This window comes from Diospyros lotus, chromosome 6 (assembly GCF_014633365.1).
Source record: "Diospyros lotus cultivar Yz01 chromosome 6, ASM1463336v1, whole genome shotgun sequence".
Classification (NCBI taxonomy): Eukaryota; Viridiplantae; Streptophyta; class Magnoliopsida; order Ericales; family Ebenaceae; genus Diospyros; species Diospyros lotus.
The window spans coordinates 3,085,036-3,196,690 of record NC_068343.1 but is presented as its reverse complement, the minus strand read 5'-3'; the positions used below and the strand labels follow the sequence as shown (position 1 = coordinate 3,196,690).

The window sequence follows — 111,655 nt, the reverse complement described above, 5'->3', positions numbered from 1 at the left end:
TTTTGGTATTTGATTGTCACTATTTTACATGGAATTAATCTACCACGTGTCACTTCACTCCCCTAAAACCCGCCTCTTTCTCCCTACCCCATTTTCTCTCTCTCTATCTCCCTCCCCCCAACCAAATTTCACCCAAATCAAACTTGCCTACTTTTGCCACTGGTACCAAGCTTTGCCGTCGTCATACTTCTTCTCAAGCTTCACTGCCGACCGCGCTCATCCTCCTCACGACTGCCAGCCTTGTTGCTTCTCCTCCTCACGACCGTTAGCCTTGTTGCTTCTCTTCCTTGCGACCACCGGCCTTGCTGCTCCTCTTCATGACCATCGGCCTTGCTACCTCTCTTTGCAACTACTAGTTGTTCTTCTTCTCCTCCGTTAGATCAAGTCTTCGACGCATTTAATAGAGAGGGGATCAAGATGTGGGCTGCTTTCCAATTCCTTGAAAATTTTGATCTACCCCCCATGAGAAAATCTTTTCCAGCAAAAGAGAGAAAATAGCATCACGTGACCAAAAGTGAAAAAATAATTTGTTTAAAAAATTTAGCCAATCAAACATCTCAGAAGGTGAAATTTGGGTGGAAAATAATAATTTTTCATGAAAAATGTGACCAATCAAATGCATCATAAGATTCCAATCATGTTAATATTCATTTCAAATTCAAATCTAGACTATTATTCCAAATTTAAAATATTCTAAATAATAGAGATAGCAAGTCTCTCTCTCTTTCTCTTTTACGATAAACCTAAATTTGGTTGGGTTCATTGTCTTTTCATATGTGGAATGATCTAAAATTCTAAATAGTGAGTTGAAGGTGATGATTTGGATAAGAAAACAACAATAGTTCAATAGAAACAACGACGATGTAAGTCTCTCTCTTTCTTATGTGATAAATTTATATTTATCGTAAATGAACCTAATTACTTGGGTTATCACAATGAATTCAAGCCAACTTGTATCTATCATTATTATCGTCATCTTTCTTTGTTTCCCTCTCTCTTTCTCTTTCCTACGATAAATCTAGACTCATAGCGAAAAGCCCAAGCCAACTTGGATAAATCATCACCGTGGTTATTATTTCTCTTTCTTTTTCTCTTCAAATACCAATTAATGGTTAGTAACCATCGATTGCTTTTTGTTGTTTTATTTTGATTTTAATTTTTTTTTAAGTTAAGAAGAGAGAGAAAGAGAAAAGGAGTAGAGAGATGTAAAGTATAATAGTCATTCAATCTTTTTGTTTTAACAAATAAAGATAATAATTATTATTTCTCAAACATTTAGGTCATTTTTGCAATTTTGCCAACCTCGTTTAAGCATTCCCCCCCCTCCCCTCTCCTTTTTTTAGCGACACACACAATATAAGGAGGTGCAACAGGGAGACATAATCGCAAAATAGTTTATCAAGTCTACTTTTTCATTTTTTTTTAAATCAAAGGATAAAAACTACAAAACCCACTTGTGAGACCTCGGAAAATTCTATGATATTTATTAGTAATAATACCCTCTATAATACAAAAAAATATGATGTACAACATGAATGGCGTATCATATGTGAAAAAAATATATTATACAAGTAATATACAAAAATTCTTTATATATATTACACACTTAACAATATACAAGGTACTACCGACGCCTTGCATGGACGAGAACTTGCCAAGAGAGACCACAAGCATGACCTGTTCACTTGTTTTTAGCACTACGCCACTAACCAAAAAAGAAACTGGGCCACGCGGGTGTGGTGTTGTATTCATTCATTCTAAACAAAACCTTGCGAGAAATGACTAATGAGCCACACAAAGGGCTCAAAGGTTTCTGCAATACAATGTTGAGTGAAATGTGTTTGATGTCAGTCAGTGTATTAAGGAGACATGTCCTGCCAATGACTTAGCATAATATACATACAGAAACCGATAACTATTCTCAAATTTACAACTTTGCTTTTATCTTGCATCCCTCGCAAAGCAACAAACACGTTCGGGTCTTTGGATATATAGAAAATCCAAGGCAAAATGAAATGATATGCGTTTTAACACCAAGTATAAACTAACAAAAACTGAAAACCTTCCGTGACATATTAAGTATGCGTCCCCCAGTCCAAGTCAAAAGTTTGTCGATGTTTGCCTCAGTTCAAGGTGGAAGTGAAAACATACGAGTTCTAGGAGTCTCCCGAGGCACAAGATCTGGCTGATGAAGTCTCACCCAAGGAAACGGAAGCCAAGGATGATGCCCACACCCGAGCATTCCTAGCTCCATTATGGAAGTTTCGGGTTTTACACAGCTTCAGCTTGCTCCAAGCTCTCTTTACATCAATCAAGTGAAGAACACGCCCTAAAAGCTGGCTTGACTCTCCGAAGACTCCAACGCGTAGATGTGCAACGTAAGCAACCCACAAAGCAATTAATCGAGATATTATCTCAGGGAAGAAAAATAGGAATACCCTTAAGAAGAGGAACAGCGCTGAGAAAACAAGATAAGGTTCCCTCCTCAATATCTCCTTCACAGAGTTTCCTTTCCAAGGATGAGTTAATTTGTGGCTGCTTTGTGAATAGCTCACTAGATCTTCAGTCAAATCCACCACTGGGTCAAGTCCTGGGTCAGAACAAGGACGCAGGGCAAAGCCATAATGGAATTTAAAGAAGGAAACAAAAGGCAGTGCAAAAATGAACATGCCATGCATAGGTAATCAATCCGAGGCAGTGGATCACTAGGAAAAAGCAGTTTGAGGGAGTACCCCATATGTGAAAATGCTTTAAACAAGAAAGGACGCAATTGATGTACAAATAAAGAAAGCAGATTTCAACTGCTACATAACATCAAATAAAGAAAGCAGACTTCAACTGCTACATATTCAATCAAGTAATTTATGAGAGAGAATTACCCGTAGCTCTGTTATAGAAGTGAACAATGGAGCAGAGATCTTTTGAACCATGATACCGAATCCTTGTCTCCCCATTAACAATCAGTATTGAAGGCAAACTATGGATTCCATATCTAGAAAGAACACTGTAAACATGAAGCAGAAAGCAGATAATTAGAATATGTGAGACTACCAAAGTTACAGATGTAAACAGCAGGGTGCAGAGAATCAATGCTATCCTTCCATTTATTTTTACCTATTGCCTCATATACCCAATATCCACCAAGGCATACCATATGATCAATGCCTTGTCAGCCAATCCAGACTATTACATTGGAAAGGAGTTTCATCACTTGTGAAAACAAAACACTCCCAAGTAAAATTTCAAGAATTCTGCTCAAGTCCCTTGCAAGCCTTGCAGATGGAGAAAAACACCCACTTCATCACATGACCGGAAGGAAGTGCAGTGCAGTTCTAGTACTCCACCAAAAGGGGTTCCTTAAGAAAATAGAAGATTAACATCTCTTTGGTAGTTTGAGCTATATAAAAGACCAGCACACCAGATCTAGTGATCCAATGTGAAGGCTAGTGTTGTCCCAGTCTTCTGCCTCTCTTAATCAAACACTCAGCCCAAGATAATTGAAAATACCCCACACACGAAAGAATATAAAGACAGAATATGAAAGCAACAAAATAGAAGAAAACACACACAAAAGAAAACATGGAATTTATCCTGGCTCAATTCCCTTTCAGAAACCTACATCCAAACTGCCTTAGGCCTCTTCTCCACTATCTTGAATCATGAGAACGATTACATATACTAAAAACTCTCTCTCACTGCACTATATCCAGGCTATACAAAGATTACAACAGATTACAAAGCACTCACTAGCTTTTCTCTTACACAGCACATACTCAAACAGATTTCTCCAAGATAGAATCAAAAACGAAAATATATCGAACTAATGGCTCCCAACCCCTTATTTATAGAACACAAGGGCGGACCAAACAAGACCTAATGAACCAACAACCTTGATTGTTATAACTAACAGTAAGACTAATTAAATGAAATACCGAATACATCCCTGACACAACTATCTACCCGAGACTCTCAACTAATCTAATACAAATGATTTAACAAATTTTCCACCCATTTGAGTTAGATTAGGCTTCCTCAAGACTGCTACCTGCACCCTCCTTACTGCCATGCTACTCCAATTTTTTGATCATCATCTAGAATAACTTGCAGTATCTTCATGTAATGCCTTAGCTTGGCAATTGGTACACCTTTAGTAAACATGTCAACAGTATTCTCTTCACCTGAAACTTTGGTTAGAATAACATCTAGTTTTTCAATTATTTCTCTAATAAAATGGTGTCTAACATCTATATGCTTAGTCCTTTCATGATGTGCCTGATTTTTAGACAAATGAATGGCACTTTGATTATCACACATCAAAGTTGCCTTGACATCTATTCGTAGGAGCTCACTAACTAGACCCTTAAGCCACATAGCTTCCTTAATTGCTTCCAATACAGCTATGTATTCAACTTCAGTGGTAGATAAAGCTATCACATGTTGGAAACTAGACTTCCAACTAATTGTAGAGTTCCACAACTTAAACACATACCCTGATGTGAATTTCCTTTTATCTAAATCAGCAACATAATCTGCATCTGAGAACCCTAGGATCTAAATACCCACTTCACTGTATTCTAGTGGGATTTTCCCGAATTTTTCACAAATCGACTTACTACATTCATTGCATGAGCTAAGTCGGGTCGAGTGCATACCATACTATACATTAAATTTCCCACAGCACTCAAGTATGGAATATTTTCCATTTCCTTTCTACTTTCTTCATCCTTTGGGGATTGTTCCGAGGACAACTTAAAATGAGAGGCAAATGTCACACTCACTACCTTAGCATTTGCCATTCCAAACCTAGATAACAACTTTTCTAGATAGGATTTTTAAGATAGGTAAATTTTCCTTTGTCATACTTCTAGAGATTTCTATCCCTAGAATTTTCTTTGCTTCACCTAGTTCCTTCATCTCAAAATCAGATTTTAGTCTTAGCTTTAGTTGCTGAATCTCTTGCTCAGATTGACTTGATATAAGTAAATTAAGATGTTAGCTGAGATATATTTAAAGTAAACACAACAATCATAGGAACTTCTAAGATACCCTTGCTTCAACATAACAGTATCAAATTTCATATACCATTGTCTTGGAGACTGCTTAAGCCCATAAATGGATTTCTTAAGCAAACACACCTTCTCCACCTCTCCTCTAGACTCAAAGCCTTTAGGTTGGTCCATTAAAATTCTCTCATCTAAGTCTCCATTAAGGAAAGCTATTGTCACATCCATTTGCTCTAATTTTAGATTTAAATGAGTAATGATGGCCAGCAGCACTCTTATTGAGGTATGTCTCACAACAGGTGAGAAAACTTCATTGAAATCTATTCCTCGTACTTGGGTAAAACCCTTTGCAACTAACATAGCCTTGTACTTAGGTTTAGGGTTGTTTCCAGCACCTTTCTTGATTTTATATAACCATTTACAGCCCACTACACAATGTCCTTTAGGCCTATCAAACAGATCCCAGGTTTGGTTCTTCCCAAGGGATGCTATTTCTAACTTCATGACTTCTATCCATTTTTCAGAGTCTGGTTCATCTTCTACACTTTTTGATGCACTAATAAGGGCATATGCTACTAAATTTGAGTAGCCAAATCGTTGTGGAGGCCTTCGGGTCCTGGGCTGCCTATCCCTTGCTACACTATATCTAGAAGGGTCTGACTGTCCCCTAGGCTAGAGTCTAAAGCCTAGGGCAGCTCATTATTAAATTAAAATTTTTAGTGTAAAAAAAATAATTTTTAATAATAATCTAACTCAAAAAAAATACAGTACACCCCAAAATTTATGATGTATAATTCTCCACCTCAAAAAAAAAAAAAAAATTCCAGCCTCCCCCTACATAGATTTATGGATCCGCCCCTAACTTCCTCCTTCACTCTCCTCACATTGAGTTGAGTTCTGGTCTTGATCTCCTTCTTGGACTTGTTCATTCAGATCCCGATCATCTCCAGATGTCTCTATGGAGTTATCAGCCCCTATTCTAGGGATTTCCACATCTATGGTCTCTCTCTTTTCCTCTAAATCATGCTGGGTTTTCTTAGTGCCTTGTTTCATGGTAGAAGATTCATTAGATGCCACATCTCTTGTGACTATTGTTCTAGACCCTTTAGGTTCATGGTTCCATAGCTTATAGTCTTTTACACTATTGGGATAACCAATGAGCAGACATTTCTTAGCTCTAGGTTCAAGCTTGCCTTGCTTCACGTGAGCATAGGCTAAGCACCCAAACACTCTAAGGTGATTTAGACTTGGTTTATGACCTGTCCACCTTTCATAGGAAGTTTTAAAGTCAATGGATGTTAATGGAGACCTATTTATCACATGGGCAGCCGTTGAGACTGCCTCTCCCCAAAAGGATTTTGATAGATTTGCATGGAAAAGCATACACCTAACCCTTTCTAATAGGGTCATTTTCATCCTTTCGACTAACCCATTTTGTTTAGGGTTTCTTGGGACAGTTAAGTGTCTTAAAATCCCACTATCCTGTCACATTTGATTGAACTCACTATAACAAAATTCGAGCCCATTATCAGTTCTTATTACCTTAACAGATCTGCCCTTTTGGTTTTCTACCATTATTTTCCATGTCCTAAACGTTTCAAAGGTATTATCCTTAGACTTTAAAACATAAACCCATAGCATTCTAGAGAAATCATCAATAATTGACAAGAAGTATTGAGAGCCTCTATGAGTTAAGGTTAGGGATGGCCCCCACAAATCTAAGTGAATATAGTCTAGGGGTGATTTGGATGAGTGTATGGCTGTTTTATTAAACTTTATTTTGGCAACTTTGCCATAAATGTAGGATTCACACTCACTTAATTCAATGACATGTCCTTGATCCAAAATTCCGTATTTGGCAAGTTCTTTGAGCCCTTTCTCACTTATATGTGACATTCTTAAGTGCCATAGCCTTGCCTGATTTTAGATGTTGTTGCTTACTATTGCACCTTCACCACTTACGGTGGTTGCTTGCAGAAGGTATATACCGTTCTGCAGCACTGCCTTCATGCATACTAATGATCATTTAGATATTCTTCAGACTCCACCTTCACCCTTAAATTTTAGGCCACTTCTATCCAACTCACCAAGAGAAATTAAATTTCTCTTGAGTTCCGGAACATAGCTGACTCCAGTAAGGGTTCTATAGGATCCATCATGCAATTTTAATCTTACATCACCCTTTACATTCATGGTCATTTCCTAGCAAGACCTTTCCCCCATTTATTACTTGATAATTTTGCAGACAATGCTTCTTAGGTGTATGGAATGAATAGCCAGAATCCATGACCTACTCATTATTGTCTGCTCTTTCAGAAACTACCAGTGCATCAGCACTATCATACCCTAGTTCACACATATTTACACCCCCATTAACATTCTTCTTATCGAGAATGTCTTTCTTTTTCTTTGGGTAGTTTCTCTTAATGTGGCCTTCTTCATGACAGTGGTAACATCTTATAGGATTCTTTCATGTCCTAGATTTTCCCTTTCCTTTAAAGTCTCTCTTAAGACTGCTAGATTTTCCATCCAGCTTAAACCTCAATTTTTTTGAGTTAAGGGCACCAACAATGTCCTCTAAGGACAGCTTATCCCTACCATGTTTCAGAATATCTACAAAAGCCTCACATGACCTAGGTACTGAGTAAAGTAAAACTAGGGCCTTATCCTCATTATAGTATTTTACATCTATATTCTCAAGATTTAGACATAATTTATTAAATTCATCTACGTGATCTTGCATTTTAAATGTAAAGAACCTGGCTTTAAGATAGAGACGGCTAGATAGGGTCTTCTTTAGGTATAGACTATCTAATTTCTTCCATATTTCTTCTACCGTCTTCATCTTGGATACTTCCTGGAGAACTTTGTCACCAAGACTCAATATTAGAGTATTGAAGGCCTTCTTGGTGATCTCCTATTTCTGTTCTACCGAAAGGGTCTTTGACATTTCCTTCTCCTCTTTAAGCACTTCCTCAAGGCCAAGATTGCTGAGGAGGGCTTCCATTTTAATCTTCCAGGGGGAGAAGTCATTGTTACTATCAAATTTCTTTACATCATGTCTTGATGAAGTTGACGCCATTTCTTTCTTCTGGAACTTGTTTCCTCCTCTTGAGTTTCTTGATCGGCAAAGGCGCCCAAGCTTTGATACCAAGTTGTTGTCCCAGTCTTCCGCCTCACTTAATCAAGATAATTGGAAATACCCCCACACACGTGTCACGAACCTAGGGTTCGTGATGGGTTAGAAGAGGAATTGGGGAAGAACAAAGAAGAAATGAAGGGGGAGATTGAAGAGAATTAGGGAGAAAGTTAAGAGAAATGAGGGAGAGCATAATGGAGAGAAACGAGAGGGAGAATTGGTGAGAGAGAGAATTAGATTTTCTATTATCAATTTCAGCATACATCCCCTCTATTTACATCAGCCTTATATAGGCATATTTGTCCCCTAACAGCCTTGCACATGCAGCCATGTGCACCTAACTAATTGCTAGAATATCCCCAACAAACTATTCTACCCTATTACAATAATACCCTTTTATTACTCATAGGGTCATGACAATTCTCCCCTCCATAAAAGAGTTCTTGTCCCCAAGAACTTGCCACAAGTAGCCATTGCTCTTCATCCAATTCCAACATTCTCTATGCGGATAATCCTCCTTTCTTTCTTTCTACTTCTTGGTCTCTTCTTCTTCATTCTTAGGTTTTCAAGATCAATTCCAAGTATGAATTGGCCCAGAATTTCAATAGGGAAAACTTCATTACCATCCAAAACAAGTAAGAAGGGCAGATCTTTAGCCATTGTTGCTATTACTCTATCCCCATTCAACCCACAGCCATGTTTTGCTGCTATCAACAGCAGCCTCAAAATGCAGCAATGGAGGTTTGTATTCTTTCCTTGAATTCTCATACCAAGGCTGTTTGTGAGCATTAACATTAGGAGATGCTGCAACTTCACTTCCAGCCAACGATTGCTCAATAATTGACACCTGGCCAAGTGTTTCAGCACTAGTAAGAGTGCTTGAGAGACTGTCAATTGATTGAGTGTCATCCTCCAATCTCTTTTCCTCACTTTTTTCTTCCTCCTCCTCTTCCCCTTCTTCTTTAAAGTTGGACTGCTCTTGTTGCCGAATCCCAAAAACATCACCATCGAGAACTTCTTTTCCAAAGGAATCGATGTGTTCCTTTAATTCTCCTTTTGCCCACACACCTTGTACCGAACCCCCGCAAAGTCTGCTATTGCTACCAGCATTGTCATTATCATCACCTTTCTCGTCCATTCCACCTAGGCCGATATACTTCTTCCACTCCATATTGGAGGTAGGCAGTGAATCTACTTCTTGCCTCCTAAATTTCTCCTTCAGCTGCTCCATTTTAAGAAACTCCTCCTTATTAAAGCTTCCATGATAATCATCAAAGTATTCAGCGGGAAAACTGTAATGATACTCCTTAGATAGTATCATTGCAAATTCTTGCAACTTCTCGCAAAACATTCGACCGAATTCCTTGCACTTTTCATCAAACCCACTGCTGGTTCCTTTGTCCCTTCGGCTAGTCTTATTTTCAAACTTCTTTTCCCAAATTTGATGCTTCTGGTCAACTGAAAATGTAGCATTCTTTGGTTGCCATTGAAGCTCCATTCCAGCTGAAAATGAAGCATTCTTTTGCTGCAATTTAGGGCTCATTTGCTCCATGTATGCACTGCTCCCCTTGGCTGCCTTTGTTTCCCTTTGCTCACAGCCTCTCCTAGCTTCATGAGTAGGACACCCCACTGAAAATGCAGCACTGGTCCACTGTAATGGAGGCTGCTCTCTTCCTTGAAAATTAACCACTGAAAATGCAGCATCATTCGGTTGCAATTGCGACCCCTTTTGTTTCAGGTGTGCCCTGCTTCCCTTAGCTGATTTTTCACAATCAGAATACTTCGAAGACCACATACTGCTCTTCTTCAAACAAGTTAACCCAAAATTCAATTCCAAAATTAACCTCTGTTTCCCTTTGCTCACAGTCTAGAATTTCGATTGGAATCCACCGCCTTCAAAAATCCACTCCCAGCTGCTCCGGACTTTGCTCAACTTCTCCACTTGCAGCAGCCTTCCTTGCTCACCGAAGGCACTGTCGGACACCACCGTCCTGACTCTCTGCTACCGCTGCTCGCAATTGTTGCAGATTCAACAATCGCTTGGCCTCGAATCCGCTTCAGCTTATGGCCAATGATGCATCAAGCTTACTTCTCTTGGTTATGCTCTGAGTTGGCTTTCCAAAATGGTCGAAATCTCCTTCCGATCAAGGAGGAAAGCACGGTTCACCAACACGGTTCATAAGGCAACCCCAAACCGTAGCACCACAGTGCCTTCCGATCAAAGCGGCAACACCCGCAAAACTCCAGTCAGAAATCCAATTAAACCACCACACCTCAGTCGCACCTCTTCTTTCGGCCTTAGCTGTCCGCCTTCCTCTTCAAGACTCGGACAGGAGTGTCTAGAATTCCCAGTGATAACCGCCTCACATCAACATAGGAAATCACTAGATCCTGCTTTCCCCTTCGATTCCAATTAATAGTTATCGAAATTATTGGCTGAGAGTCACTCACCTGTTGCGCCTTCCAATTCCGAATTGAGGGTGCTCGCTTGCTTGGAGGTTAACACCTCCTAGCGCCAGCTACTGCCCAATCACCGACCATTGAAAATGGTCGCGATACCCACTGCACCACTGTGAGGAACCCGCGGCACAATCGCCAAACCTACTGCAATTAATTCGACTGCAACACTAACTTCCTTGCCCGACCAAACCGCAATCGCTTGGAACTCTTGCACCAGTCGCTCACTCCAGTTGCGACCCACCTGGATGTCCACGTCTCCTCCTTTGGCGGACTTCCACACTAATCGCGAATTCTCCTCTGTTCTGATCGATGATGGGCTCAAGTCCGATGGATCTTCGCGACGCTTCAAGTATGTTCGCCTATCGACCCACTCCAATCGCCGTCCAACTCCACCTTAAACCTCTACTCGATCGATTTCACAGAGAGTCGCATCTTCCTACTCACCCAATCACCGTCATTGGTTTTGGAATTCACTCATCTTCGCTTTGGCCCGAATTCGCTAACTCTGCTTTAGCAACTCTAATATGGCCTTAGAAATTGCCCGAATTCCCTTTGAAAACCGCCTTCCAAAATCGTCCAGATCTGGTTTGATAGCTGAGGACTACCGTTTAGTTGTAGTCAAAACTAATCAAAGGCTTAGGACGAGCTTTGTTGCGGTCTCCTGAGGGTTCGATCGACTCTATTGGAGCTCCCTATGAGTTCAATCAACTCTATTGTAGCTCCTCAAGAGTTCGCTTCTCTCACCAGAAATTCGTCGGACGCTGATTGCTGCTACGATGCTGGAATTACTTAGCAGAGGATGGCCGTGGAACGAACAGCTCTGATACCATTTGTCACGAACCTAGAGTTCATGATGGGTTAGAAGAGGAATTGGGGAAGAACAAAGAAGAAATGAAGGGAGAGATTGAAGAGAATTAGGGAGAAAGTTAAGAGAAATGAGGGAGAGCAGAATGGAGAGAAACAAGAGGGAGAATTGGTGAGAGAGAGAATTAGATTTTCTATTATCAATTTCAGCATACATCCCCTCCATTTACATCAGCCTTATATAGGCATATTTGTCCCCTAACAGCCTTGCACATGCAGCCATGTGCACCTAACTAATTGCTAGAATATCCCTAACAAACTATTCTACCCTATTACAATAACACCCTTTTATTATTCATAGGGTCATGACAACACGAAAGAATATAAAGACAGAGTATGAAAGCAACAAAATAGAAGAACACACACACACAAGAAGACATGGAATTTATCCTGGTTCAGTTCCCTTTCGAAAACCTACATCCAGACTGTCTTAAGCCTCTTCTCCACTATCTTGAATCATGAGAACGATTACATGTACTGAAAACTCTCTCTCACTGTCCTTATACCCAAGCTATACAGAGATTACAATAGATTACAAAGCACTCACTAGCTTTCTTCTTACACAGCACATACTCAAACAAATTTCTCCAAGATAGAATAAAAAACGAGAATATATCAAACTAATGGCTCCCGACCCCTTATTTATAGAACATAGGGGCGGACCAAACAAGACCTAATGAACCAACAACCTTGACTGTTATAACTAACCAACTAACAGTAAGACTAATTAAATGAACTACTGAATACATCCCTAACACAACCATCCACCAGATACTCTCAACTAATCTAATACAAATGATTTAACAGCCAGGATAATGTAAACAAGGTGGCATCAATATGAAAACACAACATGGACATGACAAGACAAGGTTCAAATTATACAGCATTGAAAGCAATAGAAGACAGATAACAAGTGATTTGATACCTAGACATTGTGTTTAGCTAATAAAATTCCTTTAAATCCAATGGTGGTTGATAAGGTTGGTGATATTTGAGCCTAAATATCTCAAACAGGTGAAAGTTGACAATATGTATAGGTTTAGCATTGATGCAATGCACTCACCTGGTATGGCAATCCCAATGATAAAGCATCCAAACCTCAAAAGTAGACCTGGATGGCTTCAGGATGCTGACACTTCATCCAATTAAGATGGCTCAACTCATTGAAAAACCTATTGATTAAAATAAAAAGATCCTCATCTAAGGATAAGCTTCTCAAATCAAGCTAGATGATCAACTAGAAGCCAATAACTTTAGGCTCAGCAATTGGTCTTACTAGCAGATTGGTACTCCACCTTCAACCTTTGTCTCACGACTCACACTAAGTTGTGGTAGCTTCACCTATATGCTCAGAGTCATATTGAGCACATTGTCAATGTTTGATTGCAGCCCTGATTAATTTCATTTTGGCAGAACAAACTGGCTCAATATTATTAATACCATATCATCAAAATAAACCTCTGTTACAGCCAACTAGTCTAGGAATACATTAGGGTCTACCTTTCTATCATACATTGGGATATCAACCTTAATTCTTCTACTAATATCCTAAAGCCATCTTAGGCGCTGATACAACAATGATATGGATGCTGGATGAGGCAGGAAAGCCAACTGTGTTCAAGGTGGTACATTACTCAACCTCAAGAAGATTGGAGTTGATGAACCTCACTGAGACTAGCAGAGACACCATCACCTAAGGTGGCAGAGGCACTATATCACCTGAGGTAGAGTCTAGTGCAGGCACTAACACCTTTGAAGGAAGGACTGGCTCTGTAGAGTTCCTTCAAATATACTGTGTTCCTCCTCTGCCTAGATCTAAACAAATCTGGGACGGTGATTTGGGTGAGTTATAGTCACAATGGATCTTGACGAGGGTGCAGCTAGTCTACTTGACGAGATTTTGGTTAATGGCTTCTGTGTCCATGGAGCTAAGGTTGAGTTTAAGGGTGCAGTAAATGGTGGTGATGGTGGTGTTGAGACACTGGCTACACCTAGGCTTGAAGAACCCGTGGAGGTCCATGATGACAAATTGCTCCAGATCAGAACTCATTGGCTATAGAGTGGAGGTGTTGAATTTTGGCTCTGATACCATTTGATGTGAAATCAAAACAAAATCACTAAAATACAAAAACCCTAGAAAACAATACTCAAATTTGTTTATCAATTAAATTCATTAATCAATGTTACCCCGACAATACATTAAAAGATATTTATATAGGTTCTAACAAACTCTATTTAAAAAAATGAAAAAGAAAACACAAACCTAGAAATAAAGAAATTTAAGTATTAATTAGGAAGCAAAATAAAATTACAAATATGCTAATTTCTAAATTTGCCGACCACATATAGTGGGATAAAGGCTTGGTATGTTGTTGTCCTTGTTATATTAATTTCTAAGTTTATACTTGAAGTATACTTTCCTAAAAGCCCTAGATTTAGGTGCATCATCATTTTATTTTTCCTATATAGTACTTGCTGTATTTTTTAGGAAAAATATTTTCACATGTTTGAGCCACATTCAAAGTGGTCGAATGTCCTTGCTACAATAAGTAAAGAAGAAGAACGGGATTTGACCCATTTACAGAAGCTAGCACATATCGACAATTTAAAACAATAACAAGAAAAAAAATAGTCGATGCTGACTGTAAACCATTCTAATCCACATATGGAGCAGAATAATGACTTCAGTATAATACAATCCTTTTATCTCATTTATTAGAAGAAGCACAATCAGAACAGCAATGGGGAAGTAGAAAACCCACCTGGGCATGGCTGATGATTGTTCAACCATTACATGTTTGATCTGGGGAAACATTGCACTGAGGGCAGCAAACTTTGTTCGAACACCGCTTGAAAAAGGGCACCAAGAGGCATAGAACAAAACAGACGTATATATATTCGTACTAGAGCTCAAAGTTCGGTCAAGGGATTCCCCATCCATCTTATACAACAGAAAAATCAAATAAGTATGCAAATTAAAAAAACAAATTAAGCATAAAAAACATCAAAAAAGTTCTGCATGTTGCATGCACAAATCTGAAATCCATGACTACAAACTTAAACAAACAAACAAACAAAAAAGTCAATATATATATATATATATTGCTACTGACAACAAAAAAGAACACCACCACACAACATCATTAACATAAGAAAAATACAATTCTTTTTTGCATTACCACATAAGTTAAAATACATATATAAATCAGGTCTTGTTTTGGCATATTGTAATTCTTAAAAAGGCATTTTCGATGAGTCCATGGTATCATTTGCCTATCTGCTCAAAAACATGCCATGATTTGCAGTTTCAAGGTACAAAATCCCAATGGACCCATATATTGATCATGGAGAAAATTAGAATATAGTGCAAAATCATGTGAACGAATGGAAGTTGTATAGGTAACTTCAGATCCAACAACAATAAGAAGAAGAATAGCAGTAGTTAAGCAAGGGCGGTAATCCCAAGAATAGCAGTAGTTAAAATTTAAATTCAAGAAATATATAGAGTTTCATCCTGTGATTGAGGGAACTAACTAGTCCATGGAATCATAGAATTCTGAATGACTAGCAGCAAACAAAGCAACACATAATGGCAAAAACTATAGTGCCAAACAGACAGCTACAACAACAGCATATCAAGCCTTAAGTAAACTCATCTAGTAGGATAACAGTGATGATGGTGTTTAGTTTAGTAGACTAGGGAAGCTAGAGTTAGCTTGGGTTGATAAACAATGGACGACAATGAGACAATATCATTTGAGTAAAATTACAGCCCTTGATAGAAGGAAATGAAACAAAAAGTAATTATAAACAATATAGTCAATTTAAGAGTTGGGAAAGCCTTACATAGTTCAATTTAGTTACAAGAAAACTGTTCATTCATGCTCAAGGTACAAAGGGAATGTAAATATAATATGTCCTAGAATTGAGGAACCGCTAGCTTGCAGCTTGCAACTTGCACCTTGGCTGAGTATGCAAGTTTAAGCTCCTCCTAACTCCATGGACATAGAGCTGAAGAAGAAGGGCGTAAAACATTTGTCCTAAAGGCATTGATTTCACTCATACAGGTGGCAGGGACAAGCACTTACAAGCTATTAAGATTTCATACAACACCATATTCAAACAAATTAATCTGGTTTTCCACAAATCTACAATTTGAATGCACGCGCACAAACAGTTGCGTAGGTATTATACACAAACACGGACATCTTCATCTATTAACAATAACATAAAACCACAAACAAATTCACAACAGAGCAATTCTTTGATCCTCCAAATTCCAATCATGCCAACAGAAATTGCCGGAATAAAATTCAAAAAAAAATTATACTCAGGGAATAAAAATATATAAAATCGGACTCAAAAATAAAAAATGCAATTGGTCAATTAGAAAAAAGAAAAGCAAGAAAAAAAAAGGACTCTCACCAAAAGCAATTAATACATAAAAAAAAAAAAAAAACTACAAGGGGGGGAATAGATGGGGGATTTGAAATAAGATGACTTCTTAAACGGGAGGAGATAAAAAAACCTCAATAGGCGAAAACGCAGAGATCGTATGGGGGCATTGAAGCTGCAGATCGTGAAGAAACGTATTCGATTGAAGAGGACAGGTGGATGTAGATACAGATGATGAAGATACAAATCCAATCCAAGACGCCGTGGTGTATATACATATCAATACAACATATCTGATCGAGGCCGCCATCAAACTGTGGAATCGCCGTTCACAGATCAATTATGGCCCCTTCTCTGTCTCTCTCTAAAAGTCTCTGCGCAAAATTTCGATCTCTTTTCCTGTCCTACCGAACCAGCTTTGCCCAAGCTCTCTATCTCTCTCTCCCTCTCAGCCACTTTCCGTCTTCGTACAGCTCCGATATATCCCATTACTATCCCTTGACTATACGGCGATAAGATCACCCCTGCGGTACATAAAATAAATTAAAGCTGCGTTTGGTTAGTCGGTGGATTCTACGCTACAGATTTGACTTTTCTCTTTGTCTTCATGGACCTTACCTGCTATTATTGGACCTGAGCTCCTGTTACGAGTGGCTGCGTCACAGGCAGGTGATATGGAGCAGTCCGAGTCCGAGTCCGACCGGACCTTTTTGCCATGAACCGGTCCAGCATCGGTCGCTTTCATTTTTCGGAAAATAATAATAATAATAATAAATATGTTTTAATATAGTTTGACGTGGAGGGAAGGAAACCTTAGGAAACAAGATAAATTCTGAAAATTATATTTGGAACTCTTCTGAGACTATATGATATCAGTTTAGTACCATTTTTCATACTTGGTAAAAAATTTAACGTTAGGGCTGGATTTGTTTTCTCTCCTTCTTAGATGCATAGAGTTTTTAATCCAAATACTACAGTAATTTAGGTTATGAAAATCACTTTTCATAAATGTTTGGGAGAAGTTTTTTTTTTTTTTCCTTTTGAGAGAGTAACATGAACGCAAATCTTTTATGGTTTATAAATGACTCAAAGCAAGAAGTAACATCAACAACAATGATGAATGCAAAACTTATCATTTGCAACTCACAGTAGCACTGTCGCTGTCGACCAATTTTATTGCTTTCTCTGTCATTGAAATGAACCCATTTGGAACGAAAGGAACCTAAATGGGTTCAAAGATCTACAACGAACAAGTTATTCCAAATCTCATCTAAAATGAAATGAATTGAGATTTTGCTTTTCTTTAGATTGGTGCAAGAAAATGTAGTCCTCTCTTTCAACGGTTTCAGAGACAGTGGGTAGAAGCAATAGTGAACGAGCGTTCGTCCAAGAGGTAAGAGGCGACATATCCGACGACATAAGGCTATGGCGTCACAAAGCCGTTATGGCAAAGTAGAGCAATAGCGAAGGCAAAACAGATATGAAGAGAATGGCAAGCAACGGCAGAATGGAACAGGGCCTCACAGCATCGGTGGCAATCGGCGGGAAACGACAGCAGCCAGGGCTTCAACAGTAGAAGCCCATCAACTGACGGGTGTTTTTCTCTCTCTTTATTTTTATTTTTATTCTTATTAATTCTTAATTAAGCTAATTTAATTTATGTAAATCTTCATCTAATTAACGAAATTGGGAACATATGGGTGTTTTAGCAAAAAAACTAAACCACTTAGACTTCCAGAACCATTTTTAAACCAGAGAAGTGTCCATACAAATCGTTTAAACCACCAAATGCTATGAAATCCATTTTTAATTAGCAAAGCACAACATGAGTTAGAGCAGACAAAGGAACACAAATGAAAAAAAGGGATCATAAAGAGGGAAAAGTTGAAAGAAACATGCACATTCACCAGGAAGAAAGTGAATTTGACAGCTGTGGTGCCTGTGCTAAACTCAAGCAACAGGGGAACAAGATAAATTGTGAAGTAAAAACATAATTGAATCTACAATCCAATTTTACCTTCCAAATGCCATTTCAATGCTCAACAACTATGCAACATCTAGGTACCAAGCTTGAAATAGAGCATCACTAACTTCCAATCTTCTCTAGTCTTTCGACTATACTTTCACCAAATGTTAGTAAACATCTCCAGCCACCATATATACAAATACTAGCTCCTTAGCTGTAACCTCAAATTTTCATACTTCAGCAAAGTACCTCATGATTGTCCAAGACATACACTGCAGTAGCACAAGTTCAATAATAAAAGAACCCAACTTTCAGATCCAAAGTACAATACAATCTTTCACATTAAGCCCTTAACATAAATTTCTGATTCAAAATGCAATACTAAGAGAATTATAGAACTTGAGAATGAGAATAAAACAAATATTTCACCTAAGCCCTTCATCTAGCATCTCGAAACTTAAAGTTAATAATTAGCAGCCGTAGACGTTCGTTGTGTAATTTGAAACATATAAGATCAACATGCATAGAAACTCTTGTAGGAAACCTCATATTTGATCCTGATCTCAGGAGACATAACAACTAAAAAGTGAAATAAGACTGCAGCTATATAGTTCATAGAAGTAGGACTTCTGAATACCGTCTTCATTAATGATTCAATAGAACAATCTTCAAGAATAGCCATGCAATTCTTTCATAGTTCACACAGAATAAGAAATGGGAAAAAACCATCAGCATTCAGAGAAAAGCTACTGTTACAAGAGTTCCAAGCAGTTCAATGCTAAAGCTCATTGCAGCGAAGTTAAAGGGCATGAACTGAAATTTACAAATGGAAAAACAAACTTACAAAATCGATATGATTTGATTAACCTAATTACTCGATGCTCACCTTCCAATTTACCTCTGTTACAGATGTGCTATGCCATGACAAACAATTACAAATACCTCGCTCACTTTAAATCCTCAAAATTGCTTTCTTTTATTCCTAAAAAATTTGTCCCTTCTCAAATAAGCATAAAAGACAACACAGAAAACGACTCCAGACATGGAAGCTGATGCCCATGGAAATGGAGGATCCTTGAAACAAACAAGTGATGCCTCAAGTTCTTGGGATGCGAGGTAAACAAGAGAGTGGATTGCATAAAGGTCATGGTCAGAAGATCTCAAGAAAAACAAAGCCATCTCAAAATCCATATGTGACAAGGCAGAAACTGCTTTGTCCAGCTTGTACTTGAATAAACTCCACCTCTGGATAAATTCAGTATGCTGCGTTGGTTTAAGAAGCATTCTATCTCCTCCATGGGATGCTATGGATTCAAGTACATCAATGGCACTGGTAATACTGTAATTCAGTGATGTCAGAAGGACATTCCTCCGAGCTGCATCCTTCTGCACGAAAGACAGTGAGGAAATCACCGAGAATGGCCCAAATGGCGTCTGGCCCACGCTCCATGTATAATCAACCAGAGTGCTATTGTGCCTGGGGCTCCACAGCAGATGAGTTGGCGAAACTCCCCACATACTCTGCAAAATTGAACCCACGAGTGGCCTCTCAAGCTCCCGAGTTTGTGTGAATACATGATGACCATTACAACTATAATCACTCACGGTCTGAGTATTTTTCGTCCTGATTGCAACAACCATATCCTTAAATGCAACAGACTGGTGGTACCGATCAAGCAACAATATCGAATTGTAGTCCAAATCGAAAACATAAACTGGAAGAACCCTCCCATCATCCTCTTCTGGAAATTCAGCCAACCTCCTGAACTCATCAGTGGAATCCAATAATATCTGATGCAAACGCTTCGAATCCAAGTACTCGCTAACAATCAAGGTATAATTATCAAACAAATATCTAGAAGTGTATGAAGTAGTCGCCCTCGAAATGGCATACGAGCAAATTGAGCACTCAGCATAACGCACCTCGTACTTCTTAAAACTCAATGATTGATCGCCCAACAACAACCCTCCATCATTAACCTCATCCATGAAAGTCCTCTCAATCGACTTCCAATCCAAACCATTTGCATCCTTAACTTCCGATCCATATATGTGTATGAACTGGATTATCAATGAATTCTCAAAAGGAACAGGAATTCTCAAAGACGGCACAAGAAGTACCTGATAAGCACTCCAAACAAGAGAAGCCAAGTCCGCAAGCACTGCCTTCTGAGACTTTGGTCGTCCGTGAAATGCTGTTAATGGATGAAATTCGCCCCTCGGCAAAACCCCATCGCCAGATAAGGCCGGCCCGTAGTCCAACGGTCCGGCGGCCAAATCAATCCACAAGTACCTGTCCTTGCCAGTCCAAACACTTCCCGAACACTTGGTGAATGCCGGCGATGACTCGCCGAAACCGTAATTGTAGGCGTAGGGTTTCGATTGGGCGCCCAAATTGAGCAAATATATGTAAACCCCTTGAACGGGCTTCTCCTTCTCGAAGTCTTGTTTAATGATTTGGTCGACGGCAGAGTAAGGGATCGAGAGGAGAGGCGATCGGAGGGACGACGAGGCCTTGGAGAGCTCAGATCGGAGCGTGTCGGCGAGGAGGTTGGAGAGAGAAGGGGCGGCGAAAGAGACGTCGAGGTGAAGAAAGTGGGTGAGGGCTAGGTGGTGGTGGTGGTTGGGAAAGGGGGTGATGACGTGGAAGTGATCGGAGGAGATGGCGGCGGTGAGGAAGGAGTGGAGGATGTCTGGGGCGGAGGAGGGAAAATAAGAGGAGCCGACGAGTTTGACGGTGACGGGGACGGAGAGCTGGAGGGAGAGGAGGGAGGAGAAGGTGGGCGGGTGGCGGTGGTGGGGGAGAGAGAGGGATTTCTTTAGGGCAGAGGGGAGCGAGAGGAAGGAGTCGTTGGAGGCCTGTGGGTCCAGCCGGACTTGCTGGTTCAGGAACGAGTCGAGGCCCAGGATCGGGGCCGTGGTGATGGTGATCGGTGCGGCAGCCGATACTAGAAAAAGAAGGAACACCGCAGCGGCGGCGGCGGTGGAGGCGACCATGTTTGGGAGTAGCGGCTGGGGATCGGGAAGGTCAGTTGAGATCGGTCTTCGCAGTCTCCTTCGCCTCATTTTCCAGTTTCCGAAGCGAAGTTACTGCTGTGTAAGTCTAGCGGGTGGACTAGGCCTAGTAGCGGCCCCACTAAGCCCAACCCAGCCTGCCCACATCAGTGAGCCATGATAATGGGCCGGGACTACATTCACGGCCCGCGGGCTATCAGATGATCCACCTAGTAAACACAAATAAATAGGTACCTTTTTTTAATTTTTTACTCGACCCAGATAAGATTAGACATTGGAATAATAGATATGCATGGTGAAGTCAAATTTGAAGTAAAGCTCTGAGCAGCAGGGCAAGCGATGCAATTTTATATGTACATAGAGATTTACATATAACTTTACACGTACATGATAAAATAATAAAAATATCCCTCTCTCAAATCATTTTCACGAAATCGTTCAATCCTGAGAAATCCATTGCCATCGTCCCCCCACTCGCACCGTCATCTCCTCTACCCATCAGCCACAACCACCAGTCGCACCTACCGTCGCCCCCACTTAACTCTGCTGCTGACATTTTTAGACACTTCTCGACCACAGATTAAAGAACTTCATTGTGGCCATTGATGAAATTCAATCAAACTTCTTTCGGAGATTTCATCCATAAATAAAGTCCGACATTGTTGTTAAAATCCTGATTTTATGCGTACGATTTTACGATTTTACGATTCGAAGACCCCCAAACGATTCAAATCCCATGTAAAATCCAATTTGGGATAAAATCCTATAAAATCTCGATTTTACATGTACGATTTTACGCTTCAGAGATCCCCAAACGATTTTACGATTCAAATACCTTTATTGATTTAAGTTGTAATTTAGAGGATGCTTCCAACGTCTCAATGTCACATAGCATCTGACATTGGAACTTATGCAATGAATTGTTATATTTTGCCTCTAAATTGGAACTTGATTTAACATTGATTACATAAATTCCAATGTCACATAGCATCTAACATTAATTGCATAAGTTCCAATTTACTTGATTTAAATTATAATTTTTACTTGATTTAACATTGATTGCATAAGTAAATCAAGACAAACAAGTAATTAATTAATGGACCACCCAACCCCAAATTGGGATATTACTTGATTTAATTAATGTTAAATTAAGAAAAAATTACAATCTAAATCTAATGGAAGACATTGGAAGCATACTCTAAAGAATTTTAAACTATATTTTACCTCTAAATTACCTATATTTTGCCTCTAAATTGCCTATACCAACATGCTAGTTTTTGAGCTATATTTGGGAAGTATCATTTTTTGAATTATAATAAGGAATAATCAAGTTATTAAATAATATTAATTCATTTTCTACAAAATTATATTATTATAAACATATATTTACAAAAATTAAAGGATATTTTTAATTATCTCTAAAATCTTACGATTTTACGATTCGATTTTACGATCCGATTTTATGGACCCTTTGTCGATCCCACTTAAAATCTCGATTTTAACAACCTTGAAGTCCGATCAAGGAGTAAGTTTTCATGGGAGGATGAAGTCCTCCAATCGAACTTCATCTATGAAAACTTTCTCCAATGAAGTCCAATCAAGGAACTCTATTCTTTGTTTTTGATGCCATTGATGTAAACATTGGTCTGAACCAAGTAGGGTTCATCGATGGCGTTGCCCAGGAATTCAAAATCGAACTTGTTGTGACTCAGATCGTTCGATGATATCTACCCATATCAAGCAACAAAACCCAAAATCAAAGAAAAAAAAATCTATAGTTAAATATACAAAGAAGACTTAGAAATACATAATAATATTAATTTGAAACTATAATTTAATAATAATGGGTAGAAAATATTTTGATCATTTATTATTTTATTACAATAACTCTCGACAGTGAAGGAAGTAAAGAGTGATGCGACAGTTGGCTCATTATAAGGGGAGAGAAAGAAAAGAGGAGATAGAAAGAAAAAAAAATAATTATAAATAAAAATATTTTTATCATTTTAATACTTTTCAATCATTGATCATGTACAAGTAACATTTTTTCATATATATATATATATATATATATCCTACGAGATAATTGAACGGGAAATTCTATTCAGAACCCGAAAATTTACTTTTTAAAACCCACGTCCCATCAAAATTTTTAATAATTTTAATATACCTCTTTTACCCCCACAACCCATAGCAAACTCTCTTCTCCGATCACCTCTCATCCCCAGCCATCACCTAAATATATAAATACACACTCACACACACTTATATATATATATATATATACACACAGCATAGCCGCGGCCATGGCAGCCGCGACCATGCAACCCAGCACACACACACATATACACTCACACACCTATACAAATATATATATACACACTCACACACACTTATATATATACAAGTTCCATGGCCGCAGCCATGACAGCTGCGACCATGGAAACCCTCGCACCTCGCGGTGCGGGGGTTTCTGCAATCCCCGCACCGCGAGGTGCGGGAGTTTTTGAAATTCCCGCACCTCGCGGTGCGGGGGTTTCAGCAACTCCCGCACCGTGAGGTGCGGGGATTTATAAAATCTCCGCACCTCGCGATGCGGGGAATCAAGCCTTCCCCGACTGCTGGGAAGGCTTGATTAAATTTGTTTTATTTTAATTAAATTTATTTTATTTTATTTATTTTATTTAAATTAAATTTGTTTATTATAATAAAATAAAATAAAAAATAATATAAATAAATAAATTCTAAATATCTGTATTTTAAGTAATTATAAATAAACTAATTTTAAATTTTAAATCATTGTAATTAAGTGTTGAATTTTTAATACTTAAAAAAATTTAATAAGATAAATTTAAATATATATATATATATCTTTACCTAATTCAATAAGATAAATTTAAAAATCCTATCATCATTTAAAATATATTCTTTTTAAATATATGTAATTATAAAAAAAATATATTTTAAATGATGATAAAATTTTTAGATATGTGTATCTTCAAGTAATTTAATAAGATAAATTAATTAATTTTAAATTCTTTTAAGTATTAAAAATTCAACACTATGATTTAAAATTTAAAATTAGTTAAATTATAATTACTTAAAATGTAGAAATTTAAAAATTATTTATTTGTATTATTTTTTAATTTTATTTTATTATAATAAAAATTTTAATTAAAATAAAAATAAAAAAATATAAAAAGTCTTCCCGACTGCTGGCAGTCGGGAAAACCTAGCTTTCCCAACTGTTGGCAGTCGGGGAAACCTGACTTTCCCAACTGCTAGCAGTCGGGGATTTCAACAATCCCCGCACCTCGCGGTGCGGGGGTTGCTGAAATCCCCGTACCTCGCGGTGCGGGGGTTGCTGAAACTCCCGCACCGCGAGGTGCGGGAATTGTTGAAATCCCCGCACCTCGCGGTGCGGGGGTTGCTGAAACTCCCGCACCGCGAGGTGTGGGAATTGTTAAAATCCCCGCACCTCGCGGTGCGGGGGGGTTGCAAACTCCCGCACCGCGAGGGGGTTGCAAACTCCCGCACCGCGAGGTGCGGAGGTTTTTATGGCCGCGGCCATGCTTTTGTGTGTGTGAGTATGTGTATATATATATATGTGTGTGTGTGCTGAGTTGCTGTGTGTGTATATATATATATGGGTGTGTGTGTGAGCTTGATGGCCACGACTGTTATAGCTGCGGCCATGCTCTGTATATATATATATATATATATATATATATGTATGTGTTTGTGTGTGTATATGATGTAGGAGGGAAAGAGAGATGCGAGATGATGGTCGGTGATGAGAGGTGATCGGAGAAGAAGGTTGGCTGTGGGCTGTGGGGGGGGATAAAATAGGTATTTTAAAATTATTAGAAATTTTGATAAGACGTGGGTTATGAAGAGTAATTTTTCGGGTTCGCGATAGAATTTCCCTAATTGAACCTCTGAGGTTGGATGACGTGCGGACACCCGAATGCAAATCCCAAAGCTATATTAATGGATGAGGTGGGCCCACTGATGGTCCTAGTCTTGGGGTACTACACCTGATGCGGCCACCGCCCACCTCTTTAACGCACACGTTCCCGCACCCGATCATCGCTTTATCCATTTTAAAAAAAAAAAAAAAAAATGTAGATTCCACCCATCGCTCTTAAAACTACCACTTTGCCATTAAAAATTAAGAAAAATAATTATTTTTAATTTTTATTATTTTAACTAGTAGCCGTCACATTACTCTAATATAGGGTTTGTTAGCTTAATAATATTTTTAATTATATTCTTATCTTCTAAAACACTTTTAACTCAAAGCATGTAATTTTTTTAGATATAATATAGATTATTATGCCCAATAATAACATGAATTGAAGCTGTAAAGTACAACTCAAAATTTACAAATATAACTAATATACAACCACACTTTTAACTTTGAAATTTAAAATTTTAAAAGCATTAATTAAATAACAAAATTGTTGTACATGACTTCAAATGTGCTATATATATAATTTGTGTGGAATTAGTACAATCAATTAAACTCTTGTCTGAGAACGATTGAATTCAAAATAAAAAAAAAATATCACTATAAAACGTTGTAACAAGTGTTAAATATGAGCGTTTAAGTAATATTTTTAGTATATAAAATATTTTTTTATTATAAAAAATATCAATATCATTACATTTCATAATATTTTATTATATAAAAAGAAAGTAAATTATTTTTTTTAAAAATATTATTTAAACATTCAAATTTAATACTAAATGTGTGTTTGATTGGATTACCTAAAATTTAATTCTAAGTAATGATTATCTAAAAAATAAAAATCACCTCACTTTTTTAAAAAATAAATTTCATGAAAAAAAATTTTAAATATTTATATATACACATATTTTTCATAAAAATTAAAAATTTATAAAAAATATATATAATAATTATACATTTTTTATAATAAAAATATGTACTCTAATTACAATATTCTGCATTAAGTACTGTTGAGAATCATATCATGCTAATACAAATACAAGTGTACAAGACATATTACAGAATGTCATCACTCCTCCATAATTTATTTGACATGTAATACACGTGGCATCAATACAAGTGGACATTTCCACTCACCATATGATCATCATCAGTCATGAGGATTCTGCGAACCAACCGAACACTCGAGGCTTCGAGCGAGCGAGCGAGAGATGGGCAGCACAGCACCTTGACTCTTTCCCTCATTTGGCAGCAAACTCACTCACGTTCCTTCACCGTTCGCTTACTGTAGTACAATACGAAAATCGCAGCCTGCACCACGTGTCATGTACACGTGGAAGTGGGGGTTGGTCTCTTTTGTGCCTTTATAACCGTCCTACGTCGCTCCCGGCTGGTTATTACACTCTCTATCTGCTCCTCCAACCTGTCCCATGACTCCCATCCCGGTTTCGCTTTTTTGAAGTGCGCGCTGTACGTATATGTATGTATATACTTATAATATACGAATGACGTCTGATATTACTTCATACTGCCCCATCTATGACTCTGGCAAAACGAAATTAGTACTGTTTTTAATTTTAATAAATAAACCTTTGCATGAGTTTTAGGTTATTAGGTTGGTTTTGCCAAAAAAATCGTAGTAAATGATCCTTAACCTTAACCTTCTAAGGACGGAACTACAGAATATTCAGACTTGTATACTTACATACAGTGCAGTGAAGTGCAGTGCAGGTGATCCTTAACCTTAAAGCAAGTTTTTAAAGGGCGAGAGGCATGCTTCCACGGTCACGTCACGAGGGCTGGCTGGCAACATGAGCTGTGTCCAAAAGAGGTAAAAACAAAAGGAGCAAGTGAAAAGGCAAAACAAGGGAGAGCGTGGGCTTCATGGCTTGTTGCCTTGTTCATCATCACTTGGTCGCAGGTTTTATATACGTTGCAGCATAGAAACAATAGACTTCCGCATAAGCCAGAGACGTGAGGCTTTGCTATCATTTGATTTTCCACGTGTTATTCCATAGCCATTAGTTTTATTTTCTTCTATTTTTTATTTTATTTGTTAGGTTAGGTGTACATTGACCTAATTGCCACTCGCATTGCCCGCTTAAAATTTTATATATATATGCCATTCATTTTTATAATCGATTTGTTCCATTTATAAATATTATACCAGCTAAATAAACCAAAAAGGAACGGAGATAAAACCTTTACGTCACATATTTATGCTTTAGTCCCCAATGAATTTGAGGTTTGTACTTCACACCATAATTTATATTTTTACCCATTTTGTGTAAGCGTAGATGGCTATGTAGTATGTAAGTATGGACTGGGTAGTTATATGCAATATAAATAATAAATAGAATTTTTTAATGACATTTAATTTAATAAATTTGATTATTATACACTTTAAAACTTTGAAGAGCCAATAATATTATATTTTTTATGTCTTTTTTTTCTAATTATATCTAACAATATTGTTTCAAAAAACTTATGAATACAACGACTCTCATATAATCTCAAGCCGCAATAAGCCTAATCAAATTAATTGAGAAAGAAGACATTATACGTATGTAATAATCATTAATAGTATGTTCATTCTTTTAATATTTTTGCACCTATCACCATTTTTATTTTTTAATGATTACTTTACTTAAAAAAATTAAAAAAAATCATCAGACATATATATATATATATATGTGTGTGTGTGTGTGTCAATGCATAGCTATAGCTTTCCATAGAAGTCAAGTAAAAGCTTCTTCAATGGAAAAAAAGAAAAAGGCTAACAGAGGCACACAAAATAAATTCATGCTAGAAAGTCATGCGACGGTAGCCAATTGCGATGAGCAACAATTGCGAAAGGTCGAAAACTGCGACGCAACATTGTTGGAAGATCAGTGGTAGAGGGCGAAGCAGCAGCAACGGAAACCCAAACAACGACGGCAATAAATTTGAGTTACAGAAGACCGACAAAAAAAGAATGAGATGTCGCGAAAAATATGGTCTCGATGAATGACGTCTCACGTCTCAGTTATTTGAAACTTTTGGAATTTGTCCCTTATTTTTTAGGAAAACCTCCCTCAATAACTTGTTGTGAGAATTGAGAAGAAAGAGAAAAGTAATAGAAACTCGTTTTCTGCCTTTTGAGTTTTTGTTTGTTTGGGTTGAAAATAATCAAAATAACTTTTTGTTGTTTTGAGTTTTCTTTTCAAATTTTTTTTTTATTTTTTAAAATACGTTTTTACAAATAACAAAATAAATACGTTTTTAATATTTTAAAAAATTGAAAACTCAAAACACTCTGAAAACAAGAAAAAAAATATGCCCTAATATTTCCAACTATTTTTGGGAATAATATTTGGTTACTTTCCAACTTCCTACTTTTTTTAATTCTCTTTTATTATTTTGTCATTTGGTAGAGTACACACTCGTTTTAGCTAAGATTTTAACGTATCTAACGGTATGCAATTATTGACGTCACACATAATTTATTAGTATTCAATGCGAATATATTACATCAATATAATTTTTTTTTTATCAATTTTTATTAAGTCATTATGGTAGTGGCAAAAATTACTCAACAACTAAATAAATGTCTCTAGGACTTTAGTTGGCACTTAGAAACATTTTTAAAAGTTATTGAAATCTTATAATGCTTTTTTGGTCATTAAAAGAAATGGAAAAAAGAATAAAAAATTAAAAATAAAATAAATTATCATGCGACAATACTTGTCTATTTGATTGAATTTTTTTTTTAAAAAAAAAACATAACCAAGATGTTTGCTCGTTTAATATAGTTAATATTTTGTTTTGTTCGTTATTAATGACATTTTCCGAAACATTATATATTGATATGTTGACATGATCAACTTTTAACATTTTAATTATAAACTAGACATAAGCATAACGTACATGAAATTCAACTATTATATATGCAATGCTAAGTTAATATTCCATATAGATTATTTTTCCCTTTTACTCATCCTAAAATGAGAAATCACCTAAGCAAAGGGTAAATCATAAATTCCTCAAACTAGTGTGGTCAAAATGTAAGATACTGAAACTAAGGTGGTGAAAGTGTAATCTGCTTCTCCTTACTTTCTCCCTCCCCCTGCGTCAATAAATAATATTTAACAAAGGGTTGTGAGATTTTGATTAGCACTAAAACAAGACTGTCAAAAATGGGAAAACGAGGGGCAAATATGAAAGAAAGCAGAGTCAGGGGTGGGGGATAGAAAGATAGAAATCCGCTGTTGGAACAGCCCACTGGAAATCCAGCAATGGCCCCTGGTTTTGCCGCTCTCTTCATCTCTCTCTCTCTCTCTCTCTCTCTTTCTGCTTAACCCTAGCCCTTGTTTCTGTCTCCCATATAAACCCCCTTCTCCGTCCCGTACTTCCAATCCATCGCCTTCACCTATACAGATACAGATGCATTCTTTCACATCTCTCTCTCTCTCTCTCTACCTCAAATACACACCCAAATACAGGACATACTAGGAACAGTTGCCTGCAAATATATATATATGTAAAATATCCGGTAATCCATATAGTGTATCTTCCCGTTCTTTTTTCCCTCTCTGGGCCTGGAATTCACAGAGCTCGGGGATTTTCCACTTTTTCCGGTCATGACCAGGAGGTAATTCTGCGCCATCTTGAGTTTATTGAATATATTCTGCTCTGTTTTCGTGGAAATTGTGACCAGATTCCGGTTTCTCTGTTTCTTGGGGCTTTGTTGATAGAATGAGGATTGAGGAGCAGGCAGCTGGCCGGAAAGGGAAGGAGCGGGGCGAATTATCAAGTAATACGAGCAGTAGCAAGAGAAGCCGCCACCCGCCGAGGAAAATCAGGCCGATTCAGAGGCTGTATGAAGTTTGCAAGGAAGTGTTTGCGTCGGGTGGGCCTGGCATTGTCCCACCCGACGCCGACGTCGAACGCATAAAAGCGGTGTTAGGTAAGTTTTCTTTTGGCACATTCTGTGTGTCTGGCTGATTGCTTTCTGATTTTGGTTTTGGAATGTGGTGATTCGATTAGAATCTTGAATGTCTTTGTCTTCATATGGATGGGTCGCGGAATTTCAGAATTGAATGTCCCCAATGGGCGTTACATTGGCTTCTCACGGTGACAGTTCCCATTGGTTATTCAATTTGATTAATTCCTTTTGTTTTGGAGGAAAAATATTTCCTGAATTTGTTGGAATTTACTATTTCTGTGCTTTGTTCAACTTGGTATTATTTCTGCGTCGTTTGGGAATGGTTTTACCTGCAAAGTTCTGCTTCAAACAATGCCGTTTATATTTCCTTTCTCGATCTAGTTTTGTCTTTCTTGCCAACTGATCTCTAATCTTTACAGTTTCTTCTTCAATTTCTTGGAAAAAATGTGGGAAAATAACTAGTTTCTTCTTTCTGTGTTCCATTTCAATGAAACCTCACATTCCTGCTTCTTTAACATGCATTCACTTTCATTCTGAGAAAACGTTTTCCTTTGTAAGCTAAATTGGTTAACTCCAAAACTAAAGCCAAATTTAAAGAGAGAATTTGGGATAGATTTGATTTGAAATGTGTCAATTTAACATTTGCGAAGCTTGCATTTTTTGGTGGGGGGGGGGGCGTCGTTTACACTTGGGCCTACTTTACTTTTAACCATCTTTCTTTTTCTTGGTGGGATATAGTGACTCCTTTTATCTTTTTTGTCTTTTGTGCTTACAAGTCTTGTTGGCTTGCATTTGTGCGCTAGATGGGATGACTGGAACGAATGTTGGTCTGAACCCAGATATGCCAGTTTTCAGCAAGACACTGAATCAGCGTGCTATTATAACTTACCTCCAAGTCTATGAATGTGACAAATTCTCGGTAGGTGCAAGCACTGAAGGTCTTTTTCAGCAGTAATTCGTGTACTGTTGGACTAAAACTCTCTTTTCTTTGCTTAATTCTGTGTTTGCTTAATGCTGTTGTGGCCATCTTTATGAAAGGAAGATGAGAAAAACTGCTTTGCATTGTTTGAAAGGCACAAAGAGAATTGGGGATGAAGATAGTTTTTGGTAAATTACTTGCTCTGATGCTACTGACTGAATTTCGCTATGGCAGATTGTACTCTTCTGCTTGCCCCCAACAGCCGTCATTCCACTGCATAACCATCCAGGGATGACCGTGTTTAGCAAGCTTCTATTCGGCAGCATGCGCATCAAGTCCTATGACTGGGAAGTGGATGTCTCTTCTGAAGGTACATTCTTATTTAATGGACTGGTACGGATAATTCTATATCTTAATCCATTAATATTTTGTGTGTCTAAATACGCTAAATGGCATCAAATTTTAAGAAGGTTCTGTTGTACACAAAAAAGAATAAAGAAGTCTTTTCTTTTCCAAAAAGAAGTAAACAGAAAGGTAAAGCTTAGATGGATTATGTCCTTGATATGCTAAAATACTGTATAATCATTTGCTTCATCCTTTAAACTGTTAAGTTCCGACAGTCTTATCAGCTGGCAGTCCCTCTTGTTTTTTTTTTTTTTTTTTCTTTTTATCTGGTTTACTGTCAAGAGTCTTAGGTTGACTATATATGATCTATGCTGCTTCTTTATTGCTTCTTAAAATCTCAATGTCTATGTTATATTTCATGAGAAGCAACCCATTAGCATCCACAATTGAGCTTTGAAATAAAAGCACCACCTCGTACCAGAAAGAGTCTGCATTATTGCAGCAGGAAAACCTCAAATTTAAAGAGCTAGTTTCCAAAAAAATTTAGGCTGGGTTGGCTGTAAAGAAAAAGACAAGAATAGGGTTGGCCTTAGAAAGTCTCATCCATTCATTTGCTTCTTCATTTTCTGCCACCTTCATCTCCATCTTCATCTTCATTGAAGAAACACACATGCAGCAGTAGTTGTTGCATAACATTATTGCTTTGGCTTTTAACAAATGCAGTGCAGCCTTCTTCCGGTGCGCGGCTGGCCAAGGTGAAGGTAGACTCCGATTTCACTGCTCCTTGCAATACGTCCATCCTCTATCCAGCCGACGGCGGAAACCTCCACTGTTTCACTGCCCTGACATCATGCGCAGTGCTCGATGTGCTCGGCCCCCCTTACTCCAATCCCGATGGCAGGGACTGCACTTACTACTATGACTTCCCCTTCTCCAAATTCCCAGGTATATACATACATACGTACATACATTCATATATATCTTCGATCGTCCCAATATCACTGCGCCATTGCCATTAGCAAACTTTTCCACAGAATTCATATATATTCCATTTTCCGCAGCAGCTTTACACGCGCGCACACAACACACGTACGTATGTTTTGTGATGATATTACAAGTGTTGTTATTGCATGGAAATTCAGCTGATGGAGTGGCCGTGCCGGAAGAGGGTAAGGAGCAGTATGCGTGGCTCAAAGAGAGGGAGATGAAGGCTGCAGACTTGCCCGTGGTTACAAATCAGTACATAGGCCCCAAGCCCAAGATCAAGACTGCCAACAAGTGAAGTTGATATTACGAATACTATTAGTTAATACCACCCGTTCTTCACAGTGTTCGATCGAAGTTTCAGTTCTATTTATATATGTTGGTAAAATGTTTGGAGCTTTATTTGTTCTAAATAATAGAATCAATTAGTATGTAAATAAACAGTCTTTATTTTTAGTGTAAGAAAGGAGGGAAAGAACAAAGAGAGAAAACAAGTGAGATCCGCCGGCTAGTACTATGCACATGTTCGACAGAAAATGCTATATAATACAGTGCCCATTTCGTTCTCTTACATTAATTCTTCCTTATATATATATATGTTGAAAATGAGTTGGCTTGGAACTCATAATTAATGATTTTTGTCACTTTAAAAGCATACATATCCATTATTAATTAATTCAATGAAAATGAGATGATGCTGTTACAAAATTTTTATTATTCAAAAAGCCTTGTACAGTGCACATGATTCTCCAATTTCCTAGGAATTATACATTATATATATAATTGCAAATGACTCTTGAGTAGTTTGCGAGTGGTTAAAGTATTTGACTTGATAAAAGTTTAGTTCAGTAGTTTGCGAGCAGTTTGATTTGACGAAAGTTTATTCGAACATTTTCGATTTGAGTTTAGGTTCAATTTTAATTTAATTTAAAATTAAAGTCAAGTTTAAGTTTAATTTTAAAGTTTGGTTTGTAATCAAATTGGGTTTGAATTCAATTAAGTTTTTTTAAAACTTGTGAACATGTTTTATTAGAGTTTTATGAATATTAATAGATTTGATTGGAGATTTATAAATATATTTGATTAAAAATTTGTCAAGAATAAGTGTCAAGAGCCAAACATAGACATTGTTGACACCCGCCGCCGCCGCCGCCGCCACTACTACAAGTCTCCATATAAGGTTGAACCACCACCAACTACAACCTACCTTTTATCGCCATCGCACACCACCTTCTATTGCTCTATCGTTGTCCGTTGTGCGCTGTCTTTGCTTAGTGTCGTCACACACACACCCTTTCTTGTATTGTCATTGTCTATTGTCACCTCCTATATATCTTTGTTGTCATTGCACACCTTTTGTATTTACATGCTGTCTCTTTGAAGCACTCTCCACTATTACTAGCCGTCACTACACACATTCCTCTCTCTTTTTTTGTCGTCGCTCGTTGGAGAACTCGAGCCTAAAAATTGACTCGTCGAGTTGAGGTTGAGCTCAGCAAAACTCAACTCAACTTGATTTTATTACAACGTCTTCTATTTTACTCGGCAATAATTCATACTTATAACTATATAATTATAAAATAAAAAAAAAAAAAACTTATTTTACTATTGTATTAATACGCTTTCTGGGGTGCCTGTTCATTTGAGAAATTAAATTATTTAGTTATGTAAAAAGACCCTTTTAGCTTTGGACGCCTCGTTTGATTCTAGACATCGGGTCCGCATCTTGTAGCAAACAGACGAAATTTATCACTTGCTATGGTCAGAGACTAAAGCACAATATTGTTAATTGATCCCATCATACACTGCTAACGATATATTTATATTTCTATGGCAATATAAGATTGATTTCTAATCACTTGCGTTTAGATTCAAATTAATTAGCACGTAGTTGGGAGAGATTATTTAATTATTGCAATTGTTATGACCCTTAAGTATTTAAAAAAATTCTATAATTGGAAATCACAGAAGCGATCGCATTATTAATTATGTAATTACGATTACATCAAAAAAAATTCCTCCATATTAAGAGAAATTATCCAGTACGTCCGTCGTACCAAGTGTGTTGGTATTTAATTTTTTTTTTCATATTTGAGAAATTAAGAATAGTAGTCTTTCAAAACAACCTCTGAGTTGACCCCTTTTTTTTTTTTTTTTTTGGTCTCCACCTTGATTGATGTTTGTAACAAAACCCTAGTATCAAAAAAATCTAAAAACCTAAAGTAACTATCCAGGTTAAAAATGTAAATTTTCTAGATAAATCGAAAAATTGGAAGATCGCAATAATAGAAACACTGAGAGACCTTAATTTTGAGTCACTGGGGGTCTTCCAGATATCATAATCTCAAGAGACCCTTATATGGTCTCCCAAAGATTGGTACACATTTCTCATAGAACATAACTAATAAGCTCCAACTTGAAGCATTTTCCCTTGATTAGGGAGGCCGGGAACAAACCCCAAACTAGATAATTATGACATTTAAAAATTTATTTGAGAGTTCTACTAAAATAATAGATATAAATATTATTCATAAAAATTCTAATTATAATGGATCTCGAAATGTCAGAATAAACATTATTTATAAAAATTCTAATCCTAATAAATCTTGGAAAGCTTTACGTTTATTTAGAAAATAAATGATTTTGAGGTACGTATATCTTTGATACTAGTTTCAATATAATATTCAAATCTCTAATATTTGAATTAAGTATCGAAATGTTTGCGCATAAACTATCTAGTGCCCTCTAATTGTTCTCTATTTTAGGATCGTTTGGCTTATCATTTTTTTCAGCACTTTAAACGTTGTTGACCTTTTAAGTTGTGTAAAGTTGAAAAATTGGATAGTGTTTAAACCGATAACGTATTTGGATAAATGTGATTTTAAGTTATTAATTAATAGTTATGTGTTTGATTTGAAAGAATTGATAAACTATTAAACTTTATAAAAAGACAAAAATAAACACGTTGAATGATATAAAATTTTACCATTACATGTTAATAAATTATATATAATTATTAAAAATATATTAATACAATATATATACACTTTTTATTTTTCTTCTTTAAAAATATTACCATTAGATTAATATATATACAATATATATATATACACTTATAAGTATATATATACAGCCTTCATAACGATTGGGGACGTCGACAATGATGGAGTCAGGGATGGTGAAGGAGGCGAACGATGGAGACACGGGCGACGAACGACGATGATGACCATGGAAGAGATAGCGATTGAGGTTGGAGGCCGATGGGGATGGGGACGGATCTAGAGGCAACGGCCACTTACGACAATGAAGCTAGAGGTAGCGACCAATAGAGACAAAGGAGTTGGAGGTGACGATCAAAGTTGGAGAAAGACGACGACAACAAAGAGGAGCCGGAAAGAGGCAACGACAGTGAAGATTAGTAGATGAAGAAGATGGGTAGATAAAAAATATAGAATTTGTGAGAGCAAATAGGTACATTGGGTCAACGCATATAATCACCAACTAGTGTTTTGAAAAAGCAAGGAAGGTCTAAGCTTTTTCAAAACGCTCATATAATAATTTTCAAGTTTAATAACTTTTAAGTTGATAAGGGTTGTCAATTACGTAAGGAAAAAAGTTTTATAACTTATAAGCTATTATAATAGCTTAAAAGTTGTCAAATCGCTAAGCTAAACACCTTCTTTACATAATTCCAACGACTCAACGAGAATATTTTTACTTAATAAATTTATTATTGTATTCAAACGATAACAAAATGCATTTTGAAATTTAACACTAATAAATAAAAAATTTAAATATAAAAATATAAATTATTTAAAATTAAATGTATTGATTAAAGACATTAATTAACATGACCCATAAATTAACATATAAAAGTAAGTATTCCATTATATATCTCAAAACTATTAGTAATGTAATGTGCTCTTTCTTCATAGTTTCCCAATTTTATTTCTGACATTGCAGATGGGTAGCTTCAGCAAATACAGCCCAAATCTGATATATTCAAATGCCCAATTCGATGCCTAATCTAAAACCATTGACCTAATCCCTTAAAATATCCACAATTTGGCCTCTAAGTCTCCACAGACGTTAATATGAAAATGATATCTTCATCATCACCCACTTGCATGTGGACCAACAAATCCCCTCTTCCTTCCTCTTAGCTGTTTCTGCTAGCTAGGAGATTGAATAATAATTATATTTTAATTCATTAATTGGGTTAACAATACAATTAAGAACATCAATTAAACCAAAATAAAAATGAAATTAATTTTCAGAGCATGGCCTAGTCCCTTGAATAAATACATTAAATTTTAAACCCTAAACATATTATTATGATAATTATCTAAAATTAAAAATACAAACTAAAATTTTTATATAATTACACCCATTCAGCTAACCCACTTTTATATTAACCATTAATTTTATCACCCATTGACCATCCTAATTAATTAAGATCGATTATGTATTATATATATATATATATAGGAACGCCCACCCTTCTATACTAGAAAAGGAAAATCACTATTCTCTTATATATTTTACATTTTATTTTCGTCGGCATGCAATTAATCCTTCATATCTAAACAAAGGGTTAACGTATTCGCTGCCAAATGACGATATATATACTTTGGTCAGATTCTATCAACTCTCCAGTCCTAATCTTAATTATGGAAGATAATTATTACTAATTGGTTGAGTGTTCCAACTGGTTGGCTGCCAATCCCTTATGAATCATGTAATTGCGACGGATAATTAATTATTCAAATAGACAAGTCAAGAGCCTCGATCTCTCACGTACGTCGCTACCTCAGTTTTCCTTTTTCTAACCGGCAGGTTAGCCTAAACAGCTGATGAATTAGTCTTTAAAGTCAAAATAATTTCATCAGCTCGATCCCAAATTAAAGAAACAATATTATTAGGATATGAGAGACCTTGCATTAAACAAACCCCGTCATACGCTTTGAACTAATCGTCAATTGCAGTTTTATTAGCAGTTGCTAAAAGTTGATGACTTCAAGCCCGCTATAGAGTTGTTGAGTCTTGTACGATGGTGGCGAGTAGTCAATGGGGCTTAAAAGATTTACTAAAAAAAACCCCTTTTTTTATTGTCTTCTAATTGTTAAAGCTCTTAATTGGCTAATCAAATCCAGAGGGGCACCAACATTATATATATATATATATAGAATCTAATTAAGTCCTAGCTAGAGTTATGATGATATATATTGATATTAACATATGTTAATTTGTCACGTGGTATTTAATTTCTAATTAATGAAGTCATCCACGGTAACATATATAATTAATGTTAATCAATCCTATGAATTCGCAATTACTTATTAAGACCAAACAACATGAAGAACATGATGCATGGATTCAATTAATTTGTTAAAAATTGATGAGTGATATATATGTAGGCTGCAAACAACTCATGTGTTTATGAAAGATAAAGATTATGTAGTCAAGTGGCAATTAATGGCGGTGTCCATTGGGCGTTTAACGAGAGGATTAATTGCACTGAACTTTTGGACAATTACACTAAACACAAACAATATAGAAACTGTATTTGCTGCCATATATATATATATAAATATATATATTCTAATAAATATTAATCCACCAATCAGCCACCGGCCACCACCAGACGAAGCGGCCACCCATTTTCATGTGCCATTTTCTCTGTACGAAGCTTCAACGATGGTACTTTTATGTTTTAATCATAATTAAGATGGATGGCTGCCGAGTAATGCGGGTCTTCTCTATGAAGCTGCAGCTCATCTCTGTCATAAGCGTTGAAGTTGAATTCTTCTTCGTCCATTTATTCTATTCGATCTCTTTATTTATTTTCTTGAATACACACTTACATACACATATAGATAAATATTAATTAATGGAAAAGAAATTAAATGAAGCGTGGTGGGGCAGTTGACATTTTATGTGTGCTATGGCTGATGGATATGGGCACTTGGATTTGAATTTGTTTAAACTAATTAGTGAGATCTCTTCCATAAATGGGCAATCTGTGGGAGCTATATCTAGCCCTAGCTAGCTAATTCAGAGATCAAAAATATCCAAATTCTAAGCCATGGAGGCTACTCGGCTGAAAACGTCCACCTCTGCTTCTGCTTCTGCTTCTGAAGAACATAGCCATGATGCTTCTGTAGCCCACGAAGATCGTAATATGGTCTCTCTCTCTCTCTCTCTCTCCCGATATATGTATATATATATATATATATGCATGCATGTGTGTATGAATTTTTTGTGATGATGAAATGTTTGAGAATTTAACATCAATTTTGAAGCTGATAAGTGGTTATATTAATGGCTGACGTGTTTCCAGGTCGGAGCTAGGGGGAAATTCTGCGAAGCAACTGCTCCGAAGGCATCCTCAGCCGACCTCGAGATCCCAGGCATTTCGAACGAGGTAAGTTGATCAGGAATTTGCAACATCATGGCGATTACCTAAAAGTGCTAATTTAATTAGATAATTTGGATTCGATCGAGTTTGCGCTTTTCTTGTTATATGTATCTGGATGCTCTTGTAAATCACAGCAACTTACACAATTCTGCCACATTTTTGGCATATCCAGGAGAAGGAACTTGAATCAGCAAAGGCGGAGATGAGCCAAGTGAGAGAGGAGAACGCGAGATTGAAGATGATGTTAGAGCAAATGGAGAAGGATTACGAGTCTCTCCGAATGCGGTTCTCCGCCATAATTCAGCGAGAATCCAAGAAGAGCAGCAACTCATCCATTAGTACTGCTCATGTAGATCAAGAGCCAGAACTCGTATCTCTTCGTCTCGGAATAAGCCCCAGCGAACCTAAGAGAGACGAGAAAAGCGCCGGCAAGGCGAGATCGTCGTCGGAAGATCACGAGCAGTTGACGGGAGGTCTTAAACTCGGCCTGGACTACGATTTCCGTAAGTCAGAGAAATCGAGTCCCGAGAATAGCTTGGAAGAAATAGCCAAGGAAGAACAAGCCGGAGAGACGTGGCCGGCGGCGAGTAAAGGTTTGAAGAAGGGGAGAAGCGGAGAGGATGATGAGCTTTCAGAACAGTCCAGCGTTAAGAGAGCTAGGGTTTCTGTGAGAGCTAGATGCGATGCCCCGACTGTAAGTTCCAATAATCTGAACAAATGCAATGGAAAAAATTAAAATTCTAATCAAATTAACAGAATTTTCACACAATTATATGGAATATCCTTTGTGTTGAACAGATGAACGATGGCTGCCAGTGGAGGAAATACGGCCAGAAAATTTCGAAAGGAAATCCATGTCCCCGCGCATACTACCGTTGCACCGTAGCACCTTCCTGTCCCGTCAGAAAACAGGTAAATTTTTTCTCTTTCTCCTTTTAATTTGTGCATTAAATTCTTTTGAGTAATTAAATTCGAATTATTCAGATTCTTGTCTGGGTGAGGCCAATCTTTATGCAAATTCTTATGACTTCAATTTAGTGTTTTAAGTCTCAGATTTTTATTTGATTTAGGTTTATTTTTATTAGATTTGTGTGGTTTAAATTTAACATTTGTGATTTATTAAAAATAATAGGGTTTGATAAATTTGTTAATAACATCAAGCACAAAATTAGAGATCATCTAAACGGACTAATACGTTCTAACTCATCAACGAGTTTGATTTGAGCTTGTTTATTAAGTAAATAAATAAATTGAAATAAAAATTCAAACCTCATTTAATAAATATATGTCGAGTTTGAATAAAAATCAATTCAATTTGTTTATATTTATAAACAAGTTCATTTATAATTTGTTTCAAGTTTGTTAAAAATTCGCTTGTTTGTTCATCTAATAAGACTATATATATATTTTAAGATATTTTAAAGTTTATTTTATTCTTTTCTTAATTTGTGATTTTGTTAAATCATATAATTTTATATTAATTATTCATTAAAAATTAGTTTATCTATAAACACTTCTTCACGAAATGCTTTATAACTTCTTAACTTTGATAATGAGCTCAAAAACAAATTGAGTCAAATATAAAAAATTATTCACAAATTGAGTTGAAATATTTTTTATAGAAGTTAACTCAGAAACAAGTGGAGCTCAAATATCTAACCGAATCGAATTGGAATATAATTAAACTAAACTTGACTCGATTACACTCTAACTCCAAATTACATAAATTAGTTAGTGTTTGTTAAAATGAATAAGATAAACTTATATTAAGATAAGATTAAAATATTTTTTAAACCAAAATATGAAATTGTTAAAATAAAAATGGGAAACATTTCAAAAATTTTATCATACTATTTATAAAAAAAAAAAATTAGAATTCATTAGGGGTATATGGGTTATTTTTTTTCTTGTCTTAATATTCAAAATAAATTTATTTGAAGGGATAAGAGATAAATTTAACAAATACAATAAAAAGTATTTTTATCTAAAATATTTTTCATATTTTACTTTTTTTTTGAATTATATATTAATTAACAAACACAACCTTAAAAAAAAAAAACCTACAAGTGTTATTCAAATCTTAAATTCGAACCACGTGGATGGAGGTTTATCCTAAATTAACTCAAACGTGGGCTCTCTGGTGGTGTTCACTTGAATTTTTCATTCAATGGTATAAAAAAAATCATGAATTATCATGAAAATAATTCATAATTAATTATAAGATGGATGCTGCTTTGATCTGATTCAAGCTTCACTGTGAAAATTGTGCATCAATGAGACGCATAGCCTTTTCCTAGATTACCATGCATAATTAATTATTATATGTAAGGTTGCCAATGATTTGATTTGATTTTAGTTTTTTTTTTTTTGTTAAAACTATAATTAAATCAAACTTAAATTATTAAAATCAAAATCAAATCATTACACATTAATTTTAAAAATTAAAAACTATAACCAAACCATTTGATTTCGATTTTAACCATAATTTTTTGAGTATGATCCATAATCTCTCGTCCAGATTTTATATTTTTTAAATATTTAAATCGTTATTTTTATTAATAATTATTTGATTTATAAAAATAAAATAATCTAATATTAGATTTTATTTTTATTTATTAATTACTTTATAAATGTTCAATATTTTATATATTTATTTTTAAAAAATACATTAGTCAATATATATATTATGTGTATATATAATATATTAAATAAATATATATTATATATATTTATATTCAATTTGATTTGGTTCGATTACTTACACATTCTATACGAATTTTGATTTAGATTTAGTGAAAATCATAATCAATCCATACCTATTGAAATAGTGTTTGATTTTTTCTCCAAATCAAACCATTATCCATTTAAACAATTTTTAACTGCATTAACCAATTTAATTTTGATTCAATTCTCCACGGTTATAATTGTCATCCCTAATTATATGTGTGTATATTTTATCCACTATGCATATTAATTATCTATCTCTGTTTGTTCACCAAGAAATTAACATGACCCTATACTTCTTTAATTTCTTTTTGGATATTGGTTCAGGTGCAAAGATGTGCTGAGGACATGTCCATCTTGATCACAACCTACGAGGGAACCCACAACCACCCACTTCCAGTTTCAGCCACCGCCATGGCTTCCACCACTTCCGCCGCCGCCTCCATGCTATTGTCCGGCTCTTCAACCTCTCAACAAGGCTTGGGGCCATCATCCACCACCACCGCTCCGTTCACCAACCTCCACGGCCTAGATTTCAGCCTCTCCGACAACTCAAGAGCAAGAGCATTGTACTCTCCCAACTCTTCTTCTTCTTCACCTTTCGCAACCATCACTTTGGACCTCACTTCCAGTCCATCCACTCATTTCAACATGCTCTCTTCCAACTTTCCTTCAGCCCCAAGAACTGTCTTTCCTTCCACAAATCTCAGCTTTTCCTCATCGGAATCCACCATCTTACCATCTGTTTGGGGCAATGGGTATCACAACTATGGCACCCTGCCCTACGGCAAAGCCAATACTGGATCAACTAATCTGGGAAAACCATCCCAGGAACAGTTTTATCAGCCTTACACAGAGCAGAACAGCCAGGCCTCTTCTTTAACAGAGACCTTGACCAAGGCGATCACGTCGAATCCGAGCTTCCAATCGGTGATAGCTGCTGCGATTTCATCTATGGTGGACAACAACAATGGCGGCAACCAAGGGAGAAGAGAGAGCTTTGGCCAGAACTTGAGGTGGGTTGACACCATTCAGGCCATTAACGGCAAAGGTTGCGCCTCAAGTTACTTGAACCCAACTTCGTCTTTGAACTCTCAGACTGGAAATTTGACACTTCTCCAGGCACCCGCGTTGCCATTTTCCGTCTCTAAGAACACTGCAAAGCCCGCCACTGATGGCCAGGACCAGACCAATTGATGGTTCTCTTCATTTTCCTTTTCTGTTATATTTTTTGAGACTAGAGATCATACAAGAACTGGATCACACATCAGACGTAACTGTCGACAAAGAAACGGAAGCAAGAAGAAATTCACCCTGCTTTCATTGCTTTGTATTCACAGCTAGCCCAAACCTTGCAATGGAAATGTACATTATCTAGGTGCCAGTTAGGTGTCTGCTCCAATAAAAGTAACCTGTTTTGTAATTTAATTTGTACTATATATATATATATATACATGACCAGTGAAGTTCTTTTCTGCTATACAAATTTTTATTATGCCATTTCATGCTAAAACCAAAGTTTTCCGACTAAAAATGAAGCATTTTCTTTCTTCATTGCACATACCATTTTCACCCAATGATCCCTACAACTGGATGGCTTTCTTCCAGTCCTCGTAGCCAAGATATTACAAAATTGAGTGGGTATTATATGTTGGATTAGAGAAGAAATTGAACAAAAAAGAAAGAAAGAATTGTTTCCTACAAGTACAGCCAACTCAAAGGCAGGCGTCCTCTATGAAACCTTCAACAGCTCGTGAAAAGCCTCTTGAGGTATGTCGACAGAGCCGACCCGCTTCATTCTTTTCTTTCCTTCCTTCTGCTTTTCCAACAATTTCCTCTTCCGAGTCACATCTCCGCCATAGCACTTTGCAAGGACATTCTTCCTCATGGCTGAAATCCTGAAACAAGCAAAGAGAGGCTCAGCTGAGCAAAAAGATTGAAGGTGATTTTTTTCGCCAATTTGGAACCCTCACATGTCTCACAACTAATAATATTTCTGGCAAATAATATATGTTGCTATTTGTCTTTCAAAACTTCAACAATCTATACGAGTAGACAACTCAAATGATGACATCGATCAAATTATACAACCTTCAAACGACAAAATAAGCCATCTCATAGGACTGGCATGATATTTTCTCCAATCAAATTTGGCCAAATTCCCACCCCATTAATCAACCAATACACCCCTCATTAAATCATGAATGAGGAGTGTATTGATAATTCATTCAAGCAATAAATGCCAATACATCCCTCACTTGAATCATTTAATGAGGAGTGTATTGGTAATTGATTAATGGGGTGTCAACCTAGATTTGCAAGTACCATGACTCCTCTTATAAACTCTAAAAGAAATGAAATTTAGAGACATTTAATTAGGGGTACATATCTTTTAATTATATCCCAAAAATGGGCAGAGATAATTATTCAAATAAATCAATAATTATGATTTAACACCTAAAATATTAGAGACGAGCATAAATTCACAATCATTGATTTGGAATATATTATGGGATAACTATCATTAAGAAGCTTTAAACACCCTGGTACTCTTCATCCAACTTTATAAATAGGGGAAACTCATCGAGAAGAAGAATCTTCCCAGACAACAAATTAGAGAGGTCTGAAGATCAACCTGCTAAAGCCCTAAAACATTTTTCAGAAATCAAAATTGAATAAAGTTTGAAAATCAAGCTGTATTAATATCAAGTTAGAAAGACTTTTGAGGATCAAGCTATTGAAAAAAAAACCCTTGATAACTGCTACATCACATCAAACTAGAAAAAGCTCTGAAGTGCTAAGTGCTACATCACATCACTAGAAAAAGCTGCTAAGACCTTAAAAATTCTAATATCTTCCAACTATATACATCTAGATTGCAGGTTCGGAAAATCTAAAGGATTTCTCATTCAGTTATCTTCCTCAAATAAAATCAGATATGAACTTAGCATGTGAATCAGGAGGAACTTATTCAGGTCTCAACTCAATGTTTTTTAATCTGAGTTTTTTTTTTTTTTTTTTGGGGGGGGGGGGGGGTTGGGGGGGGCGTGCTTGATTTTCATCTAAAATTTTACTTCTACTTCAATTTGTTCTACGTTTTTCTCTGTCTTGGTCTCCGACTTGAATTTTATGTATACAAATAGATCTAAGCATTTGTAAGGCTGCTTATGGCAAAGAAAGTGAAGCTTATCCCTAACTACCGGTAAATACTTCCGGGCAAATATAAATTGAGAAAAGTTTTAAGTTTCCAAGTCAACGTGCCACCATGAATCATCTGAAGAAACTTCAGTACTACCAATACTTTAGTGCAGCACCAAAGAGATCAAGTTTAACCAGGAGATGCTGGATACGTTGAAGGGCAAGTCAGTCAACAACTTGGCTATGCCCAACCACTAGGATCCTTATCTGCCGATATAATATTTGGCAGGAAAAGAGTCTTTTTTTTCTCTTCCTTTTGTTTCTAATGATTACAAAAGCTATTCAACTGCAACACCCGCAAATGTTGCAGGCTTCTACCACGGCAACAGAGGAAACGAGCAAAACAACAGCACAATCTGACAGGAAAGCAGTAACAGCAGAAATTGGCTTAATCACTGTGTAAAACTAGTTGGGCAAAGAAAATTTTGAATGATTACGTACGTCTCCCTTGCAATAATCTTTGATCCAATAGCAGCTTGTATTGTTATCTCAAACATTTGCCTGTACACATCAGAAAGTCAGGAAAAAACTACTAAAATAAGGAAATAAAGTAGAATACTGAATTAAATATGAATCAGTAAACCTGTCTATGAACTTCTTAAGCTTTTCCACTAGTTCACGTCCAACACGCTGTGCCTTCAAATTATGAACAATGGTTGCCATTGCATCAACTGGTTGTCCATTCAAGAGAATATCAAGTTTCACCAAATCAGAGGCTTGATATCTGTTAAGCCATCCATCAAGAAACGTCTTAAAGAAAACCAAAATTACCTCCTGCCCATTAACATTGCACATGGACTAAAAAGAGGAGAATTTGGATATAGCAATCTCTTGTCAGAAAGACATTGTCACATCTAAAGCACAGAAGGGCCCATTACTTTGCACAATTAGTTTCTTTTCTTTTTTTTTCTTTTTTGCTAATATGCACAATTAGTTTCTACTTATATGGATTTGTGTATATCCTTCAAATGCAGGTGCGAGTGCAAGCATAAGATCTATCTGATGACCAAACCTAGGGATGTAAGAATCGAGCTCATATATACTAACATCATCTTGTATTTCATTGATCAAAAACGGTTCTCCATGAAACATGAAGCATTTAGGAGGAGTTCTAGGTAAGTTTAGCAATCCCAAATTAAAGGAATTGCTTGTTCGATGCAAAGGACACATATTTCACAACCACAACTAGTATTGTGTGCATCCAATGTGACATGTAATGAATTTAGGAGCATAGTTAGTCTCTACATACGTGATGTGTAGCATCCCAAAAATTTGAAGACAACTAAAAATAATTAATTTAGATGTTTGTGGATATTTTAGAATATTTAGAAATTTTTGAGAAATATTCATTTATGATATTTTAAAGAAATAGGAAATTAAGGTGATTAATTAAATTAATTGAAAGTATTAATGAAAACAATAAAATAACATATAGTGGCAAAAATAATAATAATAGAAATAATAATAATAATAATAATAAGATAATAATAATAATAATAATAAAAGAGATAATTAAATCAAATTAAATTAAACTAATTAATTAATTAATATATATATACGTGTTTGTGTGTGTTGTGCGTGGCGCATCCATAGCCATATCAATTTGTGGCTTAAAAGCCACTTAAGATGATATTTATAAGACAAATCTTGGGCAGCAAGTATTGGAGGTAATTTAAGGCCATTCCAGTGGCCATTTCGGCTACTTTTGCTCCACAACAGAGAGAGGAAGAGAAAAATTAATGGGAGAAGAAAAAGGGCGCGAGCAGCCAGGGAAACGGAGGAAAAGTGAGGAAAAATCAAGGGATTTTGGTGGTTATTTGGTATTTAAAATATTCAGGTAAGTGGGTAAAATTTATATAAGTGTTATATGTTTAAATCATGAATTTTATACGGTTAGATTATATAGTTTACGCGTTAGAATTAACCGATTTAAGTCACGGTTGTATTATTTGATAGGAAATGTTTTACTTCGCATCGGGAGCACAAGAGAGGCTGAAATCAGCCGTTTTCAGGCAAGCTCCTAACCCCCTCTTCGCGTTATTTATTTCCCTTGAAAGTCTTTGAGGTTTCTTCTACTCTAAACTCTCCCTCACCGTGACTCTGTTCTACGCATAAATAATAATAATCCGCGTAGTAACCACTTTATGGCTTTTATTTTATTAATGAGTTTATTGTTAATGGAATGAGCTAAGCAATGGCGTCATGGTGTCTTTCATTTCAACCGTCACGGAACTTCGTATCGCTCCGCTTTCCTTGGGAATGATGCTGTACCCGTTGGGCTAGGTTCTTAGAAAAGTTGTTTATGGTTTAATGGGGTTTTATTAATAATTTATTATGTATGTTGAGATGGCTTTATGTGAATTAAAAGGAATGAGAATGGTAATGTGATGATATGTGAATATGTACATGAAGGATTATGAGTTATGGAGAAATGTTATGTAAAATTAAGCTGGAAAGACATAAAGTCAATAGTGTCAATAAGTGTGTCTAAGGGTATGGGTACAAAGCCACTGACTGTTGATCGTGGATCGTGGCAGTTGATGGCTGGATGTATGGGCGCCAGTCATCGGTTGTTACGATAAGCGCTAAACGGTCAGAAGAGCTGGTACTCCAGATTCCCGCATTGGTTTGTGCATTTCATGATGTGTGTGCTACAAGGGGCTAGGTTGCATTCACGTGGGGACATGCTTTGTGTGTGACGGGATGTGTGAACATTTGCATGACCCGGTTGGTCCAAGAGCCAATTTGGGTATCCTAGATAAGCATATGCATTTAGAGCATGTCGCATGTGTGAATTCTTATGTGTGGGCGTAGCAAGGTCTGATGTTTGGTTTATGGGGGCCTTGTCATCACGTTTATGCTACGGAAGCCCTTGCATTTCTTATGTGTTGCATTGCATGGTTCTAATGTTACTGTTATTCTGGACGGGAGTACCGTGCCAGGTGTCGGGAGTACCGGCTCATGTGAGCTTCGGCTCGGCTTAGATATTAGCTCGGGGTTGGCCCGAGGGAAGACTAAGATCGCGGAAGTATATGATTATGTGATGTATGACATGATGAACACATGAGAATATGATGGGAATCAGGAAAAGTATGTAACAAGTATCAGGAAAAGACAAAAGTTGAATGTCAAGAAAAGCCGACCATGTCAGGAAAAGGCTGGTCTAAGAGAATGATGATATGGTAGCCTATGTTAGGCTACAACAGGTTTGTATGTGGGACCCGGGTGCCAATGTTTGACTTATGTGGGCTCTTGGTTCCTTATGTGCAGTTTATTTTATGTTATGCATGTAGAAGTAAGGTACGTATAGCTCATGACATGGCGTGATTTCATTGACATGAATTGCATGGGGTGTCATGGGAAGAGTCCTATCCTAAACCCGTAACCTTTCTTTCTAGAGCTTGCTGAGTCTCGCGACTCATGTTGTTTTACATCATTCCAGGTCAGCGTATCCTGAAATCGCAGGTGTGTTCATCGGGGTTTGGGTCCAGACCGTCAAGTCATGGTAGCCAGTGCAGAGCTCTCCCAAAACTAGATCCTGGGTGTCATCGTGTCTTAATAAGGTTAATGTTTATGTTTTCAGAGTTTGTCGCATGTTATGTAAGCCCAGGTGGGGCCCAAGTGATGAATGGTTGTAAAGATTATGATGAGATGTTATAATAAAGAAAAATTATGATTTCAAAAAGGGTTATGTGTGTGTTGTAGGTGCGTCATTGTTCGATATCATTTTTATAATGACCCTCTCACGGATCCTCTATCCGCGGTAGGGGCTCCGGGAGGCGGGCCGTTACATGATGCCTGCAATCTACGATGCCATCAGGTATATGGTTGCTAGACATCAGGCATCAATCTTATAGTAGCATACAAATGCAACAATAATCATTGCAGTTTGCAACCCAATGTGATCTCATAGAGGTCCTTGTGAAGCCCCCATCAGTTTAAGGTACCTCTAGGGTGACTCCTAAATTTCATATGCAGATGCCCAGGCAAAAATTTGTTTGCTTGTGTGATTGTATGCAAGTCTGCATGCATGCATCTTTTCTGCATAAAAGAAAGACAAGCGCACAGAAACTTACTCAGCATCCTCATAATCGAACGATGCATAGCCTGATGTTATACTTTTCAATTCATTATAAAAGTCGACAACAATTTCTCTCAAAGGTAGACGATACTTCATGAAGGCCCGCTGACTGCATATGAAAACTTAAAGAATTAATATCCCAATTACCATTAACCTTTTAGATGGAGGATAAGCATATTGAAAAATAATATACCACCTAAAACCATATTACATTTTTTTTTTTTTAAATCAAACACAGTTTCTGACAAGGAATAAGGATAACAATTTTGAAATCACATTTATGCTTCATAGTATGCAGTAACTATAACTGAAACAGAAACGGTAAGGAAATCAGCTAGCATATTAGACACTGCAGTGGAAGATATCAACTTTTAGGGAAAAAGTTACCTATCTATAAATGTGTACTCCAACTGCGCCCCTCTCCGCTCAGAGCAAAGGGTAATAACAGCACCCACAAACCTTCAGGTATATACAGATGAAGGATGAATAAATTCTTTGCAGGATAAAAAGATAATTAGTCAAGCTGTAATAGGTGGATGAGAGCTTACTCACTAGGAATGATAATTGTAGCTGTCACAGTTGGTTCCCAAGTAGCAGTCACACGTTTTTTGGGATTTGAGGGCAGTGCAGCAGGATTTTGAACTTGTGTTTTGCTAATCAAGGCAACAACATATATAGCTCTCTATACCATTGCAATTTAATAGTGGATAACAAGGAGACAAGCATGGCATACCTTCCATCTGAATACTCAAAGATATATGGTACAGTTGGAACAGTGGAAATGACATGAGCTCCATATTCCTACCATTCATAACGCAACCATGGTAAAAAAAAAATCATAATTATTTTTAAAAAATGGCTTTGAAGCACAGAAACTAGTACAGATCTGTATCATCTACATTGATTCATGATTATGTTTTGTATATGCAAGAAACCTCGAAGTCATATGTAAATGTTCATCACACTTACTTAACAACAAATAACTGTATGCTAAGCATTTTCCATGAAAAAGGAAAACTGGAGATGAAGTAGAAAATTGAAGATGAAAAACTGGAAAATATTTTCCATAACTAAGCAGCCTCTAAGACTTCCTTATTACTGTTTTGCAAGTTCTAATCCTGATTCTGAGTGTTCCATATAAAATTTGGGCCATCAGTTTTGGGAAGACCACCTACACCATTCAAACTATGCCCACAAGTATCAAGCCACTCATCTAGTTGAGGTTCTAGTACTTAGCTCCAAAAGATGGTTTGTTCTTAAGAATGCTTGGATGATAGACTTCCATTCTATGTGCTGTCCAAGTAAAATGTTATTATAGCAACCATACTGCAAACAATATACTAGAAATTGTACTTAGCACATGGCTTGATTTACCTATGAAAAGTGTATGTGTGTGTATTCATAGAAGAGAATAATAATACCTGTTCAAGACGCTGATGAAAGACATCCATGTGAAGTAAACCTAAGAAACCACACCTGCAGGAGGAACATGGCTAGCAAAATTAGATGTGATTATATAAGAAGAGTCCTTTCCTTGACTTGAATTAATCCATACCTAAAGCCCAGACCAAGTGCTGTGCTACTCTCTTTGGTGACTGAGACGCTAGCATCATTGCATGTCAGTCTCTCTATTGCATGGTTAAGCGCCTCAAAATCTGATCCGTCAGCTGGGTAGAGACCAGAAAACACCATGTGTTTTGCGGGCTTAAAACCTAAAATGATCGGCAGTTCAATGTGAAAGAGATAAACACAAACAAACAGAAAGGACCGGACAAATCAAAGTGTACATTTATCATTTGGATTTTAGCCCAATCATTAAAATTTCAAATCATAGTTGTCAATAACATACTGGACAAAGTACCAGATTAGTCATTAGTACACCATATTGGTAGTGGAAACTGGGTGCCGCTTTTGATATGTCACTATAATAAATTATAAATTAATGATAGATATATGTCACAAGTGAATAAAGATCATTAACAAAACTAAGAATCTCAATTATAAAAACAAATCTATAGTAAATAAGTTATAAACTAAGTAATTTAAGAATATTAAGTTATATAAAATATACATCTAATAGAATTATTAATCACATCAATAAAATAATATAATCAAAACTAAAATATATTATATATATGATAATAATAAAAAGTTGAATAGAGAAAAAGCATGGAAAGTTACCTTTTATCAGCATCAGACTTAGATGGGTGGGGGGACGGTGACTCTCTTTCCCAATTTTCTATGCATTAGATTGGAGAAAGAGAGAGAGGAAACTTAGTCTGACACAAAGAAGCCTCACAAAGAGAGGGAACTTAGTCTAACACAGACACACACACACAAAAGCCTCCGTCTCAGATTTAGCCTCACAAAATTTGAACACAAAGTTGCTTCCACTGCAATACCATCTGGTACTGCTGGTACAAGAAGGTATTTTGACCAGAACAAAACGTCAAAAATTGTACACCAGATTGACTCCAGTACAGAATGGATCCTATAACTATGCCACAAATTTTATCTAAAGTATCCTAAAAATCATTCAAGTCATACACAAACCTTTCTTCACTCCAAGTTGTTGAGAAATGACTAGCCGTCCATGGTCCTTGGGAAAATGTAAGTGGCAACACCAGTAGATATCACATAATGGCAAGACACGATGCGGCTTCATTTACTCTTTATGTGCAAATTTATACAATTAAGTATTGACTTATACAAACATCCATATTTTGTCCTTCAAAGCTTATTGCCTTTGGAGATGCTAGCCACAAATGAGCTCATTGTCTTGAAAGCTTATTTTCAAAGAGGATTAGCACAATGAGGAAAATAAACTAGGCATTGGAACCCAATGGTAGAAAGGACTTCCTAGAAACTATCTTGGGTCAGATTACTAAATGTTTATATAAATACCTGGGAGGGGCTCTACAATGCTTCGGCTATGAGATAGAGTATCTCCAACACGTGCCTCTTTGGTTGAACGCATGCCACTCACAACATATCCCACTTGTCCAGTTAAAAGGACTCCTGTAGGTTTGAGTTCAGGATGCATGATTCCAACATCCAAAACTTCATAAGCTTGTCCTGTTGCTGCAGATGAGATCTTATCTCCCTTGCGCAAAGTGCCATCAACAACAGCGACATGGCAGATTACTCCCTTGTATTCATCATAATAAGAATCCAACAAAAGCATACGCAAAGGTGAACCACAGTTCCCAGGAGGAGGAGGTATTCGCTCTATGACAGCTGGAAGCACCTTCTCAAGCCCTTGGCCTGTCTTGGCAGAAGTCAAAAGCGCATGGCTTGGATCAAGGTCAAACATGGATTTTAGTTGTGCTTTGACACGATCTGGATCAGCAGTTGGTTGATCAATTTTGTTTATGACAGGGATTATTGTTAGGTTAGATTCAAAAGCAAGATAAAAATTAGCAACTGTCTGAGCCTGCACTCCTTGGGCAGCATCAACAACCAAAAGGGCACCTTGACAAGCTGCTAAAGATCTTGATACTTCGTAGCTGAAATCCACATGACCTGGAGTGTCAATTAAGTTTAGCAAAAATCTTACTGGTTCTTGTGCATCAGCACTAATGGCACCCGGAAAGTTGTGACTGTGGAACATAGTTGCTGTCTGAGCCTTGACTGTAATTCCCCTTTCCCTCTCTACCTAAGAAAAGCCAAGTTGTTAGATGGCATAAAAAAGGTATGGAGAATAAACAAAAGCTAAAAAAAGAAGGGATTAGGAAAATGCAAGTATTCTCTACACAAACATAAATTTTGAGTAAAACATTTGGAGGCCAGAACCCTGAGTAAACCAATTGCTATTAACTAGAAGACATTTGGGGTTGTTCTCTTCGTATTTCGGTTTTGAGTTTTAAGTTTTAAATTCATTTTCAATTTTGTGTTTTAGTATCTGTTTTGAGATTGCTAAAAACATGTTTTTTTTGTCTGCAAAGTTTTTCGCGTTTTGAAAATTTTGAGCATGTTTGTGATGAAAACAACCAAAACGATTTTTTGTTATTTTGAGTTTTTTTTACAAAATTTTTTCTTATTTGCGAAAATGCGTTTTTGAAAATATGAAAGTAAACACGTTTTCACTATTTTAAAAAACTAAAAATAGCAAAGAGAACAAGGCTTTATAATTCCAGTATCATGTCCAATAAAGCTAAAATCCTCATTGTTCAAGGTAAACAACTTGATTCTTTTCCCAATTTTTCAAAAAAACACACCAAACGGGTACATTTCAGTATAATTCCCAAAAGATTAAAGTTGGCCCTAGGTTATAGCGGTTGTGTGTGATGCTTGGTTCTGATTGTTTCTGGCTGTTATGAAGGGAACGGTTTCCTTGTCCCTCCTTTTTTTTGGTTCGATGGCCTGGTCATGTCCCTCTTTTCATGGTTGAAAGAAAATCTCGCTTAACTTTCAAGTCCTGTTCAGTATTTTGGATGAACTTGTAAGGCTGGAGATAGCTCTTTTTCTGCCCGCAGCAAATATACCTTGAATGTTCACCCCCTCCAGGCAATTCTTTTATTTTGTTCTGTTTATAACATTATTTATCGGCCAACAAAAGAAAAAAACAGAGAATTCGCAAGCACACAAGTACGACTAGCATGGTCCCAACTTTCTTCCCAATGCATTTCTTGTTCCTCTGTAATATCTTCCTGTCTTTTTTTTTTTTGTTCTTTCCGTCTCCCTTGAAAGGGTACGGTGAAGCAGAAATAACAAATTGACAAACTAAAGAGCGGAAATATTTTCAAATTCCTAATCCACCGTTGGAACAGCCATCAGTGCCAAACCCCAAAATCCGTGCAGTGAAGCATAAATTCAGTAACAGTATCGCTCAAGGCTAGCACAAAATTTGCATGGACAGCAACATCAACAAGGAGAAAGAGCTCATACCTGCAACTTGTCAAGGTACTGAGGTTGACCGTGGCCTTTCTTTATGGTTCCAGTGAGCTCCAGAAGCCGGTCCGCGAGCGTCGATTTCCCGTGATCGACATGAGCAATGATTGAAAAGTTGCGGATCCTTTCAGGGGGATACTGGTTCAAATCTATGGAACTGGCATTGTCTCTGCTACCTTGGCGAGAATGAGAACAAAACGCACGGCAATTCCAACCAAATTGGCTCCAACTCTCAATCGGATTATCTCTAAATACAGCAGATAATGTGCTAAATCTCGGTGACGCCGTTAGATACGTCAACTTCGGTGACCTGAATGTCTTCGAAGCTCTCCTGAAAGCACTCATCTCGGGGTTTTCGACGAAAACCTGAAGGCATAAGAGGCCCACAAGGCTACAACTGAGAGTTCAATGGAAGAAATGGGGAGTGAACCCTTACGATGGACACGGCAGCCCAGTTCATACCAGAGAGCGAGAGAGGTCTGCCAAACGCTGTTGTAGGGCTTGTTTGGTTGAATCGGTGAATATTTTTTTAAATTTTTAATTTTGTTTTTTAATGTATTTTTAAATATTAAAAAATAATAATATTAAAATATTTGTTACATATGACTAATTGTTTGTTTAATTTTATTTATAATTCAAATATTTGATCATGGCTTAATTTTAATTTCATCGTGCTAATATTGTTATAAAAAAACTAATTATAAAATAATTAATGTCACTTAACACATTTTTAAATCTATTAGTCTCATGTAATAAATTTTTTTTTTTAAATTTTTTATATCATAATTTTAATCAATATATTTATTTTATTTCATAAAAAATATATATTCGTTCAACTATGATTTAATCCCAATCCAATCACTAAATCATAAATCTCTCCTTTCTTAAGTTTGATATTTCACAACATTGGAATTTAGTAGTTGAAATTGATTATTTTATAAAATACAATATTTTTAATTTTTTATTAATTTAATAACTATTATTATTTAAATTATAAAAATATTTAGAATTATATATATATTTGTTAAATTAAATATCTTAAGATAAATACTCATTAAGTCATACAACTATATTAAGAATTATTAATGATTGAAATGATATTTAATCTAATGATATTTTAGATATTTTGTCTATGATAACAAATTCAAATTATCAAATAAGTATTGAGATTGAACTATTGTATATTTATATAAAATAAATATATGTTAATTAAATATATATATATATTTAACTTTTTCATTAGCTATCATTTCCCTATTCTTCTTCTCCAATCCTCCCCTCTTCTTGTTTTGCAATCTTTGACTCTTTTTTTTTTCTCTAATCTTCAATATTTATTCTTACTCTTCGATCTTCAACATTTCTTTTTCTTATTGTTCTCCAATCTTTTAGTGTTTTTCTTATAGTCGATTTAAGAACATTTATGATCTTAGGCAATAATTACTTTGGTGGCCATTTAATCATATAAATAAATATTACAAATTATTTAATATTTACTTTTATTACTTTTTAAAATATAAAATCACTAATTAAATTTTTGTATTAAAGTTTAGAAATCAAATATTTTTCAATTGATAATATAGTTGAATAATTTAATATTTCTTGTGACATAATTGAATATAAGTAATATTTTATTAATTTTAATTTTGAAAAACTTTTTTTTGTTTAAAATTGTTGAGCCAACTTGCTCATATTAATTAAGTCTTGATGATTAACAAAAATATTTTTATAATATAAATATTTTCTCTTACTTATGTAAAAAGTAAATTTATTTTGAATTAAAAGAGAATTATTTTTAGACATATTTTATTATTTTAATCATTTATGTCTCAAAACCTTATATTTGAATTTTCAAATTTTAAATGAAAGAATAATTATTTTTAAACATGTTTTCTTTTACTCATACAAAAAATAAATTTATTTTGAATTAAATGAGATTATTTTTAGACATATTTTATTATTTTAATTATTTATTAAAATATATTTATATTTAAATTTTTAAATCTTGATTTGTTTTAAATTAAAAATAAAATATATTTTCTTATTGTTTGAGAAAATCTAAATATTTTTTAAATTTCAAATTTCATATTAATCATTTTTTTAGTAGTTAAAATGCTTATAAATACTCACTCAAACTCATTTTTTGAGTATCCAAATACTTTCATTGCATATTCAAAGTACCTGAAATCTCTCAAACGTTATCAAGCAAAGCATTCAAGTAATCCGAGACTCTTGAAATATTATTGTATATCCACCGAAGAGCGACAAGGTAAGAGGAGAAAAGTTCTTCGAGTTTTCTACAACAAATATGAACTTCTCCATTCGAGATTATAATTTTATTTATTTATTTAAATATTATTACCTTATATAATTTATTCTTAATTGCTTATTTGTGTCTAAGTATGGACAATTATTTATAACATTTAAATTACTATTGTGGATTGTATAGGTTTTATAAAATCATTAAAATCTAGGTGAATATAGTTTTCAATGTAAGGTAGAAAGAAAGCCTCGGTGTAGTGGTTACATGAAACCTATTGTAATCTATATGTGTATCTAGTTTCTAATATGAGTTAGTATGAAAATCTTAGTGAAATTATTTTAAACATCGGGAAAGTAAATTAGGTGTGTGTGAAGACACTGAACCATTATAAATTGTGTTATGCCTCATTGTATTCATTTTTGTTATATATTGTGGTTTATATTTATTATTAATCTCAAATATAATTTATTATATTTATTAATTATATCTTTTTAATAAAATTATTAATTAATAATATTTATTAAAATTAAAAAAAAATTAATTACTCAATTCATGCCTTCTTAAGTGACCATAGTCTAAAGCGACCAATAAAGATAATAGTTAATAGTATTTTATAAATTATTCATGCATTTAAAAAAAATATTTTTTTTATAAAATTTAATGTCTCATGCGATGTTTTTATTTTTATGATTATAAATTATTTTTTAAATTTATAATTTTAAAAATAAATTCAAACCATCAATATCGAAAATCATGTCATATTTTATAACATTATTTAGTATCTAACATTGAAAAATGATCCATGAACTTGACAAGTTAAGAAAATTTCTTGCTTAAATAGAATAATAAAATAAATAGTGTATAAACTAATTTTTTTTTTTTTATCAGAGATCAAATTTCAAATGATATAAGATTTTTTTTTTACCCCTCTTTTTATTTTTTGACTCTCATCCTTTCTTATCTTCCTTTTTTTTTCTTATTTTTCATAATCTTCTTCTTCTACCACTTTTGTTGTTTTCTTCTACCTTACTCATATTCGATTGTTGATTTTTCATTTTCTCCATTTATCTCTATCTTTCACTTCTAATATACTTAATTATACAATATATTATAATTAATTATACATTTTTATATACATTTTATGAGTTTTTATTTAATAAAAAATTAAATGACTTAATCTTATTCCGACCATTAAATCATAAATTACTATCTATTCTATTAAATGTTTGATCTGATTTTAAAAACATTATATACATCTATAATATTGTATTAAGACATCAACAATTTTGCAAGTTATCAAAATATAAAACTTAATTTTAAATATATTTTTAAAAATTATTAAATTACAATTGATGACTAATCTTATAAAATTAGGATTTAAAACGTTTAATTTGATTGATTTGGTTTGTTCGCAGTAGTTTCTAGAAGTCGTCGGCAGCTTAAATATCCCGCAACCTTCTGGAGCATCTCTTACAGAACACACACATATATATATACGACGCACTGACATAGAAGAGGTGAGATCGTCGACGACTCGCTCAGTTCACCGAGAAGAACGCAAGAGGTTCTTGCCACTTCTGCTTGTAGGTAACGCATATCTACACTATTACACATGCACACGAACAATTCATGAACCCTAGCACAGGGATTTGAATAGTTATAGCTTTGTCATTCGTTGGAGTTACTGCGTGGTTCACCGATCTAGGGTTCTAGTGCTTTTGACGAATAAAGTGATGCAAAGTATTTTATAATTAGGCTGTTGAACGATCTTTGTCATAACTACCGAAAAACCGGTGAAATCGAATTTCTTTCATGTCGAGCACGTATTTCTCTGGAAGCCAGCAGAGTTTGTTGATTCCTTTGTGTTGTTACCGATGTGGTGATAGGGGACTGAGGATGTCGACTCCCGCGAAGAAAAGATTGATGAGGGATTTCAAGAGGTTACAGCAGGACCCTCCAGCGGGCATTAGCGGCGCCCCCTATGACAACAATATAATGCTCTGGAATGCTGTTATATTTGGGTATGAATGAAGTACTGCTCTGGATAATACACATATTTTCTTTGAAATAAATGCTTTGGTTGATACATGCATATGTATTTCCGTACTTCGTTTGAGTTGTTTGTGTGTTGATTCTATTTGTAACGAGGTCCTTTCTTTACTTTATTGCAGTCCTGACGATTCTCCTTGGGATGGAGGTAAGCCTATTATTGCAATTTTAAGTTTTTCAATGAGAAGGACTTTTTCTTTTTCACCTTAATTGTATTTTACATATTATCTAACACGTGCATTTTGATTTTGCTCTGACCATATTAAATTTCCTGTTGAGTTAGCTTCTCATTGTTTCAGGATACATATTGGTTATTCATTGCTTTTCAGTTGTCTGTGCATTATGATTTGTAGTAAAACATGGTGATCTAGGGTTTAGAGTTTAGGGTTTAAGTTTTGTGTCGTATTAAACTCTTATTCAATTAGACATCAAAACACATATGACTATTAATTACATTTTGATTTGTCCATATATGAGGTGGTTCTATGTCCTGTCAAGCCCTTAGATTGGGGATCGAACAATGGAAGCAATTAGGATTGAATTACGAAAAAAAAATTTGAATGTATGAAGAACAGATAGAATGAGAAAAGGAGAGAGATAGAACAGAGAGAGAATTCGAGAGATGGAATGGGAGAGAATTCAAGAGGGAAACATAGGGATTCTTTTATTCAAAACATGCCTTCTCCTGTTACACCAGCCTTCTTATAGGCTGTGTTCTAACTATCCTGCAACTCCCTAACAACATTCAGCTACCCTTATAACTCCCTAACAGCTTACAACAACAATCCCTTGCTAGTTACAGTAGTTATAGCCTCATTTGTCCCCTTATACCCCTAGGTTTGTAACAATTCCCCTCCCCTTAAGGAAATTCTTGTCCCCAAGAATTTATACAGCTGTACCTTCTTCTTCACCCAATTCCAGCTGGTTCTTCTTCGTTTTCCTCCTCTCTTCCTTCCATGTTAAGGAGCTATTTTTGACATCGGTGGCCAGGGCTGAATTTATTGCCACACTTAAAACATAATCCCAGCATCCATCTCTGCTCCATAGTAACTGATTTGGCTGCATCAGGGTGGGGATAAACCTTAGAATTTACTTGCACTTGATTCCCTTCCAATGATTGACAAAACGAAGGCTGAATTTCCGTTTCCACCGTGTACTTATTGCAAATTGCCTCCAACGTAAGCTCTTGTAGCTTTGCCTTCTCATCCGCCTGCTTCACTATTGTCGACGTTAACATCTTGACCATAGATTGTAATTCATCCTTCAACCCACTAATGAAGCTAGATACAAAATATGGTTCAGTTAAACTTGGCTTATACAACCTCACTAATGCCCTCAACTCTTCAAACTTCTTTTGGTAGTCTTCAACCGACCCCTCTTGCCTCAATTTGGTAAATTCTTCAACCACGTATGCCATACCCTTCTCACCAAACCGACCACACAATTCTTCCAAAAATTCAAGCCAAGTCACTGCTTCACCCTCAGCTTGCTTCCAACCTTGATACCATGCGTCAATCGTATCATTGAGATACGATGCTGCCAAGGATACCTTATGCTCTTCATTGATATGAAAAAATTCAAAAAATCTCTCATAACGATGGATCCACCACCTCGGTTTAACCCTCTCAAAGATTGGAATTTCCAATCGAGGCATGGGTGTATGGTTAAAAACTGAAGAAGTAGTACCCCTCACCTGATTTTCTCGCACCCCCGCAGGCCTATCCTTAGCGACCCACAACCCATCTGGTCTGGCCAGAATACCATCCTGGTCCAAGATTGGTTTAGGACCCGTTCTTGGAGGGAAATCCGCTAGTAAACGGAACTGTGGCATGGTGGACAACATGTTAATCATGTTGTCGATCTTTTGCCAATAGTGATCCACCCTTTCTTAGCCCTTCTCCAACTCGTGGATGCTCTCCTTAATGGTTGCCATGTCCTCCCTGCGACATGTCAACTTCCAAAGCCTCCATTCAATTCTCTAGCTACTTCAGTCAAGTGCCTTCCGCCATGATGTTAGGTTGATTACCCCCTTGCTTTTGATCATCACTACCTGCAAAAATCCTTCGTGGTCCGTCGCGGTCCACTACTACCTTAAAATCGACCCCCCCAATTCAGACCTCATTGATCGCCACCCTCTTACAATCCTAATTCAAATCAAACAACAGTTGAGAATTGATCGGCCTGAACATGCAATCAAGATCGCTCCTTGCTTTTGTTTGTTCAACTTAACTGAATTGATGGACCCCTCTCGCCACGTTCGTACTGTCGTTGGGCTTGCCAACCTTCGCCTTCAATTTCCGACCCCAGCTTTGTTGGAATTTCTTGGGTTTTATACGCAATTGACACCCAAGACAAGAAACGCACTTCCCTTTCAATTCCAATCATGTTCCTTGTTGTCAAAGTGTCCCTACAGTCCGCTTCCAACTCCCGAATCGGTGAACCCACCAGCCACCACCTAGCCCTTCATTGTTGGCTTCCCGCTTCGGTCACGCACATTTAGTCTGACCGTGCCTACTCTGTTGACCCACTTAACGGACCCAGAACGCTGACTCTAATACCACTTGTCAAGCCCTCAGATTAGGGCTCGAACAATGGAAGGAATTCGGATTGGATTTCGAAAAAGAATTGAATGTATGAAGAACAAATAGAATGAGAAAGGGAGAGAGATAATAGAGAGAGAGAATTCGAGAGATGGAACAGGAGAGAATTAAAGAGGGAAACATAGGGATTCTTCTATTCAAAACATGCCTTCTCCTATTACACCAGCCTTCTTATAGGCTGTCTTCTAACTATCCTGCAACTCCCTAACAACATTCAGCTACCTTTATAACTCCCTAACAGTTTACAACAGCTTTTGTTCCCTTTTGTTAGTTACACAAACAACTTTTGTTAGTTACAGTAGTTATATATGAACAACTTTTGTTAGTTACAGTAGTTATAGCCCCATTTGTCCCCTTATACCCCTAGGTTCATAACTTGTCCCATTAAACTTTTGTTCAAGTAGACATTGAGGCTACACAAATCAGTTATTCTGTGAGTTTTTTTTTTTTTTTTTTTCTTTTTTTGTTAATTGGATGATGATATAACTGCTATTTTACATAAGATGTCTGTTGCCTGTGCCCCATGCCACAAATCTGAATGTATTCGTAGATGTGGCATCTACCACCACTTTACTGAGATTCAAAGACCATAAGGTGGATACTATAAAAATACTAATTGCTTGCAGAAAGTGAAATTAATTATCCTCACCAAGTTTATTCAGCGAATTTATCACATGAGGGAGTCTGTATTCATGAAAATGATGTCTTCTGTCTTTGAACTGGACTTACAAGGCAACAGCCTACTGAAGTATCAAGATTGATACATGAAGTTCTGCTTTTCTCTTTGCTAAAAAAAGAAAAAGAAAAAAGGAAAATAAGTAAAGAAAGAAATCGTTTCAACTTTATTTTCTTAGTTCTCTTAAAATTATGTGGGCACACTTTTATCTATATCTTTAATGTTTCAGGTACGTTTAAGCTGACACTTCAATTTACAGAGGATTATCCAAATAAGCCACCAACCGTAAGATTTGTTTCGCGAATGTTCCACCCAAACAGTAAGTTGGATGTTTACTCAATGTTCATATATCTGCTTCTTTATCTCATCCTCATATATTAACTTGAGTGATTGTTTCAACTTCGTTTGTTTAGTTTGTGATTATTTGAAGATTCTTGTATAGGATCTACAATTAATAAGTTGGGTAGATTCAAAGAATTGTTGGTTATATTTTTCTCTTCGCTGCAATATGTTGTCACACCACAAGTTCACTTCAGTCATATGGGGTAAATTTAAGAAGCAGCTGATTCTGCCTCGTATCATGTCTTTAATAGGTGATAAGTAAAGTGTTATAATTTACTATTGCACAAAGTGATGGAATTAAAACTAATATCACTATTTTTAGCTTCCTGTCAAGCAATTTTTTTTTTTTTTTTTTGTTTTTTCCCGCCTAGCAGGGAGCGATCACTTTGCCATGTGCAGCAGGGATTTATTCCCTATTTTCTTGGGGGAATTATATATATATATATATTCTTCTCCCTCTGGAAGTTGTTGCAGGACCTCTCTGTCACACCCTTGGGTTGAGCTAGGGTATGAAAAGGAAATTGGGTAGATTAAGAGAAGAATTTGGGGGAAAGAGTTAAGGTGGAAGAGAAAGAAACAGCAAGAAGAGGGAGAATGTTCGAGAGAAAGGGAGAGAGATAACAGAAAGTGAGAGAGAGAGAGAACACAGAATATTCAATTCATTTCTCCACTTCCCTCCCATCCTACAGCTGTGGCTTAATATATAGCCTCACAGCCACTCACATGCACCCATGTGCAGTACAAACAGAATTATAACTGCTTCTAGCTACTGGATAAATATCCATAACAGAAAATAAAAGACAAAATTACAATAGCTACCCTTGGCATGTGACACTCTTTTCTTTTTCTCTGTCTAGCAAAGGCCAGTCTTCCTGGCTGACTCCCACTTGCAGGGAGCACCCTGCCAATGCCAGGCTCACTTTAATGGATCCATTGGATTCTTCTTTTTTTTTTTTTTCTTCTTGAAGCGACTTAGTTATATGTTCTTTAATCTGTGTAAGTTTGCGAATATTGGTTGAAGCTGAAAGATTTCCGAATAGCTTTCAACATTCTTAAGATCTATTGGCGAGCAGTTAGCTTCATATTGTGCTTATATTTAATTTCAGAGTATGTTTTGACTTTACAGTTTTGCTTTGTGCTTGGATTTGATTAATTAATTTTTATTCTGGATATGCAATTTTATCTGTCCTTTTAAAAATGGTTCACTATATGCACAGAGCAGCAATTAATTGCAATGGAGACATTTTTTGTCCCTGTCGAATACCCTGATGATTTGTTTGTCCAGACATGTGTTCCACATCATGCATAAATAAAATATAATCTAATAAAATAACTCATGAAGAACTGTTCTTTCTGGGTTAGGAAGTGCCACATTCTCTGCATCTCAGAATCATACTGCCATCAGAACTTTAATACTGACTGTCTACTCTTCTGTTAGACTTGATTTGATCTGCATACCTTTTTCATTCTTCGACCCATAGGAGTACAACAACCTCCTTTAATATCATTTACTTGCTTGATTTCTTATTTTTCTGTGCTGAAACATATTTTACCAATTGTTTGTGCTGCTTGCTCATTTATCATTTTCAAAACATGCATCTAGTTTATGCAGATGGAAGTATTTGTTTGGATATTCTTCAAAATCAGTGGAGTCCAATATATGATGTAGCTGCTATACTTACATCTATCCAGGTATACTGTTTATATTGCTCATCAGAAAGATATTTTGCTAGGCCTGGCCTGATCATTTTACTCAATGCAGTCATTGCTCTGTGATCCAAATCCAAACTCTCCAGCAAATTCTGAAGCAGCTCGGTTGTTTAGTGTTAATAAGCGTGAATACAATCGGAAAGTACACCAGATTGTTGAGCAGAGCTGGACTGCGGATTAGATTTCTCAGTATTTATGTGACACGGGAGACCATGAACTGGTGAACTAAGCTGGTTCATCGCCCAACTCATAAGGTGGTCTGATTTGCCTGTAATGTGTCATTTGTTTGTTGTTGATTCATTAATGACAAGTGGAACCGAAAAGATTATGTTGGCTGTTGGTCTGTAGGGATGTCAAGCTTATTTTCCATGGCATTTGTTGTTTTGGTTGTATCTTGGAGTTTGTATGTAGACTATAGTGAATGTTTGAAAGATCTTATATCTTTTTTGTCTTTATTCAATTTGCGGTCAATCCTTTAGCTAGAGGAGTTCAGGCTTTTGTGATTTACTGCCTTGTGATTGGAAATTTGTAGTAATAACATGAGAGCATTTTATATTCAACACATGATAATGCTTGGTTACAGTTAATGATGGAGAAAGAGTGGTCATAAATTGGATGGAGTTTCCTTGTCTGCCATGGAGAAAGGGGTGCCTTCGAAGATGGTTGTTGGACATTGGATTCTGTCGGAATCAGTCGGATCCATCCTGCCTTTTTGTGTCTCTGTGAGTTGCAAGGAGTATTTGATTGGGAGTTGTTGCCAAACCTTCGTTACAAAATATCTCAAAGGTCAGGAATGCTAGTTATGAATTGTGTCAGACTTTCACCTTTTCAGATATGCTGTACGAGCCCAGATTGTGTTGGTGATGAATTATCGAATTATTATCACAGGCCGATGTAGTTGCTAAAAATATTTGTGAGAGCATATGTTTGTGTGAGTTTTGGGTATTAATATCTCAACTCTATTTCTTCTTGGTGTTTTCTCCCCTGGTTTCCATGACGATATCATCTTGGCTTTTGGTCTCTATTGAATGTATGACATTGAAGCAACAAAAGCTCATTTCTACAAATTTCCTACAGAGCAATTGAGCATTTATCTTGTATCATTGATTAGATGTTATAGGCAATGCCATTCCAAGCGGATTCTCTTGACAATTGTAATAGAAGTGAAAGTCTCCTAATTGGAAACCCTTTGAAGGCAGTTCAGATGGGATATCATCAGGTCCAGTACAAAACCCTGAAATCTCACCATTTTTACCTACCTCCGCTTGGGTCTGTGCATCTCTCCCGACATTCTCATCCTCAGAGACATTATGATTCTTCTCCACCAGTTCTCTAAACATTGAAGAACGGAGGAGGAGGCCGAGTGCAGTGGCAGAAGATCTTTTGCATGAACTAACAGATAACTCTGCTAGTGTTTCTTGCTTTTGATGAGGAACTAAATCCAGATCTTCCATGAGAAAAGTACTCGCATGCTGCAAGGACAAGGAACAGGGTTCCTCTCCCGGGCCAAAGTTGGAAGGCTGCACCACCTGAGACCCTATGTTCACCGGCTGCTGTTCCGGAGCAGCATCAGCAACCGGAGTGTTTGCTCCCGGCATTAACCATCTCATGTAAGAACTCAAGTCGAAATTGGTCACAGCATTGATGCCTCTGTACTTAATCGCTGCAATGTTGTAAGCTCGAGCAGCCTCTTCTTGGGTGCCTACCAACAGAGATGTGCAGACAAGTAAGTCATCGTAACGTGTTCATGATTTTTCTTTCTAGACATGTTTCTTAATGCAACATATTTTTTATGCTAACTCACTGTAAGTGCCAAGGTAAAGGTACTTATTGCCAAAGGCTCTTCCTATTCTTGCTTCCCATCTCCCATTGCGATGGTGCCTGCATCAATATTGCCCCTAAATAGTGTTCAGAAAAAGCTGCTTCATTCTAAAGAAGATGTTTTGCATTTTGGCTGATCATTATAATACAGTAAGTTTATACCTTGCAACCCCCCTGTATTTTGATACCCCTCTTGAAAATCCACTGCTCTTCCTGCAAACATAGGAGAAGAAATAAAGAAGTCTCAGCTATTTAAGCAATCCAGCAACAATCAAAACTCAATTTGGTCATCGACATTAATTTGTACCTTCTTAAAGAGGCTAGATATTCCTCTTTTGTTACAGTTTGCATCATTTCAATCTCCGTTGCATAATCAGAGAGCTGTGGAAGATTTCAAATCATCAACTGGGAGTTCAATGTCATATGGGTGGGCAACTATACATTATATTACTTTTCCACCAATGGATAATCCATACAGGGAAATTAGTGAAAGTTGATGTCCCCCAATACTTGAGCGCAGCCAAATCAAAAGCTATTGCTGCACATTCTTCATCATTGTAAGCTCCTAATTAAGGAGTTTGGGAAGGAATAATGGGTGTCATTATTTTGATCTTAAAACACAAGAACACATGTAGAAACAAATTAAAATGGAACCATAATTCCAATGCCAACGAGCACTCACCAAGGTAAACTGTGGAATCCCAGATTTCCATTCCAAAGCGCAGCTCCGCAGGGAAGGTGAAAAAGATACATAGTAGTATGTTATTCATAAGCATCTCATGTACAACAACAAAAAAGAAAGAAAACAAAGGAAGAAGAATTAAAAATGCCAAATTCTAGAATTTTCATAGTAACTTGCTTTCCTTTCTTCCTCTGGTTGACATTCCAAGAAAGCTTATCCCACAAATGAGCCTCAAATCTTCCCGTCGATCTATGCCTGCTGACACCTCTAAATCTCGAGCTCCTCTTCACAGTGATTGAGGCTTGATCATCAACTTGCAGCCCTGGCCGCCGCCGCCGCCGCGTCTCCATCTTCACTTGTTGCTTAATTACCTTCTAAAATGCATAATAGATATGTCTGTGTGTGTATATATATGTTAAGTGTTTTTTTTTTTTGGTGATGTTACAGAAAGCAGTTTGGCGAAGACAGCAAGACGTTAAGTGAGGCTGTTTGTCGCAGGCCGAGGGGCCATAAGTCCCTGGTTTTGAGGTTGTGAAGCAAGGCCATCACGAGCGCCAACCAGACGAGCAAAACAGGAGAAGCCTAGAGAAAAGCAGTTTTCAGCTAGAACCAATCATTAGTGGCGGCTTATGCGGCGAAGCGAGGCGTGGCCTCGGGCTCTTCGTCCGGTTAATAATTAATTACGTAAGATCCTGTTTGTGGTTGTTAAGGTGCGTTAGATTTCGATCTTTTTTTTTTCTAAATTCTAATTGTTGGTCAAGAGTGGAGGAGCAAAGGAGCTTGTTAATTTCCTCCACCCATGGCGGCCCTGTGGGCAGGGGCGGCATTTTCTGTGGAATCATCTGATCGTAAAAGCTTAATTACATCCATATATAGTTACTATAAATCAAATTAGTTGAATAACTATATATATACTTTTGATATATATTTATTTGGATGTATTTATTTTGACGAACCAACAAATTAATTATTAGGTAAATAATATATGAAATCATCACTTCAAGATCATCAGTAGCCAACTATATATGTATGTATTCTCATGAAGAGAGATTGTAGAAAGAGAAAACAAAAGGGAGAAACTCATAATTTTGCTTTGATATTATATAAGGTGCATATATATACACAATTGTGGATGCAATAATGTCGCATATATTAACTAATTTTGATAAATGAAAATGGTGAAGGTTATTGCAAAGTGAAGCTCTATTATAACGGAGGGCCGAAACTTGAGAAAATGAAATATAAATTTTGCTTAATTAATTAGGATGAGATTAATGCAGAGCATTAATTTGCAGGGATCAAGCTTCATCACATTATCTCTGCCGTACGTCCTTTATTCCGCTCCCTTGACAAATTACTTTTTCTTCGCCTTGCCTGTAGATGGTAACACACTGAATTTTCTTAATTTCCTTTTTCTTTTCTTTTCTGGTGGGTCGACTTCTCATCATAATAGCTAGTACAAATCAAATGCGCTGCGCTTCTAGCAGAGCTTGCCAACCCTGCAATGTCCGAGAGCACCGGCGAACCGGGTCAGGCTCCGGACCTTTTTCGCGGGCTTTGCCACGATTCCGTCCAGCTTCGCCAGGTCATTTCCCCTGGAGCGGTTGCCGGACTCGGTGAAGAAGGCGCCGCTCATGAACAGATCCCCCCTTGACAGCCATGTCCACTTCGCCCATTCGTTCGGTGGACCGTTACGGTGGGTAACCTGCACCGCCAATTAGGACAGGCGTGAGAAGAAGAAAACCAAGAGAGTCAACAGAAAGGGTATATATGTGTATAACCACCTCTTTAAACTCGGGCTTGTTGGGAGCGATGAAGCGGTTGCCCTCACAGAGCACGGTGGCGTGGTGGCTGCCGCCGATGGCGTACATTTCCCAATGAGTGTAATCGTTGTTGACGACATGGGTAAACCCAGATCGGATCCTTGGCATTCTCTGACTCAACCTCTTGCCGAAATGGTTGTATACCACTGTAATCTGCATGGAGTCATCTTCCACGTTGGTGTCTCTTGCACCGAATAGCAGCACCTGCATGCGATATATGTACATATAGCATCAAAGAAGAACATTGATAATCCATGTATATATATATATATATATCATTACCTTATCATGATCGGTGTAGTGGCAGTTTGAGATGGTGACGTTAGTGGATCCTTCAATGACGTCGATGATGCCATCATAGCATTTCTTCATGGAGAGGTGATCAAGCCAAATGTTTTGGGATCCGAAGACGGAAATGCCGTCGCCGTCGCTGGGCCCTCTGAATCCAATATGGTCGACGGAGTCCCTGATCAAGCCACCGCTGGCGGGCACAATGTGATGAATATAGAGGTTGTGGATGATAATGTTCCTCACAAACTGCATCAGAACAATGAATTTCAATTGTATTCATTTGAATGAATGAATTAATATCTATATATATGTGTGTGTGTGTGTGTGTGTGTATATGACGGGTGTCGTTCGGTAATTAAGGTCGTACCTGGATGGTGATGCCGGCGCCGCCAGCAATGTGGACCTTAAAGCCGCGGCCATCGATGGTCTTGTGGCTCTGCATGATGAGCTCCTGCTGAAGCTTGATGGTCATGCTCCGGGCGAAGGTGATCCAGAGCGGCTGCTTCTGGATGACGGCGTAGCGGAGGGTACCGGGTTTGGGGTTGGCCATGTCGTCGTCGGAGGGGTCCGTGACGACGTAGAACTCGCCCTTCTTGCCGCCGGTGGTTTGGCGGGCGAAGCCGGCAGCGCATTTGGCGAGCCTCTTGCGGTCCTGGTGCCAGTTCTTGAGGCACCTCCAGCACTTGTCGATGGGGTTGGTGGGCTTGCATGGGCCTTTGTATTTCTTCCCAGTCAGGCCTCTCCTCGTGACGTTGCCTCCCAGGCCCTCGGCGGCGTCAGCCATGAAGAAGAGGACGATGAGGAAACAACCCATCAGCTTGGCCGTCTCCATTATTCAACTATTTAATTATTATTATTATTATTTTTTTTGGGTGGGGTGGGCTTGGGCTAGCTAGGACCGAACCCGCGTCGTTAATGTGGGATCGGACCCTTAACCCGCTGGAATTCCTACAGGCACCCGACGCATTTATTACGTACTTATTAAAGTTGGCAAGGGAGCTTTGCTTCTTCCCATGCCCGACCGTCTCTTTATATTTCCATTCCGGCCCATTTCTACAACCCACCACCCACCTCGCCGGTAAATGGGGATCACCTCATGTTCCCCTCCCTCTCTACCACGACATACTAATTTTGACCATGCTATTAATGTTGGAACCCAAAAAAAAAAAAAAAACACATTTTGTATGATAAATGGACAGGAAATTTCTATATATATAATATTAATTATATAGGGTTATTTTTTAGGCATTATTGAAATAACTACTTTTACAAAATATTTATTTTCATAAGAAATAAATTTTAGGATAAATTATACTTAGACCCAATGCAATTTAGGTTTATGGTGATTGCATGTAATTTAAAAATAGTTTTAGAAATCCTTAAAATTTATTTTTTTTGCACAAGTCAAGACTCCATTGGTTACAAATTCCGGTACTTAGAATTTAATTAAGTTAAATTAATTATTATATTAATTAAGAAATTAAATTAGATTAACTAAATCCAAATAAAAGTATAAAAGAAGGTTAAAAATAAGGGTAAATTATAGATATTTTCTAACTTTATAATTTTAGTTATATTTTTCTTATATTGTTATTAAAATTATTAATATGACAAAAATATTTTGAAATTTTCTCTTTTCCCCTCTCTTTATTCTCTTCCTCTATCCGATTTTTCTCTTTAGTTAGTCATTGTCATAGAGGTAAGAGAAAGATTAACATATACTCAGATTCAAGTCAGTTTACAAGGAGAAGAGATGGAGGAGATAAAATGTGAAAATAATTTTGCCAATTTAAATGTTTTAACATTTGTGAAGGAAAAAGTATAACAAAGTTGTAAATTAAGTGAAATTTCTGTCATTTATGAAAGGATATCTCTCTCTATATATTATTAGATCTCAAGGATGCCAAGTGTAATTCACCTTAAATAAAAATAATTTAATTTAATTTAATTAAGATTTAAATAATGAAGTTTGTAACAAAAAATGTCTATAAAAAAATCTTTAAAATTATTTTTAAACTCTAAAAAATCTTCATAAAAATAATCCAAGTCACAAAAAAATTAAGTGAAATTAGACATTTTCAAAATACTGAAAAACGTTTTCAGACTATTTCAATAATTTCAAAAACATTTCGAAATTATTTTGTAATATGAGAAAAATATCATAAATGCATTTGATTTGAAAATGTGTTTCCATCTTCAAAGAGGTTAGAGATAGAATTTTGATTAGAGATAGAATTTTTTGTCTCTAATTCAAAATTTTTATTTTTTTCAGAATTTATTTAAGGAATTTGTTTGAATATATTATGGAACTTATGTTTATTTTTAAATTAAATACTTTTTTATATTAAGAATTATATTTACAAAAAAAACCCTTGTATATTTTTTTATTTAAGCTTTTCTCCACTTTTTTTTTTTTAAAAAAAAGATCATTTTCCATTTCTATTTCGTATCATATTTGTTTTTCATTTGCGTTTTCATGTAACTTAGCTGGTTGAAGGTTTTTTGTACAAAAACATTGTCCAACCATTAACTTCAAGGGATGAAGCTAAAATCAGTTTTTCCCCTAAATTAGTTGGAAAAATATTAGCTGGTTACATTTTCCTTATCCATGTAACCACGTTGTTTTGGATTGATCCCATATTTTTGTTTTTGTTTTTGGGTCAAGTAATGAAATAATTCATATATAAACAGTTCAACAAGTAAAGATAATCGTCAAGCTGGGTGGCAAAGAGAAAAAAGAGATCTTCTTTTTGAGTTAATAGATGAAACTCTAGTAATCGCAACCAATCCAACAGCGACACCGTCCAGCGTAGAAAGCCATGAATCTTAGCTCTCATATGAAAAATTCTTTAAAGCCGCAAAAAAAGCACACAAAGTTGGCATTTTTCAAGGAGAGAAAGGAATGTGCTAAGCTTAAGCTCACTCCTTTAGATTCTATTGCTGTCAAAAAGTAAGAAAAACAAGGCAATATGGTCTAAACAAGAATGGAATACAGGCCTTAATCTATAGCCTGCCTAGCAGCAGTTTATCAAAACATTTCTTTCCAGGTGTTAAAAATATATATACAGGAATCCATGAAGCCTCTTAAGTCTCAATCACAGAAGCAAATAATTAAACAATCAAGGTTTTCAATATGTTTGACCAGCACAATTAACAAATGCAACAATGGTATAGTTCCAAGCACAATGAAACATATGAATCATTCTTTCCTTCTGTTAACAGAACTACACCGGATCAAGAGTCAAGATGCTGACATAAGCACTGTGCTTTTATGCACTTCTTTGCCACATTTCTCCTAAACAAAGTAAATAATTGAGTTCAGATCAATTAAATTAATAAACCCAAGATGGCGTAGCTTTCAAACGATTGCAGCAGATAAAACCAAAAATGCAGGCAGAAGTAACAGTGGTTTCACTTGATGCGGGAGAGAAGAATAACCTCCTGCAGAATTAGTTGGTGATTGCCAATTGATTGATCTCCAAATGGACATCCTGCTAGACTGCTAGAACCATAAGTTAGTGATTTGACTAAATGTGCAAAGATAGTAAAGGTTATAGAGTACTAAAAAGGATGGAAGCTTACAGATGCTGATTTAGTTGTGGCACTGTATCAGCATAAGGTATTATTCCTTTGGCAGATAATCCTTCAAGAGTACGCTGGCCTCTGAATGAACAAAAACAAAAGGTAGAACTTTAATTTTGCAGGGTAGGCTAACCTGCAAGTCTTCTTCAATCCACCGGATGAAATTGCAATTTATGTGAGAAGTCCTGGCAAAACGTGTGCCATCCTGCATCAAAGTACCACTCAAAACCATATTCATCAAGGTAGACAATTTTAACAGATTTAGTCTGCCTGCCCTGTCGCTAGCAAAGATATTCACCTCTTATGAATCTTCTCCAAGGTTTTTCCAACTTGGGAGCTATTGTCACAGTTCTCATGGCAAACATCCACTAGAGCAAAATTTAAGAGTTCCATTTGAACCTAGCTTCAACATAAAGCAAGACTTTTCTGTAGCAAAATTTCCCATTACAAAAAGCAAGTTCCCAACAACACTTATTCTCACAACTTGACCATATTTAGCAAAAATTCTTCCTTCATCTCTGTTGTTCACCTCCTTACCTCCATTACTTCCACGGCAATTCAGTTCTTTATTCTCAATTCATACTCTTTCAAGACAAAATCTTAAAAGGAAAACAGGATGGTTAATAATAAGTTGAAATTATTCTGGTCCAGGTTGACAAACTGTCCACCTAATTTTCTTTTCTTGTTTTCTAATATTGTTCCCCCCGACCCCCTTTTTAAAAATTTTTGATACCTTAACAAACTGCTCATCTAAATATGTGGCATGCTGCAAATCTGAGATTTCGCTACTTTAATAGAATAGTCATAATATCTGGCAAGATAGATAACACTGCATATTATATGACAGAAAACCATCATACCAGTTGTTGAAACAAATTTAGCAAATAACAACAGCATGCATATATGTATATGTGCAGAGAGCAAAGTAAAATTCAGTTAATCTCTCTTTTTGCATGTAAATTTAAACTAATAAGATCGATGTCTACTGATATAGACCTAGACTGGTACTCAGAATATTGCTTTGTGCCCAAAAAAAAAAAAGCCAAAAGTACACAACCACAAGAAGAAAACTGGAATTAACCTTTTGACTAGTGATTACAATACCTGACATCTCAGTAAGAAAGAATTAAGAATCCCTTCCAATTGTAGATAATCACTGTCACAACAAAACCTGGAAAAATAACTGTACAATATACATCACTTAAACTTGTAAGCAACGCTGTAATTATGAAAGAATGATTCCTTCCACAGTCTGACAGAAAAAAATCTGCTCAGATACTGAAAAACTATCCAGTAAGCTTCTAATACAAGATAAGTTCCCGCCTTTCCTTTTATAAGAAATGAAAAGCCAGTAATCATCTATTCCCCTTCAACCAGTAGCTATCATGATTTCCCTCAAAGATGGCTACCATGTTGTGGCAGCAACTGTACCCCTATATGTTGCCATGATGTTAGGTTACATCTCTGTAAAATGGTGGAAGATCTTCACACCACATCAACGCTCAGGAATCAACAAGTTTGTGGCCAAATTTTCAATCCCACTATTGTCCTTCCAAATCATCTCTAGAAATAACCCATACAAGATGAACATAAAACTGGTGTGTGCCGATTTCTTTCAAAAATTTCTTGCCTTCATTGTGTTGGCAGTAACTGCAAAAATCAGATCTAGAGGAAACCTGAGTTGGATCATAACGGGGCTGTCTCTGTCAACACTACCTAACACTTTGATCCTGGGGATTCCAATCCTGAAAGCCATGTACGGGAATGAAGCAGCAGTCCTCCTCTCCCAGATAGTTGTATTACAAAGCATAATTTGGTACAATCTATTGTTGTTTCTGTTCGAGATCAACGTGACAAATTGTTTGACATCACAAACAGAAGCCAATGGTACGTATGCAACATTCACATCTAATGATGCATATTCTAAACCTTATCCTTATTAGGTGAAAAGCCTGCTCTCCTACAATGAAACCATGTTCTAAATCCTATTTATAACTTTTAGAACACATAATGTCAACTAAATTTAATAATGGTAAACTAACTTTAGTCAGAAAAAAATGCTAATAACTGGACAAATCACCTTTCAGGTTCCTCTTAATCCCATTTCCTGTACAGGAATAGTATTATAATATTAATGGTTTTAAGTTCATGGACCTCATCATTGTCTTAAAACTCGAGCAATCCTTAAAGCTCTAACCTCAATGCCTTGCCATCAATAATTTCTAGTCTAGTATTGTCATATAACATGCAAGACATCATGAATCATTTCATCTTCTCTCACGATATTTCAAATCCTGAATTATTTTAAGAACTGGAGGCTCCACAAGAAGAAGAACCAAAAGATGGAAGGCAGGAAGCAAAAATCACAACTTCCAGAAAAACAAAAATCATGCCTCTTCTGTTAACAGTGGGAAGGAAGCTCATAGCCAACCCCAATACTCATGCAACTCTACTGGGTATTATTTGGGCAAGCATAAGCTTCAGGTAAGCCTGAAAAAGCATCAGAAAGTCATAAAAGAGTCCCAACAAAATTTTGTTTGAAACATAATTTGCAGAAAATTTGCTCAGCCTTGCTGAGACTCAGCAATAAGTTGAACTTGCTGCAGGTGGGGGGTACAACTGCCAAAAATTGTTGATCAATCATTAAAAATATTGTCTGATGGAGGCCTTGGAATGGCAATGTTCAGCTTAGGTAAGATCAATAATGAGTTCCCTACGACTATACAGTGGATTGTCTGATAGAAAAATAAACATATCATGCACAATATCTGAACTACCTCATGTTTGCTACTTGGCAGGTCTTTTCATGGCATCACAGGATAGCATAATAGCATGTGGAACCCGAATGGCAGCATTAGCTATGGCAATAAAGTTCATTGCTGGTCCTGCCCTGATGGCAATATCCTCAATTGCTATTGGGTTGAGAGGAAAGTTGTTCAGAGTAGCAATTGTGCAGGTAAAATACTGTAGTTTCTGTAATTTAAACTAGGGATAAGAGATCTAATTATATGCTTTATCATGCAGGCAGCTCTTCCTCAAGGAATCGTTCCATTTGTATTTGCCAAAGAGTACAACATAGATCCAGACATTTTGAGTACCGGGTACATAATACCATTTGACTTGTCAATGTTTAAGACATGCCTAAAGCTAAACTATATTTTTGAACCGGATCTGTTGTGGTTGTAGGGTAATCTTTGGCATGCTCATCTCCTTGCCTATAGCATTGGCCTACTACTTCTTGCTTGCATTATAAGTCAAGGCACTTGCAGTGGATTGTTTAAGTATTAATTCTATCTAGATTTCTTTGTTTCTATTAAATAAGAGCAATTGTATACAATCAATGGATTTATGCAGCTTTAGTAAAACAATGAACATATATAAATACAGAATCATGTTTCCATTTTGAATTGTTATTGAAGAGAAGGTGAGGAAACCAATACCTAGCAGAAATGGAAAAAGTATTCATGTGATCATGTTTCCTGTGGACTAAGGAAAGGAGTATGTGTCAACTTCCTGATAAAAAGAATTAGCAATTCAACACACTGATTATCAAACTAAACATCCTATTGGAAAAGTGCCAATCCCAGAAATGACTCCACATGTGAGGATTATTCAAACAAATAAAGTAGTATCTGGATGATTTTTTCCATTGAATTCCCTGCAAGATAATAGTGGGGCTCGAGAATTGATGTGTATTCGAATCATAGGAACTAGCAATCACCAATATGCTCATATTGGTGATGTTATTGTTGTTGTGATTAAAGAGGCAGTACCAAATATGCCCCTAGAAAGATCAGAGGTGGTAAGAGCTGTAATTGTCCGTACCTGTAAAGAACTCAAACGTGACAATGGTATGATAATACAATATGATGACAATGCTGCAGTTGTCATTGATCAAGAAGGAAATCCAAAAGGAACTTGAGTTTTTGGTGCGATCTCCAGGGAATTGAGACAGTTAAATTTTACTAAAATAGTTTCATTGGCTCCTGAGGTATTATAATAGTATTAGAATATAAGATGAGACTAGGATATAGTAGGGTATTGAAAAGAAATAGATTCAAATTAATTAGTAGATTGTGTCTCATGCATATACCTTTAATAATTCATATTCATAAACATAAAAAAAAGAAAATCTAGGTAAAAAAAGAAAAACATGTTGACTATATCAAAATTGGGAGGCCCCAATAATTTTAGTCCATCATGGGTAGGGACACTATTGCTGAAATAATAACCTCTATACGAAATGTTGACATGGGTAGAAAAAGAGTAGTTCGAATAGCATCTACTAATATCACCAAAAACATTGTTAAAATCCTTTTATGAGAAGGTTTTATTGAAAACGTGAGGAAACATCGAGAAAGCAACAAATATTTTTTGGTTTCAACCCTGCGACATAGAAGGAATAGGAAAAGGCCCTATAGAAATATTTTAAATTTAAAATAGATCAGTCAACCTAGTCTACAAATCTATTCTAACCATCAACGATAAAGCATTAGAACATCTAGCAGTCCAATCAAATATAAAGCTGAAGTTACACTCTTAAGTCTTAACTTCCATCCTCTCAGTCCATGCCGCCCTCACCACCCTTAAATTATAGAGATTGTGAAGAAGAAAACCATCCCCCGTATAATGCTTTCCTTTTTTTATTATGACCTACATGAAGAAATATCCAATATAGTGACATCCTTTCTCATTACCATGCAAATGTTTTATTAAGCTATCTTAAATGGCTATTCACAAGAACTACACTGTTAATTCAAGAAGCAGCCTTTGAAACTAAAGGCATTAAAGATCTTCATGTTGCAAACAAAATGTCAAAACATAGAAGTTATGAGTTCAATTGGTTTTTCATTGACTTCAAAAGTCTGGCTTTTTGTGTGCAGGGGTTCTCTTTCAAATTGTCAAGAATAAAATATTTCCAGATTTTAATGTCACTTGCTATGAATTTTCATGAGGTTACTGTCATGAAAACCTTTAAAACCAGACAAGTCTTTGGAAAGAAATCCACTTTTATAGAATGTCTACATACCCCAAAAAGCTCAACCAAAGCATCTTTGTGTAGAATATTGAAGACCAACTAAATAATTAAGTGCTCAATTGAGATACAGTTGATTGATCAGTCAACAACAGGGTTTACTACACATTACTAGTAGAAATCAGCACCAAATAGCTCATAGCTGTGTGTTTTTCAGAAATCATTTCCAGGTTTCCTTGTTGTAGGGTTCATACCCATTCTTGACATAAGCTTTTTCAATCATGAACTATACAAAATATGAAGCTTTAAAAGTATATATGGCAGTCAGCAACTGAGAAGTGCTAGTTCAAACTATTTGAAGTGAGAACAGCAAGGAGCTAGCCCATATAGGGCGTCCCTAGTACACAAAAGTCCCGTCTTTGCGAGGGTTGAGAAGAGTTGTTTTTGTATGTAGTCTCATCTTTGCTTTGCAAAGAAGCTGTTCCCAGGAGTTAGCTCATGCTGGCTTTTTACCCAAAAAGAAGAACAAGAAAAGGTAAAATAAATAAATAAATATATATAAGAGGAAAAAGAAAGGTGCTAGTGTATCCAAAGGAGTCCATGGGAAACATTTTCCATTTTTTTTGCTCTTGTTTTTGTTTCAATGAACTTCCAAGTGAATAAATTTGTTTACCCTTCACTGCAGTGCCTAAGGGGATTGCCTCTCCAACTATGTATGTCTTTATGCAGCAGGTGGTGTAAAACCCTACTCTCTTAGGTGTGTTATTTTTAAAAGTAAGGGTTTTTTACATATATAATACCTGTCTACCCTATTTAATATGATTTATTTTCCTTATTTTATTAAATCATATACAGTATTGGGTTTTAGGATCGAACTTAACAATCGAAATTGAACATACTTATATTATATATTAAGAAATAAGCATTCACGTAGTTATACATAAATAATTATTATAAACCACATATATTTAAAGTGAATCGATTATTAATTAAGCAACATTTCCTCTATATCCATGGTAGGTGGTTGGGCTACCTAGCATGTCAAATAATCGGTAAGTAATAAAAGCACTTAGTGACACCCTCAAATTCATTTTTCATGAATATGCATACTTATGATCTCACTATTCAATCCTTATGACTAAGGGGTTGCAAGAACATTAATTCATTTATCAATTGAACTTATGTCGGGTCACAAGGAAAATGACATGGCCATGTATACATGTTCAATGACATAAATCTTGATTTAATGCATATAATATGAAACTTTCAAACACATGCATCAATATACCACCAATTTGGGGCCAATATGTAATTTCATGACATCAAATATGCATTAAATGCCAAATAAGTAGTCACATATGCAATAAATATTAACTTGCAAGGGTCCGGTAAAATTTGAACAAAATATGAGGGCATAAACGTAATCTTGTCAAATCTGTTCGGGTAAAAATATAATAGAATAGAAGTTCTGGGATGAAAGCGTCACCTTTCAAAGTTTAGAAACTTTATGAAATTGCGCCCGCCTCGCCCCTAGTTTCCGGAAATTGCATACTCGCCCGCTTCTTCTCCAGCAGCTAATTTCACCGCCGGCGACGGCACCCTCATACCACCAACATTTTTGCCACCGCAGACTACCGGAATCGCCTCGCCTTAAAAGTAGCTGGAAGCTGCTGTTTGCCTATTTTCCGGCGACCTACTTCCCCGGACTAGTTTTTCCATTGAATTCGAATTTCTCCCTCTTTTCTTTCTTTCTCTCCTTATTTTGATCACTCTCGGCCTCTCCTATGTCTTCCTTACTATTTGGTGCCTTAAAACCGAAGAGAAAACCCGCTATTTATAGGCGGAACTCACCCCCTTGTCCCATCGTGGGTCACCTCCAATATCCTCGCGAATCCAGCCACCGTCATCACCAACTACATGCTGCCAGCCTTGCCGATCATCCCCTGCAGTCGGATTGTTTTGATTTCGGATCTATTTTTACAGCGAATCTGAGATATGTATAACTTACAGATTTCTTGTACTTTTAGTTTAATTTCTCCGATTTTCTCCCGACTTTCTTTCCATTTTTTGGTTTTAAGATCAAGGTTATTGGATTTACACTAGATTGAAGTAATGATTTGATCGATGCAATCGTTCGATGGAATCAAAGGTTTTACCCGGCTGTTGTTATGGTATTTTTTAGATTTCTCCGCTGTTTTCTTCTTTTAACTTTGGCCCCTAATATCAATTCAAACCAATCTCACTGACAACTAAAAAATCAAATTTGAGAATGTGTTTGGGTGTGATTTAATTTTATAGTCGATATTATTATTTTTAAAATCACTTAAATTTATAAATAGAATATGAGATTAGTTCGTCTCATAATCATTTAAAAAGTTCACATATATTATATAACTATCTAATTAAACTAAGTAACATAAAATATAATAAGATGGTTGAAAGATGCTAATAAATAATCATATTATCTTAAAACATGATATTTAAACTTAATTATTACTAATTCGACTCTTTTTTAATTAAAATAATATTTAAAATTCATCAAAATCTATATCGATGATCTTTAACTTTTAAAAATAATTAATAAATTTAAATTTTAAAGAATTCATATGCGATTTACCATCCATTATATAGTATGGTGACATTCATCACTCAATTTTTTTTTAAGTACTTAATTATAAAAAAGTTAATACAAAAGGGTGAACTAAATGAATGATTGGGCCTCCAACTAATCTCGCCCAATTTCATTAATTTATAAATGAAATTCACAATTTCTCGCAGTACCAAGTGTTTATTATTTATATAATAATATGTGTGGCTCATCTTTTGGGGCAATTATTATTATTATAAACAGAAAAGAGGGAGAATCGATTTCTTTACCAGAAAAAACCATCATCCGTTGGTCGAGCCACGTGTCTTTCCAATATACCGAAATTACCCTCGACGGGGAAAGGGATTATTTTATCTACAAATAGCAATCGACGAGCCATGTAGATCGATAGCTCCTTTGCGGCCATTCGACGGTCAGGATTCACGGGAGGACGCCCAGCACAGTAGCGGCAGTTGGCACAGAACTCGAGAAAGGGACTGGAGAATTAGGGCTTTTCCGTCACGAAAAAAGCTCTGGCCACCGCCACCAGCTATTCGTTCAAATTGAGCATTTTGGTTCGTCTCGTTCGAATCATCGCTCGTGGTCTCCATTTCTGCAACAAAATCATGGGCAAGGGTCCAGGTCTCTACACTGATATTGGCAAGAAAGCCCGAGGTCTTCCCTATCTCTCGCTCTCTCTTTATCTCTGTGTATGTCTGTACGTATGTACTTCACGAAGTGATTCGATTGCCCGCAGATATTGATTTGTGTTTGCGAAGAGGCTTAATGTTTTGAATTGATGTTGTGGTAGATCTTCTCTACAAGGACTACCAGACCGACCACAAGTTCAGTGTTGCGACCTACTCGCCAACTGGAGTTGTTAGTGTTCTCTCATTTTTCTTCCTCGGATCTATTATCTTGATGAAAATAATGCATCTGTATCCCTTTTTGATGATGCAATTATGCTTGAATGTATGCTGTTATTTCGTTAATGTGTCGAAGGGGATGCGTGTTTGCTCGTGCGGTGAACTTCTGAAATCAGCTTGCGGATTTCATGGTTATCATGTGTCCTGGTATGTTTGTCTTATTACGTGCGGCCATGTCAATAAGCCACTCGTAAAATGGCCGGATTCACATTTTTGGAACGGGACCTTTATCACGCTCATGCATCCGAACCTTATGAGGATGAGGGAACTTGTCAGAGGCTGGTATCTTATGGCCAATCTAGTCGAGTTTTTTAATTTCCCATTAGCGATATGGTATAATTTATCTCTTGATATGAAGCCCCTGTCCAAATCTCTGTAGTATGCTATAACTTATACTACTTGAGGCCAATTATGCCACCATAGTGCCAGATACATTTGGAATCTGATTTCTCCAACTGGGTCATCTAACTGGGTCGGATAACCCATGGATCAATCATAATGCTATAATATTAATGATTTAATGCATTTTTCCAAGGCTATTACTTCATATTTTTTCCTACATTCGGAATGATAATGACCAGGATTTTATACATAGTTATTAGTTTGTCAGGAGATAGACTTTCAGTGAGCAATCATGCAAAGACTCTGGTCTATACAAGACTTTGATCAGATGCCATGACTTATATAAAATGTGTTTGCTACCATTCTAGAATGTTAGGATTCACCTTCTAACTTCTAAGTTGCACCTAAAGAGTGGAATTCATCAGTTGTGGCTGAGGATGTAAATCTCTTTTCAAAATGATTCAAATTGCATGATTAAAAAGTAGCTTATATGGCCTAGTAACAAATCTTACAGACACATAGTGGACAATTATCCATTATCTGAAGTTTCTATTTGTATTAATTCCTTTATGCTGTATGATCATGCAAACTGGATTAATACTGGAATACTTTATAGAATATTATAGGCCTTCTGCATTATGTTTTCAGTGTACTGAAATTATGCTATAGAAAGTTGAAATGAAAAATGTCGTTGGGCTTATTGAATCCTTCTAATTTGGTGCTTGCTTGTCCTATCAGTGGATTTACTTTGGATTGTCTGTTCTTTTAGCAGAAGAATGTGCACGATCATTCTTTTCATATATTAGTTAATGTTGTCCTGAGGGCTTTTATATGCTATATATTTCTTTGATCTTGTACCCCAACATGTTTCATGATCTAATGATTGGTGTATGGACTATTAATGTTTCTGTTCCTTTTTTATAGTCTATTACTTCATCTGGAACGAAGAAGGGTGATCTGTTTCTTGCTGATGTCAATACTCAGTTGAAGAACAGTAATATTACAACTGATATCAAAGTGGACACATATTCCAATGTGAGTTCTGTCTTACCCTTCCTCATATATTTTGAGCTTTTATTCTGTCAGTCTTTCATACTTGGTCCATCTCTTTCGATACAAAGTTACCGGATGCAAGCCTAAATTTTGCAACTGAAAATTGATTGTTATGGCACCTTGATCTTGATGATATCTCTTTTGGCAGTTGGTCCTTCTGCATGTCAATGCATAGAAGAGAAGATTGTATGTTGCTACCTGCTGCATGCCTCAGATAATTTTCTTGTTTCTAAAATGTTGCTTACTTGAGTGGAATGCGTGTTATCCAAACATACACCTGGATGTACACAGTTTTTGTTTTTTTGGTTTTTTTTTTTTTGGGTGCTCTTTTGTTATTGTTTTCACTGTTAATAGGATGAACCCTGAATGGTTGTGTGTTCAGGTGTTATGTACTTGGGTAGAGTGACTCCAAATGTTTGTTGTTGCATATCTAAACCCATGTTTTTCTTTTTTTGTTTGCTGGAATATGTAAACCCATGTTAACTGTAAAAAGCATATGCCAAAAATTACATGACCAGGAACAACTGATTTTTGTTTTGCTTATTTATTTTGTCCATTTTTCCCCCTAAGTATGGTGGATGTTTTGGGAATTTTAGGCCTTGTTCTCTTTACTGTTTTCAGGCCGTTTTCAATTTTTTAAAATAGTGAAAACGTGTTTACTTTTATATTTTCAAAAATACATTTTCGAAAACAAGAAAAAAAATTATAAAGAAAACTCAAAATAACAAAAAGTCATTTTGGTTGTTTTCATCATCACAAACATGTCCAAATTTTCAAAACACGAAAAACGCTATAGATAAAAAAGAATGTGTTTTCAGCAATTTCAAAACAGACACTTAAAACACAAAATTAAAAATGAATTTAAAACTTAAAATTAAAAACTAAAATATGAAAATAACAACCCCTTAGTTATTTCATGGGTTGAGAGAGGATGGTTAAAGGAAGAAAATCAGGACATTATACTGGTCACATTTATATGTAAGGATTTGTCTTCAGTTCCAGTTTGGTTTATCTCTAATATGATGGAAGGGTTGTCTTAGGTGGTTTACTTTGTGATCTAGTTACTTAGTGGTTTTGTTTGGTTTTTTGAATAAGTGGGTTAGAAAAGCCATATGAACTCTTGTGTTGTGTTATGTTACATGGACTCTTGTAGATCGTAAAAGTATATTTCTCAGTCAGTTGATGGTTACTAGGATAAAATGTGCCTAAAAAGGTTTAACTAATTTGTATATGCTGTTTTACGTAAATAAAATAAAGACGTACTTAAGATGTCTAAAATATAATTTTGGTGTCCACCAGAATAGGGATAGCTGAGTTGAGCTCTTAGATATATACTTGGACTTTAATACCTGTAGGCTATTGCAACTACCATGTAACTGAGGCTGTTAATTATTGGTTCGTAGCTTCCATTTTTTTTTTTTTTATAATTTTGAATGGCTCCTTGTTTTTTCTTGTTGGAAGGAAGGGGCATGCATTGTTGGGAAGTGTTTAGATGGTTGTTGGGTGTAATGATCATTTTGTTGTGGCAAACTTCTGAAACCATAACACCAGTTCCTGTAGATTGATATGCGAATGCTCGTTTCTTGTATACTCGTGATACACCTCTACAAAACTGGAAGTTTTCACCATTTGATTATTGATTGTATTAGTAATGTTAGTTGTACAACAATGTGTAGTATTCTTGACAAATTACTGTGGGAGTCTGCTGGTGGCCTTTAGGTTTGTTTTATACTTGTTCTATGTGCGTGCGTGCATGTGCCTTGTACTTTTTTTTTTTTTGAGGGGAAGGGATCTTTCCCAAGATGAAAATGTGGGTTGAAGTGTTTGATTTTGTGTTCCGTCATTCTCTTTTGCTATTTTTGGTCTTGTGTTGGCTGATGCAGCTATATATAGCCAAGCACTAGTTTGGATGGCGTGGTTGATTGTATGTAACCCAAACCCAGACCCAGTTAATGATACAAGTGCACTCTGGGTGGTGATTCCTTTGAAGCATTTTCCAGAACAGATTTGAGTCCTTATTTTCAGTTAATTGCCATGTCACTAAAATTTTACTGGTGTATCAGCTCTTTACTACGATCACGGTGGATGAACCTGCTCCTGGATTGAAGGCGATCTTAAGCGTCAAAGTTCCTGATCAAAGGTCTGGCAAGGTAAGCAATTTATTTATTGGGTACTGTAGAAATTCTATTTGCAACTTCTTTGGTAGGATCATTTTCCTACTCTTTTTGATGTAGTGTATAGTAAATTTTTGGTAAAATCCATCAGTTGCTTCACAAATTATTCTCGAGCTTTGAAGTTTGAGGTATTGTTTTATGTCTGATCTGTTAATATTTTTTGACAGTTGGAACTTCAATACTTGCATAACTATGCGGGGATAAGCACAAGTGTTGGTTTGACAGCAAATCCCACTGTCTATTTCTCTGGTGTGATTGGGACTGATGGTGTTGCACTCGGGACTGATGTCTCCTTTGATACCAGTACAGGGACCTTCATCAAGTGCAATGCTGGATTGAGCTTCTCAAGTGCTGACCTTATTGCTTCATTGACCTTGTGAGTAGTTTCTTCTTCCAGCTGGCTGTTTGCATTTTTGTTGTTTTACTTGTAAAATTCACACTAAAATCTGGTATCTTTTCCTTTTTTTCCCCCCTTGACTTGTCATGTGATGGCCCTTCCTGGATGGTTACATCTATACTTTTTATGTGGCATGCAGTTCATGTTTAATGTTTAATGAGAGGATTCCTGCATTCCATTCTATCCTAGACTTTATGTTCATAGAAGAAAAGAAGTAAACTAAATCTGGTGTAACATAGATGGCAAGATTTAGATGGTTATGGTTTTGAATGTTTTGAATCCTAACAGGCATTGCCTTTAAATCTTCTGTCTTATTGTGTCTGGTATCCCATGGTTGTTTGATCCTTGCATAACATGGTATTCTGTTGTTATATTCAGGAATGACAAGGGTGACACACTGAATGCATCCTACTACCATACTGTTACACCCCTGACTAAAACAGCTGTTGGGGTAGAGGTGTCTCACAGCTTTTCAACCAACCAGAACACCATCACTGTCGGCACCCAGCACACATTGGACCCGCTGACCACAGTGAAGGCACGGGTTGACAACTTTGGCAAGGCCAGTGCTCTCATCCAGCATGAATGGCGCCCGAGGTCACTTTTCACCTTATCTGGAGAAGTGGACACCAAGGCTATTGACAAGGGTGCCAAGTTTGGGTTGGCCTTGGCACTAAAACCTTAGGCAGGCCACTCACGTTGGGAGCAATAATGTGGGCACGAGGAACTCGTATAGTTAGTTGCCTGTTTACACTTCTATCATTTGATTCTCATTGATTTTGTTCGTTTTTGCACTGCAAAAATAATGTTAGATGGTTTTCTGAATTCCCCTTGGTACTTACCTCTTACAGTCTGTTCAAGCCTTGTAAACTGTGAGAAACACATGATATTGAAGAGCATTAAGATTTTCTTCAGCTCTAGTGTTGCTTATAGTTTTGCTATCTAGCTGTCTCTGCACCGAGGTTTAATTATTGTTTGCCAGCCCTAGATGCTTTTAAAATGATTTAGTTTGCCTTCCAAAATCTGATTATCTTTTCTGTTTTTGTGTCTTTTTAGTCAGTTGAATCAGTTGTTTGATCATGTATGAGCCTAAAAAGTATTGATAGTGTGGATGCAGCTGGTCCTGTTCTGATCCTCCATGCCACTCTAGATGCTTTTATGATTTAAATGTGGAATTTTATATAACCAATTTTAGTGTTTGACTAAACATGTGAAGATTTATCATGCTCTTCTTGTAATGATAAGGCTCATGGAATTGGTTGGTTGCCGCTTTTTCTGTATTATGTTATCAGGTTGCCAGAGGTTATTAAACATTTGAACTCTTCTTTAACCTTAAGAAACAGAGGGCCCACCATTGCTAGATGCAGAGATTAGAAAGGGACTGGAATGGATAATTATAAAAAAGGGGCTGACTTCTTCTGGGGATGAGATTTGTGAAGCCTACTTACTACTACCCACAAACGTGTCAATCAATTCGCATCCCCGGACAGAATTTCAAGATAATTTTTATTGCTCATCCACCAATCAGAATGCTGATGAAGACCCACACAAAGAAAGTCGATGGCAGCGGATGCACATTAGTTGACTGGTAAATGATTTCGTCGGAAGGAGGATATATTATTAAGATATCGGATGCGTGTTTCCTACCACTACCAACCATGCATCAGCCCAAGGATGATTCAGAGAATAGAACGACAAATAAATCGCACGAAATGTAACGATAAACAATGAGCTCTACTTTAACCAACCCGAAAAGGGAAAACACTGCTGTTCCAGTTCATTAAAGCTCTCGAGGAAAATATTCAACCGCAGGACAGCCGGAACAGAGTAAAAGCACGCAAACGAGATACAAATCCAACAACTGTTCCATGCATCACCACTAGATCTACTACATTTTTTTTTTTTTTTACAAATCATCATATATTCAGGGACTATATACCAGAATTTGACAAGAATTCATCAACTCTGAGAAAATTGAAGACATATTTGGCAGCAAATCAAACCCATAGAAACCATGGATCAAGTTCATTCCAAATGTTTAGAAACTAATGCTCAACACTTCCAGCCTGAAGAAGCCCCTCACGGATCTGCGACGAGATATCTCTGACTGCACCAGGCCCGTGCGGGATGAAAACTGCAGAGGACTTTGAGGTTGCTCCAATTTCCTTCATGGTGTCGAAGTATTGAGTCACAAGCACCATGTCTAGGACATCCTTAGCTGTTGTTCCCGGCACATTCTCAGAAAAAGCAAGCACGCTGTCTCTCAGTCCATCCACAATAGCCTGGCGCTGCCTGGCAATACCAAGCCCTGACAGGTATTTAGACTCAGCCTCTCCCTCTGCTCGCTTGATCTGCAATATCTTTTCTGCTTCTGCCTTTTCATTTGCGGCAACCCTCATTCTCGAAGCTGTTTGGGCAGCCAAAAGGCTTATCAAGATTTGCTTTTACAACAGGACTAGGAGAATAAAAACCAACTGTAGAACATCTTAGGTGAAAGGTGTAACAACAAATATTTCTTGGTAAATATTTACCTGCATTTATCTCATTCATTGCCCTCTTGACATGAGCATCTGGTTCAATATCCACAATAAGGGTCTGGACTATTTCATACCCGTAGGCTGACATGGCCTGCATATATTAGATAATGGAATGGAAAAACAAGCATAAGTATTGAACTGAATCAACTACTTGTCCTAAAACTATATTCATATTTGTCAAACAATTTACCTTTTCAAGTTCTTCCTCCACAGCTTTTGCTATATCATTCTTCTGCTCAAAAGCAGAATCCAAATCCAACTTGGGTACACTTGCCCTAATAACTGAGCAGGTTGGTTGAGAATAACCCATTAGTTTTCCTTCTTATCCAAATTAACATCATTAATCAGTTTCAATAGATATATGTGGTCCTGATAAAGGATACTCCCTAGCGCACTGCACAGGTTCTTTACCATATATAATAAAGACCATGTACTACAAAAAATGAATAGAAAGGTATAACGGCTAGCCACATATTTGCCTGCATTGAGAGAGCATGGTACTGCAGTAAGTTCCTTTATTTATATTTCTCTATGTGGAAACTAAAACTCAACTAAGATTACCAGAATAGTGTAATCATTTACTATATATATATATATATATATATATCAAAACAATTAACAGTCAACTATATTGCAAGCTATGGCTGCAGTAATGAAAAAATTCAGAGGATAAGTGACAGCCAATGAAACGGAGGATAACTAATACTGGCCATAAGAATTTGCCATCCAATTGATATCAACACAATGTGGGGGGGGGGGGGGGGGGGGGGGATGACTAGGAAAACATATGTCATCAAACTTATCAAATGCAGGACAGAATTCTATCCTTTCATCAGACAACAAAACAATTCTCTGAAGTATCATTCATTTCCTGCATACCTTTCCCTCCTCTCTCTCAATGGCAAAAGGGTATCTTGGTAGAAGAAACAATAATCATTTTTTGGTTCTTAAACATGGTAAGTGAGAATTTCATAAAAACATCTAGTTTCTTATTGAAACGATGACAGTAAATGGTGCTTAGATACCATCAAAAACATAGGCTTGGATTTGTTCCTTTGTGTTGGAAAGCTTGTAGAATGCATCAGATGCTTTTTCGGCCAAGGCACGGTACTGAATGGATGCAACCACAGTCACAAAGACATTATCCTGTAATAAGACAATAAACATTAAATGAACTGATCACACCAGATGCTATCAATCAACCAAAGAGTCCACTATCTACTGTTTTAACAAAAAAATATTAAATAAAACAGGAGACGCACCAAATTGAGAGGAGAGATACAATAAAAGAGAAGTTCCATACACTCTGCTAGGATGACGAAGCAAACAGAGGGAACTATATAGGGAGGTAACTCATATTGCTTAGTGATATGAGAATCTGATTTCCTAATGAACCACCTCAATAAGGCCGCATTTTCATGGTATTTTTGGTTCAACAGTTTATAATTTAACTTTATAACATAAAGCATACTTCATATAGAAAATGAATAAAGATGCCAATAACAATATACATCTTGTAGATAGCTAATCCAGATTCAGGAACAAAAGCTGAAAACTCTTCTATTTGAGAGCTGTGTTACAGCAATATGGATTCCCATAACCTCAAGTCAATATCATATAGGTATTCAGGTGCTTTCTCCTGCCCATAACTCTTCTTTTCTGGCTCATACCTTACTTCTGGACATTAAAATTTCCTTTCGGGTTGACAGTTCTTATACCAATTTAACAAATAAAAGTAACACAAAAAGAGCACAAGAAAGGCAAGGCGACAGTGGTATTAGAAACACAACTTGAATAAAGAAACTTCAAACCTTAGTTTTTGTTTCACAACGAACATCAAGCTGTTGCACTCGTAATGATAATTCTCCAGCTAACTGGTACCCAAAACACCACGGTAAGCAGTGACATCCAGGTTCAAGCACATCCTCAAACTTCCCAAAATGCTCCTTGACAGCAACTGTAGACTGATCCACTTGAACACAACCAAAGGCTTGACCCATAGTTCAATCCTACAATTGACATGAACTTATGTGGGCATTAAATTCTAGCAAAAACTAACAATCATGCAGTGAAAGTCAATGAAAACGGAAAAAAAAATGGAAAACCCATCAGCCTTAGAGATATGTACACACACTACTTTATCAGTTATAATTTATCATGTCCAATCAACAAAAGAGGTATTACCCTAAGGGCAGCTTTAACAGGAAAAATGACTGAAAATAATGATGGCAACAACAAATCCAGAGAACAAAAAAAGGACAGGGCCGTGAAGACGGAACAGAAATTTGTTCTTTATCTTCACTTTGTGTTGAGAGAGAGAGAGAGAGTAAATTGACAAAGAAAGAGTCGAAAGCAAATTTATCTATTGCCTTAAAATTCACAAAGGATCCTACAGAAGTCAGGAAAATAAATTAAAAGAGAAAATTGTCTTGATGGAAACATATACAAGTTAAAGCACAAGTCTAGGGAGGAAATCAAAAGAAAACAAAATCTCAAGCATATAATTCTTCAAAGTGACGGAAACATAAGGAAAACTCATTCTGGCCCTTAATATATCGCTTCTCCCACCATCACGGCAATGGAATTACGGCTGATGGCACTGGTTTCGAACACAAACATGCTACGAGGTCATGTCCCTCAAATAAGCATGATATTAACTGTTGTATCGAATATTTTCTCTAAGGTAGATTCTCAAAGACACTACTCCGTCAAATGAAAGCAAAAGTAAAGGGAAATTAAAAGTTAAACGAAGAACATTCAATTCCGGACAAATATGCAACGGATAACGATCCATTAACTCGTGAAACAAAAGAAATTCTAAACAAAAATGAGATCCAACACAAAAAACACAACAAAACTACGCCCTAATTCATCAAAACGCATAGACCGAAGCTCTCCTCCAAATTCAACATCAAATCCGTAGAAAATTTGAACACCAACTCAACTCGTTCTCTATCTTCCGCCGAACAACCCCGATTCGACACAAGCACCCATGAAGCGAGAGCACATACACACACACATGTACGACATACAATTGGCACGTATCTATAGCATGTAAAGCGAAACAAACCTGCGGATGGACGGAATCCAAGGTGGAATGGCAAATAGCAAAGAGACTTTCAACTTCCCCAAGAGTTCCTTTCGAGAAGAGATCGAGAGGGTCTATATATATATACATACATACACACACATATATAGGAGTAAGAAACAGATAGATATTTTATAAATTATTATGATTATAATTATGTTAGGGTTTTACTAAGTTAAGGTATATATAACATATTTTATTTTTATTAATTGATAAAATATTTTAAAATTAAAAATATAATATATTAAAGGCCATAAGCATATTTTTGTTCTCGAAATTTTACTCCTTATGAAACTTGTAGGTTGCTTTCTTTTTACTACTTTCAATTCATTTTTAATTTTTAATTTGTTAAAATAATGAAATCGCGTTCTCTTTATTGTTTTTAAAAATATATTTTTTAAAATAAAAAAAATTATAAAAAAAACTCAAAATAACAAAAGTTATTTTGAGTGTTTTCATCCAAAACAAACTCTAAACTCAAAACACATTTATTTATTTATATTTTATTATTGTAATGAGAAAAAATATTATAAAATTCATTAATTTTAAAATATATATATATTTTTAATAATATATTAACATTAAATATTTCTAATTTACTGAATACTCAAATTTATTGAATAAAATATCATTAAAAATTTATTTTCAAAATTTCAAAGAAAACACGTTTTCTAATTTTGTGTTTTGAGAAATAGTTTTTCAAATGACAAGGGAACATATTTTCAATTTTCTAAAAAAATACTATCAAAACAGAAAACTGAAAATGAATTCAAAACTCAAAATTAAAAATTGAAAAACAAATAGAACGCAGCCTTAATTTTTTGTGATTATAAATGTACTCTTAAATTGTGTAAAACTACTCAATTAAATATCTGTTATATGTATTTCCCGCATCACCCCGCATGGGCCAGAGTCGGTCCGATAGACTGGCCCAATCGCCTAAGGCCAAGAAGGCCCGGACGACCTCGTTAAGGAAAGTCCAGCCTCTACCAAAGATCCGGAACTCGTAAAGCGAGCATATGGCGAGCTCCCGGTAATCCCCCAACGAGCTCCAAGCAATCAACTAACGAGCTCCTGAAATATCCTCCAGATCGCTGGCCCATCCAAGTCGCTGGCCTCAAACCTCCAGCTCGCATGAGTGGCAAAACTGCTGAGAAGTCAGAGGTAGGGTCCGATCACTTTATCTGTAACAGCCCATGCCCCTCGTAATGAGAATCTCACTGAAGGCGATAAGAACTGTTTGTCCCCCATTACACAGTCACTGTATTTTTATATATTATCTAAATTGTAAAAACCCCTCAATATAAATGGGAATCAAAGAGACCATGAGGGGCAAGGACGAAAAGAATAATCAGATACCGCCACTCTGAGAGAATAATCAGACGGCAGCCGTGGACTAGGCATCGTTCTGGCCGAACCACATAAAAGATTCTGGTGTACACGCTTGGAATTTGGGGGGGGGGGGATTTCCTTCCTTCTCGGTATTTTTGGATTGACTCACCGCGGCCCAAAACGAATCACGGTCGGCCGAAATCGAACGTCGACATTTTGGCGCTAGAGGAAGGGGCCGCTCTGATCAATAGCCATGGCTAGAGGAAGGAATACTAGAAGTTCCGAGGCGGCGGTCGACCCACCTGAAAATCACCACGACCGACCACGAGACTTACCACCAAATGGAGGACCCGTTGCCTCGACAGCCGATACTCCTTTGCCGCCGCCCGCCGGAGACGCTCCCGGCATACCACCACGGGTCCCTGTCCAGCCTACTGTCCAAATCACTGGGACAGGGACGATCCGGGACTGGCAGCAGCGCCAGGAAGCATTGGAGAATACGGTAATGCAACTCGCTGACGCGGTCAGAATTCTGGCCCAAGCTCAAGCACGGGCTGTCCACGACCCACCGGCGTCGCCTCGCAGGGTCCGCCAACCGCGGGAGGAGAGACACCCACCCGCGGAAGAGGATATCGGGGATAACTATCTGTCTCCAATTCACCGCTCCCCAGTCCGAGAAAGAAGCAGGCGATCGCAAGCCCAGCAATCAGTAGGACCGGACTCAACTGTGGAAGAGCTGTATCAAAGGGTGCGACAGCTGGAAGAACGACAAGGAGTCCGCAGCCAGAATAATGGCCGTGGAGATAGGACGCCGTTCACCAGAGAGATTGAGCTCGAACCCCTGCCCCGGAGGTTTAAGGTCCCGAGCATGCCACAATATAATAGGGACAGCGACCCCTATGTTTACCTGGATGCGTACAACGTGCAAATGGATCTACAGACAACCAGCTCGCTGGCTAAATGTCGCGCCTTCCCAGCAATCTTAGGAGACATCCCTCAAGCTTGGTTCAGGAGCCTTCCGCCTCGTAGCATCAACAGCTGGGAAGAGTGCCAACAGAGGTTCCTTAACCAATACAGGGCTCTAAGGAGGCAGCTCGCGCCACCTTGCCACCTCGCCACCGTATTCCAGAAAGCAAACTCGCCACTAAGGGATTACATCGCCAGGTTCAGGCGCGAGGTGAGCAACGTCGAGGATCCCTCAGATGAAAGTATCCTAACGGCGATCTCCGCTGGCCTCTGAAAAGACGGAAAACTCTACGAGAGCATCTACCGAACCCCAGTCAAAGACCTGGGGGAATTTTATGAACGAGCTTCCAAGGAAATCCAATGGGAAGACGCCTTCGGGACGAAGAAACTCGTCGGGTCGAAAGAAGAAGCTGGGGGCTCCAGCCAGAATAAGAGAAGGCACAACGGAGACGCCGGAAGAGAAGCTCGGGGGGAGCGCTCGAGCAATGAAGTGTTCAAGCGAGCTCGGAAGGCAGAGGGAGATGAGCGACCTCGTAGATCACAGCGCTTTGACAGCTACTGTGCCCTGTCAGACCCCCAAGAAAGGATCTTCGCCATCGAAAGGAACAAAGAGGAATTCGGGAAGCCCAACCCGTTAAGAACCCCAAACAAATTCCGAAACAAAGAAAAATTTTGCGCATACCACAACGAGGCGGGTCACAACACCTCGGAATGCTGGGCCCTAAGAGACGCCATCGAAGATCTGATAAGAAGAGGTCGCTTGAAAGATTACGTGGTGCGGCCGACTAATCAACCAAGCCAGCCGCCGGTACAGCAGCAGCCTCCCACCGATGATGACCAATCACCGGCTGTACGAACCATCTACACGATCCATGGCGGGCCCCACCTCGCTGGATCCTCCCACAAATCCTGCGATAAATACATACGAGAGGCCAACCATGTCTTGTTAGCAAGATTGGGCGAACAGCCGGTTCCCGCGAAGCGGCCTAGGGGTCACCCAATCCCAGAGAAGATGTTTTTCTCGGAAGAAGACGCCAAAGACGTCCATTGGCCGCACAACGACGCACTCGTTATACGAGCCCAGGTCGGCAACTCCGAAGTGCAAAGGATAATGGTGGACACGGGCAGCTCAGTAAATGTAATGTACAGAGCATGCTTCGATCAGATGGGTTTGGGACCGGAACAGTTGAGCTCGTCCCCAGAGCCACTCTATGAGTTCACAGGGAGACGCAGTGATTCCCGTTGGTCGGATCAGCCTTCCCCTCACCATCGGGGATGCGAACCACCGGGCCACTACTTTGGTAGAATTCCTAATAATTGACTGCCCCTCAGCATACAACGTCGTACTCGGAAGGCCGGCGATGAACGACCTGGATCTAGTCACTTCAACCAGGTCGCTTACGGTGAAATTCCGACCCCCGACGGTGTAGGGTGTGTATGAGGCGAGCAACACCTCGCAAGACGTTGCTATGAGGACGCCCTGAAAATGAGAGCAAAGGGAAAGAAAGTAAATATCATCGCAAAAGTCGGCCCGCGATCAACCGGCCGATGGGAGGACCTGGATCCACGCGAGGTCGACTGCGAAAAGCCCACCGGTCCCATGGAAGAGCTCGAAGATATCTCAGTCAGCGAGGCAGACGAGGAAAGGCACCTCAAGCTAGGCAAGAGTCTAGCCCCCGAGGTAAAATCCCAACTTACAGATTTCCTTAAAGCTAACCTTGATGTATTCGCATGGAACCACGAAGATATGGTGGGAATCGCCCCAGAAGTCATGTCACACAGGCTCAACGTAGATCCAAGCTACAGGCCAGTGCGCTAGAAGATGAGGCCAATGACTCCGGAGCGTTATACTGCTCTTAAAGAAGAAGTGGACAAACTCTTGGCAAATAATTTCATCAAAGAAGCCCACTATCCGGTCTGGGTGGCCAACCCGGTCCTAGTAAAAAAGAAAAACGGGAAGTGGAGGACCTGCATCGACTTCACCGACCTGAACAAGGCCTGTCCTAAAGACAACTTTCCTCTCCCCAGAATAGATCAGCTCGTGGATGCAACGGCTGGTCACCGCCTCCTCAGTTTCATGGATGCCTATTCAAGCTACAACCAGATCCCCATGAATCCCACGGACCAAGAGCACACCTCGTTCATAACCGACCGGGGGCTCTATTGTTACAAGGTCATGCCCTTTGGATTGAAGAATGCTGGCGCGACCTACCAGAGGCTGGTCAATACGATGTTCGAAACACTGATCGGAAAAACCATGGAAGTATACGTTGACGACATGCTGGTAAAATCCGAGCAAGTGACGGACCACGTTTCCAATCTAAGAGAAACGTTTGGAGTCCTCAGGAAATATCAGATGAAGCTCAACCCGCTCAAGTGCGCCTTCGGTGTAGCCTCTGGAAAATTTCTTGGGTTTATGGTAAACAACAGAGGCATTGAAGCCAACCCAGACAAAATTAAGGCTCTACTCGACATGAGGTCGCCCATAAGAAAGAAGGAGGTGCAAAGCCTCAATGGTCAGGTCGCGGCTCTGAGCCGTTTCATTTCAAAGGCAACTGACAAGTGTGCCCCGTTCTTCGAGCTTCTAAAAAAGGAGAAAGACTTCAGATGGACAGAAGAATGCGAGTTCGCATTCCAACAACTAAAGGAGTACATGGGACGGGCCCCACTGCTCGCCAAACCTAAGGAATGAGAGAGGTTGACCTTGTACTTAGGAGTATCCCAACAGACTCTCACCGCGGCCCTCGTTCGAGGGGAAGAAGGGGTGCAGCACCCCATTTATTACGTCTCCAAAAGCCTAATCGATGCAGAAACAAGGTACGCACCAATCGAAAAATTGGCTTACTGTCTAATAGTGGCATCAAGGAAGCTGCGACCCTATTTTCAAGCTCATGAGATCGAAGTCCTGACCAAATATCCATTGAAACAAATCCTCCAAAAACCAGATACCTCAGGCCGCTTACTAAAATGGTCTATTGAGCTCGCTCAGTTCGACATAAAGTACAAACCAAGGACGGCGATAAAGGGTCAAGCGTTGGCAGACTTCATTGCCGAGTTTACTGGGCCAATTGACGAGGAGCCGGAAAACCTGAAAGGATCGTCCTGGGAACTACACGTCGACGGATCATCGAACGAACAAGGAGCGGGAGCCGGGGTTATGCTAATAAGCCCTGAAGGTCACAAAATCCTCTGCGCCCTGAGGTTCGATTTTTTGGCCACCAATAATGAATCCGAGTATGAAGCCTTATTAGCAGGACTCCGCCTGGCAAAGAAAATACGAGCTGAATTCTTGGAGATCTTCAGCGACTCTCAGCTAGTTGTCAACCAGGTGCGGGGAGAATACCAGGCCAGAGACACGAAAATGGCAGCATACTTGCAGAAGGTACGTGAACTTTTAGCTACTTTCAAAAAATATGAAATGCATCAAATCCCCCGTTCCCAGAACTCTCATGCGGACGCTCTGGCTCGCCTAGCAACTGCCCGGGACGCAGAATTCTTGGGGGACATACCTGTCGATTTTTTGGCCACCCCGAGCACGGAACAACGAGATGAAACGCTACTGATCACGGCGCCACAAAACTCATGGATGACCCCCATCTTGGAGTATCTGCAAGACGGGAAATTACCGGAAGACAAGCTGGAAGCACGTCGCCTGCGAGCTCAAGCCGCTCGATATTGCATCTACGATGAAAGACTGTACAAGAGGGGGTTCTTAGCCCCGCTCCTGAGGTGCATTGACGGCACCGATTGCCAGGCTGTGCTAGAAGAAATTCATGCAGGCCACTGCGGTAATCATGCAGGGGCACTCTCTCTGGCGCAAAAGGCCCTCCGACAAGGGTTTTATTGGCCCACCGTGAAGTAAGATGCCATAGAGACGGTCAAGAAATGCGAGAAGTGCCAAAGGTTCGCTAAGGTTCCGCGAGCTCCGCCGGCTTACCTACAGCAGATGAGCAGCCCTTGGCCCTTTGCCATTTGGGGCATGGATCTAATCGGGCCGCTGCCCACGGCTCGCGGAGGATGCAAACATGCCATAGTGGCAGTTGATTACTTCACCAAATGGGCAAAGGCCAAAGAGCTCGCACAGATCACCAGTGCGAAGACACAAGCTTTTACATGAGATAACATAATCTGCAGATTCGGAGTGCCACAGCAAATAGTAACGGACAACGGAACCCAATTCACCAGCGAGCAATTCATCCAATTCTGCGAGTCAATGGGGATTCAAAAGAGTTTCACAGCCGTTGATCACCCCCAGGCCAATGGGCAGGTCGAAGCAGTCAACAAAATAATCAAGCAGACCCTGAAGACAAAGCTTGAGGCTAGAAAGGGGGCCTGGGTGGATGAACTGCAAACAGTGCTATGGACCTATCGGACGACAGCCCGAAGCAGCACTGGAGAAACCCCATTCTCAATGGCGTATGGGTCGGAGGCTATGATCCCCGCTGAGAATAAAGTGGCCAGCCACCGAAGGGCCACTTTCAGCTTAGATCGCAATAATGAGCTACTGGCGGCTAATCTGGACCTGCTCGAGGAATCAAGAGATGTAGCTCGCGTGAGGATCGCCATTTATCAACAAAGGGTGGCACGATACTATAACAGGAAGGTCCAAATCCGACGTTACAACGTCGGAGATCCGGTACTACGCCTAGTACTGCCAGGAGCACGGGCGGCAAGCGATGGCACCTTAGGTCCTAACTGGGAAGGTCCATTTATCATCAAAGAAAATTTGAATAACGGAGCATATCATCTGGCAAACATGGACGGTCTCCCTCTCCCACGAGCTTGGAACACATAACACCTTCGTCCTTACTTCAGATAAATGTAATCGTTCTTGCCTATGCTCCGTCTTTTTCATTACGAATGACTTTCATGATTCTGGTCAGAATTTATGAACTTTCATTGCACTTTATTCTTATTGGTATTCGATTGAATGCCCCCGTAACGAGGGGTCGAGAAGCCATGGTTTGTGAGCTGAGGCCTAAATAACCTAGCCGCGGCGCTACGGTCAACGGCTTAACCGAGCATTCACCTTGGTCCCTCCCTCAGGTCGTGGTTTGCGAGCTGAGAACCAATCATCTTGACTTTATGTCATGGTTTGGAACCTACTGAGCAACCGCTTCCACAAGTAACCCCGAGCTTGGGTTCGCTAGCCAAGGTCCTTTTATCTTGGCTTAAAGTCATGGTCTGCAACCTACCTGGGTGTTCCCTCTCAGTTCAAATAAAACTTGTAGAAGCCACTGGGTGTTAGCTGAGGCAGTAACGCGACCTACCTGGACACATATCCTGGCCGTACAAGTCAAACGAGATAACAAGCCATGGTGTGTTAGCTGGGGTCACTCTATGACCCGCCTGAACATATAACTTGGTGGTACAGGCTGCGCTTTCACTAGCTAGGGTCCTCCTATCTTGGCTTAAAGCCATGGTCTGCGACCTACCTGAGGGTTCGCTCCCAATTTATTGAAAACTTATTAAAGCCTCAACATGCCGGCCGAGGCCATGGCATAATCTCATATCCTAGCAAATTTTGCGTATTGGACCCTATCAGCTGATGTCCGTCTTAACTTGGCTAAATAAGACCATTCGCGACCTACCGGGCACACGCCCTATAACGAGCTTCTCAGCCACTACATGTTAGATGAGATCACAAGGCCATCCGACTTTAATATCTCGGGAAGGCTGTCGTTATTTCGTCAAAATATGCTGAACGGGGTTTCCTGGAAATTGCCTAAGTATGAGTGTTCACGCTGATTATTACAACTATCATCAACGAGCTAGTTAAAGAGCGTTAGTCTACGAGCTGATAAAACTCTAGATCTACCTGGACCTATGTTCGAACAGTTCTTTATCAAATTACATACTCAAAAGTTTCTTATCAGTGAATCTTTCAAAAATACGGGAGCTTTGTTGAAATGGTTTTCAAGTTATACCATGAAGAAGTTACTTTCAAGTCACCTCATCAAAATTGATTCAAGAATCGTCATGCCAAAACCTCGTCAGAGTTAACTTGAGTTCGCGAAGAAATCTGAGGCAACGTGCACAGAATGCCAATTTTTATTATTAGATGAAGCTCACGTTACAAAAAAAAAAAATACAAGTGGGAATCCTAGCTAAAAGAAGCGTTTGGTTCTACAGGATCAACCTCGATAAGGCGAGCTTCAGTAAATAGGGTCGGCTGGAGATCGATCTCGACAGCCCCGGCTGGACAAACCTCGGCAACCTCCACAGGAGGCTCCTTGGCAGTCTCACCAGACTGAGCTGCGGCGACCCTGAATGGCTCGGCCCCGACCTGAGGAGCTTGCGTTGTGACCAAAAACGAGTCGAGGGGACTGGCATCATCAGCATCCTCCGCGGCCTCGGCAGCGTACCGAGCCACCTCCTCGACAGCCTGCGCACCAAAGAAGGAGAAATCCATCTCAGGATGGTTCACCCAAAGGGTGTACAGAAATGCCGAGCAGGTGTCGGATCTGGTCTCCCTACGCGCCGCGTCCATCCGCTCTCCGACCTCCGCCCTTATATCGTCAATGGTCCTCTTGGCAAGCTCCTCACATCGGACAGCACGATCATCCGCCCGTGTCCGCTCCTCCTTTCCCGCCCTAAGCTCCGCCTCGGTTGATCTGAGTCGCTCCTCAGCCCTCCGCAACTCCGCCTTCGCTCCATTTAGCTCACCGGTGAGCCCGGAGTTGGCTTGCTCCCACATGTTCTTCGACATGCGAAGCTCCTCGTCGAGATCTTTATTCTTCTGGACCTCCATCCTCAAACGCGTCAAGCAACCCTCCACCTCCTTTTGAGTGGCAAGGAGCTCGACCTGGAGATCTTTCTTCTCGTCCGAGAGCTTCGTTATTTCGGCCTTTTGGGCGTTCTTCTCGTCCTCAAGCTTCGCTATTTCGGCCTGACGGGACATGCTCACCGACTGAAGCTGCTCCTCAAAATCTTTGTACTGAGCTCGGAGCTTCACGGCAACAAAAGAAGTCTGCAAAAGAAGAAATGTTAGCTCATTAAAAAAGCAGGCTAAGAAACCAAGGTACGAAGAATTTCCACTTACCACCAGGTTGTGACGGGCCACAAAATCACAAAGGGGCCTTTAACTTCGGGTCGTCGAGGGGCTTCGAGTTCGGACCCAGGAAGTCGGGCACGGAATCCAGGAGGGGACCAACAAAGACCCCTCCTGGCAGGGCCTCCACGGCCAACTCCTTCTCACGAACCCTGACCCGTTTGGCCCTGATATCCTCCCCCTGTTGCAACTGGTCCGATCTCCGTTTCGAGCTGGCTGCAGGAGCGTCTCGAACCTCCACTACGACCTCCTTCCCATGGGCTCCACTCGAACCATGGTCTCGGGAGGCAGGGGGCCGATGCCCCAGCTGCAGATGAGCTTGCTTTGGCTGTTGGGGGTGACGGGGCAGTGTTCTTTGCCGCTGCTCCTGCTGCCCCCCCCCCGCGACTGTTGGGTTTGCTGCTGCTGAGGGCGTGATTGCGGCTGCGGCTGCTCCGACCTGCCATCCCGCGAGCTATAGCTCGGGGTCATGGAGGACGTAGTGCTCGACCTCGCCCTTTGACGCTTCGGTTGGAGGAGCTCGAGATCAACCATATTATCGTCTTGGTCGGCTTCCCCTCTTGAACTGTTCGTCTCAGCGAGCTGCAAGCCGGAAGGGAGAATCTCTGCACCCAAGTCCCTGAAATGATCTCCCTCGATAGTCTCGGTGCCAAGAGGAGGGGCGAGCTCGTATTCGCGAAGTAGCTTGTCCGAAAGTTCAAGAATTTTCGAGCTCGACTCCGCAGCCACAAGTTTGCCAAGGATATCAGTCTCCTCGGCCGATAAAATCGGTTTCTTCCCCCCAAAATCTGCATCAAAGCATGAGCAAGTTAAAACAAGCACTCTCGAAACAAATGAAAGATTTATGAGAACTCATATTCTCTTACCAGGGGTCAGTGCGAAGCTACAATTCCTAAGTAGAGAAAGGGAAGGGCAAGACACGAAGAACCAACTGGACTTGTAATCGCCCACGTTAGACTTCCCCTTTGCTTTACCCTGAGGAAGGGCGGCCTTGTACGGGGAAGGACGAGCCGCCAGGTAATACAGCCCGTCCTTGGCATTTTTGAAAGAAAATAAAAATCTTATCAGTTTTGACGAAGGGAGAGGAAGCTTGTTTATAAGGAATAAGACGGCCAAAGAAGTGAGTTGGGCATACGAATTCGGTGTTAGTTGGAAGGGGGCGAGCTTGACGTCGTTTAAGAGGGCAATAAGGTACGGGGCTACTGGGAACCTAAAGTCAAACTCGAGGTGTTGGGGGCTAATAGCTATGAAATTGGCTGGCGGGTAGGCTGCATGGGAGCTCGAAGCAGGGATGTATATTCGGCAGGTCCTGGGGAGACGAAACTCCTGAGCACAAGTCATCACCTCGTGAGGCTTGGCCTTGGATGAGAATCTCTTGAAGACCGCAAGATTAGCACTCCCACCAGCGATCTGATCTTGAACCTTCAGCTCAGTTTCCCGAGAGGTCGGGACAGCGACCTCCCTGCACCCCGAGCTCGCACCCCCAAGATTTTGGCCCTCCATAATGAGACAATCTTCGGAGCTCGAAGTGTCGTTTTCTCCTACGATATAATTGCAGCGCTTTTGACCTGAATTTCCACGGTGTTGGTCGGACATCTACCAAGGAAAAGAGAGAACAGTCAGGTCCCAAGTCGCGAACCAGACCTCAAGAAACTAGAAGAAAAACCCTAAAACGTCCCCTAGGTCTTCCAGGCCGAGCGCTTCGCAAAAGAGGTACCGCCTAGGGCGGAGGGGCTGCAGCCGCAAGTCCGGTGTTCCATGAAAAGCTAATCCTAAGGTCATTGGACCCAAAGGCCCAGCAAACGCCAAACTGAATCGTGTCGTTTCTCCAGAAATGAGAACGACACCGATCGACGAAGCCAGAGAAACCACCGACGGCTAACCGACGGTGGACGGCCTCACAAGAAGAAAAAGAAAGTCACGACAAACTTACCTAAAAGCTGCGCCTGACGTCTGAATGGAGACTTGTACCAAGCACCGGACGAAAACGGCAGACGTCTGAAAGCACGACGATAATGGAGGCCTCGAGAGAGAAAAGAGAAAGCAAGGAGGCAAAGGTTTGAGGGAGTTTTCAAAATAGCGTGAAAGAAGAAGCGGGTGGACACTCCCCACTATTTATACTGACGGCCTGGTCCATCCCAACCGTCGGATCAAATGACGACTTATCACATGCTCCGCATCCAGCAGCCACACAACAGCTCGTGGGTCCCATGGGCATAATCATGCGCAGAAATGGGAAGGGGGCGCGCATTAAATGCGCTGCCGACAAAGCGTGCTGCGTGGAACGATGAGACTTAAAGTGATTGGGCAGAAGTCGGAGGGATGGAAGAACAGCTGGCACGCGTCAGTTCCCAGCGCGAAGATCGCGCCGCGAACTGGGGGGCTTATGTTATATGTATTTCCCGCATCACCCCGCATGGGTCAGACTCGGTCCGATAGACCGGCCCAATCGCCCAAGGCCAAGAAGGCCCGGACGACCTCGTCAAGGAAAGTCCAGCCTCCACCAAAGATCCGAAACTCGTAAAGCGAGCATATGGCGAGCTCCCGGTAATCCCCCAACGAGCTCCAAGCAATCGACTAACGAGCTCCTGAAATATCCTCCAGATCGCTGGCCCATCCAGCTCGCTGGCCTAAAACCTCAGCTCGCATGAGTGGCAAAGCTGCTGAGAAGTCAGAGGTAGGGTCCGATCACTTTATCTGTAACAGCCCATGCCCCTCGTAATGAGAATCCCACTGAAGGCGATAAGAACTGTTTGTCCCCCATTACACAATCACTGTATTTTTATATATTATCTAAATTGTAAAAGCCCCTCAATATAAATGGGAATCAAAGAGACCATGAGGGGCAAGGACGAAAAGAATAATCAGATACCGCCACTCTGAGAGAATAATCAGATGGCGGCCGTGGACTAGGCATCGTTCTGGCCGAACCACGTAAAAGATTCTGGTGTACACGCTTGGAATTTTTTGGGGGGGGGATTTCCTTCCTTCTCGGTATTTTTGGATTGACTCATCGCGGCCCAAAACGAATCACGGCCGAAATCGAACGTCGACAATATCTAACTAGCAAATGATATGTACGTGTGCTAACGTAATAATTTTTCGATGTCTCTTTAGCGTTTTCTTAGCTCGTTCTCTATCTCAAGCAATGTCTCATCAACTCCCTCTTTCTCTTCTATAATATCTCTTAAAGTTCCCTTTCTTTATTTAGTTAGGCTATGGAACTCTTACTCAAACAACTAGGACAACTAAGAGAAAATATAAGGATTTCAAAAAGAAGAGAAAGGAGAAGGCCAAAGTCAAAGCTGTAACGCCCCATTTTCCCACAACGAGCGTTAACTCGAGATTTCGGGAATTTTTTTTTTTTTTTTTCAACATCGAACACACAACATAAGTCTCTCAATACATATACCTTCATCATAATCATTTCCCGTCAATCCCGATTGTACCTTCTTAGCATATCAAAATTTAATAATAAACTAAGACAGGTATCAACAATCACATCAGCGGAAGCAAGATCGAAACCTCAATGATATATAACCGACAATTCCTTTACAATAACCAAATCGATGTTTCACATGAAAATATCAAAATATTACATAACCTCTGAACATCGTAATCATAGACAAAACCTACGAAAACTAAACATAGCCGCTACATCTCGATGATATTCTTTCCCTTGGCGCCACTGCTTTCACCTGGAACGTTTGAATATTCCAGGGACATAGTCCAAATTAGATGCTGAATCATCTAAGTGAGAGTTCAAAAACGTTTTCATGCAGATATGAAAAATCATATACAAAATCGATAAATCCCGACATGCACCAGTCTAAGAGAATCCCACATAGCACTTAACCATAACCGGGGAAAATGCAATTTCTCTAAAGGCGTCACAACCACTTCGGCCCATTGGCAAAACAATCCTGCTTAAGAGAGACAACCTATACATATGAACCCGAGAATCACCCCATTGTCATTGTTAGGCTTTACGCTCCAACTCAAAAGCAATCTAAAACCCAACGCAACCCTAGCCCCAAGAGTGTCACATCAGCACTATCCTCAGAATCGACGTTACCTTGGCATTAATGCTATTGCTTAAAGGAACCTGGGGTGGTGTCCACTCGCAGCCCCGCCACTTGAGCCAACAACCGAGGTGGTGTCCACTCTCAGCCCCGCCACTTGGGTCCCGTAAGGTGAAGTCCGTCTCAGCCCCGTCCCAAGTGGGTCACCTAGCATTAATCCTAGGTACGCATCCCGAGTGCTGTCACTCTGGGCTATGTCACAAGTTACCAACCCACGTCCCACATGGACCACACAAAACAAGCCAATGCCGAAAAATCATAACATGCATAAAAATCAACATCTCAATGTATACAATTTACTATACGAAATTCAATGCATGTGTAAATAACTGTTTGGACAACCATAATACACCAAGCCATAGGGATGAGCATTCACAGTAAACCATTCACATGTCACTCAAGGTCCCTTCGAGTAGAACCACTCATAAGTCAAAACAAAGTTGGGGGCGAACACTCACCTTGTAATTCAACTTTCTTGAAGAGCACGAGTCGCCTCAATTTGCGTGCATGTCTCGATTTGTGTGCCTGCCTCGATTTGCGTGCCTTCTTCGAACTTCGCACGAGTCACTTCATCTCAACCCTCAAGGCACCCTAATCATCACATTTATCCAACAATTATAATTTTTCTTAATTTTCTCATATTTTTCCTATTTTTCTCCCATTTTCTTCTCTAATAGTCCAAAATAAATATCTATACGACTATTTTCTCAAATATTTTTACATAATAATTCATAATTTAATTTTCTTAAAATAAATAAAAAAATTTTGAAATTACCTGAAGTCTCACGCGCCCTCACGGGCGGGCGCGTGGCAGTCACGCGCCACCGTCTTCTACCTCTAGCCAGCCGCCGGCGGTTGCTCCGATCGCCTCGAAACCGGTACCCCCCGGAAGCCCTTGAGAAGTCGATCCTATCCCCACCAAAATCAGGCCGAAAGGCCACCGGAAAATGGCCCAAATGGCCAGTTGCAGGCGGCGGAAGGCGGACCGCCTCAAACCCTCGGCCGAGTTCGAAACCCCCTCAAACCTACTCCAAAACGCCTCAAATCGATCCCAAAATGATCCTTGACTCCTAGAGACCAAAAGCCCTCTATCAAATCTCCAAAAATCGTTCAAAAACAAGCTCGATTTGGTGCTTCCTTCTCGGCCGAACCTTTGGCTATTTATAGCCAAAATCCGCCCCCATGTGGCCGATCTCCGGCCAAGCCTTCTTCCCCACGCCTCCTAGGCCACCCTAGGCCACTCCCTGACGACCCTAGGCTGCCCAAATTGCCGGATTTTTCGGTCACAAATCGCGCCCAAATCTGTCCAACCATGGCAGATTTTCAAAAATTACAGTTTGGCCCCCCTCGAATTTCCTTTTGCATTTTGGTCCTTATCCTCAAGCCCCTGATCTTTCTAACATTCTCACTATGACCCTTAAGATTAGTATTTCTCATTTATCCCTTGAAACTTTCGAAAAATTGCCGTTTAGACCTTCCTCGGGCAATTTTAGAAAATTACACTTAGGCCCGATTGATTTATTTGACCTTAAATCTACTCAATTCAACCTGAAACCACTTAAGGGTTGTTCTATACATCGAATACTAGTCCTTGGCACTCTCCTTTGACTTTTTGGCCTTCGTTTACAATAATTCGGTAATACGGCCTAATTGGCAGCTATATTTTTGCTGTACCGAAAACTGTTCCCAATCTCATTTCTTTCATCACTAAAAATCATAATTTTAATTGCTCGTCGATACTATACCATTTTCCTTGGCTATCTAGGGTCCGAGGTACTCTCTCTGATTAATTCGGTCGTCCAAAGCTGTGTTAGTGTGCCCTATAGTCTTATTTTTCCCAAAATTCCAATTATGCCCTTTATCAAACATCATTTTTATCCTCAAAATTATTCTCGGGTGTTACAAAAGCTGCTCAGACCCTACATATAACTTATTGTGAAAGAAAGAGAGAGCGTTAAGGAGATGTTGGAGGAAATATAGCCAAATGAGACGTATGGGATGCTAGGGAAGACACAGTCGGAGAGAGGGAGGGAGTTGAGGAAACGTTAGAAAGAGAAAGATGGAGCTAAGAAGACGTTGCTAAAGATAGAGAGGGAGCTGAAGAGATGTCGAAAAAAGAGTAAAAACTAGAGAAAGAGAGGAGTAGAGATGTCGAAAAATTGTCATATCAACATATGTACATATTACTTGATGGCTAAGTATTTAAATAAGTGATTTTGCATAATTCAAAGACACATTTAGAAGCATAAAAAAATTAGAAATTCATAAAAACAAAAGTAAAAATTTAAAAACAAAAATATACTTTTTGAAATATATTAAATGTATCTACAAAACTCATTATATTATTATCGTAATTAATCTCCTTTATTTGCATCTGCATCGATTACGATATTTTCAATTCTTTATTGTTTTATTGAGTGCTAGTAAAGATAAGACTACTATCATATTAAAATATTTTTGAATCACACTAATATCTATTTATAATTATGGTTGCGGTGAGCTGCAACTTGTTTGAGAGCCCATTCATATGCGATGTATTTAATTTGTAAAACATAGCACATGGTATTGTTGTACAAATTCAAATATTTGTAGCTTCCTAAGGAGTGCCGGCCCCTACAATGCGTGGGGCTCCAAAAATTGAGAAGAGTAGGTAAGTTAGGAAAAATTAGTTTATTTTGATAGAAATTATATTAAATAATGTATTTTTCATATCAATAAAAGATATATTAAATAGTATATTTCTCATATTAATTTAGTTTAATATAAAAGACGCTCTACTTAATTTAGAACAATATAAAAATTAAAAATTAGAATAGATAGTCTTGATTGTGAACAATCTAAATTAATAAATAATTTTAGAGTTATAATTAGATAAACTATTATTATGTTACATTTATAAATTAAATTTAGGTCAAATAGACTGACATATCCTAAATTTATGATCAATTTTTAATTTTATCTTATTGTGATATTTACTTCAATTTAGTCATCGAACTCTCATTTTTTATTGAGCAAACGTGTACTGCTACGTATGTCAAATGACGATCACGTCAACAAGAATGATGTTGTTTCTAGGCTTGTTCATTAATGAACATGGCCAAAATGACATCATTTTGTCATGTTGCAAGGAAAAACATCATTTTGCCTGTGGATAAACCTCATTTTTCACGATTAGGGTTTCAAAAAGAAGGAAGTTGACAATGACACGCAAGAGAAAATCGACAATGAGGGAGAGGGCGATGCACGAGAGGAAGTCAATGTGCAGGAGAAAGTCGACAATAAGGAAGAGGGCAATGAACAAGAGGAAGTGATGCTAACAGAGATGGTCGAGGAAGCAATCGACATCGTCATTGACAGAATTAACAGATGGTGATGACTACACACATGAGGGAGACAAAAGGTCGGGTTGGTTGAGTGATTATTTTGATGCCAATGCCTAGTCGGCACCGATGTTTGTCGTTGTCATCGATTTTGTCATCGTCAAACCCGTGCGTCACCTTCGATTCCTGTGCTTCTCCATCACCGCCTGTTGGCTTCAGCCTTTTCAAGACCCTAATCTTAAAATGGGGATTTATGCATAGGCAAAACGACGTCAATTTGATCGTACTCAGTGATGAGCAAGCCCAAAAATGATGTTGTTCTTGTTGAATTGTTTGTTATTTGACACATCAACCGCCACATAAGTGACGACACACGTTTGTTAAATCAAGAATAAAATTGAAACAAAAATGAAAGTTTAATAATTAAATTAGAATAAAGATTAAAACAAGATAAAATTGAAAATTGATCATAAGTTCATGATATATCAATCTATTCAGATTTAAATTTATTATAATTTATTTTCTCTCCTTGAAAACTGGATGAGATATCCAATTTTCAACAAATTCCAATTTACATACTTTATTGTCAAATGACAGATATAATTTGACTTCTAATACAAATAAATCTAATGTATCTATAAACCTGAACCTACTATCTATGTATCACTCAATCTAATAAGTATTTTCATAATTTGAAGAAAAATTATTTAAATCTTGATTTTTTTTTTTAAATATGATATGCTCTCTATATTAATGGTTTAAATATATTTTTAAAATTAAAAATTTTAAAAGAATTATAACTATATAAATAAAAACACTTGTGGTATTAAATTTTATAAAAAAATAAATTATTTTCTTAATGCATGAATAATTTATAAAATATTATTAAACATTTCTATTATTGTAATTTTAGTAAATTTCTTTTTAAAATTAAAATTAATAAAATCTTATTTTTGTTCTCCTATCATAAAAAAATTAAATAATTTAACTATATTTTCAATTAAAAATATTTACTTTCTAAACTTATAAAAAAAATTTAAAGATAAATTATATAAAAATTCCCTGCACTTAGGGTCATATGTAATTTACCCCCTATGTTTTTTATTGTATCCAAAAATCTCTTTACACTTTCAAAATGTTACAATCAATCATAATTTGTTATTTTATACAATAATTTATATATAAAATACATAATTCTACGTATGTAATTTCAATATATCAAAATAATACAAAATTTTACATTAATCAACCAATGAATTGCATAAAATTATGTAAAATAACAAAAAATTATGGCTATTTACAATATTTTAAAAGTGTAAAAGAGTTTTTTAATACAATCAAAAATACAGGGAGATAAATTACACATGACGCTAAGTGAAAGAGGTTTCATATAATTTATCTAAAATTTAATTAATAATTTTACATCTTCAAAAATAAAAAATAAATTTTTAATAATTTCTATTATTTATTTATATTAATAAAACACCACTAAAATAATTATCGTCTTAGCTCCACCTAGTCTTAAGCTGGCACTCTTCTTAAGTTTACAAATAAGAGTAAATATACGCGAGAAGTGTTAATACTATTCATATGGAATTCATTATCATCATCATTTCTGCTCGTTACAGTGGAGAAAATTGTAAAACAGCAACTTCTAATTAATGGGAGAGGCAAGGGACACTGGGGGAAATGTCGCCACGTTGCCTGCCTTGGACGTTCAGACACAGCGACGTCGTTTCAGTTTGGCCCTGACTCGAGCCAAGATTGACGTCGCTCAAAAGTATATCTTTGCATGGAACTGACTCGCTGCACGCAAATCTCACTGCCGTCTCCTCTTTTGAAGTCCCTTCTATTCCACTGTATCTCACATTGCTTACTTCTACCGCCGATGTCTGTCGACAACGTTAACAAGTCACGGCACATATCAACCTCAGGAAATGCTCAAATTTTCAAGTCAAAGACGCCCAAAATAAAATGAAGAGAAAGCAAGAACTCACTTGATTCCTGCAACGTTCGTGGTCGCAGTAGTACTGGTCGATGATGATGGGTTGGCCCACTCCGTAGCACTTAATCTGCTTGAACACGATGTTCCTAGCAAACCCTTTTCCTCCCTAATAAAACAGGTAAATAAGCGCCCCTCATAGGAACAAATAATAACAATATATCAAGTTTTAAGTGAATGTTCTTTAAGATTACTTGGCACGTCCGTAAGAATAAACAATAACAATATATCAAGTTTTAAGTGAATGTTCTTTGCATTACCTGCCACGTCTTTATTCTTGCTCCATTGGATGTATTTCGGAACTCGACATGGCTTACGTGGACATGCTCTACTGTCTCGTATTTCCCGTTCTCGCCTAAACTTCCAATACTTTCATCAAAGAAGAGAGAAAAAATAAATAAATAAAACCTCTTTTAATTTCATATACAGTAAATGTTTGGGAGATGTACAGCCGTTCACCTTATGCCATGCCCTGGTCCGCATTTGATCCTGCTAATATGGACATGTGCAGACCCATCTCCTATAGAAATACAGTCATCACCTGCATTTAAGTAGAATCAAATTAACGGTACCGATACTATCGTACTATAAATGAAACATGCCACATATATTGATGTAACGGTACCGGTTTGGATGTGAGCGTGGTTTATGAAGACGTTTTGGGAATGTTGAGTGTGAATTCCATCCGTGTTTGGACTATCCCGAGGGGCCATGATGGTGAGAGCAGAAGCATGTATCCATCTCGACCTTTCGATGGCAATGTGCATCTGAGGGCTGTCCAGAAAGGTTAGGCCATTGATATGCAAGTTGTTGGAGTTTGATATTACAAGCCCCTGCAAATCAAATCACCTATTGGAGTTCCAAATGCATTGATGTTTTAACTTGTTATTTGCGTTGCACATATATACATCAGTGGAGATCACTTACAGTGGGTTTCGTTGGACAGCTCTGTAAAGAAGCAAATATGGTATTAGCAAAGCCAAGATGGTGCCCAACAAGGAAAAGATCACACATAGATATAGGTACCAGATTGGTAGATAGGCTTGCCTTCTCTTCATGCTTGCAACGGGAGCGCCACCATTCTGCTCCCTGGCCGTTGATGGTACCCGACCCTGATATGTAGAGGCCATCCAGTTGAGAAAAGCCAATCCATTGATGGCACTTCTTTCCTCTGCATTTCCATTTTGAGGGATCCCAGGGAGCAACTAGCGTCCCATCTATCTGTAAAATCAATTCAATTCAATATATATGTATACTCCAAGAATTGTTCTTAACAAAAAAAAAAATGAGGTCTATATAGGTGAAGGTAAAAAGCCCATAGAAAAGCTATTATGTAATCATTTTGTTACCACAATTTTGACTAAGTTAGATTTGCAAGGGCCATAGAAGACCACTGGTTGTAGCAAGAAAATATAGCCACGGGGAATATGCATGGTTGGAGAACTATCCCTCACCGAGCACGTAGATTCCCATGCATCTTCGAATGCCTGCACAGTATAAACCATCAATAACAATAAGCGTAACTTTGATAAAAATGACGTGCTGAAAATAAATCCATGAAATCTACGACATGCTTTTTCAATTGAAGAGTTGAGAATTGAATGCATCTGACCCTGGTATCGTCAGTTGAACCATCTCCGGTTGCTCCGAAATCTAACACGTTAAAGGCTTTGTCGTGTCTAAGGTGACACTGAACTGAGAGTGCGGAGAGACTGGAAGCGAATAAGATCAGGAGAAATTTTGCCATGGACCTGACCAGAACTGAAACAAAAGCAAGGGAGGCCTGTCCCTAATTTCTGAACAGGGGAGAAACTAACTACGAGTTGAAAGACAAACATACTCACAATTCACGTTCTTTTCATGTCAAGAGGCCTCCCTTATTTTTAGGCTACCAATTGTTTGTAATCAAGATGAATATGTCACGCTAATCTTCTCCTCCTTCCTTTAAGGACAAAAATCTTGTACTGCACCTAACGAGGATTCTCCTAATTATATTTTTTGTGATCCAAAAACAAGAAAAATAGCTTTCACAGATGAATTTACATTAGTCTCAATACCACCCACAACCAGAGAGAGAGAGAGAGAGTCCTCTTGTCGGCTGGGATATAGTTTCCCAAAAAATACAGATATAGAATAGGGAATTAACGGTATTGCATAAAACCAGCGAAAAAAAAAAGAAGAAGCAAAATCAGAAGCAATACAAAACAAAATAGCTAAAAGAAACTAAAAAAGAGAGAAGAAGCCAGCATCATATAGATCACCCGTGTCATTTGTGTCCCAACAATATAAGGCACACGAGTGCTGTGACATCACTTCATCACATACTCCGCGCCCCCACCTCCCGCGGCCAAAGAATAATCTTAAATAAAACCGAGAATAGTGGCCAAAAGCTTTCCGTGTAACTATATTTCCAACTACCAATAGAATGGTAAGCACAAATCTCTCATCAACCAGAAGGGTAGCTAAGGCCACAACCCACAATACAAACACATTTCTAACTGATACCTTATATGTAGAATTTAAAGGGTTTGAACTCTGAAAAACCCCTAGCAATGTCAATGATTATACATACAGCGGCTAAAGATTGGAACTAAATACGCATCCTAAACAAGCATTGAGATGAAAATAAGGCACATCCTGCAATTATTCCAAAAAATTCAGGTTTCAATCCATGTCACAGTTCCCACGATCAAAAATCTGCTTGGGAGATCCCCAACTGATGGAGCAAGGTATGTAATCTTCTTCCTGTAAATGATGAATTAGAATTAGAACAAACAGAACAAGTGCATTAAGTCTGAACCAAATCAAAAAGTTTTTTTATGTATATATAAACTGAAATTCTAACCTCTGAATATCTATGTCTGTGATATAGATGAAACCAGCAACATTACTGTAAGGAAAAAAGTAAATGCAGTCAGCACATCTTCTGTTCATTTTTCCAATATAAACGTATTCTAAGAAGGTGACTGAAATACCATCTCATAGATCATGCTTTACACATCAGACACTTGAATCAAATTACAGAAGCACTGAGAATGTTATCGTGAATGTGTGACAAATAAGGCAAAATAAGAATGAGGTCATGAACCAAAAATAAAGTTGGGCTGACACCTATTAAAAATAAGATGTTTGGGTCACGATTAAGATTATTTGAACATGCAAAAGAAGATTGATAGACTTACTTATGAGGCAAGTGGATGAAATGGAGACAATTTGTAGCAAAAGAGAAAATGTAAGACCAAGAAAAATCTTGGTGGAAAACTCGTATATATGACCTCATAAACAATTTGCTCATAGATGTTCCATGAAGGTCCACAATTTATGTAGCTGATCAAACCTAGTGGGATTAAGCATTGGGATTGTTGTTGCCTGACTAAGTGAGAAAGGCATTACAAAATTTGATTGGAGAAATGAAGATTATGTATTGCAAACCACTGAAAACAATTTTGAACTGTTAATTCATTAACCCTGTGATAAAATGGAGAGAAGGTTTTAGCTTCTGAGTGCTTAGGAGTTAGGACCAGCCCAGCAGCTAATATGAAGAGGTTTCCTGAAACAAAATCCATTAAGGATTGAAATTGCCTAATAAGCCCAGATATGGATATATATGGAATGTGGCCACGTCAACAAAATGAGGATATGGATATGTGAGGATGTGTCAAAAAATTATATTTCTATTAGCCATATCCATA

The 111,655-nt window shown here is 37.9% G+C and overlaps 13 protein-coding genes and 1 long non-coding RNA gene across 24 annotated transcripts in view; 5 read left to right on the top strand and 9 right to left on the bottom strand.

The window, feature by feature from the left end:
* Nucleotides 1-1,800: 1,800 nt before the first annotated feature.
* Nucleotides 1,801-16,357, bottom strand: LOC127803678 (5'-adenylylsulfate reductase-like 5). Of its 2 annotated transcripts, none has more exons than XM_052340102.1 (4): nt 15,995-16,357; nt 14,229-14,407; nt 2,880-3,004; nt 1,801-2,578 (listed from the first exon to the last, which is right to left on the bottom strand). In XM_052340102.1, exons 1-4 carry the CDS (start codon nt 16,169-16,171, stop codon nt 2,157-2,159), a joined length of 903 nt encoding a protein of 300 aa, XP_052196062.1. In that variant the 5' UTR covers nt 16,172-16,357; the 3' UTR covers nt 1,801-2,156. The 2 variants fall into 2 exon arrangements, with proteins under 2 accessions (XP_052196062.1, XP_052196061.1); XM_052340101.1 differs by having other exon boundaries at nt 1,801-2,590; nt 15,995-16,355.
* A 2,185-nt stretch (nt 16,358-18,542) lies between these two features.
* LOC127803671 (uncharacterized) lies at nt 18,543-20,923 on the bottom strand. Its single transcript, XM_052340089.1, has one exon. It carries the CDS (start codon nt 20,891-20,893, stop codon nt 18,788-18,790), a length of 2,106 nt encoding a protein of 701 aa, XP_052196049.1. The 5' UTR covers nt 20,894-20,923; the 3' UTR covers nt 18,543-18,787.
* An 8,188-nt stretch (nt 20,924-29,111) lies between these two features.
* Nucleotides 29,112-32,555, top strand: LOC127803680 (plant cysteine oxidase 2-like). Its single transcript, XM_052340104.1, has 6 exons — nt 29,112-29,442; nt 29,546-29,757; nt 30,540-30,655; nt 30,890-31,025; nt 31,724-31,945; nt 32,143-32,555. The coding sequence occupies exons 1-6, from the start codon at nt 29,432-29,434 to the stop codon at nt 32,280-32,282; spliced, it is 837 nt and encodes a 278-aa protein (XP_052196064.1). The 5' UTR covers nt 29,112-29,431; the 3' UTR covers nt 32,283-32,555.
* A 5,409-nt stretch (nt 32,556-37,964) lies between these two features.
* LOC127803673 (probable WRKY transcription factor 72) lies at nt 37,965-42,548 on the top strand. Its single transcript, XM_052340093.1, has 5 exons — nt 37,965-38,168; nt 38,325-38,408; nt 38,575-39,096; nt 39,201-39,314; nt 41,454-42,548. The coding sequence occupies exons 1-5, from the start codon at nt 38,070-38,072 to the stop codon at nt 42,321-42,323; spliced, it is 1,689 nt and encodes a 562-aa protein (XP_052196053.1). The 5' UTR covers nt 37,965-38,069; the 3' UTR covers nt 42,324-42,548.
* Nucleotides 42,380-53,783, bottom strand: LOC127803672 (translation factor GUF1 homolog, mitochondrial). 2 transcript variants are annotated; one of them, XM_052340090.1, is made up of 11 exons: nt 53,293-53,783; nt 51,310-52,060; nt 49,961-50,117; nt 49,827-49,881; nt 49,139-49,206; nt 48,954-49,058; nt 48,793-48,864; nt 48,401-48,514; nt 44,908-45,048; nt 44,766-44,825; nt 42,380-43,024 (listed from the first exon to the last, which is right to left on the bottom strand). In XM_052340090.1, the coding sequence occupies exons 1-11, from the start codon at nt 53,638-53,640 to the stop codon at nt 42,859-42,861; spliced, it is 2,037 nt and encodes a 678-aa protein (XP_052196050.1). In that variant the 5' UTR covers nt 53,641-53,783; the 3' UTR covers nt 42,380-42,858. The 2 variants fall into 2 exon arrangements, with proteins under 2 accessions (XP_052196050.1, XP_052196052.1); XM_052340092.1 differs by having other exon boundaries at nt 51,310-52,056; nt 53,293-53,440.
* Nucleotides 53,784-57,036: 3,253 nt separating this feature from the next.
* Nucleotides 57,037-63,414, top strand: LOC127803682 (ubiquitin-conjugating enzyme E2 2-like). 3 transcript variants are annotated; one of them, XM_052340107.1, is made up of 6 exons: nt 57,037-57,142; nt 57,442-57,576; nt 57,727-57,752; nt 61,110-61,199; nt 62,826-62,914; nt 62,985-63,414. In XM_052340107.1, exons 2-6 carry the CDS (start codon nt 57,452-57,454, stop codon nt 63,111-63,113), a joined length of 459 nt encoding a protein of 152 aa, XP_052196067.1. In that variant the 5' UTR covers nt 57,037-57,142; nt 57,442-57,451; the 3' UTR covers nt 63,114-63,414. The 3 variants fall into 3 exon arrangements, with proteins under 3 accessions (XP_052196067.1, XP_052196069.1, XP_052196070.1); XM_052340109.1 differs by having other exon boundaries at nt 57,043-57,138; XM_052340110.1 differs by having other exon boundaries at nt 57,047-57,142; nt 62,835-62,914.
* Nucleotides 63,415-63,863: 449 nt separating this feature from the next.
* LOC127803677 (AP2-like ethylene-responsive transcription factor At1g16060) lies at nt 63,864-65,826 on the bottom strand. Its single transcript, XM_052340100.1, has 6 exons — nt 65,436-65,826; nt 65,230-65,318; nt 65,061-65,134; nt 64,916-64,966; nt 64,737-64,813; nt 63,864-64,634 (listed from the first exon to the last, which is right to left on the bottom strand). Exons 1-6 carry the CDS (start codon nt 65,527-65,529, stop codon nt 64,033-64,035), a joined length of 987 nt encoding a protein of 328 aa, XP_052196060.1. The 5' UTR covers nt 65,530-65,826; the 3' UTR covers nt 63,864-64,032.
* Nucleotides 65,827-66,915: 1,089 nt separating this feature from the next.
* LOC127803663 (probable pectate lyase P59) lies at nt 66,916-68,381 on the bottom strand. The gene is made up of 4 exons (XM_052340068.1): nt 67,917-68,381; nt 67,541-67,795; nt 67,220-67,462; nt 66,916-67,140 (listed from the first exon to the last, which is right to left on the bottom strand). The coding sequence occupies exons 1-4, from the start codon at nt 68,379-68,381 to the stop codon at nt 66,916-66,918; spliced, it is 1,188 nt and encodes a 395-aa protein (XP_052196028.1).
* Nucleotides 68,382-70,527: 2,146 nt separating this feature from the next.
* LOC127803684 (uncharacterized) lies at nt 70,528-72,487 on the bottom strand. The gene is made up of 3 exons (XR_008023558.1): nt 71,132-72,487; nt 70,988-71,048; nt 70,528-70,844 (listed from the first exon to the last, which is right to left on the bottom strand). It is a non-coding gene; the product is annotated as an uncharacterized LOC127803684 (long non-coding RNA).
* Nucleotides 72,488-72,516: 29 nt separating this feature from the next.
* On the top strand, nt 72,517-74,464 carry LOC127803676 (auxin efflux carrier component 8). Of its 3 annotated transcripts, none has more exons than XM_052340097.1 (6): nt 72,517-73,018; nt 73,441-73,615; nt 73,738-73,823; nt 73,930-74,087; nt 74,156-74,232; nt 74,318-74,464. In XM_052340097.1, the coding sequence occupies exons 1-6, from the start codon at nt 72,517-72,519 to the stop codon at nt 74,382-74,384; spliced, it is 1,065 nt and encodes a 354-aa protein (XP_052196057.1). In that variant the 3' UTR covers nt 74,385-74,464. The 3 variants fall into 3 exon arrangements, with proteins under 3 accessions (XP_052196057.1, XP_052196058.1, XP_052196056.1); XM_052340098.1 differs by having other exon boundaries at nt 72,517-73,051; nt 73,444-73,615; XM_052340096.1 differs by lacking the exon at nt 74,318-74,464 and having other exon boundaries at nt 74,156-74,317.
* A 4,648-nt stretch (nt 74,465-79,112) lies between these two features.
* On the top strand, nt 79,113-85,498 carry LOC127803926 (mitochondrial outer membrane protein porin of 34 kDa-like). Its single transcript, XM_052340571.1, has 6 exons — nt 79,113-79,368; nt 79,505-79,572; nt 80,886-80,996; nt 83,078-83,164; nt 83,356-83,564; nt 83,964-85,498. The coding sequence occupies exons 1-6, from the start codon at nt 79,320-79,322 to the stop codon at nt 84,268-84,270; spliced, it is 831 nt and encodes a 276-aa protein (XP_052196531.1). The 5' UTR covers nt 79,113-79,319; the 3' UTR covers nt 84,271-85,498.
* On the bottom strand, nt 85,301-89,338 carry LOC127803925 (hypersensitive-induced response protein 1). The gene is made up of 6 exons (XM_052340570.1): nt 89,193-89,338; nt 87,934-88,131; nt 87,148-87,268; nt 86,313-86,404; nt 86,117-86,213; nt 85,301-85,992 (listed from the first exon to the last, which is right to left on the bottom strand). Exons 2-6 carry the CDS (start codon nt 88,120-88,122, stop codon nt 85,631-85,633), a joined length of 861 nt encoding a protein of 286 aa, XP_052196530.1. The 5' UTR covers nt 88,123-88,131; nt 89,193-89,338; the 3' UTR covers nt 85,301-85,630.
* An 18,186-nt stretch (nt 89,339-107,524) lies between these two features.
* On the bottom strand, nt 107,525-110,192 carry LOC127804737 (probable polygalacturonase At1g80170). 4 transcript variants are annotated; one of them, XM_052341702.1, is made up of 9 exons: nt 109,576-110,192; nt 109,313-109,450; nt 108,990-109,184; nt 108,891-108,911; nt 108,589-108,796; nt 108,423-108,504; nt 108,224-108,332; nt 107,959-108,072; nt 107,525-107,853 (listed from the first exon to the last, which is right to left on the bottom strand). In XM_052341702.1, exons 1-9 carry the CDS (start codon nt 109,708-109,710, stop codon nt 107,620-107,622), a joined length of 1,236 nt encoding a protein of 411 aa, XP_052197662.1. In that variant the 5' UTR covers nt 109,711-110,192; the 3' UTR covers nt 107,525-107,619. The 4 variants fall into 4 exon arrangements, with proteins under 4 accessions (XP_052197662.1, XP_052197665.1, XP_052197664.1 ...); XM_052341705.1 differs by having other exon boundaries at nt 108,423-108,483; XM_052341704.1 differs by having other exon boundaries at nt 109,011-109,184.
* Nucleotides 110,193-110,340: 148 nt separating this feature from the next.
* LOC127804736 (protein CLP1 homolog) overlaps nt 110,341-111,655 on the bottom strand; it is a 5,335-nt gene continuing 4,020 nt past the window's right edge. For both annotated transcript variants that reach the window (XM_052341700.1, XM_052341701.1), the window contains exons 9-10: nt 110,809-110,853; nt 110,341-110,708 (exon numbers count right to left, since the gene is read on the bottom strand). In XM_052341700.1, coding sequence (XP_052197660.1) covers nt 110,621-110,708; nt 110,809-110,853 — 133 coding nt within the window. In that variant the 3' untranslated portion in view covers nt 110,341-110,620. The remainder of the gene's footprint in view (nt 110,709-110,808; nt 110,854-111,655) is intronic.

Excerpts from the sequence above, each read along its gene's own strand:
- LOC127803677 (XM_052340100.1), bottom strand. The coding sequence starts at position 65,529 with ATGCTTATGAATAACATACTACTATGTATCTTTTTCACCTTCCCTGCG. Across the intron at positions 65,319-65,435 it reads GGATTCCACAGTTTACCTTG|GAGCTTACAATGATGAAGAA; the intron begins GTGAGTGCTCGT and ends CTCCTTAATTAG. Across the intron at positions 65,135-65,229 it reads CAACTTTCACTAATTTCCCT|CTCTCTGATTATGCAACGGA; the intron begins GTATGGATTATC and ends AATCTTCCACAG.
- LOC127803682 (XM_052340107.1), top strand. The coding sequence starts at position 57,452 with ATGTCGACTCCCGCGAAGAAAAGATTGATGAGGGATTTCAAGAGGTTA. Across the intron at positions 61,200-62,825 it reads GCGAATGTTCCACCCAAACA|TTTATGCAGATGGAAGTATT; the intron begins GTAAGTTGGATG and ends ACATGCATCTAG. Across the intron at positions 62,915-62,984 it reads CTATACTTACATCTATCCAG|TCATTGCTCTGTGATCCAAA; the intron begins GTATACTGTTTA and ends TACTCAATGCAG.
- LOC127803663 (XM_052340068.1), bottom strand. The coding sequence starts at position 68,381 with ATGGAGACGGCCAAGCTGATGGGTTGTTTCCTCATCGTCCTCTTCTTC. Across the intron at positions 67,796-67,916 it reads GCGCCGGCATCACCATCCAG|TTTGTGAGGAACATTATCAT; the intron begins GTACGACCTTAA and ends GTTCTGATGCAG. Across the intron at positions 67,141-67,219 it reads ACAAGCCCGAGTTTAAAGAG|GTTACCCACCGTAACGGTCC; the intron begins GTGGTTATACAC and ends TTGGCGGTGCAG.
- LOC127803672 (XM_052340090.1), bottom strand. The coding sequence starts at position 53,640 with ATGAGTGCTTTCAGGAGAGCTTCGAAGACATTCAGGTCACCGAAGTTG. Across the intron at positions 49,207-49,826 it reads TTCATCAGCGTCTTGAACAG|GAATATGGAGCTCATGTCAT; the intron begins GTATTATTATTC and ends TATGAATGGTAG. Across the intron at positions 49,059-49,138 it reads TTTGAGTATTCAGATGGAAG|CAAAACACAAGTTCAAAATC; the intron begins GTATGCCATGCT and ends TGCCTTGATTAG.
- LOC127803926 (XM_052340571.1), top strand. The coding sequence starts at position 79,320 with ATGGGCAAGGGTCCAGGTCTCTACACTGATATTGGCAAGAAAGCCCGA. Across the intron at positions 79,369-79,504 it reads TATTGGCAAGAAAGCCCGAG|ATCTTCTCTACAAGGACTAC; the intron begins GTCTTCCCTATC and ends ATGTTGTGGTAG. Across the intron at positions 83,565-83,963 it reads CTTATTGCTTCATTGACCTT|GAATGACAAGGGTGACACAC; the intron begins GTGAGTAGTTTC and ends TGTTATATTCAG.
- LOC127803673 (XM_052340093.1), top strand. The coding sequence starts at position 38,070 with ATGGAGGCTACTCGGCTGAAAACGTCCACCTCTGCTTCTGCTTCTGCT. Across the intron at positions 38,169-38,324 it reads CCCACGAAGATCGTAATATG|GTCGGAGCTAGGGGGAAATT; the intron begins GTCTCTCTCTCT and ends ACGTGTTTCCAG. Across the intron at positions 38,409-38,574 it reads TCCCAGGCATTTCGAACGAG|GAGAAGGAACTTGAATCAGC; the intron begins GTAAGTTGATCA and ends TGGCATATCCAG.
- LOC127803676 (XM_052340098.1), top strand. The coding sequence starts at position 72,517 with ATGATTTCCCTCAAAGATGGCTACCATGTTGTGGCAGCAACTGTACCC. Across the intron at positions 73,052-73,443 it reads ATTCACATCTAATGATGCAT|TGGAGGCTCCACAAGAAGAA; the intron begins ATTCTAAACCTT and ends TATTTTAAGAAC. Across the intron at positions 73,824-73,929 it reads AATGGCAATGTTCAGCTTAG|GTCTTTTCATGGCATCACAG; the intron begins GTAAGATCAATA and ends GCTACTTGGCAG.
- LOC127803671 (XM_052340089.1), bottom strand. The coding sequence starts at position 20,893 with ATGAGGCGAAGGAGACTGCGAAGACCGATCTCAACTGACCTTCCCGAT.
- LOC127803680 (XM_052340104.1), top strand. Across the intron at positions 29,758-30,539 it reads ACGCATAAAAGCGGTGTTAG|ATGGGATGACTGGAACGAAT; the intron begins GTAAGTTTTCTT and ends TTTGTGCGCTAG. Across the intron at positions 31,026-31,723 it reads AGTGGATGTCTCTTCTGAAG|TGCAGCCTTCTTCCGGTGCG; the intron begins GTACATTCTTAT and ends TAACAAATGCAG.
- LOC127804737 (XM_052341702.1), bottom strand. The coding sequence starts at position 109,710 with ATGGCAAAATTTCTCCTGATCTTATTCGCTTCCAGTCTCTCCGCACTC. Across the intron at positions 108,912-108,989 it reads CAAGCCTATCTACCAATCTG|AGCTGTCCAACGAAACCCAC; the intron begins GTACCTATATCT and ends GCTTCTTTACAG. Across the intron at positions 107,854-107,958 it reads ACGAACGTTGCAGGAATCAA|ACATCGGCGGTAGAAGTAAG; the intron begins GTGAGTTCTTGC and ends CGTTGTCGACAG.
- LOC127803678 (XM_052340101.1), bottom strand. The coding sequence starts at position 16,171 with ATGGCGGCCTCGATCAGATATGTTGTATTGATATGTATATACACCACG. Across the intron at positions 3,005-14,228 it reads CAATCATCAGCCATGCCCAG|TGTTCTTTCTAGATATGGAA; the intron begins GTGGGTTTTCTA and ends TCATGTTTACAG. Across the intron at positions 2,591-2,879 it reads CTTCTATAACAGAGCTACGG|GACTTGACCCAGTGGTGGAT; the intron begins GTAATTCTCTCT and ends GTTCTGACCCAG.
- LOC127803925 (XM_052340570.1), bottom strand. The coding sequence starts at position 88,122 with ATGGGTCAAGCCTTTGGTTGTGTTCAAGTGGATCAGTCTACAGTTGCT. Across the intron at positions 86,405-87,147 it reads CCAAGCCTATGTTTTTGATG|TTATTAGGGCAAGTGTACCC; the intron begins GTATCTAAGCAC and ends CAACCTGCTCAG. Across the intron at positions 85,993-86,116 it reads AATGAATGAGATAAATGCAG|CTTCGAGAATGAGGGTTGCC; the intron begins GTAAATATTTAC and ends CTGCCCAAACAG.